At 33.6% G+C, this 144,179-nt stretch overlaps 1 long non-coding RNA gene across 4 annotated transcripts; it reads left to right on the forward strand.

The window, feature by feature from the left end:
- The first annotated feature begins 18,770 nt into the window (after positions 1-18,770).
- LOC118198199 (uncharacterized) lies at positions 18,771-61,798 on the forward strand. 4 transcript variants are annotated; one of them, XR_015038496.1, is made up of 6 exons: positions 18,771-18,886; positions 23,171-23,298; positions 29,319-29,520; positions 35,068-35,132; positions 40,718-40,779; positions 61,081-61,798. It is a non-coding gene; the product is annotated as an uncharacterized LOC118198199 (long non-coding RNA). The 4 variants fall into 4 exon arrangements; XR_015038493.1 differs by lacking the exon at positions 18,771-18,886 and adding an exon at positions 18,950-19,085; XR_015038495.1 differs by lacking the exon at positions 18,771-18,886 and adding an exon at positions 18,950-19,085 and having other exon boundaries at positions 61,570-61,798.
- The last annotated feature ends 82,381 nt before the right edge of the window (positions 61,799-144,179 follow it).

Genomic DNA, 144,179 nt, shown 5'->3' on the forward strand with positions numbered 1-144,179 from the left:
AAAAAAATCATAAAATTTTGATCTAAATGTTTTAAATTTTGTAGACATCATTTTTAATAATAAATGCAAACTGAAAATGCTATTGAAATTTTGAAAGTCTACAAGTTAATTTTTCTGGGAACTGTATACTGTAAGGAACTGTATACATACTGTAAGGAATGTCCTAAATTTTTCAAGAAATAACTGGTAAAGTTCACAGTTCTCAAAATCTCGGCTTGAATATCATAATCATAATATTTTGGAGCCCTTGGCTTGAAAATCTTCCGTAAAAATTATTGTTGTCAATATAAAACCAAAATTTCTTTTACACCTTCAGGAAATTTTAATTAAAATTAATTATTTAACACTTTTAAAATAATCCATATTTTCTTAATTGTAAAACAATGTAAAATGGAATTTAGAACTCAATACATAGAAAAGTAACAAAATTCAGTACAATAACAAAATAAACTTCGATAAAAATGGACAAATTCTCTACAATGCAAATCAGCGTGACAACTTACTAATGACTGTGGGATGCTTAAATACAGTTACACGTTGAAGTCTCCGTTCCATAATAAAGGCTTCTAGTATTGTACAATTATCATAGTTTGCATTCATAACTTATGGCCATAAAAATTTTCATACTAGATAATTAAAATGAAAAACAAACATTCTGTTACGGATTTGGTATTTAATCAGCTAATATTAGTAGAATTATAAATTAAATTGCTTATTCCCCTTGCAGTGCAGCGCGTGGCGAATATTAAAGGAAACCTAAGCCGGAAAATTAAAAATACAAGTGCACGTGCATTTAACGTTTAACAAATAAATATCTCTTTTTGATTTCGAGAAAGTTCCAGAAAATTCTCGCACGCGATTTAGAATCTTATAAAAAGGAGGAAAACCTCTCAATTCAGTTAATTAGTTTGTTGTTGTTTAAGAGTTTGTTTAGATAACTGCTCTTGTTGACTGTAGCGAATTCGCGGATTAGCTTTCTCTAGCTGTTTTGAATTAAGTTCTCTTGAACGTTTGAGTAGTTAAAAGATAACTACTGTGAGATATTGTAATACTGCACGAATATCTGAGGAAATTTAAGCATTTTTGTTGTGATAACAATAAATTTTGTCCACTTTTCATCGGACTTGTGCATTCAATTTATAACGAACCCGTACGCACGCAACAATACAAAAATAAAAGATATATAAAGTTTCACACTGCCTTACAATAATAATATAAACCATACAGTTTTGTGAATATAAAATAAGAAAATAAATGAACTTCATAATTATCTCTGTTTACAGAAGGGTTTTAAAAGTTTTCAAATATAAAAATTTGAAATACATCTATTAATTACATTACAAAATCACATGAAATTTCAAAATATTATAAAGCAATTAATTTTTTATTCGAAACTTCATTTGAAACAGGGATTAATGCTTATTTCGCTTGTAACTCGATTACTGCTTAGACGTTATTTCGTTCTGCTCCTGTCGCTATTGTATTCAAAGATGTAAATGTTCTGCAAATAGGCACGATTAGAGTACCAAGTGAACTGTGACTATAAATATGAATTTAAATAAAAAAAGGAATTGTCTCGATTGTCAAATTTCTAATTAATTGTGGATCGGCATTTCAGTATTCTACGGTAACACTGCTAAGTGTTTTTCACTTTTTTATCACACATGTATTCTGTACATGCGTGTGTGTGTGTTGTTTGTGCATATATACACCTAAACATATACAGGGTGGGCGGAAAGTAACTCCATATTTTGAATTTGGAATAGCTATTGACGTTATGTATAGATTGTAATGAAAGTTATCTTGTTTTGTAGACTGTAGCGTGGCATTATTTGTAATATTCCTTCCTTTTCCCTGTGTGTAATATTTTTTCCCTTTTCGGTTCTTTTCAGAGATTGTCTAATTGGTAAACTTGTCTTTGCATACAAAACAGCATGTTTCTCATGTTCACCCCTCCACCACCGTTGAACCTACTTTACAGATTGCCATACCTCATACCGTGCTACAATTTTCGGTCTGTCCTGAATACCTAATCGTTGTGACATCTCTCATTCAGAGGCTCTTAAAGAAACGAAAAAGAAGGAAATATTAGACATATGAAGAAGGAAAAAAATATTACAAATAATGCCACGCTACTGTCTACAAAACAATGTAACTTTCATTGCAATCTACACATAACATCAATAGCTATTCTAAATTCAATATAGGGAGTTACTTTCCGCCCACCCTGTATATGTTTAGGTGTATATATGCACAAACAACACACACACACGCATGTACAGAATACATGTGTGATAAAAAAGTGAAAAACACTTAGCAGTGTTACCGTAGAATACTGAAATGCCGATCCACAATTAATTAGAAATTTGACAATCGAGACAATTCCTTTTTTTATTTAAATTCATATTTATAGTCACAGTTCACTTGGTACTCTAATCGTGCCTATTTGCAGAACATTTACATCTTTGAATACAATAGCGACAGGAGCAGAACGAAATAACGTCTAAGCAGTAATCGAGTTACAAGCGAAATAAGCATTAATCCCTGTTTCAAATGAAGTTTCGAATAAAAAATTAATTGCTTTATAATATTTTGAAATTTCATGTGATTTTGTAATGTAATTAATAGATGTATTTCAAATTTTTATATTTGAAAACTTTTAAAACCCTTCTGTAAACAGAGATAATTATGAAGTTCATTTATTTTCTTATTTTATATTCACAAAACTGTATGGTTTATATTATTATTGTAAGGCAGTGTGAAACTTTATATATCTTTTATTTTATGTATATATATGTGTGTGTGTGTGTTTGTGCATGTGATAAAAAGTGAAAAAGAGGTAGCAGTGTTAGCGTAGAATACTGAAATGCCGATCTACAATGAATGAGCAATTTGAAGTCGAGGCAATTCCTTTTTTTGGTGAGGAATTTAAAAATTTATGTTGGGGAATTTTTTTTTTTTTTTTTTTTTTTTTCAGTTTGCGCCAAGAATTATTCACTTGGCGGAATTCTTAATTTATAGTAACATACTTAATTTTCTTTTTTTTTTTTTTTTTTCATTGATGCACGAGAGGAAAAAATGTCCTCTTTCAAAAAATTTAACAAAATTTACATATAAATAACTTAAAGATAACATTTATATTAAGAGCATGAATAAAAATTTTGAAAAATTGGTTAATTAGATTTATGTTTAATTATTTTTTGGATTCTTATTATTTTAACTTTACAAATATAAACATCACAAACAAACAAAATCACAGATTCTAATTGCACAAAAGTTCCGTTATAATTAATGCAATCATTGCGATGGATATACTGATACATTTAAAAAAAATATTTGGCATAAAATTGCTTAATTTAATTTTTAAAACACCGCTTTAAAAATATTCAACCTATTTCCTGTTTTTCATACTATTTTTGATTATTTCGTAAATTTTTTAATTGCGTTTTCTTGTGTTCTTGCTTTTTACTTTATTATATTGCACTTTTGCCTAATATGCACTATATATATTAACCTCTCCTTTTCTTATAAATCTATTTTAAAATTTGCAGCTCAACGCGCAGTTTTTGACCAACTAGGTCTCACTTTTTTATGATTTACTACTTTCTATTTTAATATTTTTTTAATATTGATTTTTAAAAAATATTAAATAATTGTAATTTTTCCTTATATTTATTATACGTGATTTCTTCCTTACTACATGATGCAGTTTTGTATCAATAAAAATTAATCAACCATTTTGTATATAAATTTGTTTTGTCATTAGTGGGATCTTGATTATGCCGATCAGTTCCTGATGTAAGACAAGACGAACCGTAATCGACGAATCCAAATGCCATTTTTAAGTTGGATATCAGTTGTGATAAAGATAAACAGTGTCCTTATCCGGAATCTAACACGGAACCTTCGAGTAACTGTCCGGGTATACTAACAGCTACACCACTAAAACCTGGGAGGTACTACAATTTTTTTTTTTTTTTTTTTTTTTTTTTTTTTTGACTTAGCGAAGTTAACTTTTCATAGCATCTATAATAAGATTATTGTTTTGCCATTGATTTTAGATGCAAAATATTATTGTACTTACCTTTCTTTTTTGAAAGAAGTTATTCTTTTGAAGAAAAGGTTTTGAAGAAAAGGTTCAATAAACGTCAAAATAAATTTAAATTTTGCTAATATTTAAAATTTATATTCATGCTAATATTTAAAATTTATATTCATGCAGTAGCACGTGTGTTAAACTACATTACCTGTATTTTTAAAAATAGCAACAATATTCTTCACATCGCATTTGTATGTTTTATAAATACGTTACGCAGTCTTCGTCTTTCAAATTCCAGAACTAATTAGCTAAGTCTAGTCGAAAAATACCCAAGCCTTAAATAAAACCTTTGAAGATATGTCATTGTGTTGTGCCATAACCCTCTTTAATTATATAGCAGTTGTCTAATTCTACGCCTGCACTTAAGATTAAATACCGTTGAAAATTAGCCGAGCGATGCTAATTATTCCTTCTCGCAAGATTAATGAAACACATTCGCATTTTTATGACGAGCTTCTGTTGCTATGGTGACCGCCGATTGCCAGCAGTGTTTTTAGTGTCGCAAATTGTCTGCTTTGAGCAGTATTCTAAATACACAAATTTGCTGCCGTAATGTGGAGCCGGCCAAAGTGTTAGATGTTAAGATATTTTATTAAGATACCGAAAAAAGAAACTCAACGTTACGCTTTTCAGTGAACGAATCGAAAATAATTGATTATAAAACATAAAAATTCTCCTTATATTTTAAATAGATTGCTGAGTAGCTTGCACTTTATATTATTACATTTTCTACTGCCTGTCTCATTTTTAGCTATAAGTTTTATTTTGAAAGTGTTTTTAAGCAATCAAAAGCTTTATTTATTGGGTTTCACAAAGTGAATTGGGCATTATTACCGTTCCTAAACATAAAAGAATTAAATGATTAAAATACATATACACAAATTTACAATAACTTGAAATCTCAAAAGTTCCATTTACAGTCGAATATATCAAAAGTGGGTTCTAAATTATTTTTTTTTTCAAAAATTAGAATGTTTTAAAAGACTAAAAAATATCTTAAAATGAATTGTCTCAATGAACGAAAATACTTCATATCTTAAATAAAATCTTAATAAATATAAAAATTATAAAATCTTATCTTAATTTAAATTATAAAATCTTAATCTTAATAAATAAATCTTAATCAAGGCGGTTAGAATTGAAGGAGGGTAGGTTCAACTCAAAACCCTGAATCTTGAATGTTACTACTACTGCTGTGATTAGTACAAGGAACTCTATTATTGCAACTTTTTTTTTTTTTTTTTATTTTTGAAGTATGGGATCTTGTGTTGCATATGGATGCACAAACCGATTTTCTAAAAAGATTCCTGGGATTACTTTTCACTCGTAAGTATTGATAAATATGTTATATACTCGTAAGTAATTTGATAAATATGTTAAAAAATATCACAGTGTCATGTTATTTTCTTTCCAGATGGGAAAAAAAAGGACTTAATAATAATAAAATATGTTAAATGCATTTTAATGTTTCTGTTTATAGCTGTTATCTTCGTTCCTTAACATACAATGATATATGCTAGGTGGTGGTATATTTAATTATGGCAAAGCGCACTGGGGCTATCTGCCTAAGGGGAGGGATGCCTTCGTGGAGGACTTTCTAAGGGAAACTGGTTCGTATACACGTTACACATGGGGAACGAAACGAAAGCGCCCATGCAGCCAGCCCCTTCGCGGGATTCGAACCTCGGAACGAACTACCAGTGTTCAGCAACTTTACTGCTCGGCCGCTGGTGAGCCCCGATATATGCTAGGATTTAAACTATATAATTTGAACGTTTTAGATAATTCGTTTTATAATTTTTATGAATAGTAAGAAATCAATTGTTACAATTTTTATGAATTGTTAAGGTGTTAAATGAAGTAATACTTTTCTTTATGTATTAATTATTATTCATTTTAAAGTTTTGTGAGCTGTTATGAATGTCATTTGTGCATTTGATCAAGATAAACTGTTCTGTTGTTAAAAAATTAATTGCATAAATTTACAAATTTCTGGGCAGTACAGCAATAAAAGTAATTAAAATGTTTTCATACTTTATTCTTGTGAAAAGACGTATCCAAAAATTTATATTGGTATATTTCTGTAATTCAGCTTAATTCAAGGCAATTTCTTTGAGATTCATAAATATGAAACACGCATAAACTGAAATCATCAAATTCATATAAATCTGTTTTATTTTATTAATATTTATTTTCTTGTTGTTATAATGTTGTTGTTTTGAAAAGGATCTATTTAAAACTTGAACTATAATTAAATATAATTTATTTTCTATAAAAATCTTCAGATACCTTTGTAATCTATACCTTTGTAACCATAGGAACAGCTGTATTGCGATATTGTGTGTACTGTTGTAATTTTAATAAAAATGGGCATGACTTTTTTCGCTGTTGCATGTTTTATTAAATATCAGGCAAAGACATTTTCCCATTACACGTAGAAATTTTCTGATTAGGAAAGCATCAGAAATATAAGTTAGAATAGATTTTAAATAAGCTTTTAATTTTTTAATGGAATTTGAAGATGCATTGAGTTGAGCAAACATCTAAATCTACCATCTCTTAATTAGCTGCCGCTTTTGACATGTATCATGCAAATATATTTGCTGAACACTTCCCCCCTTAAAAACTTCTAAAAATTGATAAATTCATAAAAGTTAAAATGTGCTTTTTAAATGAAATTAAGAATTATTTAAATTTTTAAAGTATGCCAATAAATCCTTTAAAAAAAGGAAAAAGGAAATACTAATTGCATCAAGTACCAGTCTTCTGAAATCAGCTATTTCAACAACTGCTATAGCCAATTAAAAAAAAATGCGTGAATTTCTGTTTTAGTGTATTGCAACTTAAAGTTGAAGTATTAAGCATACTAAAATAAAATGACTTTCTTTCCTATCTCTTAAACATTTGTATACGAAATGATTCTTTAATAAATTATGATAATATTGTGAATAAATCAAAAATACCACTTCTTAAAGGAAAAACTGGAAAATTACACCCAACAGGTTCCTAATAAAACCTAAACAAATCCTTGAAATATGCAGAAACATCATTTTTAAAGGCTTTAATGTTATACACATGCATTTAGATTTCAAACTATTTCTTAATAATTTTCTGTACATAGGAAATTATGGATATCATCTTTAATACTTTAAAACAAAATGTACAAAAATTTAACAATAGCGAGGCACTTCATTATAAATTTAACATATTTTTACTGGAAAATATACGCATGGAAGAGCTTAGAAACAAGTACGTTTCACTGCCTTAAAACCGTGTTTTGATATTTCAAACATGGACGCCGCTTGTTAAGTAGGGTTTCTTTCCCCGATAGTGGAGGAAACTGCGAACCCTCCCTTCTTCTAACCTCTTTGAATAAAATTAGTATCTATCCGGTGCGAATTCATGAAACGATATTTTTACTGTTTAATAAAAATAAAATTGAATTTAAAAAAAAGGGGGAGAATTGCAGTTTTATGAGCGTAATTTTTTCAGCATTTGTTTTTAAGCTTAAAATGGTACAAACAAAAAAACATAAAATGACAAATAAATAGAAGAAATAAATTTTTAAAAAAATGCTGGGTCATTATTTGAATTTAACTAGTTATTTATAACTTTAGTTTTTACTGTAATTTCCCCTTTCTGTTTCCTCACCAGAATGAAAACTGAGACAGGGTATTTGAGTTTTTTTTTTTTAATTATGAGGCAGAGCGTGTTTCTGCCTCTAGACGCCACGTCACTTAAGTTCTGCCATATCTGATGAGTTTGTAATTACAGTACAACTCTAATTATCCGATCTCCGACTATCCGAATCGCTTTCAGAATTAAAGAAAAATATTAAGATGGAAACGTAGTGTTGGACAATCAACAATTTCAGAAGAAGATAAAAGAAGCAAACCTATATTTTTAAACTTTGTGTCACTGCTTTAAATCGAAGATGGAAGTTCTTTTAGAAAATCAATGAAGGCAGCAACAAACAAAAATTTAGAAGATTTTCAAGTGGTTTTTGCAGCAACGTTCTATGGCAAACAAAATTTCGGGTCCGATTATTTGTGAAAAAGCTTAGCTGATCATCCTGTAAAGCATGCAACGGCTGGCTAAGGAATTTTAAGTGCAGGCACGGTGTCCATCAAACAGCTTACTTTAACCGAGACGTTCAGCAAGCAATGACTTTCAGCGCTTGTAAGCACTGTACAGTACGCTATCTAACATGTAACTAAAAGTGTTGCCTTTTCATTTTAGTTAATTAAAATCTCTTTTCCTTTAAAAATAGTGTTTTTCTCCTATTTTCAACATACAGTACATAAAATAGTTAACAAAAGTGTACGTAGATCCTTTCTTCGGGAAAAAAAATCCAATTATCCGAATTTTTGATTATCCGAAGAGGGTGTAGTCCCAACTGATTCGGATAATTGGAATCCTACTGTTCTTAAACAAAGACTGGGTAGAGGTTGCCCCCAAGGTTCCTCCCTGGGGCTAACATTCTAGAATATTGTGGCTGACACTGTTTATCAGCCCTTTAAGGACTTTAAGGCTTGTAAGGGCCCTTACAAGCCTTCGCTGATGATTTATTAGCAGGCGCTGGAAGGAAGGACGTACAGGCAAAAAACGCAATACTTCCTGGATACTTTTACAAAGCGGGCAAACAACCACAAGCTCTTGATTTGTCTTTCCAAAGTAAAACTGTTGCAAATAGGTAAAAATTGCAAGTTGAAAAGAAATCACATAATTTAGATCTGCGGGACCTCGATAAAAAGCGTGTCTAACGTTACCTACTTAGGTTAAATAATCAGATAGACATTTTTGGACCTCTCATCTTAATGTAGTTAAACAGAAAGGCAGTCTATGGAAAAGATATAACTATACATATGACAAAACAACTCCTTACCACACAAAGACTGCAAATGTTGCTAATTTTTAGAGATTACAGAACTTTAATTGCTTAATTTAACCTTTCAAGTCCTGGTGGGTGTGCCGCCTGTGATCTAGTGGCAGAAAAAGAGGCAAACATAATACTGGCCTTAAAAAATACCGAACTGACATTGAACTTTGGAAAGAGATAATAGTTCACTCGGACTACGAACCCCACAAACAATAGTTTTGTGCCACCTCACAAATGCAGATCTAACGGATGCTGTCAGCATGAACTATGCTGCTCCAAAATGGAGCAGAATTTCAGCGTATACTGAATGCTCGAAAACAGGAACTCATACCGGACATGCTTTTTGCGTCGTAAAAGAAGGTACATTCATAAATTTTTGCACGAGGCATTTAAATGATTACAACACAGTGTTTCAGGCTGAAGTAGCACCTTTGCGATATTGCAGTATGTACCATGCATATCACTAGCAAATTGAACAGCACTTCAATTTTCAATGACTCAGCGTCCAGCCTAGAAACTATTAAAGGCGAAAAGAGCGAAAAATATCCAAATTCACATTATCAAGAATACCTCTGCTTTTACTCCTGCCAGTTATACGTTCGCGGCTGATATGGGTCCCGACTCATGTAAGTATAGCAGGAAACGAAGAAGCAGATAAGCTAGACAAATCCGGTAGCTAACAACTTTTAGCACATTTTGGAAAAGGTTCGTTTCTTATTTGAAAGAAGGGAGAAACTGAACAGTGCGGCAAGATCGCTGGATCAACTCATCAATGGGAAGAACTCACAAGTTCTTTTTAAAAATCAGCTATGTATTTTTTCCGAAATTAGCCCAATAAATTTTTCACGCAGAACTTCACAGGCCACGGGCCTTTACCAAAATATCTGAAGCGTTTACAGCTGGGCACAGTGCGAAAAGGTATGCGATCCTGATCGCTGCCTCTTCAACTATAGTAGCACAGCCGACTGCCACTTACGGATCCCAAGCGCTCAATACTGACCACAGTGAGCATATGAACTCAAAGCTACCCCTGTAAAAAGAAAATTCAGAAGTGTAATTAGCTATCATGATGCCCAGTATGCCACTACTAGTAGCCAGCCGTAGTAAATAAATATTGCCTTCGTTTAAGCAGTTTCCTAAAACAATGATTAATATAACATGTATTTAATTAAGGCGTCTTTATGATTTTTTTTCGTAGATAATCCAGTTTATATAACAGCCAGTATATTCAGTATTTTGGCAACATGCTTAAATTATACAAAATTGAGACTTTTTGTTTATTGTTTATATAAATAATCCAGTTTTATTTTTAATCAGGACATTATTTTTGTTGATGCAATATTTAAAAGAATATGTTACAACAACTGTGCTTAATTATTTGATATATAAGATAGAAGTATATGCCACATCTTGAAATATACCTAGTACTGCTCTTGCAAGCTATAATAACAGTATCTATACTAGAAGCATAAAATCGATAATTATTTGTCTGCATGCGATTATGGTAATAAAAGAACTGTGTAACTGAACTTTCTATGTAGCTTAACTGTATCTATAGCCATGTATCTTAAATGGGCCTTGTTTGCCAACGAAAATTGTTTTTAACTTTGAATTTCCAGATATGCCGTCTGGGCTGCTGGTCCTACTCGAAACACGGCTTGGCTGCTATAGTGGATTGCATCTACAAAAGTGATATTACGCTGTTAGACTTTTCTTGAAAAATTTAAGATCAGTGGGCATCCCGGTGGTGTTTACGTCACTAATCATTTTCCCGTCTGTGCAACACCATATACGTAAAACAATTAAAAGATATCAGTTTTATTGGAACTTTAATAATTATGTACGATATTCTCCTCCAAATGAATGTCGGAAATAAAACTAGTCACTCGTTAAAGACAGACTAAATTAAATTTACACAAATTCTAAAAATGTGTTATTCTTCTCGGAAAATTGTAGTAAAAGAGGTTTCAATCAGTCGGTTAGCAGTAACAAATATACACAGAGAGCCTGAAATATGGAGATATATTTAAATCACGAAAGAGAATAAGTTGCATAAATATAGATTTGATGGAGAAGCTCTTGAAGAGCGTATAGAAAATAAAAAAGTTTTCTAGTACAATTTTTAATATCTAGTGGATACTAATATTTTTAAAAAGCTTTTAATAATTAAACAATTTTATAGACACGTAGAATTTTTGGAAGATTAAAAAATGTACTAAAAAGCAGGGTTTTAAAACATTGTGTTGGTTTTCAGCTAAAATTGACACTCAATTAGCAAATTAGGTACTGATGAAAACTTATTGCTAGAAGAGCTTTTGAGTTTTCAAAATTTCTTTCCCAAAGAAGATAATGTAGGCTTTGTCCAGGAATTAAAGTTAATTAAATTTCAAAAACTGTGTTCCAACGCATGGAAATTATTGAGCCTGTTATTAATTACACCATGGCATAGTTAGTAATAGATGTATACATGTAACTGTAGTGAGTGTTGGCCGCTCAGACGGAATATGGTTAGTGTCCTGACTGCCATACCGCAGGCCCCAGGCTCAAATTCCGGAAAAGGCATGGATGTTTGTAAGCGTGTATTGTCTGTGTGATAACAGAGCACTCAACACGACATGCCGAAATCTCTCTAGAGGTTGATGGTAGGGGCAGGAGACCTTTGAGTACATTTGATGCATTGAATGTGCTTAGTATAACTTCATGTAAAGTAAAAGAAATATACATATTTCAACAGATGGTGATATTAATTTTCCAAAGAAATGATTTAAACTCAGGAAACTTTCTTGCAATAATTATTTTTTAATGTTAAAATGTGGGACATTAAAGCTTCATAGAGCTTCATAAAGATGTTAAACGTAAGCTTAAAAGCGTTCTTAGTTTTTCACGAAGCGGGAGAATACAGTGAATCAAGTTAAAAGGAAAAATTCCTAATGTCCGCAAAAGTAGAAAACGTTTAGCTATAAGAAATTAGTAACGAAAGAAATGCAATCATTTGGTATTTAGTGCAGTTTTGTGAACGTTTATACAACACATATAGATAGCACTTATTCTGCAATGTAACGAGCATTAATCAAACGGATTTCCTTCTCAAGTTTATGGCAAAAAACAATCAGCAATTACACAGTGATCAACACTGTTTCTTTAGCCCTAGGTCAGAGACGTATTATGACTACTGAGGGCTAAGCTCAAAATTGTTTCAAAAACAATGCACAATTTCTTTATTTTCTTAGGGGAAAATAGAGTTCCGAGAAATTATAGAAGGATTTTGGGACCCCCTAAAAGATGGGCCAAATCTTTGTGGGCCTATGTAGTAATCAGGCACCTGACAATAATAGTTATTAAAATATGCGTTGCTGCATTTAATTACAGAAATAGAAGTTTCCTCCATCTGGCTCGACTTCATATCCAGCATGAAGAAGATTCCGCAGATTCGGGAACGGTGTCTCACAAAAGCACATTAAAACGCTGGTCCTAAGCATTCTCAAACCAGGCTTGGAGAGACTGATCTTCTCAATATATAAATATAAGTGACGGTACTGGAACCTACCAGTGATTCGCCGCTTCCCGCTGGTGAGACTCTTAATTAGGATTCCGATTCCTGGTAGAATGTCATCAAGGCTGAGACTGCCAGAGGAGAGATCTCAACCAGTATAATAATCGGGAGGAGGCATTCTGCAAAGCACATTCTGTATGAAATGTTATCTCCGTTTTAACTACGCCATGCTTGAGGGGATATTATGCAGATGAACGTTTTCAGAGCGTTGCGCTTTAAAATATATTTTATTTACTATTAAATTGTCAGAAAAATAATAAATAAAGATTTTTTTTGAACATAGAAATCTTGAAATAATTATCAAACTTTTAATTGATCTGGCATTGCATTATAATAGAAAAGCAAAATTTGGTTATGCACGGGTGAATGCTTTTGTCAGTGCGGCATTGAAGAAGCTGATAAGCAGAGACTTCTAATATTCAAATGTTTTTCCTTGGTGGACCCGGTTCAGGTAAAAATGGATCATTTTGTAGTACCAAACTGAATGCAGGATTTTGACCTATACTTGTTCCCACTTACCAGAGTTCTAAAGCTGCATATTTTGCGCACCGTAATATCCCGTTTCTTCTGTTTCGTTAAATGTAGCCTCTCATAACGAAATGTTATTATTTATTTTTATTTTGTTCCATAGTTAAAAAGTGAAACGATATATTAGATACTGAAGGGAGATTTAAGTGGATCAAGCTAAATTTCAAGGATACTTATTAAAATTTAAACCTGACAAGAAAGGAAACTAAAGCAAAATGCTGACTGAGTTCTGAATTACGAAAAAACTTCCATCTTGTGCAATTCCTGATCTACTTAGACATTACAAATCTGTCGTACGCCCGAAGTAATTTTTACAGTTGTGAAATATTTCCATTTCCTATTGGGTGTTCTAGTTGTAAGGTAGCATGAGGGTTCTGATATTCACTCCCAAACTTTCTTCGATGCCTCGTTTAATAGACATTATCAGAATAATTATGAAAGAAGTTTGCAGAGTCATTAGGTTATTTCGAAGTAGGAGACGTGAAAAATGTGCAATGCCCTCGCCGGGACTCGGACCACGGACCTCTCGAATTCGCGTCGAGCGTGCTGACCCCACTACCACGAAGGCATGCTAAGAAGGCGGAAGAAATACCTTATAAGTTTACAGATTCTAATAAAATGATCTCATTCTCACATGTATCAATATAAATTGTTGTTTATTTCTCTGAATACTAGGGGATTTCGTAAAGAATAAAACAAGGAAAATAAAGAATGTGTTTATGACGTGGAGGTTCTTTATATTAATTTTACAGTGTAAAGAATTAGCCAATTGATTAGATGAACAAATTACGCCATACCATAAACAGAAGTTCCGAAGTAAAATTATTTCATTGTCTAAATGAAATAAAAAAAAGGAACTGCATGGAAGTTTTTAAGAGGGCACTTTATATGATTCAATAAACAGTTCTTTTTAAATGTAAGAAGATTTTTAAGTTTAATTAAAAAACTGTTTTGTGTTTCAAGAATTCGAAAAAATTATGTATTTAGCTTACATATTTAATATGCTTTCACGGACTAGGCAACAAAGCAACACGCATTAATTAGCTTGCATATATAGAAATGCAGACCTTAGCAGAAATCATGCAATGCGTTAATTTTTGAGGAAATATGATTCAATGTTTTATCTAACTTCATTGAACATCATAAAATTTTCGAAATATTTCCATATTAAACTTGTTTTCGCTTGGATTCGTAATCAGTAAAAGTAGTTAATTTTCCATTTGTTGTAAATTAACAAACGGTCTTTCATTGCATCACTGCGTCAAAATAACTTTTGTTCGGTAGTTGGCAGAAAATGAAGGGGAGGGATAAGGTTTGTTCTGCGTTTAGGTAAAGCTAGGCCAACAGCATTTCCAATCATCATAAAGAAAGTTAAGGAAATATTTAATGACATAAACATTATGAGGTCACCATTATTCTTCAGTACAGAATTCGTATTGATATTTTTGCATACTTAGATATCCTATGTGACTAAATATGTACTTTCAATATTCTTCCCTTGAAATTTTCTTTAAAAACATTTTGATCTTTTTATACTTATCATAAAACTTCTCACATTCCAGAATACACTTTCGCATCACAATTCAGATAACTCTCATTTTCTCAGTGCTTAAGCCAGATTTCTCCTATGGCCAAGATTATTAATACAGGATATATTCCTTCAACAATTGCCGCATTTCGTACGGAGATAAAATTGCACGGAGAGAACATTTTGGTGTAGCACCAGGGTGCCTGGGTCCAAGATCATACCGCACATCGAAGAATAGTATTGTTTACGAATGGTACAGGAAAATAACTTGAACAGCTTACACATAATAAATTGAAGTAATGTATATACAAATATATTTACATGACATACGTAATTTTTTTAAATAATTTTTGGGACTTAAGAGAGGCCGAAGGTGTTCGATAATTAAATAAATAATAAAGTAGGTTGCGCAAAGATCTCGGGTGTTGTGAAAAGCTATCTGGAAAGCTACGAAATTAGCCGTCGAGCTGGTGATAACCTGTGAAGTGATATACATAAGTGGGAACCCAGAGGTGCGATATGAAAATTAATAAAGATAATAGTGATATGCATGATATAAATACCAAAAAAAATATATGAGTGAAGATAATACACAAATACAAAGTACATGTCAATTAAGGCATGCAGGTACATTAATCTGGTAAGTTGCCAAGTATGGCCATTGGACTTTTACTATACGAAGGGTGATTTACATCATGATCATGTACCCTGATGGCAGGATTATTGATTCGTTTCTGATCATTAAAGAATTTGCGAGCAGTGCGGCAATAGAATGACAAGCTGCTCTATGCATAATTCCTCATGCAATTTCAGATTCCTCACGTTCCACAGAGAATCAGTAATCTGCCGCAGTACACAATTCTGGGCAGTTTGTAGCTTTTTTCTGGCAGATTTGCATGAATACGCCCTAACCGGGCAGGCATAACAAAGTATGGAACGCGACATGGATTTATAAATAAGTAACTTGTTGTCTATAGGAAGTACACTGTTTCGAGCAATTAAGGGGAAGAGTGAGCGTTTATCTACTCGAAACTTGTTCATGATAGATGCAATGCGGGCAGAGTCGTAGCTAGGGTTTTCAGCGCCCAGGGACAACTGAAGATTTCGCGCCCCCTACTGCTTGCCAAGGATGGAAAACATTTAATTCTAAAATGTCGTAACATCAGTTTGGCGCCCCTTGGATTCTGCGCCCGGGGACAGATGCCTCCCCTTGCCCCCCTCTAGCTACGCCCCTGAATACGGGGTCACCATGAAAGAGGTTTACTGACGATCACCCCCAGATAAAAGACTTGCTTGGCCCAGTGAATAGATACTCCATATAGCTGAAGGTTCTTTCTGAACTTCTTTTTCTTCGTGAAAAGTATAACTTGTGTCTTCTCGGCATTTATTTTAATTTTCCACTCGGTCAGCCAAGTCTCAAGTGTATGTATGTAATCTTGTAAGCGTCGTATAGCTGGCCAAACAAATGCACTGAGAGAGGATCGCAGTGTCATCAGCATACATTGCCTGTGTCGTGTTGGGTGTAGTGGGAATGTCGTTCACGTATATATTGAAAAGTGTAGGCCCAAGAAGGGATCCCTGGGGGACCCCAGCCTGGATGGGCCTGCGAGTGGAGAGTATTCCTGTTACTTGAACGACAAAGTGTGTACCGGTCAGATAGGATTTAATTATGTTAGGGATATATCCTGGGAAACTCAGGTTGTGTAACTTGAATATGCGGGCATCCAGACAACCACGATCAAAAGCCTTGGCAATGTCCGGGAACAGGCGTCCAATAACCATTTTTCGTTGTAGTCCCTCACTGATCATTTCAACAACTCTGTAAAGTTAGTTAGTCGTAGAGCCGCATTTCGTGGATTTCTGGATAGAATCTTGAAAATACAAGCGTCTTTCCCTCGTATTAAAAAATTATGTATTTGTATATCAGCTAGAGAAACGTTCTTTTTACGCTACGCATTCAACTGTTTCAAAACTTCATAACAGTATTCATACTGCCGATAACTATACTCATCGAACAGTCAAATACATAGTTATTCTGGCATTCATGATATTGATACACAGTTACAGAATATGAACGGTACGTACGTATTATCCTGTCGACCTTAGATTCTGGCTACTATCGAACATGAAAGCTGGCAAAGTTCTGACCATAGTTGCGCCAATCTTTCCAGCAGAATTCTGAAAGAAACCACGCCTCTTTATCTAATAACAAATCAGTATTCGACCCGCTTCTTATAAAGGCTGTCGTAGATTTCTACTATTTTGTTAGGTCCTCCGATTTAACGAGAAACTCTGTTTAGAACTCTGGGCGTACAAATTTCCTGTCCATAATTCTTCCAATCTATTACTGTTTTGTTGACCATATTCAGCTGACCGGATAATGTCCAAGCACGTCTTTTGATGGTAAGATCCCGTAACTTTGAAAATAATATATTTCCTTTTATTCTATATAAGGGGGGTTCCCAAATTTTGAGCAAGCATTTTTTCAAAATTGAAGGAAAAAATATAGCAATAACAGTTAATTAGTATCTTTGTGGATAAAAACAAAACGTGGCTTATCCAGAATCAATTGGGATTGCATGAAGCGAAAGCTTAGATGTTAGAAGCGTGTTGTTATATCAAGTTTATCCACAACTGGCGCTAATTCGTGCTGCTTAGTGGACAGTTCCACGGTCGACGGAATAATACTTAAGTACTATATGAAGAACATTGTACAAAAGACGAATAACAGCATATATAAATATACTTTTAAAGAAAACATATAAACCGACAGACAGAAAGACAAAGTAGAGAGATGTCCCAGCATAGGTAAAGCTGTTATTAATTAAGGATACAGCTACTACGAAGGGGGTACAGCTACGCTCTGAGATAACTGTGTAATAAGTTCCTTTCCCCAAAATTGTGTCGATTTAAGCGAAAAATGTGTCCGCGAACGAGGCTATTCAGTATTTTAAAATGGAAAGTAGACATTCAAAGATTGGCAACATAATGGTATTGAAACGTAAACACGGGTTATACCAAGGAGGTTAGAATAGAAGGAGGGAGGGTTCGCAGTTTCCTCCACTATCGGGGAATGAAACTCCGCCGAACAAGCGGCGTCCGTGTTTGTGACTTCAAAACATTGCATTACGGCAGTGACATGTACGTGTTTCTAAGCTGTTCCGTGCATTTATTTTCCAGTAAAGATATGTTAAATTTATAATGAAATCCCTCGCTATTGTTGAATTTTTGTTTTAAAGTAATAAAGATGATATCCATAATTTACTATGTACAGCAAATTATTAAGAAATAGTTCGAAATCTAAATGCATGCGCATAACATTAAAGCCTTTAAAAAATGATGTTTCTGCATATTTCACGAATTTGCTTAGGTTAGAAAATAAATCTTAATAAAATAAAACAGATTTATGTGAATTCATTGATTTCAGTTTATGCGCATTTCATATTTATTAATCTCAAAGAAACTGCCTTTAATTAAGATGAATTACAGAAATACACCTATATAAGTTTTTGGATACATCTTTCCACATGTTCAATTGTGTAAAAATTTTACTTAATTTTATCACTACACTGCGCAGAAATTTGTAAGTTTATACAAAAAATTTTTAACAACAGAACAGTTTATCTTAACTTAAAAAAATGAATAATAATTAATATATAAAGAAAAGCATTGCTTTATTTAACACCTTTACAATTAATAAAAATAGTAACAACTGATTTCTTACTTTTCATGAAAGTTATAAAACGAATTTACTAAAACGTTCAAATTATACAATTTAAATCCTACCATATAGCATATAGTGTCTTAAGGAACGAAGATACCAGCTATAAACAGAAACATTAAAATGTATTTAATATATTTTGATTATAGTTATATTAAATAATTTTGATTATAGTTATATTAAATAACCTATTTTAAGTCCTTTTTTTTCACATCTGGAAAGAAAACTACATAACATTGTGATATTTTTGACATAGTTGTCATATTACATAAAAAAAGAAAATTAATACTTACGTGTGAAAAATAATGCCCGGAATATTTTTCGAGAATCTATTTGTGCATTAATATGCAATACAAGCTGACATGCTTCAAAAAGAAAAGAAAAAAATGTTGCAATGACAGACTTCCTTGCACAAGTCATGGTGATAACAGGAAGATGGCCGCCAAGCTTCACCGTTTGAGTTGAACCTTCCCTCCTTCTATTCTAACCTCCTTGGGTTATACGCTGTGTTAGGTTCATTTAAGAGCCGGCGAGTTTAATTTTCTTTCTCGGAGTTAGACGAAATTTGGATTTGTTATGTAAGCACATAATTATAAAACGTATTGCGATTTTTGCATTAAAAACTTTTATACATTTCACAAAAACTAGATGTCGAACTGAAGTGTAAAAAATTGTTTACAACAAGACCGTCATATGTAGCTGTTTTTGTTTGAATTTCAGTATTCTTGTTCGTTATCTTTTTGAGTTCTGATGAGAAATGATTAATTGATTATTTTGGTTCGTAGTGATTATAACTTTGGAATATTGTATTAAACTTAACCATTTCTGTCATTGTACTAAGACTAAGGAAAAACGATATGGAAGATAACTAGGAGACATATAAATTAATTTTCTTGCATGCATTGTGCATTTTTAACGTAATATTTTAATTGATAAATTTTCGTTTTTTGAATTCTTACGAATTTTCATGTTTTTGCAGGTAGTTTACTGAAGAGTTGATAAGCAGCTTAAACACCGCCTCGATGTTAAGTGATATTTTATCTGCAAGCATAAAAATTATAAACTAAGTGAAGGTCATTATTAGAGTTGAATGTTCGTACATGGCCCCCAAAAAAATAAAAGAACGATTTGACTACCAAAATTTGAGTATTAAATTTGTCTAGGTCTAAGTTGTATCTAAATTATTATGCATATTACATACCTTGATTTAACTGTTTTAATGTAATGACTAATTCTAAGAACAACTGTAAAAGATCTGTATCTTTTTAGCTTAGCTATTGTGTATGTTAGCTTTTAGTACTGCAAAAGTGATAGCGAAAGTAATATATCAAAGTTAAACTGTCTCTTACTTAAATTCAATACAGACCATTGTTACCTTCAGTATTTTTTTAATCTTTGTAAAAGTATATAAGTTATTTCATAATTTTTATCAGGTTTTATAGCATTAAAAAGGGTGTGTCTTAAATAGTAGCATTAAGGTTAGGTTATTTAAGTATGGAAAAGCACACAAAGGTTATTTTCTAAGGAAAGGGATGCCTGGCTGATCTTTGGAATATGGTAACTGGTAGTTTGCCGACATTTTGGAGGCGATAAAGGTTACTACCTAGGACTTTGGTAATAATGTGAGAAGTACTTAGTTCCGATTACGCATTATTTTGTGTGAGGGAAATGAGAGATCATGAGCTATGTCATGTGACATTGATGGACAAATTACAGTTCTTTAATCGGAAAAGGGGGGGAATTTGGAAAACTGTAGTACTATATTATTTTGTATTAAGCTTCATTGTGTGTTGTGTGAAATAGTGGAAGTGTGCGTGCCACGTAATGAAGATTCGGTAAGTTAGTATTTTTAATCATTTGAGGATATTATTTTTATGCATTGTTCTAAATGTAAGGAGTAAATAAATTAATATGATATTATTGGAAAATTGTTATTAGCAATGATTTAGTTTAAAGTAATTAGGATTGTAATCTAATTTTTATTAATTTAATGTATGTGCTTATTTATATTTTAAGTAGTGTTTTTTAATTTAATTATATTTTAATTTAATGATCGTGATTTTGTGAGTTATATGTTTGTAGTATTTTGGAATACGTTTGAGTAGAATACGTTGAGTATTTTCATGCATTTTCGTGAAATTTTTCTAATTTATGAGAAAAAAGCAGTGTACATGGATATAGTGAAGAGTGTGCGCAATGCCATTTTTGTGCAATTCTGGTATTTTTTTTAAGTAAACATAAGTCAACGTGTACATGGTTTAGTGATATTTTGATTAAATGATAGTTATTTTGTGAATTTTATGTTTGTAGGAATTTGGTATACGTTTCAGTTGAAGTAAACGTGTATGGAAATAATTTAAATATTTGACACTAAGTATTTGTAATGTTTGCGGTATGAATTCGTTGGTGACGTTTATAATATAATAGATAATTTAGAGGTAAAAGTTTTTGGATATTTTATTTATTTTATACGTGGAAATGTTCATCCTTGGAAAGGGTATATACTTTTTCGCGATCAGGTAATTTCATATATGTGCTTTTTACCAAGTTTAAAGATTCACAGAATTTTTTTGCATTTTTGTGCAAATTTTTTTAATTTATGAGAAAATAGCAGTGTAGATGGATAAAGTTAAGAGTGTGTGCAATGCCATTTTTGTGCAATTCTGGGAGGTTTTTTTTAAGTAAAAATAAGTTGACGTGTAAATGGTTTATGTGTATGTGCTATTCTGAAAAACGCGCAAGGAGTTTGCAATTGTGAACTTTTTCCCAATTTTGCAGTTAATATTTGTCATGATTAAGCAGTTTTGTTACATAAAATTTCTAGCATAAATGTAATTCGGCTAGTAGATTGTTGGAAAAAGTGTTCAGTAAATAAAAGGAAAAGAAACATCAAAAAAGTCTTTACTTCGTGAAGACAAAATGGCGGCGGAAAAAAAAAATAGAGGGTTGCTGTAGTAGAGTTGGTCACCAAATTTTTGCCAAAAAATCGCCAAGTTACCATAATCCAAAGATCAACCGGATGCCTTCCTGTAGGATATTCCAAGAGAGATGGCTCATATTCATATCTTGCATGGGGAAAACCTATTATGTAGCCCACTTCTTTATTTGGATTTGAACTACCAGCATTCAACAATCTTAACTGCTCGGCTGCTATTGGGGCCAGTAAATTTAGAAATGAGGTTTGATAAGTATTATGGTAGATATTAATGCCATTTGATAACATTTTTTAAATAACAGTTTTAATTGTAATTCATCAGGAGCTAAAGTGGATTTGATTGTTGTAGAAGGTGTCATTCTGTTTGTTAATTACTATTGGTTTGTTAATTACTGTTATGGAATAAAAATTATTTTTTTTAGGTTGCTTTTAAAAGACTTCGCTTCCAAAGAAAATAAATAGGAATACTTTGTCCGATAAATTACCTGTGTACCAGTCTTTAATTAATAATCGGAACTACTCTGATATGCGCCCTCAAGGCGCCAAATATTTTTGGCAAGAAACTCCACGCTGCCATATTGCTATCTAAATTTTTTGTCTACATTTCGAACTTTAAGCCTAAAATGTCTCCAAAAACACGGTTTTCGCGAATGCAAAAACCACGTTTTGAACACACAATTTAAGCTAAAAATCCGAAACAAAAACAAAAAATTTAGATAGCAAAACCGTGAAGTTTCTAACCAAAATTATTTTACAAGTGTCCATGTACATAGCGATATGTTTTAATTTAAAAAAAACATCTACGAATGGCACAGTCTAGGCAACGAACGAATTTACAAACTACGCACACCTCGCTTTAATAAATTAACATAACAATAAATTTCAAAGAATACCATGTACACAGCATCCTGTTTCAACTTAAAAAAACATCTACGAATTGCACAATTTAGGCAACAAACGAATTTACGAACTACGCGCACCTCACTTTAATAAATTAACATAACAACAATAAATTTCAAAGAATACCATGTACACAGCGTTCTGTTTCAACTTTAAAAAACATCTACGAATTGCACAATTCAGATGGTACGCACTAATCAACAAAATAACTAAAATAAATTTCAAACAATTCAAAAAAACAACAATAACGACAGAAATTCATACTAAAAAAAACAATGAACATTATATTCTACAAAATAAGAACAAGAATAAAATAAAATGCACTTACCATTAATGCTTTTTCGAAGAGCAGATATACCAATTTCATACCGCCTTTAACATGCCGCCACGTAATCACTAGTATCGTATTTATATGACAGCCAGACACACTATCCAGAAAATTCATACTATGGTTCACAAATAAATAAAATAACAAATAATCACAAATCCCTACTTCTATCACGCACAACCACTAAAAATAATCTCCCATACCTTCTTTCCACACCTCCAAATACCCATTGCCCCTCAACAGGATGACCACGACGATATTTCCTTATGCCGAACTTCAATTCAACAACTTTCACCATTAAATCTTTTCCCCCTAGCTTCTCAGACACAAAGCATGACGGGAACCAATGAACTCCAGCGAAAGACTTTTCAACGTCAACAGGGTTGCCATACAACACGCAATCGTGCCAAAAACCAGCGCAGAACACATATCGCCACATTTGATGAAATTAGGGCGTATATCAGAGTTGTACCTAATAATCTTTCAACTACTAGAAAAATGAATGCTCTATTTATATGTATGGCAGTTGATAAGTTTGAATTTTCCTAATGATATGAAGTTAAAAAATGGTGAGAAATGACATTAAATGATCTTAGTCTACACCCATCAAATGCTAAGAATATTTATCAATATTTGTTTATTATGCTAATATATACTGATGTATAGTATTCATAAAAGGCTTGTTTTTATATTTATTAGAGCACGAGATTCATTTGCTGCTATTCAGTTTCACCAATAAAAATGGCTGAAAGAGAGCTGTTTTGTACTTTGCAACTTGTATTCAAGCACATGTCATACATTTTCTGAAATTCTGCATTAAAGTAGTGGTAAGTTATTAGCACTACAATTTTTAATAATTTGACTTTTTTTCCAAGATGATAGTGAAATTGACAGAAGAATTAAATATGAGATATTTTTTAATTTAATTCTTCATTGCTTACATTGCACTTAACTTGCCTTGTTCTCTGTTTACTGTAGTTTATCATTTTAAAATAGATATGATGAAGTAGCAGATTTCGTGCATTCCGTTATGCTATGTGTCTTATTTCATTCCATTTTGCTATGTGTGTTATCATAATGTCTATTTTTTAGCAGTGTTTTTGTACCAGCTGTGATTTTAGCAAAACACCTCTGAAATGCTTTTGTGTGCAGTTCTACGCTATTTCCTAGATTGTTTTGATTTTCCTGTTATATTTTTTTGGATGCAGATCTAATTAAATGACAGCATGTCTGACATTTAAATAATCTTAATGTTTTAAAGGAAGTTCTGAATATTTTTATGACCCATGATGAGAATGTAAGCAATGAACTATAAATGGAACTTTAGTAAACAGCAAGGATGCCTTTTATGTCCAAAAGTATAACATAAATACAAGCCAAAGTGAGGTAAACAATGGCGTGAATGATAGTGAAATGAAATAACAAATTGCTTTAGAGGGAAGCATAAAAGAATGAGAGCAAACATCAGTGTTCATGACATTATTACTCACATATATGGAGTGAAGTGCTTGAATTCCTTGGTATTTCCAGTAAAAGTATAGTTTAGGGTACCCATTGGCGATTTTTGGTGGTACATGGATACCGATTTTGTGCAATTCTTCGACTTGTTATTTTGGCTTGCGAAGCGGCGATTTTTGCGCCAAAAATCGCCGCTACACAAAGCCAAAATAACAAGACAAACAATTGCACAAACTCGGTATCGACTTATTTTCACTTAAAAAAAAAAACCTCGAATTGCACAAAAATGGCATTGCGCACTCCTTTGACTTTATCCATGTACACGTCGACCTATTTTCACTTAAAAAAAATCCCTGAATTGCACAAAAATGGCATTGCACACTCTTTTAACTTTATCCATGTACACGTTGACCTATTTTCACTTAAAAAAAAAAAAAAATCCCAGAATTGCACAAACTTGCATTGTGCACTCCCTTTACTTTGTCCATGTATACATTGATATATTTTTACTTAAAAAGTCAAAGGAGCACCAAATTCTACAATATAGGCAAACAAAAAATACATAATCTCAATATAATGCATTTTAAACCAAACAATAAAATAACATAAAAAAGGAAAAACATGTTATACATTTAAGCACTACCAAAAGCAAATATTCACTTACCATGATTTTCGAGGCCACTTTGTACACCCAGAGCCACGTAAAAATCAAAATATCAATCATACTCAAATGACTTTTTTCAAACCAGGTAGTCTTTCTGATCGAACGCTTCACATAGTGACCATCTGAACCTTTCTTCCTACAAACCTATTCAAATCCATCTAAACGGTTTTAACACACACCACAAAAACGCTTACAAAACATCCCATGATTCAAAATTTCCCAGAACCATGCACCCGATTACGTCACAATAGGGTTTCCATAACTTTCAACTACTCAGGCTACCATAAATGAAACAACAACTTGGCGATAAATCAAACAACAACTTCGCCATAATACAAGGGGTAAAGTCTACTGTACCCGTATTTCCTAGTGTATTTTAATACATTATGATTATCTTATTACTGTCTCTAGCTGAAAAGTAGTAGTAATTGATAAGACATAGCATTGACACAGGAAATGCATACCTGTGTACTTCCTGTGTCAGTCTAAGTGTGGATCTATCTATCATTACAGATTGGGCAAGCAGAATGGATGTGAAAAATACATTGAAGAAAAATAGGTGCTTTCTAATTTACTGAAAAGTGGCAAATTTGTTTGTGACTAATATTATATGAAGTTAATATGTGAAAGGCAAATTTTGAAAATAGAGTTAACTAAGAGTTCCATACAAGGGCAGTTAATCAATAAAATTAAAAAGGCAAGAAACACCAGTAATAAAACACTTTTTTTTAGAAACCCTTCTTTTTACACTATTGTTCTCTCCATATACACCGTGATCTATTTTCACTTAAAAAAATTAGATATGGCACAAACTTGGCACTTGTACTATTTTGGCTTTGGCACTGCACACCAGACAAAATAGACATGTGCTACATGCATGTCTGGGTTTCCATATAAATACTTTTGGTAACATTGTGGGTTGACATGTAACTATTTTTGCAACATTTGTTTTGCCCCATGAATATTTTTCACACATTTTTGGTAAAGGGGCGTATAATTAGAAAATACAAGCCCTAACTTAAAAAATTATATTTATCAAAATTTCCCAAAACAGACAAATTAGACAAAGATGGAATTTTTCCAACTAATCTGATGACCTCAAAAGCAGTCAGTGGGTAAAAATATATTTATGGGTGCCACTTGGTGAAAATTGGAGATTTTTGGCAGTACATGTATACTAATTTTGTAGTATACAAAAATCGCTGTTACACAAATCCAAAAAAGTCAAAGAATTGCTCAAACTCGGTATCCATGTACACATTAATAGGTCCATGTACACATTAACCTATTTTCACTTAAAAAAATATCAGAGAATTGCACAAACTCTGCATTGTGCACGCCCTTGACTTTGTCCATGTATACATAGATTTATATTCACTTAAAAAGTCAAAGGAGGAGCCATCAAAAAATATATAATATCAATAAACTACATTTTAAATCAAACAATGAAATAACACAAAAAAGGAAATTCATCTTAGCACTACACGAAGGAAATATCCACTTACCTTATTGATGAATTTCTGTGTCGTCAGTCAAACAAAATTCCTTAACAGCATCCAGAAAGTTCCTAAAATTATCTGAAATAGAATGTGTATACTGGCATCGCCACATAAATTCAGAAAAATAAGAGTCAAAAGTATCCTCCGTACTGTTGGTATCGTCACTACTCAGGTTACCATAATGAAACAACAACTTGGCGATAAATGAAACAACTACTTAGCGATAATCCAAGGGGCATCCTTAAATCTACTCTAACCCCATAAGTGCACATTTTATAACTTTAAATCTAAGATTTTAAGATGAATCTTAAAATGCCTAACAGATTCTTTTTAGCTTACCTTTATTTCTTACTATTGATACCCATCCATAGTTGTCAAAAGAATTGCAGTTGGAAATTTGAAGGCCACATATCAGGAATAACATGGCCAAAAATTAATTCTCAAACTACTTCTGAGTTTTCTTGCTCACATGTCATACAGAATGTGGCAGGAACATGTATAATCTTCCTGTGGCAACTTCTTCAGTGCAGGGTATAGTCAGTAATTTCATAGATTAAGATGGAGAGGTCGTTGTCAAATAGCTGCAGTGCATTTGAAATGAATTGCTGCTTCTTACTTTCCATTCAGCTTAGATTGATTTTTATTAATATGTAAATCATTCACATATATGTATAATTTAAGCAAGAAATCAGTTAATTCTAAATTTTAGCTATTTGACAGAATGTTTTTTTAAGTAACCTGATATAATTTAGGTGTATTTGTATAAGCTCACATTTAATGGGTTAATTAATATCAGTGTGCCTAAAATACAAAGAAGCAGACCATTGAGTTTTGTGTTAAAAATTCTTAAATATCAGTTCCAAAATGCTTATATATTAATAAATCTACTTTGCAGATTTCGTATTGACATTATCAGAGCACATAGGAAATTTTTTTTTTATATATGTCATCTGCATTTAATGAAATATTAAACTAAAATTTCAATGCAATTTTTTTCTAGTGCTGTGTTTTCATTGATTTAAATCATTTATAACTTAAGAGATAATTGACAAAATGCTTTGGAATTGTGTGTACATTTATTGGTAATAATACTATCCCAAAAATCCCCAAAGAAATGTACATTTAACTTAACAATATTAAACACATTTCTTCTTGCATCGTAGTCTCAAGCATACTTAATTTTCTATCTTATCAAGTAATAAAGTAAAAAAAAAAAAAAAAAAAAAAAAAAAAAGGAAACTTGTTTAACTAATGAACTGTTATTATTAAGAGTTAATTATATTTAAACATTATTTAAATTATAAATGTGCAAGTAACCAGTTTGAAAATTGTACTTTAACTGCAGCTAACATTTGCTCATTCTCTGTGCAAATATTAATAAGCTCATTCCTTAGAAGTCATTTTTACTTTTTACCCAAGTAAAGATTGACTTCATTTTTACTTTGAGGAGGATATTACTGGTTATGTACTTCTTAAGGTCTGTTCTGTACGTTTTAATACACTAAATTTTGAAGCTTAAATTGAGGCTTGTAAATACAGATTTCAAAATCTATTAATTAGAAACTTTTAAAAGGCTATTCTTTTTATCAGGCTGCAGTTTTGATTAATACTTCCCATGCAATCATTGACTCATCTTAAGTTGAAGGTAGTGACAACTCTCGTCAGTTAAGTAATCTCTTGTGATTGGGAGATTGCTTTCCAGTAGATTTCTAAGCTGCTGTATACAGTAAACTTGAAAGCTGATTTCTTAGTTAAAGGTGGCTACAAAATGAAACAACTGCTTCACCCATTGCCTTTTAAACAAACAGTGCTTTCAGATAACAAAGTTGATATCAAAGCCCAGCATGTTAGGGATACTTCAGAAAATATTTGGAATGTTTTGCTGTTTTCTTCCTTCCAGTGCATCTTCTTTGAATTGTTTACAAGATTAATTTTATGTTGTCTGGTGACATTACTTACTGCAAAGTCACTTACACAGGACTGATTGTGGCTACTTTTATTACTTCCCTTCATGTTTATGTGGAATATCCATGAATTTTAGCAATTTGATCTGTCTACTTCATGGGAAATTGCACCTTAATTGAGATACAGACATAAAACTTATATGAAAAATAAACAGGCACACATTTGCAATTGAATGCAACAAATTGCATTGAACTTGGATTATTAGTTCTCGAGATATTCAAGTAAATGTACACAAAATTATTTTCTTGGTGAGAAAAGCATTTAAACATAAATATCTTGGGAACCGATTGTCCGATTTTGATGCAACTTGCTGCATTCAATAGCATTTTCGTGCCCCATCATTTTGATATAAGTTTTATGTCTGTACCTCAATTAGGGCGCAAGTTCAATCATGGGGCGCACCTCCAGTTTCATGGAAAATTGCACCCTAATTGAGATATAGACATAAAATTTATATTAAAATGATGGGGCACACACTTGCAGTCCAATGCAGCAAACTGCGTTGAAATCGGATCATTAGTTTCCAAGATGTAAGCGTAAAGTCATGATTGTTACCATGAGAAATTTTACTCCAAGGCTGCAGGAGGATGCGTGGCTGATATAGCAGATGTGTTGTGTTGGAGAGGTTATTGTATTGTTAACAGGTTATATTTACAGACCTAGAAGGCTACATATGCCCGAATGCTGCTGCCTTGGTGTGTTTCGTAAGGTTTGTCGAAGCATGCTCATGCAGTTGATAGATTTATATGGCGTACAAATTTCAGATGCACACCAGTCTATTTCTTTGTTTAATTTTCAGTATTTTTAGTGTGAAAATGTGATATGGTACAGAAAGCCAGGATCCAAAAATGAGTCTTGAAATGCATATTTTACTTAATGCAGCATTTTATTTACCTGAAGAATGTCATATATTTCACCCTTATGATTTTCAACAAAAATATTTAATGTATTTTGTCTTAAAAGAATATTAAGGATAATTTCTATGAATAATGAATTATTAAATTCTATCGGTTCACAGAATTTTGACCTTAACTATTAAGGTTAAAATACTGATTTACAAAGTATCACTTAAAAACTGGAGAGGAATTTTGACGCATTTTAAATTCAAATTTTGTCATGTTGTAATAGTTATTTGTATACTTCAAGGTATTGATTATTTGTCACTTTATTAATGATACACTGATTAGTTCTAATGGTATTATTGCCCTTTAGATTCTTCTTTGTATGGCATAAATTGGGATAATAAATGCTATTTTTTTAGTGCCGCCTGCACAAGAAAGTGATTAGTGACTTTGACTGCCATACTGAAGGGCCCGCGTTCGAATTCCGGAGAAGGCATGGTTCTAGATTGTCTATCTCTTTGTAAGAGCACTTCCAGCCTTAGTAGTGGCCTATGATGGCTGGTGCTGCCATTGGGATGACAAAAATGTTATTTTTAAATAGCATTTCTTAGCTCATTTATGGTATGCATGTTTTTATGTAGTATTTTAATCAGGTAGAATTTAAGAATGAATTTTAAACTAATAGATGTAAAAAAAGGAAGTATCTTCATATCTTGGCAGTGGAAACTGACTGGTTGCATAGATTTTTTTCCATAGTTTTCAGTTTCACAAGATATTTTGACATTTATGTGTTTATAATTTGGTGGTTTAATCATAGGCTTAACCCTTCAATGCACGCAATATTATTTTCATAATGTTTTAACTAAGAACTCTAGAAATTGAATATTATGATCCTAGAGACAAATAATATATGAATTAAAAGAAATCTACTCTTGCCCATTGATATGTATGTGGTGGTTACACTATGAAACCAGCATGCATCTAGAACTTTGAAACTTACAAAGGTAGTAGGGAAAAAAACTTATCTTTTTCCGTACAAATTTCCAATAAATGATGAAATTTATGAATTTAAAAAAACTGTATTTAAGAATTGCATTATATGTAAATTTTTTATATTATTTTACAAAGTAAATTGTCAAATAAAAGAATAAACATGTATGTGATTTTTCTATAGCAGTGAAAACATAAGAGTGTACATAATTAGAACATTCGGATAAATGGATAAAAAAAAAAGAGTGAATAAAGTAAGGATAATTTTTTTTTTTTTTTTCCTCCAAAGAATAAAGTTTTTCATGAAAGTGTTCAAAGCATGTTTTGTTAGTACATATATAAACCAGCATTGCATGTTTTGCACATGTATCTTTGTTCTATGAAGTTTCTCCCTTGTGCTACAAAATGTGCACTGCCAAAATTTGCATTTTACCTGCATATGTCCAGTATACTTTAGTTACTTTTCATCTGGCATATGAAGTTTGTGTTTTTTTATGTTAATGGGGGGCATGGTCTTTTTGGCTTTGATACAGATCCTTTGTTTCCCACTCATATTTATTTTATTTGCACTTAATCCCCAAATTCTTAAAAATATTTAAAATTTAAATAAAACTTTTTTGCGATTTCTATTTTTAATTATAACAAAATATATTTATACTATATTTTAAACACCCAAAATAATGTATGAATGACAGTACTAGCATAGGAAGTAAGCATGTTGAGGTCAGAGAAAAATCTTTGGAAATGAAAGACATTTTCACTGGGCAAGTGCATGTATTGTTTAGTAATAAAACAACTGTGTGGTTTCAGAGACCCTTATCTACATCCAGGTAAAAATAAATATTCCTATTTGAAAGTAGCAAACATCATTTTGAAGAGCAGTGCTGTCAGGGCGTGAGCCTGACTCGGTGGTCGAGATGAGTGCCAAACCAAATGCCATAAATATACACAGGTTGTTTTTATATGCAGTTTAATAATTACTATACTTTTATTGTTTATGATAGAAATAATAATGTGTCAAGTTATTTTGTCTCATTGAAGACGAATTTTAAAAGGCATCAGATTTGAAATACTAAGACCTAAAAAATGCATGGTTTTGCAGTCATTTTGTGTTATTTAGAAGTAAAAGATAAGTACTGATAAGTAAAAGATAAGCAAGTTTTCATTCAAAGTTTTTGGAAAGAAGAGGGGGAAAAAAATTCGAAAATTGGTGGTTTTAGGGCGCAATCACTGATTGTCAAGGGGTCAAAATAATTTTTGAAAAAATACCCAAAGAGCACTCTTGGTACATCTAGATGTAGACCAGATAATTAATTCATAAATCTTAGAATTAAGTTTTTTTGTACAGTCAGGTTGCAAATATAAAACTTAATCTAAGGAATGTTTTGCATAATACAACATATGATAGATGATACACATGTTACTAACACTAAACATCAAAAGTAAATGTTTAATAGATCTGCCAATCAGTGCTTTATATGAATAATGCAAGAGTGGAAAATGTAAATGATTTCACTTTTAATGGCTTTATGATACCATTTTTTTAAAAACAATTGTGATTCATGTTATAGATGCAAAATGTTACTGAATGTAAAATCACAGCTTTTAAATGTTAATCAATAGTTGCTTCTGGAATATTTTATGAAAAATGTGAATAATAGAAATGTAGAAGTTTGAACTATTATGAAATTGTTATAAATTCCTATTATGGACATATATGTAAACTTAAGCTTATCAGTGTTAGAGTGTGTAACAAATATTTGTCATTTTATTGTGGATGTAGGTAGTTAATAATATGTTTTTTAAGTAATCTAAACTTTTTTAATGATAATATGACTGCCTATACTTTACAGGTGATTTGATTGAGTGCTATATTTCATAACATTTGTTATTTATTTTGTACAGTGATTTACTTTGTTGTTTATTTTCACAACCTTCAGATTGAGAGAATGATTTCAATATCATTAGTGAAAGAGAAGAAAATGTTTAAAAGAACAGTGTAATATGTAAATTAGAAGCAAATTTCATCACCATCATATAAAAATAACCTCGTCTGTTTGAAAGCATAAAAATCCTGTATGGAAAGCATTCTATCCTATTACATGGAACATGTGCACACTTTGTCTTATTAGACCTAATGTAATATAATTAAAAAATAAATAAAATCTGAAAGCTTTATTTATTTGTTTATTTTTTTAATCTGAAAGCTTTCATATTTTACAGTACTCCAAAGGGGCATTTATATAATGTTTTGTGTGTTACCTTTCTGCTCTTAAACCATAAAATTCAATTCAACAGCAATATCGCAAAATACTTTTGTCATGAGCATATCTGGAATTTCCGATACACAGTCTTGCTCACTGGAGATAAAAATGTTTTTTTCCTCCATACAGTGTTGCCATTGCCCGTTTTGAAATCATTGAGTTTGTTAATCCAAAATTCATTAAAGTGTTACAAAATATGAAATTGATAATAAAACAAATTCCAAATTAGGGCTTCCAGCTTGATAATAAATTAGGGCATATTTGATGGAAGCTTGCATTATTCAAAATTTGATGGCTCTAGGTACCATTGTTTTGTCATAGGGTGAGAAACATACATACATTTATGCAGATTCTTCATTATTTAATTTCTTTAAATATAACAAACAGCAATAATATTTGGAGGCACCAGTTTGAAAAGTGCATCCAAATAGAAAGAGAATTGACACAAAATGCCAAACTGAAATTAATAATCCTTCTAAGCTAATGCTCCTTCGGTCTAGTAAATTTATCAAAACACTAAAATGTGAAAATTGGAATTTGGTATTGGAGTGTAAAAATGCGGTATGTTGGAAAAATTTATCTTCAGATTATTAGGGAGAAAGAGACATTTGAATTTGTTCACTTCCTGGGGAAGGCAGTGTTTCACCTAATTTTTTTCATTCCTTGTGTGATCATTACTAGACATTAGAATGGATTTAAGTCATTTTGCCATAAACGTAATTTAAAAATGTAAAAAATATAACAACATCAATGTTTTGTTTATGTGCAGTTTCTATTATGGCACATATGTTCAAATGAATTAACAGCTCTTTTAGTAAAATTCTAATTAAGAACGATTTCTGGTTTGTTATTTAACATTAAAACTTTCTTACCCTGGATATGCTATGTAAATGTGATGATCTTATTCTGTTTTCACAAAATTATCAAATCAGTGACCAAAAATGTTTATAAAATTTTCATTTGTGCAACTGCTTGTAGTAGATAAGTTTTCCCTTATAATTTCATATGATAGTTACTGTGTTAAACTTTCAGTGATAGATATTGCAAACTAAGCGTGTACTGTTCAATTAATAGAAACTATCATTGATTTAGTTGTACATAGTCTGCTGTTAAGTTCAATTACAGAAAAATAAAGTGTATTTCTTATCCTCCCCTTCACCAGGCCTTTTGGGATCATCTTGGGCAGGCAATGATAGAATATCAAGTTCAAGGAAGAGGAAGTGGATGGATGAATTTGTATATTTTTATCCCAATATTTTGGTAGAGCATTTAGAAATGCTCTTGTCTAGTTTATAAATAAATGACTACAGTTTCCCCATAAATTAGTAAAACAGAAAGCAATGTGAGTGTAAAGTAAATTTGAATAAGAAATGATGACTCTATTCAATTTTAAAATTTCTTGTTACAGAGTAGAATGGAAAACCAGAATGAATTCTGGTGAAAATTAATGCATTTTAGTCTAGTTTTTGTATTAATGATTCACAAAAAGTGCACCCATCTCTCTTTTCTGTTCATTAAAACTCCACTAAAATCAGCTGGTTGTTTTGTTGGTTTATTGAGATAACGACAAAGCAAACTTGGGCCTAACGGGATGGAGGACTTTTCTAAGGGAAACTGGTGTACATGTTACACATGAGGAAAACCACAAAAGCACCCATGCATCCATCCAGTTCACGCTGTCTGAACCTTAGACTGAACTACCAGTGTTCAGTGTCTTTACCACTTGCCTGCTGGTGGACTTAGAAACAGCTAGTATTTATTATATATATTAGTGTAAGCATCTTACCAAAAGTTACTATCGGCAAATTTTCAGAATGTACCAAACTTGGAAAACCATGTGCATCAGAGTTCTTCAGGCAACTATGCACATAATAATTCTGTATATTGAACAAATAATATTTGCCGTTTTCAAATTCTTTTTGTTGCTTTAATGTACTCCAAGTTCCAATGGGTTTTATAGACAAATTCTGATATCTTATGTCTAAATGTATTTTAAAATAAGCACTTGTGGGATTTTCCTGCTGTGTAAGTAATTGCAATAAAATTTTGCAGGAATACAGCATTTTGCTCACAAATCACTAAAGCAGCAGTTTTCTACCTTTTGACTAACATGTACCATCTAAACAAAAATTGAAAATCTTTAGTTCCACCACTACAAAGTACTACTACTACCACCACTATTGCACAAAGCTCTGATCGCATAAATTTACAAGTGTTAGAGATAAAACTCAATCAGGATGTTGGGGTTTTAATAGTTAAAAATACTTTGCTTCTTTGCATACCACCGGTTGACAACCCCTACACTAAAGGGAATAGTTGTATGAATTTATTCTTAAAACAGCACTGTGAAATTTTCACCACAATAAAGGAAAAAAATAATAACTAGCTAGTAAGTATGTTGATTGATTTTTGGTATAAATACCTAAACTTAAAATATAAAATATGTACATAATAATAGGTATAAATGTAATAAATTCTTTCATTTATAAGTCTATTTTTTTTTCTTTTAAAAGTCCTCAGACTGCACTAAAGTGGTTGTGCTAATATGTATCAAATAATCCGTATTCAGAGAAATTAAAAATTACTTTATATACCTTCTTCAATTAAGCACAGTGGGCTTTGATCCTAAATGTTACTTAAATTGGTAAGGTTTTTACTGATAATAAGTAGTTAAAATATAGTTCTGCCAATTTATTAGATTGGGTATTTTTTCAAAAATTATCTGCTTTATAAAGAAATCATTGCAATGTCTATGTACTAAAATAATTATTATGATGTCATCTGTTTTATCAAGTTAAAGAAAATCTGCATTCATGTCCATTTAATGCTAAAATATTCTTTTGTTATTGCTTATATTTTTATAGCTTTAAATTTTATACTTATTAATTTTATTAATTTAATTCTTTTTCTGTAGCAGGGACAATATCTGAATTACCTGGTTAGAGGTACTTCTAACAAAATATTCATTTGGAGAAGAAGGTAAATGCCATGAAGCTGATGATTCATTTAATATGCTAGTGAGATTATATTTCAAAAAAAAAAACAATTTTTTCTGTTCTTCTTTCAAACTTTTTAAGTGGAATTATTGATTGATAATGTATAATAGTATGGCATTTTTACTTACTTAAAAAAACATATGTAGATTGTTTGATATTAATTATATTTTTTAAAGGCATTGGTCTTTTTTAAATCATAAATTCTTGTTAATTACTTAGCTTAATAGTCGATGCATTATTTTTTTTTAGCTGTGCAGATTTGCTATTACAACAGAATTATGATACGCCATTTCTAAGTTTATTGGTATTTCGAATTTATTAACTCTCTTTTATGCATAGTCCATAGAAAACAATTAAGAAAATATTGGTATTTGTTGCTAATGTTGCTTTAGAGGTTGTGGAGCTAGACAGTTAGCTTGTGTATGCTTTGCTTTAATTAAATAATACAGTCCAGTTGTGTTGCTAATATAGTGAAGCTAGTAGAGGGAATTCAAACTTTACTTATTCAGTATACTGAACTGAGCCTAATGAATTTATTCAAATAAATATGCAGTGCTTTTGAAAATTGTATTTCTTAAACACTGTAAAACATGCCTGAATGCTTCAGGTGTTAAAATGATTAGATATCTAAATATTTTATCTTCATTTAGGAGGTTTACTATCTATGGCAATTTGTTGCATGGAAGATAGAGAAATATGGCAGATATTAAAATAAATCACTCTATGATGGCGATGCAGTTTCACATAGGGTTAGGATTGGTTTTAGCTTGAATTCTATCATAGAAATCTGTTGTTGATCCCAAAGTTGACTGTCAATAACACATATTCAAAACTGTATTTCTTCTTGTGCTAATTCCACTGTAATAGAGCTACAGATACAAGTAAAGCTACTGCAGCATGCTGTATGTGTTTAACAAAAAGGGTTTCCAATACTAAATCAAAATTAAATGGTTGAGAAAAAAATAAGTTTTCATTGGAATTACTAAAATACTGTGTTGTTGGAACTTCACAACATTGCAAAACATGACCATGCAAATTAACTAAGAATGAAAACAAAAAGACTGTTTTTCCAGAAAGCTAAAAACTAAACTATACATTATTATTGTTCTTTTTATATAGTGTGCTTTAACACTTCTTTTTGTCAGTAATAATAAAACAAGAAGTCATCACAGGAGTTCCATCTCATTTAAGAATAAAAAATCTTGGTATAAATAGTGGTTTAGTCATTATATCAGCAATTTGCTCCTCTGTTGGTATCCACGGCACAATAATTTATTTTTCAATACTTCTGTCTCGTATGAAAAAATGCTTGACATCAAAGTGCTTAATAGCAATAGGTATTGATGAAACTCTGGATTTTGAAACTTTATCATTGCAGTAATGTTGTCTCCTTTAATTAATGTAACTTTATTAACCTGGTAACATCGCTAAATAATGGTTTTAATGAGACTTTCGCAGAACACTCACTAGCTGCAGTTATCTGTTTCAATAGTCAAAGTTGAAGCAATGGTGATCAATGATAGAGCTCAACCACTATACAATATTACGTGCCACTTGTATTGTTTTCCTGTCTCTTAACATCCTGAGAAATCTGCATCATTATAGCTCTCCAGTATTCTGATCTGTGTTTGTTCATGCATATAACGCCTTTAATAAAAGAACCTGCTCTGTATTTGAACAGAGGTTTCATGTTGATACAGTAGTCTTTTAAAGAATTTTCAAGGTGACATGAAAGAAGGTGAATACAGTATACTAAATTGCTTCTTGTACCTAGCATAAAATGCATTAAAGCTCCTGCAGGTTTCTCTGCTAGGGAATCTTTGTCTTAGGTTTGTCTTCCTTTTTCTTTTCATTTGAACTTCTCTTCAAGATAGGAGGTGACACAAGCTTGTGATCATCCATCCCAAATTTTTGAGGAATTTTTCTCGCTTAAGCTTGCCTACTAATTTTGTTGCTTCCATTTATCTTATTTTTTTTTTCCCTTCAAGATACTGAATTTCAAATTCAAGAAAGTATACTGTTGGTTTCGTTGGGGTTCTGAATCTGAATTTGATGTCTGATGAATTTTTCAGATTCTTGCAAATCAGTTGATGGAACTGAACCATCATCTGCATGTAAATATGTGATTGATATTAAACAGACATCAGACTGAATAAGATACATTTTCTCATTAACTGCAATACTGAGAATTGAGTGGCTAATTCCTAGCTTTGTTACAACTAAATGTTTGATCATAATTATCTCCAAAATGTTGTGCGATCCTTTTAGCACCATGTCTACCTTTGAACTTATTAATAGACCTCTCATCATTTTTTTTATCTTATAAATCTATTTACATGATCTAGTTTTGACATCTTATGGTAATTTTTCTGAAGTCCATTTTTCATTTTCCGTCAGTGATGTCATTTCTGACTCCATAACTTCTATCCACTGTAACTTTGTTTACTGTTGATAGCTTCTTCATAAGTATCAGGCTATTCAGAAGCAACAATAAAAGCTTCACTTAGCATTATATATTGATCGAAACACTTCAGCTTTCTCAATTCAGCTCTACTCCTTAGGTTTCGTGGTTGTCTGTTGTTTTGTTTTCATGTTTTTGTTCTACAGTCTTTTTCCAACATATCGCCAGATATTTCTTTGTTTTGTTCAAAATTATATTCTTCACTAAGAAAATTGTCTTGATACTTGATCTTTTTCTGTATACTCAGTGTCAGAAATTAGTGTATTTTGAATAGGTACCTTTCCTTCACAATTTGTAAGCTTTTCATTTAATATTACACCACACTATTGGGTTCTTTTATCCATCAATGATATCTCTGTCAAACCCAATTAAATAAGCTTTTGTAGAGCTCCATGCTCTTCTTTGTTTAGATGTGAGTAAAACAAACAGATCCTATTATGTAAAGTCGTTTTATTCAAGGTCTCTTTTTAATCCAGAGATTGTATGACCTCCTAGTGGCGATTTGCCAGTTCTGTTTAGTATACGTTGGTGTTGAATAGTTCTGCCCACAATTTTGCAGGCAAATTACCTTCAGAATTTGAGTACTTGATCAGGCATTTTGATTATTGTATGCATATCTTTTTCATTGGAACCATTTTGCACAGGAATATAAGCTGTTTTATTCTTTTGAGTGGTTCTTTCAGCCTGCGAAATTGCATGCATGTTGTCATTGCCAAACTTGCCTTCGTAATCACTGAAAAATTCTTTGATTCCATAGGTTTCTAGCATGTGCAAGCATATTCTTTAACATATTTGCAACTCCTGACTAATTTTGATAAAATACCAAAATTTACTATAGCTGTCTTTAAATGCAACTAAATATCTTCTGGAAAAAAATTCACCACGAACATCAGCTGAAATTAATTAATCTACCAGGTTTGCTGGCTTTCTTTCTTTTGCTAAAAGATAAACTGCATGCTTCACATAATTTACTGACAAAAGGCAATTTAATACCTAATTCTTTCTCATGCTTGTCCTTAACATGATATTTATCTTGATGTTACTATTTCTGATGATATAACTGTAACAAGGAATTGTCTGCTTTGGTAGCATGCATTTATGTTAATTTTTAGGCATAACTAGTTCAATAGCTGTCTTGTACAAAGTACCATATATACTGCAGATTTCACTGAACGCTAGTTGACTGTTGCCTTTTAACAAATATTCTCTAGCTGTTGAAATAATTTAATATTCAGATTGACTCTTGAGTAGGAAGTAAAGGAATTAAATTTCTGTTTATCTCAGGTTCATGCCAGTAGAGGTATGGTAGAGGTAGACAGGCTTAGGTAGACTCTTTGGCCTTTATTTCCAACAGTTGTCTTTATACAAATTGTGCCTTTCCAAGTGCAACTCAAGCTGTTTCCCAGCAGCTTTGATTCTGCAAGACTTACATGAAATCAATAAAATATGTGGATAGTTCATGATGTGTCTCATAACTCCACTGTCAGTCCAAAATAATGTTGGATGAATTTCAGCTATACAGGCTTCTTTATGAATTAACACTAGTGTTACACTGGGATTATTTTCTTTAATGGGTCCTTGGTGACTTGTTCTTGAGTAGTTTTCTGCCAGTAATCCATTGTTTGCACTCTTGTTTACCAATGCATTGTTTACCAACGTTCTTTTTGCTTGTAATGCTATCAATATCATGACTTTTCATGATTTTCATCGGAATTTGGCTTTCTTATTTGTCAAATTGTGTCCTTTAACTGTTAGAAGCATTCAGAAACAGTATTTCAGATTAAACAAATGAGGAATATGTGGATATATGGTCGAGTAGATGGCAATGGATGCTTACCACAGAAAATTTACTAACAGCAATATCCAGGGAGGCATTTTCTGTACCATACCACCTTCATGGACATTGATTGATGGCTGTTGGAGACAGGATCCTTTCAAATAACAAGGAATAATGCAGGGCAAGAATGCAGTGTACATACATCTGTAACATAACATAAAACAAAGCACTGCATTGGTTTGCTGTTTCGCTGTTGACCAATACATGATCGGTTGCAATTGAACTGTGTATTCAGCACAAAATGATGTTGAATGTTCTGCTTGCAGTAAACAGGCACCCTTTCCGCATGCAGAGGGTCCAGCTCCTAGGGGATGACAATTACCCCCTGAGTAGAGTTCGTACACCGAATGCTTGATGCCACTTAGAATGATTCATAGTTTCCCTCCACTATTTTATTCTCAGATGAAGCTGCTTTTACGAAAGAAGGCTTGGTCAACATGCACAATAGGCATATATGCTCTTCGTTGATCCCCACACTACTGTCTTGTCAAAAGTGCAGATTCTGCCATGCTCAATAATAAATACTTCCTCGCTGCTTTTATTTTCCCCATATGCTTTGGAAATTTGCATAAAAGAAGTTTGCTTCTTCTCAACCACAGTGCTCCTAATCTTTGCATTTGTTTGGCCACTCTCTTCAAGGGTTCTCTTCAATTTTTGCTATTTTCATTTACTAATTGTGGTTTGTGATAGTATGTTCTATGGTGATTTCTTCAACCTCTTAATGCCTAATCACCCCATTGAATTTGTCAATTGAATTCAGGAACACCATGTATACAAAAGTACATTAGCAATTTAAAATACAAATTTTAATTATTAAGTAAGGATTATATGATAACAAAGAATGACAAACTTTTTTTTTTTGCAATATAGTTTTGTATATAATTAATTTATTATGACTAATAATAGCAGTTCTTTTTTCAGTATATTTAGTTTTTTATGAAACAATATATGCATCTCTTTCTGTAAATTTAATAAAAAAATATTTTTAATAAAAAAAATATTTTTAATCATAATTAATTATGGTAATTGCTTGAAAAATCAGTCTGACAACCCACAACACCATTAGAGATGGACGATTTTTTTGAACACATGCAGGAGTTAGCCAGCTTCGAAGGGGGGTATTGCCCAGATGACCTAATTGCCTAATAATAAAAATAAAATATTAATATCTTGGATAAGTGTGTAATCATTTCTTTCATATTAATGTCTTAGCATTCTAAACAAAAGTTGTACTGCTGGCATGAATATAAACTACAAATTTCTTTTGCAGTAATTGCTCTAAGAATATATGAAGATAATTATATAATTAAAAATATGAAAGAAAATTCAAAGGTAATTTTAGAAATTGTAAAATATTAAATTTATTGTTTTATAAGTGTTATTGATTTCTGCTTTTTCATCATGTATTCTCTTTCATCATATTTCTCTTTAAGAATATTTTATGTATTTGCTATTTAGGACTGTGAGTAATTTGTAGTAATTGTCTTCAACTGTGTTTAAAATCAAGGTATTGTTTTTTTATTGATATGAAGTTATGATATCAGATTTGTACAAAAAAGTTCTTACATTTCCTGTTTGGGAGCACCAAAAAAGCCAAGTATGTACATTTTTAAGCAAAATTTATCAGTCAGTTCTTAACAATATTTTTGCTTCTTAATGTTTTCTATGTTTTTATAAGTTTCCAGAGATATAAATACTTTAAGAGCCCACCAGTGGCACAGTGGTAAAGTCACTGAACACTGGTAGTTCTGATCTGGATTTGATTCCAGCTGAACTGGCTAGATGCATGATTGTTTCCCCCATGCGCAATGTGTATATGAAACAGTTTCTCTTAGAAAGACCTCCACGAAGGCATCCCTCCCATTAGGTAGATTGCACTCGTGTGCTTTGCCATAATTAAATAAATCAAGCCAAACCATTAGTTACAACTTTATGCATACATTAAAAACTGATACGCAATCTAGGTGTTTGTTATTCCATAGGCAACTGTATCTCTTTTTCCGTAACAGCTACAAATGAACAGGACACGCAGCTGTTTGTTCCCTTTCAGCGAAAGTGTGCAAATATGGAGCATGCTCTTGGTACCTTCAAAAACTTTGTCGAGAAGTTGCTATCTCCATTTCTATAACAGCTGCAAATGAACAAGAACTGCTGTTGCCCCCAATATGAAGCCCATTTTTGCTACACTGCAAGTTTCGACAATATCCATATTAACCATGCTGCATATTAAGCATGCATTAAAAACACAGAGTTAAAATTTAGTTTCCTGACTTAGCCATATAATGATCAGTGCAGTTTTATAATTCTCTGAAAAGAGATGAGACAGGGAAAAAGTATATCAGTTACTTCAAAATACTTCTTTAGGAGTTATCTATAACTTATAAAAATAACTTGAAAGAATGTTATAATATAGATATTCTTTTCAAAATTGGGCAATAATATAAATTTAATAGCTCCCAAGTATTCAAAAAAAATTTTTTTAAATGGAGTAATCAGTTAAAATGTTATGCAGACTGAAATGATTTTTTTTGGTTGAAAGAAAAGCGGCATGAATTACATGATAATAATTAACATTATTAAAATTAATTTATATATATACAGTCAAAAGTCGTTAATCCGGATGCCCATAATCCGGAATGATCTATAATCCGGACCTCAAAGCTACAAACTTTCTGCGCATGCGTCAATGCACAATGCGTTCACACGTGCACGTAATACCTTTATGCATGCGCATAATACGTTTCTGCATGCGCGTTTAACGTATAACGGACGGTATAAGCTAAGCTAAAATTATCTAATTATCTATTTCAATTAATGTTGCAGATTGCGTTGTTCCTTAATCTTCAAATTGGATCTGGCTTATTATTTTTTGCAGACTGTTAGAGCAATTTTATAAAAGTAAGCTTGAACTTTCGATTATAGAATTTCCAATGCTGGATACTGCCAAAGGATCTACAAAGTGAAAGCATGTTTCGATGTCCATCAAAGAAAAAGTCGATTTGCCGCAAAAAATGGATAAAGGCATATCCTTTGTTTCTCTAACTATTCCGAAATCTGTTTATCAATTTCACGCTGCTCTGCAGGGGAGGGGAACATCGCGGCGCACAATTGACTGGAAGTTGATCTGTCAGCACTATCCTTATCTTCAGGGCAGATGTTTTTATTTTATTTGACTTATAGTTCATTACTAAATGTAGTATTTCATCTCGATGTACTCTGTCTTTGATATGATTTAAATCAAATTCATTATAAATATCACGAATACACATCAAATAGTTTTCTGGTTGCATATTTCTAATTTCGACTATGCGTAATGTATGCTTTACGCATAAGTGCATTGAAAGAAATATTTAATAAAGTAAATAAATAAATATAAACCTTTTTTTTTTTTTTTTTGTAAATTTTGATACCCTTTAGGTCATAATTGTTCTTTATTTTATAAATTACGGTTCCATATTTTTAATTTTATAATTTCTGCATGCTATCTTACCAGATTTAAAATGATGATCTATAATCCGGAAAAATCGATAATCCGAAATCGCCGAAGTCCCGACGAGTCCGGATTAGACTTTTGACTGTATATATATTACAGTGCATGCAAGAACTTATATACTGACCTCTCTTGATGATACGATGCCTGTTCTTGAGCAGAAATTCATAACTTTTTTTCTTTAAAACAAGCAGCTGTGTGAAAAATATTTCCTGTTTAATTAGATTCCATTATACATTAGAATAATTTCAGACTTTTTTTTTTGACTGATTCAAAAAAGGATCAAAATTTCAATTTATTGCAAATTCGTACTTAGTAGAAGACATTAAAGGACATTTCACCTAAATGAAGGTGTTGCTATAACCCTTGCCTATAATAGCTCTTCAAAAATGTAAGCAGCAAAGGCTTCTAAGTTGAGAGGCATTTGAAAAATTTTTGGCATCAAGAAATACGAAATGAATGAATTTTGAATTTTAAAGAAAATACACTTATCAAAAAGATTTACTCATGGTAAATTAAAGATGGCAAAGAAAAATATTTCAAATATTTGAAGAAATATTAAAATACAGTAGTTAAAAGTCTGAAATCCAGACATCCAATATCTGAACCTCTGGACCACCAATTTTCTTTTTTTTTTTTTTTTTTAGAATTTACAAAATTTAGTAGTGTGGAGTATAATACTCCAGAAAAAGCAGGTGTGTCATAGAAGCGATTTTCTGCCCACTGAGATTTCTATCTCTCACTTTCAAACACTTGCTGCTCGAGGAATTGCACTGTGGCCTATGACAATACACTGATTGACGTTAGCTGAGATCACACTTTCAACCCTTGAGTGGTTGTGAAGTTGGGTGGTTAATATTTTCTGACCTTAACAATAAGTGAAACCCAAAGACATATTTGTTTGGCGTGGGATGTTGTTGCTAATGTTGGTTTTCTTTTGTTGGTATACTATTGGAAAGAGAGAAAGTTTTTATTTATAAGAAATAAAGTTCAGTTAACCCTTTAACTGTCAAATTATTTTGATGATTTGAGTACACAAATTGTCAAATTTTTTTATTGCAAAAGTCAAATGTTTAGTACAAAATAAAATATACTTAAGTAGCTAAAAATTGATATTTTGAAATACATGGGTAAAATTTTTAAAGTTTTGTAGCCACTGCATATTTGCTTGAGGCAGCTGCCACTCAACATGGCAGTTGTAAAGTTCACTTCTAGTGGAGCATTATTTTCTAAAAATGAAAAAAAAATAATTATTTTCTAAAACATAAATAAATATAAGTGAATACCTAGTAGTAGTTCAGTAATTCCGTCTTGTGTGGTACAACTGGAAACACTTCTCCAAGCACAAACCAACTCCATAATCACTACACCAGAATCGTGTTTCCTTCCTTATCTTTTTCCCATTTTTATCCTTTTTCGAACAGCACACTTTGCACTGTCTTTTAGGCTCACCTTTCGCAGGAGTAGGAGGAATATGGAGTATAAAATGTCGTTCAGTAAGACGGGCAGGGTTATCTATTGTAGGTGGTCTGCCAACATTCTTTTGTCTAGAAGCTGCATCATCATATTTATGTAAAAGCTCTTCTACAACTTGGATTCGAAATTCTAAAAATGTAATACGTTTCCCAACTACATTTTTATAGAGCAAATATGATTTCCAGAGTACCTTGTCTAGTAAATGTAAAAATATCTTTTTATAATATTTTTTCTGACGTTTTCGAAATGTTGGATGAAAGGATATTTCCTGATCACAGCGATCTACACCACCCATAGTTAGACTGTAGTCAGAAACGATCTTCGGCTTGAGTATATCTCCATTTTTTTTTATTTTTGAGGCTGACCATGGAAGTATCATGAATACTGCTCATCAAACACACATCTAGTGATGAGTCGGTACTACCGAACCGGGTATTTTGTAACGGGTACTGAAAATCGGTACATCCAAGTACCCGTTACTTCAGTACCGAAATCGGTACTTTTTGGTATTCGTTACTTCTGTACCAAAACGGGTACTTTTCAGTATTTGTTACATATGTACCGAAACGGGTACTTTTCAGTATTCGTTACTTTTGTACCGAAACAGGTACTTTTTGGTATTCGTTACTTCTGTACCGAAACGGGTGCTTTTCGGTATTCGCTACTTTGTAACGAAAATATGCATCTCTTCTCGGTATTTCGGTATTCGTTACTGGAGGATCAATGAGGGTTCAGCTCACTTCGGTTTTGGTACGAGGACAGTAGTATCTGGTTGTATTTGCGAAATGGTGATATGCGCTCCTTGTGTCCATGAATGACCTTGAAATAGGGCATGGAATGGCAAACGTGAAAGGGGAAAACTTCCGTTCCGTTCGTCACAGAGACTAGAGTTTGAGGTAGTCTAATTAATTGCCTTTGTGTGCGCGGGAGGACGAGTGTGAAATAGTGGAAATTTTTCGAAAGGCCGTTAGTTGTGTGTGTGTGTGTGTGGGGGAATAGTAGCAGTTGGAGTCACTGTCGCCGGCATTGCTCGCTTGTGATATGAGTCGGTATAGTCAGGAGGGAAAGGGAGGGGAGCGCTAGATGATTTGCGATCTGAATTGTACACGTTTTAATTTTTCATCGTTTGTAGGAGAAATCTGCGTGGATCTGAAATGATTGATTTGGTAAGTTGCTGTTGTTAGATTGGTGAATGGAATCAACTACCAACTAGATTACTTCCTTTTCCTCAACATATTTTTAGCATAAATCATGAAAAATATTTTTGTTTGCTTGCTTAATAGGGCAACGTAAATCATATGATCCTTTTTAAATAAATATGATCCTTTTTTTATCCCGCTGTACCTACTTCAGAAAATGTCATAGCATCTACTGGATCACTAAGCCAATGAACATAAAATACAGACGCAATTTTAAACTTTCCTAATGAAAGAACAAAGATAACTGACCCACTTATGATAATTCTTGCCCCTTCTAAAAACAGATTTTCATCTCGCCAAAAACTAAACCCAGGTCACGTGTCTAACGCAGGATTGTCAATGCCTGCTTTACCCCCAGGACGTGACGACGCTTTTCCGATAGGAAGAGAGATGAACTTTGACCTGGCAGTCCGAATCTTCTTTTTTTTACTCCCTCTGGAGCTTATTTGAGGGGGGGACTATCGAATGGAACACCGGAAATTATCCAGACATGTTTATGTAAACATACATGTCCCTCCCTTTTTTCCTTTGCATTTTTTGCTCTTTCATGCCTGATTAATATAATCATTACGCGATATTGCACTTACCCTTTTCGCAGCGTAGTGCTGATTTTAGAATTTGCAGCTGGAGTGAACAGCAGAAGTCGTTAATAGAATTTTTTTTATGCTTATCTGACGACGCTGATGACCATCTCCCAACTTCGTCACTTTTCCCATAAGATTCATTCTTGTCTTGTACTGGTGAGTATCGGTACGTTATAGAATTGCTTAGTCTCTATCAGTTTCTTATGCCTCAGAAAAAAAAAAAATCGAATTACAAAATGTCTAGTAAGAAAAGGAAATTCAGCTTTATTTGGCAGCACTTTTCCTATACTAATGAAGACGAAAAAGTTATGTGTGACATTTGTAAAGACCTTTTATCCATCAAAGGTGGTTCAACAGGAAATTAAGAAAACATTTGCAAAGGAAGCATCCTTGTGTAAATCTGCACGAGAAACGCGCTTTGCTGAATCAAGATGTTGATGATATTGATGCCGCTCTAACCCGTTCTGTCGTCACTAGCCCTGCAGATGGTGGGCAACCATGCACATCCCAGCAGACTACACAACTTACGGTAGACAACAGTGCTTGTGATATTGTTGGTGTATTTTCACAAAAATCCCAGTCCAGCATAATACAGTTTGTCCAGAGAAATACGATGGATGTACATAACAAAAAAAGTAATTGATTGCGCACTGATCAAAATGGTATATAAGGATTTACAACCAATAAGTATCGTAGAAAATGAGGGATTCCGAGAATACTCAAAGGCTTTGAATCCAACCTATTCCTTACCTTCACGGAAAACGGTTTCTAAATCCTTTCTTCCTGCTGTTTATGAAGAAAAAAAGAGTAGTTTAAAAAACGTTCTTAGTGCTGTACAAAATATCTGACTGTAGACTGTTGGAGCAACCAAAAGGCTGAAAGTTAGATGGCTGTGACAGGCCATTTTATTGACGAACACATGCAAAGGAAAACGGTACTGATTGACTGCTCAATTTTTGATGAACGTCATTCAGCCAAAAATATTGCAGAAAATATCATACACATTTGGCAACCATATTTTCTGAGGGAAAAAGTGTCTTTAATAGTGACTGACAATGCCAAAAATATGATTAACGCTGTCGACAGCGAACTAAAGTTAAAACATTTTGGATGCATTGCACACTCTCTCAATTTGGCTGTCACAAATTCTCTAAACGAGGTTAACGACCTTCTAACAAAAATTAGGGATATTGTCATAGTTTACAGGAGAAGTAATATCGCTGCAAAAAATCTACGAAAATATCTGTGCTCTAGCGAGGAGAGAAAAGACTTAAAAGTCATCTTAGATGTGAAGACTCGTTGGAACAGCACATTTTATATGGTAAAATGTTTCCTTGAACTGAAAGACGCTATTCGTTCTACAATGGGTTTGATGAATGACCCCCCCAGAGGCTCTTGATGTGCCAGAATGGGAAAGTGTCCAACATCTTTGTGACGTTTTGAAACCTTTTGAAAAGGTGACTTGCGAGTTGAGTTCGGAAAAATACTTGTCAGTATCTACGGCGCCAGTGTTAATCGGCGGACTTCAAAAAATCTGCTTAGTAAAAGGGTTAATGAACAAGTACAAAATGTGGTACTAGTACTACAAAGTGAATTGGGTAATAGATTTACAATTATCGATTCAAGAGAAGACATTGCTCAAGCCGCTTTCCTTGACCCCCAAATAAAAAAATTGGGGCTCAAATGTGATGTCGCCAAAAAAATTGAAAGTGATATTATCTGTGAGTTATCGGTAGTTGCACAAACTACCCATAATCTTGTTGAGGATGTGGAAGAGGATGAAGAAGAGATAGACGAATCGTCGGTTTGGTTCGAGTTTGAGAGTAAAGTTAAAGACTCTCGAACTTCATCAGCTCTCGCAGCAGACGCAGCAATCAACAAAGCTGCAGCAGAAATGAAAAGATACCTGCAAGAGCCCATTCTTTCCAGGAAATCTGATCCACAGGAGTGGTGGGAAAAGAATAAAAATGTATTTCCTAATTTGTATGAATTATCACGGAAAAAATTAGGCCTTGTGGCTACTTCAGTGCCATGCGAAAGGGTGTTCTCTAAAGCTGGATTAATACTGAATGATTGGTGAAACCGTTTGAGTGGACAAAAGTTGAAACAACTAATTTTCTTACATTAAAATTATAATATTTAATCATTTGTTGACCTTCTTAAAATTCCAACCTAAGTTCAGCTTAAAATGTTTATTTCTATGTTTATTTTCGCTGCATTATTTTCAAAACTGTTTCTGGGAGTCAGTTTTTTTATGCTTAATTTTTCGTTACATATTTTAAGTGGTCTTTATAAAAAGAAATAGAAGGAATTAAATGCCTAAAATTTCCATAAAGTTAAAAAATTTGATACTTTTATAACGTTTTGCACAGCCTATCAAAGTTTTATTTGTTTCAATTAAATGGAATATTACTTCATTCAATATCAATTTCTTAAAAAAATATTATTTTGAAATTGTATTTAGATCATTAATATAATATAAAGTTCTACAGTTCTATTATTTACTTAGCTGTACTCACATATGTTAAGTTCTCATATAGTTGAAAGCATGCTATCTTATTTTCTAGTGTTTAAATCATCTTTAATTTAAATTTTTATATCGAATGTACTTATTGAATTCATATAATGTGATTTTACAAATATTTTTGTCGCTTTTTGCTGTTACAGCATCCAGATATTACGTTCTGGTAGTTTTAAAGACATGCTGCGTTATTTCCTTGTGTTTTTAATAATCTTTCATTCAAAATTCTTATGTCAAATGTGCTTTGGCAGTAATTTAAGTTTTTAAATATTTTTTACTATTCTGTTGCATTTTTGTTTACAGCAGTTACTGCATCCAGGTATTGCGTTCTCACAGTTTTAAACCCTTCGCTATCTTATTTTCTAGTGTTTTTTGATAATCTTCAATTCAAAATTGTTATATTGAATGTGCCTTTTAAAATCATATTGTGCGTTTTTAAAAATATTTTTAACCATTTTGCTGAAATTTACTTATTACTGTAGTATATCCAAATATATTACATTATCTCACTTTTCAAAACATACCTCATTTTCTAGTGCTTTTGGTAATTCAAAATGTTTAAATCAAATATATATGTTTATGCATTTTTTAAAATCACATTTTTTGTTTTTAAAAATATTTCTAATCATTTTGTTGTTTATTGTACGGTGCCAAATCTCCAAAAGTACAAATTTAACTCAAAATAAACCTAAATATAATTTAAAAAGGAACAGTATAAACTTTTTTGTGGAAAAGCTCTTCAACCACGTGTATATGAATAAATGTGTAAATTTTATTTTATGCCAGTATTGTACAATTAAACACACAAGGTCATTTATGTTATATTTAATGTTAAAATTATCTTACATTTTTATTCAGAATTTTTAATATATATAGGGAAGAGTAGAGAATAAGAGATTTCTTTTTTTTTTTTTTTTTTTTTAAATTTGGTAGCTTGAATAAGTTTTATTTCGCAGTGGTACTGAAGGTCATTATCTTATTTATAAGTGGGATAAAGGTTTGTGATTATTTTAATGTCTAGACCTTATGCACTCCTATGCCCTTTACTACCGAATTGTAGGTATTAAATGACTTCTGTGGTATGTTATTTATCCGTATAAATAAAAAAATCATGTTAAAACAGACTGATCATTAAATTTCTGATATTTACTTAGGAAGCTGCATCCTATCGGTTTGTTACACAGCTAGTTATAGTTTTTTTTATTTTAAATTTATTGCGACATTTTTACTCATAGTATAAAGTTGCATCAAAATTTCTATTTTCCGATTTTTTTTCCCCTTTGTTTCCCTCCAACAGCACAACACAACACAGCCGAAAAAACATAGTGTACTCTCCCTTCCTTCAATATCATACAAAAATCTTCCGACGTTTTTCAAGTACCCAACTATGCTAATTCGGGGCTGTCCATAAATGATGTCACACTTTTCTGCAACATTTTGGACCCCCCTCCACCTCTTTGTCACAAAGTGTCACACTTCAACATCCCCCCTTTGTCACATGTCACGCAATATTACGTAAACTTATACTTGCAGTTCAAAAACGTAGCACTACGTTATGGATCATATTTCAGACTTTATTTTTAAATTTAAACTATATGTTTTAATGACATCTGTAAATATAACAATAATAATGATTCGTGTACTTATTTTGTATGAAATAAGAGAAAAGTTTACAGCAAAAACATAATTAATACACAATAGCAATAAAATTACAATTTCTGCCGCTACCCTATTCTGAAAACCTACTCTGAATGCCTTTTTTTTTTGGAAAGAAAGGAATGTAAGTTAAAAAAAAAAAATCACATGAAAGTTGCTTTCGCCCCAATTAAGGAAATACCTTCAAATTTTGGTAATTTTAAAATAACTTCAAAATTCAATCTGCTGATTTTAAACATTTTTATTTTAATCAAAATATGATTCCCCCATCTTGTCACAAACTGTCACAATTTCACTAACCCCCCTCCAAGCGTGACATCATTTATGGACGACCTCTTTCACGAAATTGATAGAGCACCCATCGATTTTGCTGCACCTGCACACAAGACACAACCGAAAGCGAAAATGTTTTCATCCATCCACTTCCCGCGCCAATCCTCCCAACCCCCACTGGCCATCAAAGACAATCTACACAAACTCAACACCAGAAACAACCCGCCACGCTCTGCTGCTCCTCAGACACTTCCGTAGTTGACATGTTTTCTGATATTCAAAATCTTACTCCGTAGAGATAAAATCAAACACGTGGTGACGTGGCAGAGTTCCTTCAGTGCGCAAAATCGTTAGCTGCGTATTTCGATACTCCAAATCGTTACTAGGGCATTTCAGTACTCCAAATTGTTACTAGGGTACTTCGATACTCAAAATTGTTACTAGGGTACTCCGATACAGCAAACCGTTACTAGGGTACTCTGGTACAGCAAACCGTTACTCCGGTATTTCGTTACTTGGGTACTCAGTACTTGAAATCGGTTTTCGGTACTTTTCAAAGTAACGGTTACTTGAGTAACAGGTATTTTGTACTGGGTACTTGTCTGTACCCGTTGCTCTCGTACTGGGTACAAGAAAGTACCGAAGTTGCCCATCACTACACACATCCTTCACCTTCGGTTGAAGAATCTAAATCATCTATATAACGTTTCAAAGAACTGGATGCCATTTTACAACAAAAAGATCCTGTGCACTTTGAACCAAAGAACTTATAACCTCTAACCTTTGAAATTTTCAGTGATGTGCTGTCATCTATTGAATTGAGTGCACATTAACTTTTCCCGAGATACAGTCGGGTTTGACAAAGAGATGAAGCCTAAATAAATGTCTCCCGATATGTATTCGGGTATAACAATACGATGCACTCAAAAAAAAAAAAAAAAATCTGAAATGTTTCAGATTTTAAATTACGTCCAAAGGGGCATTTTTTAACATTTTGTGTGTTACCTTTCTTTATTAAATATCATGTTCCTCGCACTTTAAACCATAAGATCCAGTGCAACAGCAATATCGCAAAATAGTTTTAAAACGAGCATATCTTTAGAATTTCCGATACAGAGACTCACGCGCTGGAGATAAAAATGTTTTTTCTGCACAACAACGCCATTGCTCGCTTTGAAATCCTTGAGTTTGTTAATCAAAAATTCGTCAAAATTTTAAAAAATAGGAAATCGATCATAAAACAAATTTCAAATTTGGTGTCCACATGCTCATATTCGTTGGAGGATTACGTTATTCAAAATTCGATGACTCTATGTACCGTTGTTTATCACAATACGAGAAATATACATACATTTATGCAGATTTTTCATTATTTAATTTCTTCAAATATAATGCAGGACTCTAACATTTTGTGGCAACAGTTTGAAAAGTGAACCGACATTTATGAGTCCGACGCAAAATGCCAAAACGAAACTAGTAGTCCTTCGGGATTCAAATCCCTTTGGACTAAAAAAATATTACCCCGAGTAATACTCAGGCATCTCGGGCATGACAGTTAAAAGGTTAATGTAACTGGGAATTTTTGACACGGTAATTATAGGATTTGAACAGTGAAACTGAACAAGAAATTATGTCTATCTATAAAATTGAAGAGAAAGTATTAAGATAATTTTTTAATCCACTTATGTATTCATCATTGGCCGTGCCTCCAGCCAGAAGTGGTGACCATTTTATTGTGGAGGTATCTAACTGGCAGCCACTATTGCCTCCTATGAAGAGACTGGCAGTTACAACCATGCCTTCTCTAGGATTCAGACTCAGCTCTTTGGTACCACAGTAAGCATAGGCTCCCCTAAGCACTATACCATTTGAACCGTATCAGCACAAAGAATGAAACAGCAGTTAAACAATTTACAGTGAAAAACGTTTTAACCCTTTCTGGCACGCTATCTTTTAAAGTTGGAATTTAAAGAAAAAAAAAAAAAAATGTGAAAGGTTTCAAATTTTAAATTATACCCAAAGAAGTGGTTTTTTTTTTAATTTTTTTTTTAAACTTTTGTGTGTTACCTTTATTTATTAAATATTATGTTCTATGTACTCAAACTATAAAATTAAGTTCCAACACCAATATTGCAAATTAATTTTATAATGAGCATATCTTTAGAATTTCTGATACAGAGTCTTGTGTGCTGGAGATAAAAATGTTTTTTCATAGTTTTGACATTGCTCGCTGTGAAATCATTTAGTTTTTTAATCAAAAATTTGTTGAAGTGTTACAAAATCTGAAATCGATAATAAAACAAATTTCAAATTCACATTAGGGCTTCCACATACCCATATTCTATGGAAGATCACGTTATTCAAATTTCGATGACTCTAGGTACCACTGTTTTATCACAATGCGAGAAACATGCATACATTTATGCAGATTCTTCATTATTTAATTTCTTTAAATATAAGTCAGGGCGATAATATATGGTGGCAACAGTTTGCATAGGGAGACAGCTTTTTAAAGTTTTCAACACAGAATGCTAAAATGAAATTAATAGTCCTTCAGCGCAAACTGCTGCTTTGGACTAAAAGTAGTGGGCAGACTATTTAGGCCTAGCAGTACACAGGTGAAATTTTGTAAAGATAGCATTTACTGTTTTAATTCTGTGGGTGTGCTCGAAGTGGATAAATAGAGCTTCAAAAAGAGCACTGAATCAAGCATTGCTGGGAAGTGTATAATAGAGTAAATAATTTTGACTACGATTAAAAATACTATATTCTGATTACTGTAGCAGATTACCCAGGATGCATCGTGAAAAGACCTGCTACTCTACACCCCCAAAAAACCTCTTGGTTATATGATAATTGCATGCATATAAATGAAAAAAAAACTAAAATGGCTATAGATATTTACATTAATTACACTTTCATCTATTTTTTTCATGGTGGTACTTTTCGAAGCAAGTGAAAAAGCACCTTTAAAAAAGCACAACCCGGCACTGCACGTTTTGCACGTGTGCCGGGATCTGTATTGGATTCACTATCTGAAGGCAATTCATTTAGTACTTTCAGCGCTCAGAAATAATTGTCTCTATCCGATTCATTTTCAAAATAATTAAAAACTGGAAAAAAAAAAAAAAAAAAAAAAAAAAAACCCACCTAATATTATATCCACAATTCCAGAAAATATAAACTATAAAATAAAATTAAATAAATATCTGCAACTCAAAACTATCAAAATGCAGAGCTACTAAAACTTCTTTTAACAAAAGCGAAAGAAAAAAGAGAACTGCTCTAGTGAAAGATCAAAGAGCCAACTGAAAAAATTACTCCTGACCTTCAGAAAAACACCCCAACAATTTCTTAGTTAATAACGAAACCTGCTCTCCCCCCCAAAAAGGAAAGAAACACAGATGTGCATCACCTGTCTGCTGGGCATGAGCTCACCGAAGAAAATACTGCTGTGAGCAAAGGTACAGTTGTTGGTCTAGTCCTGGTACTTCAGTGATCCCACTTTGGGCATACCAGATGTTCATCATTCGATGTTAGGCAAGATCTCAAGGTAAAAATTTTAAACTAATATAGAATAAAGAGATCACATACAGCCAAAAATATGACACAAAAATTTCTTTTCAAACTATTCCTTTTATGTCCTAATAAAATCTGGGAGATTTCCTTGAAAAATGAGTGTCTTTAAAAACTAAACATGGCTAAAAAGCATTGATTCTGGTTTGTGTCATGTTGGTATCTAGTATAAATAAAGAAGGTTAAAAGTAACTACAGTAACCTATAAAGCCTTTTCCATTCACGTTTTCTGTGTGTACAGAGGGAATGTTTCGAGTGTGCCCAGTCTAGAAAGTCTTAATAAAATAAATAAATATTGAGCTTTCTTTTCTTTTTGTCTAACTTTGATTCCTCTAAAGTCATGAATGCTTCATTATTTCATAAAGAATTGATTCATTTTTTAATTTTATGATTTCTACATGTCATCTTACTAGATTTAAGCTGATGATCTTGTACTGTGTATGAGAATAAAAGAATTTTCTTTTCAAGGTGCAAGGCAAAACAAGTCCTGGGTACTTTAACCCATAATAACCATAAAAACAATAATAGCTTTTCTGACCCTTAGAGCTAGCTGAGTAATCAATAAAAGTCTTCCCCTTTTACCAAGGTAAGATTTTCTGGAACTATAAAGAATTGTTTCTTATCTTCATCTTGTAACATCCATTTTGGGCCATTCAACCTTAACCACTAAGGGAAGAGCCGCTAAGCTTCATGTTAGATTTTTGCTCATCTATCAAATCTATATCAAATATGAAATCGTATCAAAGTTTTAAAAAAGTTACTAATAGAAATATTTTTTTAATGGTTGAGAAGTTTTTAAAATTGCCTATTTTTGGCCTGGCAACATGGTTAGGATGGGTGGGTGCCCAGAGTCACCCTCTGGCCATGTACCTGCAGATGTGCTGCATAAAGTTGCAGCACTGATTTTCATTCTGACGGTATGTTTTTGATGAAATTCAAAGACAGCTGTTATGATGTTCCAACAGAAAGAATTTGAGACAGCAGATCAGATGATTGTATAAAATCAGTGTGGGATTAGTTAACTCATTCCAGTTGTCGGGAAAAATGTCACCCAGATGATTTCTCTTGTCCACAGTGTAATGGTGCTCATTGTACTGAAACAACTACTGTACCAGATGGCTGCTTGAATATCCTCCAGCAAATGTGTGGAGTGTGCATTAACTTTTTTTTTATCAATTGTGTATTGATTCATCATATGAGAAGCTGAAAATGCAGCAAATTTATGCTTCCAGGAATGCTATGTGCTGGCAAAAAAGAGTCTTCTAACACCTTTTTATTAATTTTTGACTATGTATTCCATAATAGCGTTATTGTTTTCGCAAGTTTTACCACCTCTTAAAGTATGTCCAATCTCTTTTGAAACACCTTGTATTTTAAACTTTATTATTAATAGCTGTAGTGAAGAAACCAATGGAATCTGTTCAGGAAAATACATGCAGAATGAAGAAAAAAATATTTTTATATTAGTAAGGTAAACAAAACATTTCATATTGCAAAGGTAAACATGAACTGAAAAGAAATATTGGTCAGTTTATTAATAATACAAAACGTATGAAGTAGTATATGATCTGAAATCTGTGTGTCCAGTATCCAAAATGATCTTGTATCTGAACCACCACCAACTATTTTTTTAGAATTCTTTTACAATAAAGGTGAGAGAATTAGATTCCATGGGTAGCATCTTGCTTTAGCATGTGCAAGCTTCAGGCATGCACAGTGTTTTCATAATAAAGCACATGGATGGTCTTAATTTCTTAATTCTTAATTTCACTTTGCCACTAAATATAGCACCTTCATGTTGAAGAAACATAATAATTTATTAGCATAAACCTATAGATCAGTAATTTGCTCAATAGCAAATTTTTTGGTTGGCATACATCTCAAACCGAAGCATTCTACCAGAGTTCATCTCTGAAACCTTCTGAATAAACTTAACAAGGGAATCCGTTTTTATTATTTTTTGGTTTCATCGCCATGTAATTATTAACTCATAGCAGCTTGAGAAGTTTCATATGCAGCAATGTTTAAAACAATTTAAAAAAAAATATATCAATAAAATATCAAACAATATAGTAACCTTTCCTGTTGACAGTAGGCTTGCTGATGATCGCAGACTTTAGCCAACTGCATTGCACAGTTTTGACTACGCTGATGAAAAGAATTAACATATTTCTTTTTATATGCAAAAAATTGATTTTTTAAATGTCATTCATAGGCCAAATGATTACATTTAGTTCTGTTTGAAATAAAAATAACTGGTTTATTATTTGGATAAGTCTATATAAGTGTACACAGTCTTGAGGAATTATAGGCGGGAAATAGTTGTAATTATAATAGCTAAGCAAATATAATACAGGCTTAACTTCTGAAGCATATGATAGAAAAAAGACAAAATGTAGCAAAATATGTATTTATTAAGTCTTAGTATTCAGATGAGCCTGAGGTATGTGTTGAAATTAATTTAGGACTCGGATAAACCTTAAGTATATGTGAGAAATAGACATAAATTTAATAAGTAACTAAATGAATATAATTCAGGTATAACTTTTGCAGCATATGGTAAAAGCAAGACAAAATTTAGCAGAAAAACAAGTCCTTAGTCACTTGTCTCATGATTGCAATAGTGCACAACCAGTACTAGTTTAGCATTTAGCCCATATGCTAAAATGATAAATGACTGATTCAGAGGGATTTAAGTTCAGTTAATGTAGCAAATTGGGCTGTTCCTTACCTTATAATTTTATCCAGCTTGTTATTTTTTGCAGCCTATTATTATTTAAGCACCTTTTGAAAATCAAAGTTGGAATTTTTCATTGTTTTGAAAAGAGTTCCTAATTCTAAAGCTACAGCAGGAACTGCTGCTGATAGTGAAGAAAGTGACAAAGATATCAGGGTGAGAGAAAAAATTTGATTGGCTTTAGCAGGAATTCTCAACACAGTAATTGCAGGACCTTGAACAGCGATACTTTGTAATGGAACAATAAATTATCTCTGAACAATTGGAACTTTCTAAATGAACAATATATTATATCTATCTATAAAATTAAAGAATGAAGCAACTTTGTTTAACACTTTCATGACGGGAAGCTCAAACACGTGCTTATCACTGAAGCCAGCAGTTTCTTTCACCAGTGTCTGTCCAGGTCAGAAGGGTTTTTCGCTATTAAGCCAAAATCCATGAAGAAGCAAGAAATACACTCATTTCCTGGCCAACAGCATTTTTTTGCTATATAAACATTCGTGTTTCTATATCCCTTTGAATTGTTTTTGCATTCTTTTTTTGTTACTATGTAAAGTCTTTTAGGGTTACTATGTGAGGTTCTATTATGTTTTGCATTGCTTTTATTTCGGAAAGCCTTCAGTTTACTTAGATACCTTTGACTTCAGTTTATTATGGTAAGCAGGCTTTTTTTATCAGACAAATGATAAATGAGCCAATTAGTGATATGAATGAGAGTGATGATTCATTTCCTAAAGAATTACAAAGTGGTATTTCTAGTGATTCTCATATGGGCATTTTGTCAGAGACTGAGCTCGTTGAGTGTCTGTCTTCCAGCTCATGTGAAAGATTTTACTTTTTGTAAACAGAGTTTCTTGTATTTTTTTATTAATTTAAAAGTTTATTAATGTATTTTATCAACGAAAACTGTGGAATAATTTAAATAGTGCTTCCAAAAATTATTTCTCAAAGTGAGCAATTTTTTTGGATATATTTTCATGTAAAGTAAAGGAAAAGGTATTTAAACACTAATTTTAACATATATGATAGCTTAAAGAGCCACCATAAAGCATGCCATTCGGAAGCATTCCCTTCCCTTTATGTTTATATAATCAAAACCCACGTGCATGTGAGTCATGCTACTCTCATTTTGAGTAGAATGTCAAATCTACATGCATCTGAAACCATATAGACATACAATGCCATCCTGTGCCAAAAGTTAAAGTTTTTAAAATGTTCCAGGACACTGGCAAAATGTGTGATAGCTGGGAGTGAATGAAAAAACGCTCTGGCACACCAGCGTGTCGGCTGGGAAATGAGTGCCTTTCTTGCTGGTAAACTGTAAACAACATATCAAAACCTGAGACCATGTGCCATAAATACGAGTCAGTCGTATATTGTATACTAGTTAATGAGAGTGCAGTTGCTATGGGCTTTACTGAAAAGGAACTATGTCTCTGCTACCATTCCACTTATGAGTTGTTGGTTTGCTTGAGGAAACCATGTAACTTAATATGAGCCAGTCAGTATTGAGCATGTTAATATTGAAAGTAGGAGATTAACCTGACTTAGCTCTTCAGAGAATATGACTAAAGTGTAATTTAATTGCAGTGCACAAATTTAATATCTTTTATTTAATATTCTTTTATATAATAATGTGCACATGGATAATTATGTGTAATAATATACACGCAAATAATTTAAGTCTACAAACAATAAATTTCGTGAGTATTCTGGGTATTCATAAATGCCAAATTTTCCCATAATCATCAAAAGAAGTCATGATTTTTAGAAGCTTTTCCCTGTTGTTTGTAATTTCCACTATAGTTGAAAGAAACAACTTTCAGTATTGAATATTTTTCATATGTTCACGTTAAAAAATTGCAGAAAATGTTGGCCATTTCTATTCTTAATTTAAAAAAAAAATTACCTTCACAATAACATACAGTAGAAGCTGCACACTTTGCTGTAACTTTCTAAGAAGCATTGACAGAATCCTTCTTTTCATATTTGTCATAGAGTGAGTGCTGCATCATTTTGGAGATCTCTAATTATCTGAAATTATTTTCTCTTTACAGTCATTGTGATAACAGCAACAATAACAAAAAAAAAAAGTAGTGGGATCAAAGGGTGAGAATATAACAAATAAGGTTGTTGTATCATGGTAGATAGATACATGTTCGATTAAAAAAAGGTGCAATCATCTTTGTGCAGATGGCTTTTGCTCACTCATAATGCGACACCATGCCAAATAGTTGGAAGAGCTTTAACTTATCTGCTTTACTCCTAGAATCGCAAATCATACTATCTTGGGTGATGTCACTTCATACACATTTCTTCTGTAAAGAATATACTTATGCTTTTTAACAGCTGCTATGCTTTTAATCATTGACCGAGTGGTGAAGTTTTCTGAACAGTGGTAGTCTCAAACTAGTTCAAACCCAGGTGAACTGGTTGGCTGTATGGGTGTTTTCATGGTTTTCTCCACATATAATGTGAATACAAGCCAGTTTCTTTCAGAAAATTCTGCCAAATTCAATTATTGCAAGTTTCATAGACATGGTATACTCCGGGAACACATTAAACAATATTTCATTAGAATTTACACAAAATACAAGTTGCAAAATATCCCTTTCCAAAATCCAAATGAATGCAAGCACAAAATTTTAGCTTGAATGCTAAATAAACTCTGTGTGAAAATTAGGTAAAGTTACTGCCCTAACTCTGACTACTCTTTATAGTAATATGATATTATTATTATGTTATTCATTGTTATGGACATGCTTGTCATCTGAATTAACATGTAATGACCACTTCTGGTGCACTTTCTCATATTCAGGATAATTACTACTTAGTTCTTTTTATGTCATATATTATTGGTTAGGTATGCAAAATTAAATACTGTTTGTTTTCAGAATATGCCAAGATAAGATTTTACTTAAAATTTCATTCAAAATTTAAAACCCATATTTAAAATGAATTTAAAATTGCCGTACATATCCAGTTGTATATCTCCACCAGTTCAAATAATAAGTTATGTAGCTGTTGACTGTGAATAATCTCATTACTTTTAGCTTAAAAAAATTTCCCCAGAAGATGAGACTGCATTTGAACTTTGAGAAGCTTTTCTCAGAAGATGGTTTTTGGAAAATTATGTATATCATATCCTTCAGATAATATTAAATAATATAGGACATTACTTAGAAACTTACCACTTAATTTGTTTTTGTATAAATACTTTGATCTGTATTATATAAAAATCGTAATTATAATTGTTTTGTATGTAATTTAGGATTGAATTCATAAAAAGTTGAAATTTGAAAAAAATAACACAATCATTATTTAGCCTTCTACATGCATGCCTTTTGATGTTATATAAATTTCAAGACATTCATAGGGCTTCTGGATTGCTTTGTGAAAGTACAGTCTTTCATCTTGTAATGCTTTTGCAATTACTGAAGTAGAATGCCTTGAAAGTTAGTTTTCATATTAAAAAACTGAAAGTTGTTATTGTTGTCTTGTTCGTGTACTCCATGGAAGAATGGTTGCCAGAGCTCAAGGAGGGCATCCAAAGATGTCCCCCTCGTTTTTTGGTGCTTAGGCGATGTTGCGAACTGAAGTGAATTGACATCAGCTTCTAGAATGTATGAGAATCAGAGTTAGTCTTTGGTTTGAAACACGAAAGAATGCTTGGTTTTTTTGTCTGTCCTTGTATGTGCTTCAATGAAGTAGTAACATGTTTTCAGAATGCCTTTTGTCTCCCTGGATTTTCCAAAATACTGCATTGAATAGATGTGAATCTATGAATTGAATTTTGGCTTTTCATTTTCAACAGGCAGTTTATCACCGGGTGGGATAGGTCAAGCACACTTTGTGATAATGAAAACAATTTCAAAAGAGCATTTAATTATCTTTATACATTAGATTGGGATAAAATTTTTAGAGAGCTTCACACATAAAATAATTTGAAAATTTACACCACCAACCGCAGCCTGCTCGGGAAACTGGTGGGAGAGATTGGTTCGAATTGTTAAAACGTACTTCAGGTAAATTTTTATTGAGTCAGGAACAATTGAATTTTGTGATCTGTGATTGTGAATGAGTTATTAATTGTATAACATTATTAATATATGTTTCAGAAGATCCACAAGAATTGATTCCTCTTACACTTGCTACTTTTCTTATCAGAAACCATTTTTCCTGTGTTAGGAATATTGATGAATTGGATTCCCCAAAACTGAATAAAAAATTAAGATACAGAAGAAAACTTTTTAATAATTTAAGAAAACACTTTAGGGAAGAATGTCTCAATGAGCTTATTCATAAATGCAATGATGTTGTGAACCAAAAATTGGTAAAATATTTTTAATTGCTGCGGATAATAAAAAGCATTTATTTTGGCCCATAGCAAAGATTACTGAACTGATTCCTGATCAGGATGGAATGTTTGCATGGTTAGGCTTAAAACTTAACACGGAAGAGCTGTGACCAGTGTAGTAGGTCTTCGCTTTAGATCTACAAGTTAATGGAACAGTGTTAACTGAAAATAATTCACAGACAGCTTTTGGATTTAAAACTATTTTTGTCTTCTGATGATGTAATAATGGAAAGATATACCTTTTTTCTAGCTATGTGAAAGTGCCTAAAAGACTGGTTTCATTCAACTGCACTTGTTATGAGTTTGAGACACCCCAAGTCTCAGTTGTGGAAGGATGTTGCGAACTGATGCTGAGGGAAAGGGATGTCAGCTTCTAGAATGTATGAAAATCAGAGTTAGTTTTTAGTTAGGAATGTGAATAAACATTTGGTTATTGTGTCTTGGTATGTGTTTCCTGTACACCAATAAAATATTTTCATTGTTTTGGAATGACTTTTTCCCTCTAGACTTTACAAAGTGCCCTGCATCGTGTAAGTGGGAGGTTATGAATTAAATTTCGGGTTTTCTTTCTCAACATCCATCATTTCTAGGTATGGGAATTTGAGGATAATGTCTAAAGGCACTTTAGTCTATTTTCATGGATAGGAAAACTCTGAATGTAGGAGACACAGGAATTTTCATAAAATATTGCTTTTCATATTTAGAAACCATATAATTTATTTAAAAATAGAGTTGCATATAAAATTGAATGTTTTCAAATAATTACACATGCCAAATTGCAGTTGTAGCAATAACCATAGTGAAGGCATTCCAAATTTTATATAACACAATTTTGACTCATGTAACTGCAGATGATTGTATAAATGAGTGTAGGTAAAGTTGACTGAGGATGGTACATTGCGATCATAAGAAAAAAAGGAAAAACTTACTACATTTCTAATCCAACTGACTGAGTAGGTGAGATACATTCTTTTGCAAAAAAATCGTAACACCAAGAAGGAAGATATAATAAATAGATGTAAACGGGAAACTCATAAAAAACACCACAGTGATACACAACATTATGCATATTGCAGACATTATGGGAAAATTTTACATTAATAATTTATATTTTGAAATTTAAAGAAAATAAAATTCTCAAAAGAAACTTTTAAGTTTATGTGTATCAGGCTATCTCATTCATGCATATTTACTGTCAAGCATTTCTGACCTGATTGTTTAAAAATTAACAATTTTACATGCAAATCTTTCAGCAGCACCACTAGAAACTACTTGCCAAATTGATACAAAGAACAGATACATGGGGTCTTGAAAATCGGTTCTTCCAAACTAACCTATTCAGAAGGCAAAGTAGAATTTACAGCACGTTGGCTTGAGGGTGGATTTTTCTGCTGTGTCGGGAGCATGGTGATTGGTGAATTTTCATCCATTTTACATTACCCAGGTCACTTTGTGCTAGGCATTAATAATATAACTGACTTAAGTTATCTGTTCTGTGCTAGTAAAAGTTATGCTTAATGTTTGATGACTAGAAATTGTTTAGTGAAAACTCGATAGGACTATCCAAGATAAAATTTTGTTTCTTTCAAATGCACTTAAGATAAGTATACTGATATAATGAAAGTTAATAAGATTATAAAAGTACCTTTCAAAGCCTGAGTAGTAAAAGCTGCTGAACACTGGTAGTTCAGTTTGGGGTTTGTGTACTGGCAAATGGGCTGGCTATGCGATTGTTTTTGTGGTTTTCCCCATGTGTAAGATGGAGATGAGCCAGTTTCTCTTAAAATGTCCTCCATGAGGCATCCCTTCCTTTTTTTCCATAGAGTCCTTAATGGCAGAACACCACGTAAATAAATAAATAATGAAAAAAGTATTTCAAATGCTAAGAGAAAGAAAAGGAAAAGAAAGCAGTAAACTAATATAGCCATGGGAAAAGAAAGTAGTAAACTAATAGCTTCACAAACATTCAAAAATAAAAATTTTTGTGGGAACTTGTCACTCAGAAATTCTTAATTTGTTGAAGCTAGATAAAATTAAATATTTCAGAAGTTGCTCTTCACAAAATGGGGGAAAAAAAGGGAAAAAAAACCCCTCATTCGTGATAAAATTTTTAGTTAGGAAAAAGCAGGATATCTGAAGAAGAATGCATGATTAAATATCCCTTGAACAGCTGATTGCAAAGCCTTTGATCAAGTTTAAGAAATGAATAAAATAACATAGAACTTCACATTCTGACACATGTAATACTTTCTAGTAAAGATATCCAAAATTGACATTTGTTTAATGTTATTGCTTATTTTTCTTAAATGTGCAAAATATGAAAATACCAGTACCTTATATCAGTGTGTTCGAAGTATTTAATTTTTCTTTGCAGAGAAAAATGCTCATTTTAGTATGCATGGTAAGTTAAAATGAATGCCTCAATTTCATAGGTGTACTACACAAAATGTAATAAATGTTAAAGATGTACATACATGCAGAGGTAATATAGGCAAGTTTTGAACATACTTCTTACAAACGTTCGATATGCGCTACTTTTGTTATACGGCAGACATCAAGTCTGAAATGTAATTCTTGCCAAACTTTGCACAGCATGTCTGTATCGATGCTGGCAATAGAAGCTATGATATGTTTTTACAAATCTGTCTTGATCGCTGAACCTGGAGGCACATACACATGATCATTTACGAACCCCCACAGGAAAAATCACATGGGGGGAGATTTGGAAATCATAGTGGCCAAGGCTAGAGTGAATCGTCTGTGGTAGATATGCAACCAATTCACCATTGTCGTAACATGTTATTGATATGGCGTTGCACTTTGATCATAGCATGTGAAGGTGTGCCATCCTGCTACAGAATAAAGCTAGGCATTCCTCTTCTATCTGTGGCAGAAGCCATAATTTGGGCATATCGAGGTAAACTCCTTCCATCACAGTGGTTTCCGAAAAAAATAACAGATCATAGATAGTTTCATGGGATATTGCACAAAACACACTAACCTTAGGGTAATCGCACGGGTGTTGCACTGGTGCAGGGGATGTTCAGTAACCCAAATTCTCACGTTATGCTTATTTGCTAACCCAGAAATATGAACAGTTGATTCACCATTGAATAGTAACCTTTTAAAAAATTCATCATCCTTCATGCATGCCAGATTGTCTCGCAGAAAGATAGTCAATGTGGCAGATCTTCGGGTTTCAGATATTGCACCAACTGCAAATGATACGGTTTCATTAGCGAGCGCCTCCTAAGAACTCTCAACACAGTTTTTTTGGGCTACTCTCAGTTCTCGTCCAGCGTAATATGTCGATTTTTTAGGGCTTCTCACATATCTGATTTCAATACTCTCCATTACGTCTTCTACTGAAGGACGACCTGTTGTTTTTCCTTTGCAAATGCAGCCTGTCTCTTGAAATTTTGCGTACCAACAATGGATTGCCTTAGCTTAGGAAGTTCAGAAAACTACGATACTAAAGGCTTTATGAATTATTTTTTATGCATTATTTTTACTAGATGATTTCTTGTTCCTTGAATTTCATGTATACATTTTTTGTTACTAGATGATTTTCATGATTTTGACTTCCAAGTGAGTGAATGGTAATGTTATGGGGCTATAATAGTTTAGTCTAAGATTCTATACCAGTCAAAATGGATATGTTCTTTTTTGTGAGTTTTCTCGTGTGTAACATAAATGTAAGCTATAAGTAGTTTCCTTTAGAAAGTCCTGCACAGAATCATTCATACTTAGATAGCACTTGCATGCTTAATCATATTAAATAACTTTACTTCATCTAATGTAACTCTATTAATTGAATGCAAATTTTTGCATTTTCCATGCCTTGCAGACCTTTTAATTATCTTGTTTGCATAGTAATAATAAATAGCCATGTGCTTTAAGTTTGTTGGCAAACACTTCCTTTCTCAGGATATTTAAATACACTATATAGCCAAAAGTCACCAGCACCTTTGAATTTAGACATGTTTTTGAATTTCTGGTGAATACTTGTTAAGTGTTTAGAAAATATAGCTGTACAAATAGCATGCTTGAACTTTACAGTGAAGATTCAGTGATGAGTGAAATCAGAGGTCAGCAAAAAAAGGATTAGGAAAAATTATTTTTGATCATCCTGTGTCATTAATACCAAGGAATTATCTGTAAATTTCACAAAATATTTTATGTTGTGTGTACATTATGTGCATGCATTTTTGTCAAAATAACTCTCATATTAGCAATGGTAATAAATGCATCTTTTAAAAACTTCATTTTTTATGTTTCATTTTTGCTTATAATATTGAGTTTTTATCTGTATTTAACAAAACATAATAACATCAACACATTCAGGAGAAATATTAAAACTAAAATTTTGAATGAAAATAGTGATTTTTTGATAAGAGATATGAGCATGTAAAGAAAATAAATCGTAACTGCACATGTATAAAATGTAGCACTTTTTTCTTTCATAATTTGGTACCAAGTATATATAGAAATTTATAGAAACATTCCATCTGAATATCATATAAATACAGAAGGATATGGATGATATAGAAAACTGTATTGCAATTACCTTTTTATTAACCAATTTAATTAAATTTTTGTGAATTAGTAATTAGTCTGTGTCTTACAACATGAGTCCGTTGTTGATGGCATTCATAAACCATGGATATCTTCTTCATTTATTAAGCATTTTAATGAAGAAACCCTTTAGTTGCTATACTTGCCGTATTGTAACTTCCTCTTTTTTTTGGGGGGGGGGATACATGTTGCCATATACTAAGAGTAAATTTCAGAAAGTTATTAAAAAATAAACTTTAATTTGAAATTACTATTTTTTTAGGGTGGAGAGGCATCCTAAATACTGTAAAGGATCTAGTGCAATGGTTCCAAAAATATGGGTAGGTATGTAGGTTGTGAAAAATTTTATCATTTTTTCCACCTGATTTTATAACTATATATTTATAACTATATATTTTGTAATTACTTGAAGTTGTGAATCAATTTATTACTAACAAGTATTCTTAATTTTTATTATACATTCACTTTATTATTACATTATTACTTCATTATTATATTACCATATGTAAATATTAATTATTGAAGTAGTATAATTTTTGTAATTAAAGCTCCTAGTGTTAGTTTGATAGTAAGCAAAAACACTGTTGTTTTAGACTATTAGTCAATTTTCTATAAAATGACAGGCTGCATGAACATTTATGTTAATCAAATTGCTGTATTATAAAAGTATTCATAACATGTTGACTGCCATGGTGGGTCACCATTGGTCAGCACACGACTTGGCTACAGCACCATGGGGGCCACTGGTGACTGGCAATGTGACCATTAGTACACATATATAATTAGAGTAAATATTGATGCTAATAAATTTTTAAATAACACCATTGTTACTATAATGGTTTGAAGAAATTAATGCCATACAGAACATGCCGTGAGGTTCACCGTTGGCAGGCACTCGACTTGGTTACAGCACTGTGGGGTGACCGATGACGCAACCAATAGTAAAAATACACAATTAGAGTAAAATCGATACTGATAATTTTTTAAATAATACCTATGTTACTATAATGGTTTGAAGAAATTAATTCCATACAGAACATGCAAAAATAATTTTGATAAGTATAAAGAAATGTTACATATTATTTTTTTCACACTGGGATGAGTTACTTTGAAACATGTTAGACAAAGAAAAGGTGAACCAAAAAAGTCAGCACAATATGTCGCCACTTTTTTAATGCAATTCTTTGCTCTCATTTTCCCTAGCTGTTTTGAATTTTTTCTGCAGCACACTTTGGAAAATCGCCTTACATTTCACACACTTCCTGTCTTTTTAAATTCATGGAGGCTTTTTTCTCTACATAATTGCTTGATGAAATGCAATCCTCATCATCGGAGCATTTCACTAAATACATCACTAACCTCATCCCAAAATCGAGAGTTGAAATTTTGTTTTTTGAATTTCTAGTTTGTGTAACTAACAATTAAATTTACAACACAAATATTCAGTAAAAGCTCTATTGCCAATTTCCTACACCACTTAGTAGTTTTTTATAGTGGTGAATTATCAGCAGTCATTTGATCAGACAAATCAACTGAAGATTTCCCTAAGTTATAATCTACTATCATTTTTGGCTTTTCATATAAACAAGATCTTTTCTGCACACTTATCATTTCTGCAGAATGTTTTTTAGATGTTTGTTAACATATCTTTTTTTATCCTTCCACTTTAAGGTTGTTACACTATTTTCATTTTCTCGCTCGATAAGATATGCATGTTTTAATTTTGGGGACACTACTTCTTTTCGATTGCTTCACCAATTTTTTTTGTACAGTACCCGCTGAATGTGTGTGCATTATAATGAATTTTTCAGTAAAGTCTACACTTGTGTAATAATTATCTGTGTAGACAGTATGGCCTTTGCCCAAAATCTTTACAAAGAGATAATATAATGTCAGACATTTTGTTTCCAGATATTTGATTTGTATGCCTGTCTTTGCCCATGTAGACTTAAAATGAATGAATGTAGCCTGACTCATTACATAATTTAAAAATTTTGATACCATATCTATGATGTTTTTGTTTTATACATTGTCGAAATACTATGCAGCCTCAAAATGGCACTAATGACTCATCTATGCACAATATTTCATATGGATTATAATATTTCTTAAAATTATTATTTAGGTTTTTGATAATATGAATAATTTTAGGTAATCTGTTAGTAGAATTATTTTCTTCATTATTATTAAAATGAAGAAACGGCAAAAGTAATTTGAATCGATTTCTTGGCATGATTATATATTTAAATAGCAGATTATATCCTTCATTATTACTCCAATATAGCTCAATTTTTGGCATTTGCACCAATCCGATCCATATAATGAAAACAAAGAAACGTTTCGTTAGACTTTGTTTCATGCCCCTGATGTTAGACAATACAATCACTGTTCTGATATTTTTTGAAAAGCACAGATGTTCATTTGATTTGCGATCATTTGGTATATATCATCCATGGCAAAAAGAAAATAAAAACTGTGGAGTTCTGTACAAGTAAAAATCTCTGATTAGCATTTATTGATTCTTGTCGAATTCGAAAACATGATCTTGGCTTGATTCTCCAAAGGAATATGCCAGTTCACGTGAAACTCCTCTTGTATGTCATCTTCAACTTCAGCTTCACTGTTCGACTCAATTTGGTGCCGGAACACTGTGGATGGCCTTATCATATCAGCTAGACTACTCAATAAACTTTTCTCATTATCTGATAGCAGAGGATATCTTTTGTAGGGTCTTTGTAAAACTGCATTGTCAGATGAAGAATTTGACCAATAATCTTCAGTTGAAGGCATATTTGTAAGGGCTAATTTAAAAATTTAATGAAATAGAAAGCCAAAACTTGTGTAAAGTGAGTGTATAACAAATGCACTTAACTGCTTGTAGGACACACTTGAATAAGACTAAGAAATCAGAATAGGAATAGTTGCTTGAAACAACTGATAATCGCAAAAAATGGTCAACAGCACTTCGGAGGGTCAGCGGTGACTCCCGCTATGAATAATGCATCAAACATGATTATATATCTCACCTTATCTGCTGTAGATTGTATTTCAACATAATATACATGGCATAGTAAAAAATTCTTGGCTCCATGGACAAATCACATAAAATGCACACAGCTGTCAACGAGTTAGTATTAGAGCTTTTTTCTACCTTTTTTAAGTGTTGTTGCTGCAGTTTCTCATCAGCTTTTGGGATTAAGCATGGGCGAAGTAGAATTAATGCCAGAAACATAATTTTATTTAAACATCCATTTAGTTTTGTTTCTATAATTTATCATTTGGTCATTAAATTTCTGTCTGATTTTAAGAGCTGTTTGTTTCTTTAGGCCATATATCCTAATGCCAAGATCACACTGAAAACTGAGAGGAAAGGATTTTAAAATGCAAAAGATCTAGAAGTTGTCTAAAAAATGAGAGGAAAATGTAATTAAAAAAATTGTCAAATAAGCTAGAATATGATAAAGCTGATTTATCATTTTTAGATATTACTACGATGTATCTCTTATTAAGATCTCTAAACGACAAAAATAATGAATATTTCAGTGAACAAATAAAGCATCCATTGTGTAATGTACCATCCTTTGTGATATTTTCCACCTCTCTAGCTTATGTTAGTATGTAAAGATGATACATATTTTCTGAAATATGTCTTGCTTTCTGAATTTCTAGATATAAGTCTAACACAGTTTTTGGCATAGTTTGCTTACAGAAAGCATCTTCCCTTAAGACTCGCACGTGATTTTTTGTTGGTCTAGGTCTGGTGAATAAGCATGTGAGGGCAACTAGTAAAATATCTATAAAACATGATTCATAGTACAGGTACTGTATAGGAAAGAGTTATGTTGCAGCAATATATATATATAATTTATTTCCTAAACAATATTGATTAATTGATTATAAGAATAAATTCTTTGAGTATCAGCATTGCTTCATAATCCCTTCTATTCGTGGAAATATTTGGCGTGACTAGAATTGCCGGTTTGGCTTAACCTTATTACTCGAGTAAAGACGAAACACCTTCATATTTATGTATTTATTTATTAATTATTGTTCATTGAGCGGGAGTTGGTTTCTTCCCCTTGAAAAGTCAATTAATTTCCGATCAATGACAATTATTACATGCTTTTAATTTAATTTTTCCTTTTACGATTGAAATTTTGTTCTTCATGATGATTTAATTCCAGTCCCCGTTAAAACATTATTAACATTTTACTTTCAACTTACTTCTTTCAACTTACAAAACATCTTTCAAAATATAACTTACCAGTATGGATTCAATCTTTTAAAATAATTCTACTTTCATTAAACTTAGGAGATAATATAATCAATTAATCAATATTGTTTAGGAAATAAATTATTATTAACTTACTTTGCAGCAATTGCGCAAATAGTAGTAACTTGTTTTCGCACTAAATGAATTTAAGATCATACAACATTATATATATATATATTGCTACATTACAGTAAAGAGTATCTGGAAAAAGGTAATAACCCCTGTACTAAGGTTGTACAGCAAGATGCTAGTCTGTGTTGATGCTGCTGTTAAGGAAAAATGTCAAACTGAGTTCTGCTGCAGAAAGGTAACGTTCCATCAGGATAATGCAAGACCACATGTGTCTGCGTTCACTGGCTGGACTTTGTACGAACTTGAATGGGATCTTTTGCTACACCCACCATATAGCCGTGGCATTGCTCTTTCATACTTCTACCTTTTTTCACATCCACAGCTACATCTTGCTAGCTTTCATTCTGCGCAGGACGTCCAAAATGAGGATCATCTATTTTTGGACTCGTGGCCACCAAGTTTCTGGGCTGAAGGCATTTTAAAACTACCGAAACTGACAGAAAATCATACATTTGGGTGGTGATTACTATCCACACTAAAGGTACTGCCTTCATGGTTTTTCTTTTCTAACTTTATTAAGAACAGTTTTTTTTTGGCGGGAAACTTTTGTTACAACCAGATATAATAGATATATTCATAAAGTGTTTGATTGTTTTATTTTGCTTGAGCATAGTTTGCATCTAGGCATGGTTAATTTTAGCTTAATCTGATTTAATTTAGGCCTGAAAAATTCAGTTAAGTTCAGTTTGTAATATGGGCAGTGCATTTTTTCAAGAGCTAAAAATTGATGTTTGGATCTTTAAATTATGATATAGTATTTATTAACAGTTTTTAGAGTATTATAAAATTCAGTTCGCTATGAAACAGGGTAGCAGCATGAGAATTTATTTTAAATTATATTATTCTATCAGAATAAAATATTCTTAATAGTACTAGAGCTTTTTCTTAATCTTTTTTTTTTTTTTTTTTTTTAAGTTGCAGAAGATTTTGCGGTTAAGCATGGGTGAATTGAAATTAACCTCAGAAGTTACAGGTTTAGTTAATAGTAGTTAATCATTGTTTTAGTATTACTTTTGTGACTAATCATGGACTCCTTAAATTGAAGTTTGATTGTAAGATATATTCCTTCTTGAGGCCAAATATCCTTATGCAAAAGATTAGGCTGAAAATTAAGAGGGTGGAATTTTATAACTGAACATCTAAAAGTTATTTCTTAAAAAAATTAAAGAAAAACACACTTTTGTAAAATATTAAAATTGGAAGTAACATGGAATCTGAAGTTCCTAATATTTGACTGTCTAATTTAGAGAACTTTATTGAATTTTACTAACAAGATAAAACTTCGAATTCTTTAGTCATGCAAGAGTAATTATCTTTTGATTTTTTTTCTCTGTGTGTGTTTAGGTGCTTGTAGTAGTTAAGCGAATCTAAAAGTGTAAGGCATCTGCAAAGCATATCAATGGATTTTTAAAAATGAGCAAAGTGTAGCCAAAATGTCTTTTTGCTGTTGTGGTTTTTCTCATCCGATTGACAGTAACATCAGATCAGGTCCATGAAATTTATCTTGGCAAAGAGTACAGCATTATGCCTGCCACTGGCAAGAGCCTTAGGCAACATATACGTGACAGTACGATTTGAGAGAGAGTTCCTAGGGAGTGGGTCCAAGGGTCTCCCACTCTTCTTTCCCTACCCCAAACCTCTTGAGAGGATTTTCGGCTAACTGCATATTTAGAGTGTCCCCATGCTGCACAGACACTATACATTTACAAACATCTGTGCCTTTTCCATGATTTGAACCCAGGCCCTGTGGTATGGTAGTCAGTTTCACTAACCACTATCTTGGTATAGGAAGATACACGAGGAGCTTCAGATTGAGGAGCTTAGACATTATTACTGCCAGCTTGCCTGGAATTTTTTTATAACCTTCCTAATATTAACAACCCAGTTATTCGGGTCTACAATTATGATGTGAATAATGTGCAAAACCTCAGCTATACTGGCTAGTAATATTGCTTAATTCCTTTACTGTATTTTTTCATTGTATGACTTGTGCTAATGTGTTTTTCCTTACTTATTCTGTTATGCACCGTGAGACTCACACTTACTCTATTTCTTGTGCCTTGCTAGTTTTTAAGTATTTTTTTTGTCAGTTTTTCTAGTTTGTGAAAAAAAAAAAAAAAAAAAAAAAAAAAAAGAAATATATTAAATATATATATATATATGTATGTCTTATATAAATATTAAAAAAAAAGAAAATCTTATGTATATACTCATTTGATCTATGTTAACTGTAGGTATTGCCTTGATATAATTCACAACAGTGTACTTATTCTACAAGGGGTAGGGTTCACAATAACCCAGGCACCCTGGTGCTACACCATTCCACTGGAGGTCTAGCTTGGTAGGGTGGCCTGAAATGTCTGAAAGTAGATGACTTATTACAAAATAAAATAAAATGAAGATTACAAAATAAAAACTGATTTTCAGGATTGTATTACAACTCCACATTTTTTTTTCCATAAAAAGATAGGTATGTAAAATTACGAGGGCCATCCAGGAAGTAGATTACGTTTCCGTCTGTGTCCGCTAGGGGCGGGGCTAGCGCGGCCATCTTGGGGTCAGAGCGTTGCGCAGCTCAGTCTGCATCTAGCCGTGCTAGTGAGAGGTTCGTGCTGTGCTCCGTTCAGATACTGTGACGGTTTGAAATGTCTGCGTTAATTGAAAATCCCGCGAGCTGCGAGGTGCGCTCAGTAATAAGGTTTCTGACTGCAAAAAACTGTAAACCGATAGAAATCTATCGGCAGCTTCGTGAAGTGTATGGGGACAACATTATCACTGAAGGTGGAGTGCGTCAGTGGGTCATAAGATTTCAAAATGGCCGAACCAATGTTCACGACGAAGATCGAAGTGGGAGACCCAGCATAGTGACCGCCAAACTTCTCGAAAAAGTCGATGCTAAAGTCCGTGAAAATCGAAATTTCACAATAACGGAACTTTCTTTGAGTTTTCCACAAATTTCGCGAAGTTTGTTGCACGAAATCATCAGCGAAAAGCTTGGTTACCACAAGTTTTGTGCAAGATGGATTCCAAAAATCTTGACAGAGGACCACAAAAATCAGCGAATGGCTGTAGCGTTGAACTTTTTGGACGCTTACCATAAGGATGGTGACTCTACTCGATCGCATCGTTACTGGTGACGAAACATGGGTGAAACATGTGAATTGTGAAACGAAATTGCAATCAATGCAGTGGGGGCACACAAGTTCTCCCCAAAAACCCAAGAAATGCATGCAAACAATGTCGGCAAGGAAGATGATGGCGACTGTTTTTTGGGACAGAAAAGGTGTAATTTTGGTGGACTTCCTGGAAAGAGGCACTACAATAAACTCTCAAAGGTATTGCCAAACTCTCCAAAAACTCAGAAGAGCAATTCAAAACAAGCGCAGAGGAATGTTGAGCTCTAAGATCTTGTTGATTCACGACAACGCCCGGCCCCATACGGCAAATGTCACTCGTAAAGTTCTTGAATCTTTTAAGTGGGAGTTGTTTCCTCATCCGCCGTACAGTCCCGACCTGGCACCGAGCGACTTCCACCTATTCCCAGCAATGAAGAAGTGGCTGGCTATGCAGCGTTTTGATGATGACGCACAGCTGCAAGAAGAGGTAACGAAGTGGTTGAAGGCGCAGGCGGCCGAATTTTTCGACGAAGGAATTTCCAAGCTCGTACATCGCTACGATAAATGCCTTAATTTGTATGGTGACTATGTAGAAAAGTAGTATTTGAGTGTGGCTTTCATCTGTATATAATAAAATTTGTTTCCTATACTTTGTTTATTTTTTTATTCCAAAACGTAATCTACTTTCTGGATAGCCCTCGTATATTATTAATCTAAAAATATTTTAATATAAATTGTTGAATCAGTCTGAAGTTAGCTTATAAAATATTATAAATGTGTGTTTCTTTTATCTGAAAGTCCATAAAATTTTCCTTAAACTGTTGAATTTATGTAATGTGTATGAGTATATTCATAAACTGAAATTTATCAAACTGTCATTTGTGAACTTTTTGATGAGACGGAGGCAGCTGTTTATCCTCTGCAATTATTTCAGTAATAGTTTTACATGTGAGCAATTTCAGTGCATTTATTTGCAGGTAAAAAGTGCCTTTTAGACTAAATTATACACTAGAGGCACTATAATCATATCCATATAAATTTATAATTTTGGGGAGAAGTAATTACTTTCTAATTCTATATTTTAGTAAAATTGTAACCGTGCATGATATGTATTTGTATATAGAATTGCCCATTTGAGAGTGAAGAAATTAAATACAATGTGAGTTGTATATTTTTGTGTGTCCCAGTTTTCCTGTGTATGGTATATTTTTGTGTGTCCAGTTTTCCTGTGTATGCTACTGAGAGGACTGAATCTCCAAGAAATCCTTTTAACACAAGCAAGCTATATTCAGGCACTTTTCCCTACATCTCGCAGCTCGGTGAGATAACAGGGTGGAAATGTTTTGAAATTCACTTGGGCTGCATATGGTAAAATTTGAGTTACAGAGAAGTGTGTTTATTTAGTTGATTATCACATAAGGATTATCTGCCTAAGGAAAGGGGTGCCTTTTATAAATGACGTTGAAAGGAAAACTGGCTCATATTCATGCTTGTACACTGGAGAAAAGCCACGAAGATGTCCACACTATCAGCCCAGTGAGTTTTATGTAAAAGAAATTCAAATTACAATATTCAGTACTTTTTTTCAATTAGGCATGACTGGGTCCTAGAGAAGGGTGATATACTTATTCACTGAAACTGAGTGTAGTTTACTGTTATCTATAATTATTCCTATAGTAATTTAGTTACTGAAAGGTTTATAACAACATTGTTTTTACCCCTCCCCTCCTAAAATACTCCCAAATAGAAAGGTTTTCTACAACTTCTTGCATTCTGTTATTTATTACCAAACAGTTGTACTACTTTCTGGATGTGGCTTATGGTAATACCTAAAACATAATATCAAGCCAAATTAAAGTAAAATTGTTGATGTAATTTTTAAAGTATATGATTAATGTTAACAAATAAATACTATATATGTGTGTATTTGAAAAGAAAAATATAAAAATTGTACTCGCTTATCAGCAAGGATGACTGTTCTTACCCGACTAAAGTAAAATGCATTCAAATCTCATATACTTATGAAAAAACAGTGATTAAAAAGATTCCTGCTCAGGGGGCAGCAAATAAGGTATTCCTAAAGAAATGTTTGGAAAATGATGCATAATTGAATCAAATAGAGTAAATGCAGATGTAATGAGAATCACATTGGATGATGTAGTTCTTATGACTGTGCTGGGTTAAACATTAATTGCTATGACTGTAATTATTTTTTATCCTCATAGTTGCTTCATTTCAAGCCAGTTTACTCATCGAATTTGTTTTAATAAACAGTCAACAATTTAATTTTTAGCACATCCTAAAAACATATAAATCCAGAATTTGAAAGATAGAAGATATTCTCTCTCCATGTGAGCAGCAGGTAAAACACGATAAAATGCTTTCTGCTGTGGGTTTGTAAAATATAAAGAAGCAATTTTTAAACATTTATTTATTATTACTTTAAGAAGAAGAATGTTACTTTGAAAATGCTTACCAGCTGGATATGCCTTTTGAATCAAGGATTGCTGCTTCTAGACTCATAAAGCATGTCTTGCTAGTTACTGCATTTTAAAATGCTATTTGTATTCAGTAATAATGATATGCAAAAGTATGTTTGCGTGTAATATATTAGTTTTATTTTGGGACCTTTGTGATAAGAATGTATAATTAGGTAGCTATAGATTTCATTTCTTTAAAAATGAATATTAACTTTTTCTTTATTTTGAAATCTAAATTTATGGAAAAGAAAATATATCTTTCTCAGATTTCAAATGATTTTAAAGCTATTTTTATGTACTATCAAATTTAATCTTTTGTTATGTATGAGCAGTTTACTTTTTATCCTGAAAGTAATGAATTTTATCCATGTTTAGTTTTGGAACTTTTATAAATAGGCATATCTTCTGTGTACCTGAACTTAAAACTACATTTAAAATTAAGTACTTACCAGCATTTAAAATTTTCATACTTTCATAATAAACCTAAAAAATCTAAATATTTAATTTTTTTATTGTTCAAATCACAAATATATTAAACTCAAAAGTGTTGTGAATGGAACCAAAAAAAAAAAAAAAAAAAAAAAAAAAAAAAAAAAAAAAAAAATTGTTTCTTTCAAGCTTGCAAATAGATTCTGCATCTTATATAAAGGACATGATTTAGTTCTTCATTGCTTTGAAGTGAGAAAGAAATTTTATTCCCAGTGCCTTGGTGAAATTTTTTTAATAATTTTTCAAAAGCATTTTAAATTAGAAATAGTTTTTTAAATAAAGAAAAGCATAAATCTGTATATTTATTGAAATTTTCAATAAATTAAGTTTACTAAATATGTAAAAATTTATGAAAATACGGTAGAAATTTTTGAAAAAATTTAGTGTTTTAAAGCACTTTTCATACAAGTTGATTCTTGTGTTGGTGTATGCTTCGCCTGTATTAGTATTCACTTGCAAAAATCATTGTCCAGAAGCCATACAATGTTTTTTTTTGGCAAAGTTTACAATTGGTATAATGAATATGCTTGATAACATTATAACTCAGTCTGCAATGTAAATTCCATTGTATGATGATATTTGATCCAGAAGTGCACTTTTTCCCTCCAAATAAATATTTAACATTTTCTTTCATCATTACTTTTAGATAATTATCTGTACTTTATATTATATAAATTACATCTTGCACACTGCTTAGTTCCAAAATGGGTGTAGTGAATTGCACTTTTCACAATACAGAGATTGGGAAAAAAAAAAAAAAAAAAAAAAAAAAAAAAAACCTTAAAATTATATTACTTTATGTATGTTTTATGAGTTGAGAGAGAAAATATCCTTTATAAATTTATGCAAATAATTGCTTATTATGAATTAGCAAATGTACCCGATGCCAGTTAATTTAGATTGAGAGTAAATTATCTAACAACTGAGATAATGATACTGCTGTAATCCTTCTCTAATAACGATGCAAAAATTACGATACATAGTCATACATATTTTAGTATGATGCGTTATGGAACCCGCATAAAAAATTTTGATAGAAAAATAAACAAATTCTCTCTCATTATATTAGCAACAATGGCACATTTTTTAATGATTTTAATCTTTCTAATCAAATGGTCGTAAAAGCTCAAACTATAACCAACCTCTATTCAATTTTAGTCTGTTAAATATGGCAAATTGATCATAATAGATCAGAAATGAATAAAGCAAACAAACACACATACATAAATTTTGTATAACTTACAAATTTTTGATTAACAAATTCTGCGATTGAAAGCGAGCAGTAGCAACACTTTTTGAAATAAAGCATTTTTATCTGCGAGACTGTTGCCACTCGGTAAAATGAGTGCGAAGTTTAGTGTTTTCAGAGCTTTTAATTAATCTCGGCTGATTAAAGTCGTACGAAGGTGGGAACAGTCGAAATGGCTTCCCATGAATTTTTGGAATCTGGAATAATGTGTTTAATGTATGGCAATGCTATTTTTATTTCATTGTAAAGCTTAGAAATGTTTTAACAAATTCTACCATTTGAAAGTGAACAGTGGCAACACTCCTCGAAATAAAGCAGACCTTTTGTCTCCAGCGTGTGAAACTGTTTGCCACTCGGAAAAAATTAGAAAATTAGCATTTTCACAGTTTTTAATTAATATCTCTCATTTTAGCTTTTTTTTTGGGGGGGGGAACGTGGATGTAGACCTTTTCCAGGACCCAGAAAAGAATTTTAGAAAGTTTGGTAATGATAGCTGACTGAATTAATCACGGCCAAACACACAGACTTTCTTCTTTATGTATATAGATAATGTATGGATTTCTGTTGAGTTATTAAATATTAGGTATAATTTTATAAGATAAAAGATTTGAAAGGAATGCAAGAATTGTGTGGAGAGCCAATTAAGAAGTTCGTGCAAATATAAAAATTTTGCAACTTTTTATGAATAATATTCAACCTATATGATTTTACTTCTGTTTTGATGAATTAGGTTTCTGCTAATCATTTTCAAGCAAGTTACTGAGATCATGGAAAACTAGTAGGTCATTCTATTTTTTTATCCAGTATCTGAATGGCCTAACTGCATAGGGTTTTTTGATTATAGTATCATTTAAAAAGTCCTCCACAGAGTCATCTCTTGCCTCAACTAGTCCTTTAATACTGATTGCCATAATTAAAACTAATTATCCTATCAAAACAGAGAAACTTTTGAGCTGTCTTTCATTCTTTCTTTCGACATACTTCTTGTAGTAAAATTACGAATTAAATAATGTTACCCACTAATAAATCACAGAACATCATCACTGAATAACATTTACAGGAGAGGGATCAATCTCAAATCATTCTAATTTATATGTGAATAGACAATACAAGGTATGTTGAAAATTACGTCAAAAAATTAAATTACCTTAAATTTCACACAGTGCTGAAAGAGCAGAAACTCTTTCTGAAAAATACCTTTCTCGCTTTAAGATCAATATATTGAATAAACATGAGGCATTAGTATACTAAGCACTGAGGGAACTGGTAAACTGAGACTATAGTAGACTTATTTTTTAGGTGGAATCAAAATCAGTGAACTTATTTATTTATTTTTTTCCCCTGGCCGTTTAGTATTTTGTATACTATAGTCTCAGTTTACCAGTTCCCTCAGAGCTTAGTGTACCTTAGATAATTAGTTTTAATTGTGGCAATCAGTATTAAAGGACTAGTTGAGGCAAGAGATGACTCTGTGGAGGACTTTTTAAATGATACTATAATCAAAAAACCCTATCTAAGCCTCATGTTCCTTCAATATATTGATCTTAAAGCGAGAAAGGTATTTTTCTCATATTGTTCAGAAAGAGTTTCTAGTTTTTCAGCACTGTGTGAAATTTAAGGTAATTTAATTTTTTGACGTAATTTTCAACATACCTTGTATTGTCTATTCACATATAAATTAGAATGATTTGAGATTGGTCCCTCTCCCGTAAATGTTATTCAGTGATGATGTTCTGTGATTTATTAGTGGGTAACATTATTTAATTCATAATTTTACTACAAGAAGTATGTCGAAATAATTGAAGGAAATCTTTCGACAACTCGCTCAGGAATAAACGAAAATCAACTTCAAAATTCATCAACTTGCTTCTGTAGACGTAAAAGAGCGTTGGTAGCACCGATTTCCTGTGACTTTTCATTGCAATATTCGGATATTGGATTTATTAGATCATCGAAAAGCACACTAGGATTATTTGCCTAAAGGACCATTGTGAAAGATGACCATTGTGGCGGACTATCTAAAGGCAAATTACTCATATTCACGTCATACATGTGGAAATTCCCGAAAACTCCCAAACAGCCAGCGCTGAGCTTTGAACTAGGGTCGAACTACCATGTTCAGCAATCAACCGTTGGTCACTGTGATATTCTTCGAATGATTCATTCGAATTCGTATGTAAAGGGCTTTCATTTTCAGTAGATGAATTTGAAAATAATCCTCTAACAGCTTTAGCATTTTCAGTTAATAAACTGAATTGCCCTTTTAGATGGCATATATAACATTTTAATTGAGAATGGCGGGTTTTGATGAGATGTAAGATATGAATTCAAACTAAAAAATACAATCTTTTTTTTTTTTTTTTTTTTTTTTTGTTTTTTGTTTTTGTGTGTGTGTGGAAATTTTTTTTAATAACTTCCTTGTTCTTAAATTTCAGATATTTCATTTGGTGATGTTCTGAAACTGAAATTATAACCTTCACAATTCTGCAGCTGAAATTGTTACCTTCACAATTAAATTTCGTATCAGGTTCTTTATTTAAAATAATCTCAACAGAAGAAAAAATACCCAAATTTTAAAAAAGGTCAAAAAATGATTCCAATGAAAGAAAATATCCAGCTGTTTTTGCACTCATGATTATTGTATTTCTGGAACTAGTTTATGAAGAAGTGTAAAAATCAACTATAGAACCTTAGATAACGTTTGTTCACTACAGAAAGTGATTAGTGGGCCTTTGAGCCTCTAATAACGTCATCTGAAGTGCACTTGTTGAAAGTGTTTCGAAATTTCTCATTAAGTAATTACTCATCTGAAGTATCACATGACGTAATTACAGGGAGATCGATATTACAATTATTAGTATTTCTTCGTTTGAAAAATTAATTTTTAATTCAGATAGGATTAACAACTGAGCGATTTAGTTTTTTTTTGTCAATCGTAGCTTGTAATTTAGACCATGCTTCTTAGTAAGAAAATGGTATATATGGTGTTCGTATACTGTTTCCACTAAATAAAAGACATGATAGCACCCATCAATAAGAAATATATTTACGATGTAATCTAGGGCCACATTCCACTTAATGAGTAATTTCGAAACATTTTCAACAAGTGCAAATTATCACTTCTTACCTCATTTCTGTATTGCTGGAAAAGTGAAGTTGCCCATCTCCAGAATATCACAGTCAAACAACTGCTGTATGAAAATTTCGAGTGAAAAGAAATAGCGATAGTTTAGCTGATTAGGTTGCATAGTGTAATAGAAATGCAGCCGAAGTAAATGTTAGTCATTAAAATCATCTCATCGTGAATGTTGCAGATTATTTCTGTGACAAGATCATCCGAAACGATTTCGTGAAGACCTTGTTTGATTACACGTACAGAGAATTAATAGATATGCATCTAACATACGGTTAAGTAAATGGGAACGAATGGGAAGTACTGCAATTGTACCGTGAGCGATTTCTGATGCATCTCGTTCGTGCAATTGGTAGAAGACTACGTGAAATCAGCCGTTTCATTATCTCAGACATGAGATACGCATGCACCCCTTCTTTGTATAGAATATTCAATCTTTAAACAAAGATACCTATCCTCACTGGCTACAGTTTTTGAATGATCAGATAACAACTAACAATTCGCAGTTTTCTACCTTACCATTATTCAATAATTAAGTATTGTTTACCTAGAAGGCGTTTTCAACATTCGTTACGAATACGTCTGGGTTGAAAGTAGTCCCCACGTCACTATCTCTGGTAAATACTAGCGACATTTCCCATGAAAGTCTAGGCAGGCATTCTTCGTGATTGCCTGGTGGGTTCTTATCTGTAGCAACACGTCTAACCAGCGCAGCGTACCTTGTATTCCATGGGTAAGATTTTCCTGGTTTTTTGTAGGCTTTTCCGCTTATCCTCATAGAGAGATATGTGGTTTGTGCGTGATGAGCCCCAGCACATTTTACTTCCGCTGGCATACACTTTGAATGCCACATATCCCTGGCGATGGACCTCTGTCTGGGCCTTCACGCTCACCGGACTTAAATCCACTGGACTTTTTCAGGACGCGTATGAAATCATTGGCGAAGAAAATGCCTGTAGACTCCGTAGAAGGTATCGCCATGAAAATCGCTGTTGCAGCAGACATGATAAATATAACACCAGAAGTCTACAAGAATTTGCGCCAGTCTTTCAATGACCAGCGCAACGGCTTGTTTGGACACTACTTTTATCATATGCTTTGAGACTTTCTCTGATCTGATTGGGCTTGTGCAACTTCTGATTCCGTTAACACTCCCCCCCTTTTTTTTTTTACTTTAAGAGGTCAACTTGTGCGTTTAACGTTATGCTTTTCTGCGGACGTAGGTTCTATTGTAAATATTGTTTGGCTTTTTGGGTACTATAAACCCTCTTATTTTGTTGAAACATTTTATAAACACCCTGTATATTAGATTACAGAAGCTGGTTTATCAGAAACTAATTCACTCAAATTCTGAAACTTCTGAATATTTGATAAAGACGTGTTGTGCAACGTTCGACCAAATAAATCTTTAAAATTCTTCCAGTCACAAAGTTAACAGTAAAATACGGAACGTTTTACTTCGATAGCTTTAATATAATAATAATAATAAATTTTCTGGAGCGTTTAACTCACTGGCGATATTCAAAGAATCTAACAAATTTTGATACTGAATATTCGGACTAAAATAAAATGCACACGTGCTAAAAAAAGAAGCAACAAAGGCAAAACATGTAATAAATTAACTATTTAATGGATAAGGGTGAAATTGATTCAAGAGGTTATTGTGGCATTACTAGACCACATAACAACTATAAAGCAAAGACACACACACAAAAAAAAAAAAAAAAAATGTATTACGACCATCACATCGTGAAAGACCAAATTGGTCAGAGAATGTGCAATATAAACATTACGCTAATAACGGCTAGATACCATCTAGCTCAAACGCATGCTTGACAACAGAAGACAAGCTGGCAACAGCGTCGTTGATCACTTGTTGTGACAGTAGTGCCCATTCCTGTAGCAATGCACGCCGGAGCCCGTAGAGGGTATCTAGTAGCACACTACGACCTGCTAATCTGTCGTCCCGTCATTTCCCATGCATGCTGTATGGGTTTCAGGTCCTGTAATCTAGCAGGCCACGGCAGATGTGGAATGGTTTTCACTCTCTAGAACCATTCGAGCTCTATGCAGCGGGTGTTATCGTCCACAAATATCGCGTCGGTACTCATTGCAGCGATAAAAGGACGCACAAGGGGGTGTAGAATTTCATCGCGATATCGGACGGCTGTGACGGAACAACCAGGAATCACGTAGAGGCCGGTGCGGCCTTTCGTTGCTATCCCAGCTCATGCGAGTAAGCTTCCTCCTGTGTAATGGTCTCTTTTCACAATGGCTCCCGATAGAGCGTCCCTGGCCTCGCCATATCACTACCTATCGGGGATCGTTCTGGATGTTAAATCGAGACTCATCTGTTAAAAAATATGTGGGCCCTCTCCTCTGGTGTCCAACTGTTCACGGGCCGAATTCAACCGCACTCTGGCATGCGATGGGGAATAAGGGAACACAAACCACAGGTCATCGAACATAAGTCACCTTCATGCAGTCAACGGGATACAGTTTGCCTGGGTATGGGTCGTCTTGCAGCAGCAGAGGGATTCGACGCCAGTTGTCGTGCTATTAGTGATCTCGGCCTCTTGAGCATAGCAGCAGGAAGCGATTCCGCAGGTTATGGATGACACTGCGATGCACATTCAATTCTCTCGCAAAAGCAGATTGTCTTGCACCGGCTTGCGACATCCAACGCATTTCATCGTGCCAATGGTATCTTCGGCATATACATTCCGCTATGGGTATCTTGGATTACACGGGAATTATTGCTACTTGCGAACAGAGGCACAGGTCCGTCATGCCTTTTTTCAAGGTGTTGTGATGTGACTGCCTTTTATGCTGCTTATTTTTAGGCTACCTATTTGCATTTACGAGGGCAATCCCAAAAAAAAGGTCTCCTATTTTTTGGGGACGTACAGAAAGTTTTAATACGGTTGTTGGCAACACTGTTGTGAGTGGTGCCTTCTCCGCTACCACAGAAGCACGCAGACGCTTCGCTCGTATGCTCAGTCTTGGCTTGGCAGCCATTGGAAATGGAGCTCCCGATAAACGCTGCCGCCAAGTGTGAAGTGCGCGCAGTTATTCGATTTTTGAACGCAAAAGGTGTTAAACCGGTTGAAATTCACCACCTATTATGAAGCCAAAGTGTATGGACAGTCGTGCATGGATGTCAAAAACGTTCGCAAGTGGTGTAGAGAGCTTACAGCAGGTCGTACTGAAATTCATGACGAAGAAAGGAGCGGGAGGCCGTCTATTGCCGACGAGACAATCGCGAAAGTTGAGGAACTCATGCGTAAAGATCGGAGGATCGCTCTGGATGCTCTCTGCATTTTGGTTCCTGAGGTTTCCAGAAGCACCATTCACAGGATTTTAACGAAAAAGTTGCAATATTGGAAGGTGTGTGCAAGATGGGTGCCGCGTATGCTGACAGAAGACCACAAACGGCAACGGGTTGATTCATCCCGCGAATTTCTTCGCCGCTATGGAGACGAAAAGGACAAATTCTTGGACTCGATTGACGCTTCCTGAAGAGCATGGCGGCAAGCTGGTATGACATGGGCATTGTAAAACTGCCACAGCGTCTACAAAAGTGCATCGAGCGAAATGGCGATTATGTTGAAAAATAATCAGTCAATCTTTAAAGTGATGTAGCAATTATAGAAAATAAACGGTTCTTTGTATATCTAAAAATATAGGAGACCTTTTTTTTGGGATTGCCCTCGTAGCTATGCAACGTCTACCTCATATATAAATTGTATGTTTTTTTATTCCTTTTTTTTACGTTTGTATTTTTACTTTTAGCGTTTTTGCTTATTTTATAACACGAGTGAACTTGGACTCTTCAGTTTTCGGTTATTGTTTTGGTAACTATGCATCAAATTTAACAAAATCTGAATAAATCCTTCCAAGAATTTTAAATATAAATTAATTTCACTTTTGTGCAAGACAAAATAAAAGTTTATTTCAGAAAGTTATTTTGAAAGCTTGTCAGAGCTGCTTTTGCTCTGCCACTGAACGTTGTATATGTTCCTCAGTTCATATTCAAATAACTGTCATTGAAAGAAAATAATAAACAATCAAAAACTAAGGAAACGTTATATCGTTCGTTTATTTGGATGTGCCATTACGACAACCGAAGTATCAGAATAGTTTTTGTTCTACTTGTTTTGATAATCCAAAGAGGCCTCGTGAAGAAAATGAAGTATATGCAATTTATAGTTGCCATATTAATGCATACATGTAAACGGTATTTCCCAAAGTAACATAATCTCAATTAAAATCCAATTAATTAACTAGTGAGAAATGTGTTACAAACAACCGAGCATTATAGCTTAAATCCTGTTCCAAACTCAAAAGAAGCTGTTTTGTGCAATGACATAGCGCCATCTGCTGGCGAAGAAAACAATAATGAGGAAAAAATGTTTGAGCAGCGTCACTATCTAAACGGGAGAGAAAAATGCAAAATTTAAAATTAGGCTAAAAAGCAGTCTTAGATTTGCATAGAATTTGAATAGAACTCTACGATTTCGAGGCAATCTGACGTAGAATCCTCTTCTTCAGGGCAAAAAGAACTTTTAATTCATCCCAATTTAATTACCTGCCCATGTAGATAAGAATGTGGTTTTAATTTTTTTCCACAACCATGAGGATTTTCCAATATGACATTAGTGCTCTTTATTTCATCAAACAAAAGATTTATAATGTGACTTAAAATTTTCTAAAGCAGGGTTTCTTAAGCTTTTTTTAGTCGCGATCCCTTTTTATCACTGAGTTATTTTCGCGACCCCCAGAACCCCATAATATTTAGGAAAAATTTGTGGTACCCCATAAGTATTGCGCAAATCCGACGCACGGCATGAGTGAAATTGTCAACTTTTTTTTTCCCCTAGTACTGTAATACACTATAGCAGTTTTAAGTCATTAACTTTAATTTCTAATTTTAAAACATAGAACAATGTGAAAATTTTAAATAAGTAACAGACGAAATGACAGCGTCACGTGGAAAGCAAGGAAAATGAACGCTTATATTATAAAAAGAATGCTTCGAAACATTTTCGTTTTTTCCTTTGTCTGTATTGTCTCAATTTTATCTATTTTCAGATACATTGTGTAAAACTATTTGGTAATTGTAAAATTATCATAATAAGTTAAAAAAGTATCAAAACTGCTAAAATTTTTGGCGACCCCCTTAAATGATTAAAAAAAAAATTTTTTTTTGAAGGAAATGGAAAAACATAATTTTTTCCGCCATTAATCTACATTTTTATGTTCTCAAGATTTTTTTTGTTGATTCTCATTTGGACTTGATGAAGGTTGTTTGTTCTGCTCAAGTTATTTCATCATCATACTTCGTATGTAATATTGATTGGATTACAAGTTGGTATTTTGCCATTAAAATGCTATCCATTCCTGGTTAATCATCTTTTACATTGGTATTACAGTACTTTCAAAATTTATTTACTAGAAAATTATATCCCAGATCTGAAACGTTACCTTTTGAATTAGTTTAATGTTTATCAATGCACTTTGATTGTTTAATTGTGTGTTACATCCAATCAATACTTATAGTTAAATGTTAAATTCTAATGATTTGTCATACTTCAGGAGTAACAGAAGAAAGTTTTTGATATGATTTTGTTTATAAAATCTTTTAAATTGGGTTGCATAGCTATTCACGATGTGTTTTTTATAAACTCCAAGGAAGGACTGTCTAAGCAGTTTGATATCCTGTAAATTCAGCTGTTACATTTGAATTTGCCCATAGTTCTAGAAGCATATTTAAGCACTTAAAAAGTAAAACGCTTTCTTGATAACATGCACAGAAATAATTTACTCTTGCATATTAACTTTATTTTGGAAAGTCATAATACGTAATTGGCTTATTTTTCACACTCATTGTCATGATTATTTCCAGTAAAATATGATCCTGAAGTAGGAATTCTTATCTTCATCAAATAAAGTTAAAAATACTCCGCCCTCCCGGATTATGCGTTTAGTTTTGCAACAAATAAATTTTGAAATGGGAAAAGACTTTTCAGACGCCCTCTACATCATATTTTAAGATTCAATGAGAAATATTTTCATATGTCTGTCTAAGGAAAACAAACGTTTTCGAAACTAACCTCCTGATGCTGTTGTTGGCTAAGAGTTACAAGCTGCTGTTCCAAGTAATGCAATTTCGCGTCTCTTTTTATCTTTCTCTCGGCATGGAGAAAATATAAGCGGTTCATAAATAAAGTTTTACACAATTGAAAAAGTCAGCGTTAATTTGTCAGCCCAGGGGATACTATGACATTGGTAACGACACCAGAGAAGATGATGATAGCGAGCATTGTCCTATCAACAATGGTCTAGGAGATTTACGGGATATTACAATCAAGTAAGAGGTAAGAAGTAGGAAGAGAATTCTTTGCCGCTGAATTCTGCAGCCAGGATCGTGATTTTATGTTATGAAGTGTCGTAATGAAGCAAGTAATCTGAGAAATTATTCTAGCCACCGGATTTGTTACATTTTATAGACTGTGATCTTTGTTAGAAGAAATTATTTTGGGTAACAGTAGAGGTGATCGTCGACTTAAGATCGCATTTGGTTCCGATTGACCGATCACAATTAGAGTCTTTAGTATCTCGATCTAAATAAAAATAATAGGAAGCAGATGAAATAAGTAAATTACTGCATAGGTTTACGGCAGATAATTGTCTTCTTATTTGCGTCCACTTTTGTTAGTAGAAGCCTGACTGTCCTCAATTACAGTTGTTGGTGGCACCTACACTTCCGATTTGTTGCTCTGGCACTTTCATAAAGATTATTTATTTTGTTTTAACTGTTTATTTTCTCGTTTCATCCTAAATTTCCAATAAGGATGTAAAACTTCATTTGTCTTTTTTTCGACTGTTGTAAATCTCTCAAAGTTTGAATCCATGGCTTCCCTCATAGCAAGAAGTTAATTTAACATTGTAAAGCATTTGGATAAATCCTTTGTGGTAGTTTTTTATGTCCAATTTCTTCATCTAATATCTCTTCTTTCTTCTTATTCAACTCTTTCTTATTCTAATTCAGTCAACTCCTCTTTAGTTAGTTCACTAGACTATTAGTCTAGCAACAGTTCAACAGCTTCAACTTATTCTAGGAACAAAAACATTCCAAGGAAAGATGTTTAGCTAGTGAAATAACATTCTCAAGATTTATATGGAGAATTTATACACAGCTCTTCTGTTACAAGAAGTCTTTAAGAGTCTTCTAACTCTTCCAGATTTGTTTCCACAAATTATTACGGTTATTTCCAAAGAAGGATGATAGCTATCTTTAAAAAGTATTCTTTTTAATAAGTACATTGCATTTAATAATGCTTTTTTTTTAAACAAATCAACGGTATCCGGATCGGAACTAGCACAAGTTTAGGGATTTGTAACTTGTACCTTTTAACCAAGGAATTTCAATTCCAACAACGGTTATCTAAAGTACAACGTTCATATTACTCTAACATTTACAGATACATGGATGATATTATTGCAATCAACAACTTCAATAAAATTGAATATTTATCCTTAATGTTTGAAACTCGATAAAACTAACTTTCAACAAGGAGATATTAATTACCTAGATTTGCAAAGTATCAATTTTAAAGATGTCAAAATTTACGACAAAAGAAAAGATTTTAATTTTCCTAGTATAAAACTCATCGATTGGCACTCAAGTTTTTCCAAAAGAGTAATACTTAATACCATACATACTCAACTCCTTAGAATAAAAAATATTTGCAACAATGTCGAATACTTACAAGAAGAAATCAATTATTTAGTCAAAATTCTCTTAGAGAATAAAACACCTCTATTCAAAATTTATGTAACTCTAAAGAAAGCTTGTATTAAGTACCTTTTTTAAATTTCTCATCTAAAGTGATATCATAATTATTTCTTAAACCTTAATCGGAGGTAATAGTTGGATGACTACGATAAGAAATTTAATGTAAATATGTAGAAAGATCTTGTTTCCCTTTCCTTTCAATTATTATTTATACTATCTTTCTGTTATTTTGTAAATTTAACTGTATAGATATTATATATTTTTTTGGAAGCAGGAGAGATGAAAAATGAGCAAACGCCTTCGCCGGGAATCGAACCGCGGACCTCGGGAATACCGGCCCAGCGTGCAGACCACCACACCACAAAGGTACGCTAGGAAGGCGGGAGAAATACCTTATATAATAACCGGCAAATCTTCTAGCTCTTACTAAAAAAATGGAGCTTCTAGTTTCAAAGACATATTGTACCCTAATTACGTGAAGATTTTTAGCTTTTTTATAATATATATTTTTCCTTTTCCTGAACTTTGATCCAGTACTCCTTTCGCGTTTTAAGGTTTTGAAGAAGACAGCATCTTTTGGAAGTTTCTGACCCGCCATATTGGAGTTGACGGTCACCCTCCTCGTAGGTAATAATTTTTACAGAGCGCACCCAACGTTTAGTACCCCCGCACATAAAGTATAACAGGATAGGACATTTTGAACACATGTTTAAATACTTAGTTCTGCTACTGGACACTTTGAACCTCACCTCATACTTTTCCAAGAACTACAATTTTTTGCTTTTCCAGATCAGATTTGAATTCTACAAGAAGCACAGTTTGGTCGCCTGAAAAATTCAGTAAGTTTGTGTTTTTTTCAATTTACGTTTCTAATAGGTTTTCAGTTTTTAGGTGATTAAGGCTCAGGTTTGATTTTATTATTTAAAGAAATCTCTTTGAAAAATTTTGCGTTTCTTTGGTATTAAGAGTTTAGTTTAGCATAATCGAGGACTACCCAACTTTTAAGTGTTGTTTAAATGACAGTTTGGTTTACAGTATCTTTGTATAATGTAAAGTTTTATTTATTTATTTATTTATTATTATTATTATTATTTGAGCATCCAATTTGGTACAATGTTATGTTTATTCTTTTTTCCAAGTATTTCGAAGGCGTGTAGGGAAATTTCTGGTATATTTGAGATTCGATTTTTCGATTTTATATGAATTTTAATGTCTTAAATGAAAATTTAATTGATTATTTTTTCGGTTTTTGACTTCAAATGAACCAGGAGAATGAAACACGATTTCGAAACATATTAATCGACTTTTATGAAGCTTTAATTCATTTTCCCCTGATGAGGTCTGAATTGGACTTTCAATAAAAGGAGATTAACTTTTATGATTTTATTATCTTGCACGTTTTTATTTTTCGAGTTTGTACTTCTATGAATTCTTATTATATTTTTGATTTGCTTAAACATTATATATATGTTAAACCTCTTATAGACAGTTGCAGTTATTAATACTGTTGAGTAATTGCCTTGCTTTTACTTCAATTTACTTTTAACTTTAGATGGTTTAAGTTTATTATATATATATATTTGGCAATCACGGCAAATTTCGTTAAGAGTGATTCAATAGTGTTGAGAAAAGTATCACATGAATATGAGCCAGTTTTCCTTGAAAAGTCCTTCATGAAGGCAATCCTCTCCTTTAGGCTTTGCCGTAATTAACCATACAAACAAATAGCATACTGTTACGTGAGTACAGATTCGTAATAGATAGAATGCACAAATCTGATGTTAGGTTAATAAAATTTATTCTTACAAAATGAAATATATCAGAATTCTGGAATTTTCCTCAGAGATATTCGTACAAGTGTTTACAATATAACCGGTCGCGAGAAATTTCTGCTTCTCGAGATTTCTGGAAAGCAATAAGAAGATGGAATTACGGTTACAGCTAAAATAGTGGTCAATTACATTTATTCAATTTTCATACAAATTAAAAAGATACCCATTTATTAAATGTTAAATGCATGTACTCCTATATTTTTGCTTTTCTGGCATAGCTTTTTTTTTTAAATTTGTCTTGTGCTGCATTGCACGGGGAACTACAACAATTTCAATTATAATTCTACTAAAATTATCTATCTAAATACAAAATTCGTAATGATACTATCAAAACTATTTTTACTGGATGGAATAAAAATTAAAGCTGTAGTATCAAACTATGAAATGAATCCTGTTATTTTATATATGAACTAAGTTTACGTTGAATGTGTGATTTTCTGACCAATATTAAGACAATTTTGTTGGTCTGAAAATCGCACTTTCAATTTTTCTGCAGCCAAAATTATTCACATAAGTTTACGTTGTCAAACCAATATGCTACGTTAACATAATTGAAAAGATAGTGAGATATCCAGTACTAAGTTGCCTTCTTTAGCTTCTCGAAATGTGGCCTACTTATAACCAAATGGATAACACCGCCACAGTTAGGATTCAAATCCCGGAACCTGCTTTTTGTATGGGTATTTGTGGAGGTTTATCCTATGTGTAATGTAAATGCAAGTCATCTTCCATTACAAAAGTCTTCCATGAAGGCATTCTTTACTTAGGTATGTAACTTTCGTGGCCTTTACCTGAATCCATTAACCAACTGAGTCCAAAATTTCTAGGTGTTTTGAGATCTTAATTTGTTATTTGCGAGTAGATGGGATTTGATGAGTCATTAAGAGTCTTTTTTATTATCTGCATGATGATGCAAATGATAGCTGCGAAAAAATATAACCATAACAATTAAAAAGCTTACGAGCAAAGGAAACGAACTGTTCCTTAATGAAAAGTTAACTATTCACATGAATAGCAAAAATGCTACATATACTATACATATGCTTATAGGCAGGTAAAAGTTCTCAAATTCTTCTCATAACTTTTCATTTTGTTTATATTATTGCAAATATAAATTTTGCAAGTTTCGTATAAATGTGTACTTTATGGGTAGTTTAATTTCAGCAAGTATAAATGATATGTATGAATTCATTTTGTTTTAAGTACAGGAAATAAATGTGTACTTTATGCGGCAGTTTAATTTCAGGAAGTATAAATTCATTTCGTTTCAAGTACGAGAAGAAAATTCTTTTATAGACATATCCTTTGATATCGAGTATATTTTCTTTGTACTTCACAGGTAAGTGTTCTAGTTTAGTGTTCGATTTGTTGCCGCAGCGGTTGCGAAAAAATATTCGGACTGTTTTTAGCTTAAGCACCATTTATTCCACAGACTAGCAATGATTAACTTTTTGTCTAGACTTGTTTGAAAAAGTTCTAGCTATGCATTTAAAAGCCAGCGAATTCCACAAGTTGAGTAATACGTTCATTGTCTCTGCATTCACATTTACAAAGTGGCATCTTTGTTTCGATTTTATGAAACGTGACTATCCATGCTTGAAACTCTGTCTATCAGATTATTATTTTCTATTTTAGGGTAGATTGTGTACATAAAGTAACTTCTTCACCCGTATAGAGTTTGCGTTTTTATTTACTGTCTCTATTCCTAAAATTTTAAACCAGTACATTCATTCTTCGCTTAAGTATGGAAAAAGGCACAAATTAATATTATTAATAGGAATGAATTATATTAATAGGTTAATAATTATTAATAGGGAGGATGTATTTTTAAATCTTTGATTACTTCCCATGTTTACCAGTGACCGAGCGGGAAAGACATCTAAACTCACTGAAAATTCACAGCGAGTTCTTTTCCCAGCAATACGAGTTTTTTGAGTGGCTTTTCCTATGTAAAAGAAATTTCAGCGGCGTTTCCTTATTATAGCGCCAACCTATCGGTAAAATCCATGTAAATCGCTAATTGTGGAACATGTTTTTTTCATTAGGCGGGGTAGCATTGCATTTTTTATTCGTTTTTAGCAAGCAGTAAGTGCCAGGATACTGTGTATATAATATTCGAAGCTAAAATTATCATTTTTTGTATATCACAAGTGATAAGTAAAATAATAGGATTGTTTAAGGAATCCATGAAACTGAAAAACAATTATTTTTCTTCTAAAAGAGGATATTGAAACCTTTTTTTTTATTTCAAAATTTGCAAAATATTAACTTGAAAATTTGACCTAGAATAGCTAAGATATAGTTGAGAACCTGATAAATAGTACAAATGAAAGCTCTGCATCTTGGTTTTATATTCACATAGCTTTCTGAATGAATAACATTTACAGTACACACTCTCTTTTCCAAACGATAGCTATTATACGTCTGTAAAATTCCAGCAAGTATTTATTACCTTGCTGTAAAATTTAAAGTTGTTTTCCAAACGAGAATTCCTTATCTTTATAGAGTTTGATTTGCTTTGGAACCATAAACTAGTACATCTTTTAACAAACGTAGGGCGAATTATCGTTGCGTCTGAAGTAAAAACAGAGACTTGAAAAGGTTTAAAGAAACCTTTTTGTTAAAACAAAAAGTGAACATTAATGTACTTCGTTTGCTTAACAAAATGAACCACCACTTGTGGCGATATAACTAAGTAAAAGTCAAATTCAAATTTTAAACGTGTACTAGTAATCAAAGACCACGCACTTATGTATAAATCTAAGCTAGCTCAGAAAACTCTAACCGGCGTATCAATTTAAAAGTCGGCAGCAAATAACGCAAGGCCGAATAATAACAAACTTGTCATAGATGGCAAAACTAAAGTAACGTGGCGTCGGGAGACAGGAACATACCCTGTCTTCAATCAAAAAACCTCAACTTAAATACTGTCTGTCTCAATTTTCATTCTGGTGAGGAAACGGAAATAGGAAATTATAAACCGTTTAGATTCAAATAATAGAATTAAAATGTGGATTTCAGGTAATAGTGTAAGATTGAATTGTCTATATTCCCCTTTGATTTCTTTGTTTAATCATCTTTGTTGAAAAATACGCAAATATGAAAGATAGTTTTCAGTTTTTTTGCATGCGCTTGCATATAATAAGTGCATAATATTCTAAAAAGTCTAGTACAACGTTGTAATACAGATTTTAACTGTTATGAAGCTTAAAATTTGCTTTTCTTGTGATTCAAATTTTGCGGGAAATAAACAAAGAAGTAATAATATCATACTAAAGTTTATTATTTTGATGTTTAACATTTGCTTGAATTTTGATCTGGAAGAAATATGCTTTGTGAACTTTTTCCAAAATTCTACTTTAAAAATTATTTTTATTGAAGTAGTGTGATATTTTAATGCTGCTATGATTACTTTGATTTGACATTATTGAACCACATATTTGTTTCGCTGCATTTTTGTTCCTGACTTAACGATAATTATCCTTTTAAACGGTACAGCAAGGATAGACCATCAGGAAAAACAAATATGAACGTTTACTCCAACATCGGTTCGCTAGGTGCAGCATAGCCATGTAAAAAATAGGGAAAACTGACACTGCTTTCCCACTTCAAGATTGTGAATTGCGAATTGTGCTAAAATTTATTACGATCTTTGTTTGCTGGGACAAACAAGCGAAGATTTGTTAAATATCTTTGAAGCGATTTTAACACTCGTTATAATTTTTTCAGTTTAAGTTCAGCAACATTTTCTATCAGTAAGTATTAATTATTAAAACTTTAATTTCAAACTAAGCAGTTAGCTTGAATTAAGAAGGAGTTGGAGAATTCAGCGATGAAATCAATTTATCGATTTTAGCAACTGAATAACAAGATTTTACTGCTAAATAACAGTTGGAGCAAGAAGTTCCACACAGTTTCAATTATTTCTTAAAGCTCAAGAATTAACGGACCAGTATCATCCAAGTATGACATCAAAACAAAAGACGAAAGAGTTAGATGATATTTTGAGATAAGCTATTTAGACAGAACAGGTGCATAAGACAGAAATTCTCGACGTTTTCAAGGACAGAAAAGAATTGTGACCCAGTTACAAACAGCTACAAGTAATTCTTTGAAATTTTTGACGAGCAAAACACTACTGTACGAGGCTTCATTTTTATTTGTTATTACTTCATATATAAAATTGAAAAAAAGAAAAGAAAAAGGGGGGGGAGAAATGAAAGTGAAAGAGAACTTTGAAAGTATTTTTATTGCTTTCGTAGGACTTATTTTTGCAAATTTAGTTACTTCAGTTAGCCTTATGGGTTTTTACCAATGACGTTTGCGTTATGCAGAGTTTGCATTCATCTTGATGCTATTGGCATTTATTCTTGTAACATGATAATGGAAATGTGATGATACGATAAGAAATTTATATAAAAGTTAATGAACATTTGATAGAATAATCAGAAAATATTTCAAGATTGTGTGAGAATGATGGAGAAGTCCTTTTTATGCATAAGGGCATTAAACTTTTAGAAGCTTAGTTCAAAAGCGTTTAGTAATAAGAAAATAGTTATAGCTTACTTCATTTTAATTCTAGTTTAAGCCATTGAAAGACCCATTTTTAATTTATAATAACAAACGCAGAAGTATGCTCATTTAATTATTCTTTTGGAATGATTTTAAAATGGTAAAATTAATCCATTTGAAACTGTTATATAACATATAAAATAAATGTTAACATTTTCTATCAGGCTATAGATACACATACTTTTAATTTAAAGATGCTTTCTGTGACTAATGTTAGTGAAGTACTCATGCATTTTATTTTAAAATAGCGTATATGAGAAGCTAGCGTGAGTGTGTGTGAGTGTGTGTGTGAGTATGGCAAAGCCTCGAGGGCTATCTGCCTAAGAGGAGAGATGCCTTCGTGGAGGACTTTCTAAGGGAAACTGGCTCGTATACACGTTACACATGGGGAAAACCACGAAAACGCCCATGCAGCCAGCCCGTTTGCGGGATATGAGAAGCTAGCAAAGTAAAGAAATCGAACAAATTCAGTGATGAAACTAATCATTATATTATATAAAGATGACTTTAGTTATTCTTATTTACAATGATGAGTGCATTTTACGAATCAAGCTTTGTGGACATAATGGCTGCATTGCTTAGTTTAAGTGCCCTTTTCTGTTAAAGGTATGAATATTATGAATAGTGAATAAAACTGAACTTGGTAAAATTGGTTTATCATTTTATAAAACTAATGACATAAATTTGAGTAGCTAATTTTTCACAGCCACCTGCCAAACATTCACAGTCTTTCTTGAAAAGTGTTGACTATGCATGGGAGGCTGTTATTTCGTTCAAAGATGGAACTAAAAATATCTCTCTTTGAAGAAGTCGCCTAGTTGTTTGTACTATCGAGGAAAAAGTATTTTCTTCTTCCCGCCTTTCTTAATGAAATTGCCTTTCTATCTCTTTTTCTACTTCAGTTATTTTATTTATTTATTTGGTAGAGTCATACAGAATCGGTGTCAGGAAACTGTAGAAATAATCAATGCCCTTGCTGGGATTCGAACTCCGAATCTCCCAATGACGCGTCGGATATGCTATCGTGCTATCCAACGAAGGTTATCCACGAACGTGCTATCCACGAAGGCACGCGGAAAGAAGGGAGAAAATGTCTTATATATCCCCCCCCCCCCGTTTTTTAAAGGGTGACTGAAGATGAGGGGATCCAATCGGCAAATTCTGGCGGTGGCGAATTATATTTCATCGCCTTTTAGTTCGGGCGCCACTTGCAGAGCCTTTTAGAATTTTTCAGTGTCAGTAAACTGAAGAAATCCGCAATGCTCCTCGAGATTCAAATACCTAGTCTCCCGATTGCCAGCCGATTGTGCTGCCCAGTTACACTACGAAGACACGCAGAAAGGAGGGAGAAAATACCTTACATCTTTATTAATAAAGGTTATATGATAAAAATCAAAGGAACATAGGGCGTATTATTCTGGACATTGCAGCTGAATTTTAAATTCAGTTATAAATAATAGAAGTGCTGCAGAAAAAGGTAACAATAAGGAATATATTCCAAACCACTACTATGAAAAAAATGTGATTTCCTCTAAATACAAGTTTAGTTTCTTAATGAAAATGAAACATGAAGGTAAAGTATTACTATTTTCTCCCTCCTTCCAGCATGCCTTCGTGGTGTAATGATTAGCACACTCAGCGCATGTTCGAGAGGTCCAGGTTCGAGTCCCGGCGAGGCCACCACACATTTTCTACTTCAAAAATCTTAATGACTCACAGTGGCGCCCAAACTAAAAGGTGGTGGATGATGATTCTTCACCACTAGGATTTGGCGATTGTGTCCCCTAATCCCCAGTCGTCCTTTAAAAGAATATATCATTTTCTCTCTCTTTGTAGCATGCCTTCGTGTTGTAACGGTTAGCACACTCGGCGCGTATTCGAGAAGTCCAGGTCCGCGTCCCGGGGAGAGCATTGCTCATTTTTCACTTCTCCAGCATCAAAAAACCCTAATGACTCTACATACTTAATACAGAGTTATTTTCTACCAACTATGTGTTACTAAATAAATTGTGATAAATGAACTGAATTTCGACTAACTTTATGTAAAAGTTCATTTTCTCATGCTTACTAGCTTTTATTCATATTTAACTCCGATTTCAAGGAGTCATACTCCTTTACTTGATAAAATAACTTAACTCGATAGAGTTAACTGTATATTTACTAAATAAGAATACACATAAAACATAGAATAAAAATTATAATTTATAGCCGTTTCCTACGTATTATTTCTACCGTTTATATTTTAATCTTTTCATTCAAACTTTCTTTCTTTTCACCATCGACGGAGCAGCTGGCCCACTGGGTTAGGTGCTTTTCAGCCTGTTGGATTCCGTCGATGGAATTTAAAAAAATACATCAATAAATATAAATAAAGAGCTTAGTACTGTGTCCTACGGGGATTGGCCACGAAACGAGGAACATTGAAGTGAGGACCAGAACATGGAAAAAAGGTGCATGGTGGGGGCTGCTGAGACTAAGCGGAACACATTTCATTATTATCGTACATATTAGGCATACAGTTATATAAAGGATGTGTTATAAAAATTAGGTACAGATGCAAAGATGACCAAATACATTACAAATTGTGGAATACATTAAATGAGTTCTGGATTAGTCGTAATATTAAATATAATTAAAAATAGCAAAACAAACAAAAAACACAAGACATTAAGTAAATTAATATATGTACAGAGCAAGCTGCTGACGGCATGGTGTCCAAGGAAAGAAGTCACTCCAGATTGTCAGCAATGCTTTTAGCAATGGAAGTGCAGTCTCTAATGCGGCTGAGCGCATATTTATTCTTAATTGTGTTCTTGAACCATGCTGGCGTATTGATTGCAGTTGGTCTTTTCAAATGTGAATTTCCCGTGTGCGAGCAGTCAAACAGATAGTGATCTGGGTCACCAATACTGCCGGAAATACATTAGTCACTCTCCCTTAGGCGAAATCTGTGAAGATAGGACATATATGGGCCATGTCAAATACTGTGTGAGGTGCGAAGAACTGCTATTTAAATTGTGGTTAACTTTTGGTTGGAAATCATACAGTCTTCTGCCTGTGGTGCTTGTCTCCCAGTAGTTTTGCCACTGCTTCATTAGTTCACATTTGAGAGTAGTTTTCAGATACGAGTGTGGAAGGGGCACACCAATGCTGCTCACGTGGCGTTCATTGGCTGCGCCCTTCGTAATCATATCCGCTGCTTCATTTCCTTTAATCCCCGTATGGGCTGGAACCCATTGTAGCTGGGGGCCTCAGACTTGCAGGAATCGAAATTAATAGCTTTTGTATGTCTCTGACAATGGGATGTCTACTGCGGCCGCCTTGGATGGCCTGCAAGCTTGACATTGAGTCTGTGTAAATTACTTTATACCTGCTATTGTTAGCAGTAAAGTCCAGAGCTGCCTTTAGGGCTGTAAGTTCTGCCTGGAACACCGAGTTACTGGGATGAAGCTTCTTAGCCCAGGAATGGATTATGTGGTCACCCTCCATTGCACACCAGGCACTGCCAGTCCCGAGTTCTCCTTTGGAGCCATCAATATATACGGCTAAGGATTGTAATGCACTTGGAGGATTACAGTTTGCTTCTATATCGAAGTCTGCAGGGTGGCAAGGAGAGTGGGCAATGTGATTCTCGTAGTCCGAGGATACATAGGTCTTACTCCAAATAGTAACGTCTTGTTTTAGTCTGATCACTCTCCCCACAACACTCTCGCTCTGTACTATCAAGTGCAGCGGCGGAAGCCCAGCCAATATATTTAATGCAGTTGTAGGAGAGGTACGGAATCCTCTGCAGATGCCAAGAAATGGTCTTTGCGCGGAGTTCAATGCATGTTGCATGTTAATCGTGACATTGACGCCCCATATGGAAACGCCATGAAGAGCTATGCGCTCAGCGACTGTGACATACCATATTTTGAGCATCTGTGAGGAGACACCCCAGTTAGCAGCAGCTGTTCTCCGCATTGTATTAGACAATTTATGTAGCCTTTCTTTAAGATCCTTGATGTGAGGGAGCCAGGAGAATCTGTCGTCTATAATCACACCCAAGCAGCGGAAATGTCTCACGAATTGTATGTTTCTGCCATGAAGGTTTACGCACGGGGTACGCTCGTGTCTTTTTCCTGGGCTAATTAGCATTCCTTTGGTTTTTGCTCTTGAAATTGTGAGCTTATGTTCACTGGCCCAGCGGACTATTTTGTCTAACGCTTTTTGGGAATTTACGTCGTAACTGTTACGGCTGTGACCGTTTGAAATTAGCAAGAAGTCGTCAGCGTACGCTATTATTTCTGATGTTTCATCATCATCAAACAGGTTGAGCGCGGTGTCTGCTACCAGGTTCCACAGAAGTGAACCTAGGCAGGAGCCCTGCGGGCAGCCTTTCGTCACCTTTTGCATGTGGACACCTCCATCCGTTGTAGCTTGAATTCGTCTTTCACTCAGGTAGCTGTAGATCAAATCAAATAAAGTTTTGGAACAATTAATATCTTTGAGACATTTCAAAACATCATGCCACCACAACGAATCGAAGGCACCTTGAATGTCTATACTGATGACAACAGTATTCAGTTTATTCTGCTTGTTTCTAAGTACCGTGTTCCGTAGGTGATTCAGTGCGTGATCCACTGACTTTCCTGCTATAAAGCCATATTGCCTAGTATTTATGAGGTTATTAGCATGAATGTAAAAATTTAGTCTTTGAAGTATTATTCTTTCGAGGATTTTTCCCATGGCTGGGAGCAGGCAGATAGGCCTATAAGAAGCAGCCTCGTTTGGATCTTTATTTCCCTTTAGGAAGAGGGCAACTTCTGCTATTTTTGTGCCTTCTGGAAAGTGGCGAATTCTCCAGCATGCCTGTAAATAGAAGAAAAGTATTGCCGGATGCGTGTTATGCATAGATCTGAGAATGCCGTTGTCAAGCCCATCCGGACTTGGAGCTTTACTTGGATTGAGCTTCTTGATTACGTCACTCAGTTCCTTGCTTTTTGGAAGAGGCTCAGAATCAGGAATCGACGAAGTATAATATTGTTCAATACTAGTTCGTATTTTCTTCTGCGCTGTAGTATCTTTATGGGGATCATCATGCTGGAAAATCGTTTCCAGTATATGTGTCACTATCTGGGAACTAGTGTTGGCATTCTGACGGATTGACGTAGTTAGGCTGGTAGGTTTGAAGACCTTATCATGAGCAATTTTGAATAGTCTACCAAATTTTTCTGTTGCGTTCGTACAATATTTCTGCCAACATTCCAGTTTAGCCTTTGAAATCTTCCGTTTGTAGACTGCGCGGTTTTTCCTGTATATCATTCCCAACGCCTCTCTTTCATTTGGATCGCGGCAACCTTGAAAACGGCGCCTAAGGGCCCGAACTCGACTCCGTTCGGCCGCTAACATGGAATTCCACCATGGAGTTTTATTTAAAATAGAGTGACTTCGCCGTTTAAGTACTTTATCACAGACCGTCTGCAATGTGTCTATTATCATATTGTATGCCGTATCGAGCTCTTCCTTATCACTTGCATTTTCAAAAGCTGCTACTAAACGAGAAACATGGGGCGCTGAAGAGCTGCCAAATTTCTAGGAATTTATATATTTTGTTTTCCATCTATTTTTAACTGCGTAATGGTGTTCTAAGTCAATGTCGAATCTAATAAAACGATGGTCACTTAATGATGGGCAATCACTCCACACATTCCAATTGTTTGTTCTTGGGTAAATGGGAGTAGTTGCTAGTGTAATATCTGGCCAGCCCTCTGCCCGTGTGGTCCAGAATGTTGGGGGACTGTCAGCTGAATTAACTATCGTCAGGCCATGGGATGTTATAAAGTCCAGAACTGGCACTGCTCTTCTGTTTCCTACCCGTGCGCCCCAAAGACGGCTTGCGGCATTAAAGTCTCCTGCAATAATTTTGCTGCGAACCTGGAGGGGCAACTACATATTCTAGCTCAGTCAGTGCTAATGCTATATCATGTGAGGGCGGAATATAGACACTTGTGAAAGAAATGTTCCCATTAGGACTCTCAAGCTGAATGGTGATTGAGTATTCTCCTTTGTACAATTGTAATGGTGTGAGGGGACCGTTGTACACTATTGCTGCCAGATTACTGGTTGACTGAAATATTTTGAAAGAACTCATACCTACAATTTTTCCATTTGTGGTGTAATATTCTTGCAGTAAGGCCACTGTAAAGTTATTTTCCATTATAATTTGGGCTGCGTTGTTTGTTGCAGCCTGGCATCTCTGAAGATTCCCCTGTAAGACGGAGAGAAACTGAAGTATACTTTTTTGTACAAGACCCTGCATTTTGCTTAATGTTGATAAGCTGCTCTGAGGCGACTGAGCTCTGCTTTGTATGCTGGGCATATTCCTGCACTTGCCGAGTGTGTTACTTCGTATGTTGTGCCTAGTTTCTTATTCGAATCTTCGCAGTTAATACAATGAGGTGTAGTTGTAGTATACTTGCCAACTGCGTGTCCTTTATCACACGTAGCACACGTGGGGGATGACCTGCAAGTGTGGCTGATGTGACCTAGTTTTTGGCAGTTGTAACACCTCTTTACTTTGAAAAATTGTCTAAACGTGCACGAGCTAAAACCAATGAAAACACGGGGGTGGTCTTTTACAAGGTCAAAACTGCTGGTGTGAATATCTACAATCCAATTGTTATCACCTGAAGACTTACGTACAGGTGTCCTTGGTGTTATGTGGGACTGTGTAACTGACGGCACCAGATTCACAAAAGCCTCACTTATATCGTCAGCTGTGGCCGAGGCTGGCACACCGTAAACTATTACTGAAGTTTTTTGAACGCTGGGAACTCTCACAGAAACTGTTGAAGAAAGCGCAGGTGTTTCTTCTATTGGTTTCCGAAGCACGTCTATGTGCTCCTTAGCAGTGCACCGCACCAGCAATTCCTTGGCCCGGGTAGGGCGAACTTCTTCAAAAGTTATGCCTATGGCTCTCGCGTTTATCTTGGAAGTAAGCTGAACCCTGACCTGCTCAGGGGTTCGATCTGTTTCGTTGGGCTTAATTAGCAACACGTGCTCGGATTTCTTTTTTCCAAGCGGCTTTGTATGGCGTTTTTTCTTTCGAACTTCAGTGAAAGGAAGCTCGTTTGTATCTGTCTGATAATGTGTATCACCTGTAGTAGAAGGGAGTACCGTAACAGGTGCAGTAGGAGCAATGGTATTTGAAGTATCGCGCTGCTGTTGTAATGCCTGGATATGCCCCTGTAGCTGAGCGTAATATATCTCTTGTTCAGCTATTGTGTTGCGGACTGTATTTACAAAGCTGGTTATTTGCTTCCTGACGGATGCGTTAAGTTTTTTAGAATCTTTGGAATGTCTAATGAACAACTGCAATTGGTCACAAATAAGATTGATTGCCTCTATTCTAGAGGCGGGAGTAGAAGAATTTGCTGTGCTCCTGTCTACCGAAGGGAAGTCTTGTTTAGCGCGTATGGAGCTAATTGGGTCCGCTGAAGTAGTTGGCGTATCTGGATGCATATTTAAATCACAGAAATGCACACAGAGTAATTATAAGCACAGTAAAAAGCACTGGAATTACAGTAATATGTGGGAACACAAAGTAAGTGAAAGCGCAGTTTATACCACTGAGGATATGGTTTTAGGTGACAACACTTGTGTGCTTGCGAGAACTAGCGCTAATAGCAGGGAGGTGAATACTAACAAAGAAGGGTAAAAAAAAACCGCCAGCAGCGCACTATAACATTACAAAATTGAAATGAAAAATAGTAACTTATACTTAGCAAATTACAGTTGCAGGTACACAATAAAATTGCAGTTAAAAAAATTGTTAAGCAAATTAAAACACAGTTAATCACGATAAAATTCAGTACCAACTGATATTAAGCATTCATTAATTTTAGTATATATGAACAATAATGAAAGTAATAATTATATTACTGGTAATTATAATAAACAAAATAAAAATATATGCTAATGCACACTTAATAAGTTCAATAAGTTCATAATAGTTAACAAGTTCATAAGTCAGCAGAGTTTTTATAGTAGCTACTATTACAGAAATATTTAGTACACAACCCTGAAGATAAGTTCAGAGCAATAGAAAGTTCTTTCCTAGAGTCTGAATTTAGAATAAATTAATTCAAGTAGGGAGCTGAACTAGTGAATACTTCAAGGTAAATAAATGCAGCATACCTTTTGCAGTCTTCTCTTGATTGTGTATAATCCAAACAGGGGAGTACTATAATATGTAGGAGTATCATAGCAAAACTAGGGTAGTTATCACTTATTAGAAAACGCTATTATCCTTTCAACTGTAACTTGGGATCCTCTCCTTCATTCAAACTAAAAACTTAAGTTGTAGAGACATTAGGATTTTTTGGAAGCAGGCAAGATGAAAAGTTAGCAATGCTTTCGCCGGGAATCGAACCGCCGACCTCTGGAATACCGGCCCAGCGTGCAGACCACTACACCACGAAGGCACGCTAGGAAAGTGGGAAAAATACCTAATAAAGTAAGAAATTTTATTGTTGTCTAAAATAGCTTTTATAATTCAATCTCCATTTTCACAAATGTGAAGAATAAAAGTCTCCAATGAATTAAAAATACTAATATATTCAAGAAATAATGTTTTACATTATCAAGGAAAAATTGATTGTAATTACCTTCGGAATATTCCAAACGAAGTCATGTTTTATATTTCTTGATAGGCACTACAATTTTTCAGCTTGCAAAGTACTGAAGGTTATTTCATAAATCAATGAAAATGAAACATATTGACTTATAAATATTTCAAATAAATTCATGTTATGTTTCTTAAAAAAGCATTATAGCTTGCGAAATAATTTATGTTCATTAGTAATAAGTAATTAAAAGTGTCAAGTTAACAGAATATAAGGCTGAAGCCCTTGTACGGAAAGCCAAATGGAAATATTTATGAACATTTTCCGAAACCTATACTAAGATGACTTTTATTATAGCACGCATTATACTGAGAATTCGACTGTGCAAAAATAAGTTTTTCGCTTTTGTTTTATTTAGTATACCGAGTGTAGCCCACCAGTAGCCGATGGGATAAGAGCTCTGAACCCTGGTACTTTGACCTGGTTTAAATTCTTGGCAAAAGAACTGGCTGCATGTGTTTTGTGGTATTCCACATGTATAACTTGAATACCTGCCAGTTTTCTTCGAAAGTGCTGTATGAAGGCATCCCTCCTAAAACAGATGATACATATTTTGCTATCATCGGTTAAGAAGAATTAAATGAAAAATATAAATCTTATATGTATAATATAAATTGTTATATGACTCAATAATATAAGAGTAAATAATGCAGTAGAAACGTCTTTATACTATACTTGAAGCTTCAGAGTTCATTGGGCTACTGATTAAAGCCTTACCGAGTATAAGCTTTTTTTATTCTTTCTTTCTTTTTCCTGGCTGGCATATTAGTAGCCGAGATTTATAGATGCGGATAGATATATTTATAGACGCGTATCCCGGTTTCTATTCCTGATACTGAATGGATTGTTTGCATGGGATTTTCATGGTTTTCTTTATGTCTACCATGAGTAAGAACCAATGTTCTTTAAAAAGACAATTAAAACATCCCTCATTTAAGAGACAGCCGTTAAGTATTTTGCCTTAATTAAATCATTCATTTAAATTTTTCGCGCCTGGAATAGTTCGTCGTAATCTGTTGTCATAATAAAGTGTTTATAATAGCGTTATAGGTAATTTTTATCCGCAGTGAAACAAATTATTTATTACAAAACAGTTCTTGGTTTCTAAACATTTAACTATTTTGAATTGTGTGGAATGTTATCTAGAAAATAATGCACTATTTACTACATCCTCGCTGAAAATGTGATGAATGAGGCATTTGTTTCAGACGAAAAATAACAAAGAGCACTAGAGTAAAATATAATGAAACATTAATATGGTTCCGATAAAGAATTATCTAAGTGGCGATATTTTAAGATTTATTTCAGGCGTTAATACGTAGTTGTCGGCTGAATTTCCAGCTTTTCAGTTTATTAGATTTAGAAACAGCGAAGGCCTTTGCAGATTGGAGTTTTAGATATTATTAATGCAAGTGTTTTAAGCGCAGAGTGTCCCCCCCGAGTTTAAATTCCCCATCCCCTTTCTGTTACTGTCACAAAAATGACTGAGCTCCATCTGTGTCAGGAATATAGGAAACACTCTTATTCCTGATGAAATGGAAAATGGGTTTGCGGAAAACTCAAAAAGCACTCTTAAAATTCTCTTGTGAACATGCAACTATGCTGATCATTTACTATCTCTTAAAGCTAAGCATCCACGCCGAACATCCGGTGTGAAGCGTTTTCCGTACTTGGCAGCTGTCCTAAATACAGAAAAAAGAAAAAAATGGAATCAATTTCTTAAACAGGATTTCTACTGTAAGATTTGTTCCAAATAAAGTGCTCCAATTAATGACCAGTTTTATTAACTAGATATATCTGTGATTAATTAACGATTAATTAATATTAAAGAATTAAAAAAACATTGCTTGAAGTGGAACCGCTGCAAGTTAATGTGTTTCAAATGAGTTTCTGTTTAAAAAAGATATATCAAATTAAGTTTCTGTTTTGAGTTTCGTGTGTGTGTGTGTTGCCTCAAAATAACGTAGACGAAAGAATTATACTATTTGAAGGCCTTTTTATAATACAAATTGCATCAAGCGACTGGCTTTCTTCCTACTATTCGAAACATTAAAACATACTTATGAGGCAGCATTTCCATTGATTTCCACTGATGGAGATTACAGATTAAGAAAGATTCATATTACCTTTAAAGAAAACTTTAATTCTTCAAAATATTATTTTAATAATCGGGTTTGAACTGAATGAATCGTAAGTATTTCCAGAAAAATAAGAAATCTTCTAATCATTTCAATTTCAAGCGTATCTTCATTTTAAGAGTTTAGCTCAGTTTTAATGGACTTTTAGTTCCGATTTGATTCTAACACATAATTACAGATGATTCTTCATATCCAATCAAGCTCAACTTGTATTCATTTTAATTTGTCGTATTTTTTATAAGATTTATTTTCCAAATCGAATTCTGGTTGCCAGTCTTAGGAAAGATTTCAATGTTTTGAAATTAGAAACAGAATATTATTCTGTCTTGAAAATAAAGTTAAAAAAAAAATTCAACTTAACATGGGTTGGAAATTTCTCATCTCTAATTATTGGCTGTTTTGCTGTACCTTTAGGATCATATTAGTGCCTTTAGGATCGTAATCGCTTCGTTTTCTTAAGCTCTTGATTTTTGCAATGATTAAGCTCTTGATTTGAAATGGAATAGACAAAAATTTGTTATAACTACTGAAATCAGAATGAAAACATTGGAATGCAGTGACATTGGAGAACTTGTAAATCAGACGAGCAAAAAATGTTCAATCCTATCGAAAATGTTTATGTGATTTTGCTTCCAGAGAAAAACTAAAAAATTAAATAAAAAATATGCTTCCTCCTGTACTCTTCCCCCTAGCGTTTTAGCGCTTGGGTTCTGAAAATATTAAATATATTCGCGTAATATTTCCGTTCTTCTATTATACATAGATTTTCCCTCTGAGGGCTCGTTTATTAGTGAATTATGTTCCATAGATTATTATTTTATTATTTAGTGTATTCAGTTTGTCATTTCATTTTTGTATCAGCATTACATTCATTTTATTTTCTCTTCCATTTGTTATTTGAAATGTATTTTGCGCAGATTCTTTGTTAAGCTATCCGGACGTGATAGGTGTTTTCAAACTTAAGAAACTTTCGAGATATGTAATTTCACCTTGCTTCTGTTATTTACGTTCCAGATCAATGTAGCATTATCTAATGCTGGTGTGTTCGACCTTTTTAAATTCCGGTCTTTTATTCGCTCCCTTCCTCTTCCTTCCCCTGATGTGGCTCTTGGGAATTGCAGTCAAGATTCGCCCATGTGAGGAGTTCCCGAAATACAATCCCCTGCTTTACAAGGAAATAGAGCCGGACACATTGCGCTTTACACGATATTCCGGGCTTTAACATCATCGATTCGATTCGATTCTTTTCTTTAGGATCGAGAATTCGTAGTTGGAAGAAATTTCTTTTAATGTGTGTATATGAGCACAGTGTGTCACGAATTTTCAGAACAATGGGGGGGGGGCATTCGTAGCTGCACAGCAAAATTTAAATTAAAAGTTTTAAAAATTCGTTGAAGATAATGCTGTGAAACCTACCAGTGCACAGTCTGGTTTTCGAACCTATTTTGATTCGATATTGGAGAAAACAAGTGGTGTTGAACCCATTTTAATTCGATATCAGAGAAACAAAGACATGCACTGACAAATTCGAGACTTTTCGGGGACCTAAAACCGGGAATTTCTGGATATTTACAGTGAAATTCTAAATTACATGACAGAGCAAAGAAACAATGGCATAGCTGTGTCGCATGTATACAAATGAAAGTGAGGTATGAAGCGAAGAAACGTGATATTACAGCCCAACAATTTAAAGCGAGCAAAGCATGAATCGCTCGTTTTATGAGAAGAAATGGACTTAGTTTAAGCTGAATAATGCTTGTAGAACGGCTACCAAAGAATCATGAAGAAAAGATGTTAGAATTTCACAGTTCATGTCCGGGAAAGAAATGATTATGATTGCGTCTTGGACATGTAAGGAAACATGGATCAAACTCTGCATTTTTTGGTATGCTTAGTAACACTACAGTTAATAAAAAGCAAGCATCTTCTATGTTAGTAAAAATTAAAGGAGCTGAAAAGGTGCGTTGCACAGCAAAGTTAGTAATGACTACTGACGGTAAAAAATTGAGGCCTTTCGCAATATTAAACGGAAGGTGATGTCGAAACGAAAGCCCTCTCATGGTGTCATAGTTAAAGTACATGAGAAAAACTGGATGTCGTCCGCTTTAATGAAAGAGTTACTCAAAATTGTATGGAGCCGTCGGGCAGGTGCTCTTTTACCTAAAAAGTCACTATTAGTCTTGGACAGTGTCTCTTATAAGATTTATTAAAAAAAAAAAAAAAGAAGAGCCGAACAAACACTGCTTCTATCATTCCAGGAGGACTTGCATCACTTCTGCAACCATTGAAGGCATCAGTGAATAAACCGTTCAACGACTACAATCGAAAGTTTTATAATCAATGTATCAGCAGGGTCGTACATTTTTATTAGAATCGGAAAAATCCAGAATCCGACGGTGATTGGGTAACTTTCAAGCTGTAGCAGACGACGCAGATAGCAGTTCCAGCACCACTGAATGATTTGAAGCCTAGGGAATAGCAGTGGACAACAGCAGGGGAAGAGATTCAAGTTACAGGGAAGTAGAAATGAAGATACCTTATTCGATGTGGTTATTTTAATATTACTATGTCTCCTTAATGGAATATAGGTTTCTTTTAGAGAAGTAATATTTTGATAGTTATAAGTAGTCTATCTACGACTACTTTTCATTTTTTAAGGTTTTTACTGTAATGACGTCCTTCGGAAATTAAATTTCTCGCATAATTTTCCACTCTCGATTTTCGGACGCTAAAGTTAAAAAAAGGCAGGGTGAAAATACGCGAGGAAATTCGGTATTCCTTTTAACTAGATAAATAATTTTTTAACAAATATTTATGTACAACATATGTAAAAGCATTTTAGATCTTATTTTGCCCGCTTTTGGAGGCTACTCTCTATTTGTTTACCTGATTCAAGATCTCGGCCTCCTTGAAAGCCAATTAATGAGTCTAATATGTACACAAAGTTTGCATAGTTTTAGCAAAAAATTTAGGCTGAAGAGGCTGAAAAATGTTATTTGAAGAAACAAAAAATAATATAACTATGCAGCATATGCAGATTCAAACATAGCAAACTTTAGGTAGCGGAGAAACAGCCACACTGCGAAATGCATCCTTCATTATGTCTAATGCTGGTTAGAGACAATCTTTCGTGAGTTTTCTTTTTTTCCCCCCTCTCAGTTCCACCAGCGGCCGAGCGTTTAAAGACATGTGAATACTGGTAAGTGGCCCTGGGTTTTAGCCCAGGTGAAGGAAGCCAAGCTACAAATTTGGTTTTCGTGGCTTTTCCCGTGCGAAACGTGAATGTGAGCTAGTTCCTCTTATAGAAAGTCTCACACAAAGGCCTCCCTATACTTAGGAAGACAGTTCTGGCGTATTCAACAATTTTTTTTTCAATCTGCATATGAAAATGTAACACATATTCTATAGAAAGATAATAATCGGCGTTGGATATTTTGCCTGCAAAAATATTTTATAATTTTCACAAACATTTTAGAAAGAGACAGTTTTAACATAGTATGCCTGATTTTGATATCTATACGTTAAATAAATTCAGTTTCTTGGTTTATTTGAATGTAGCATTAGATGTAGCTGAGTTTAGTTTACATGAAAAGATGAGAGAATTTCTTATTCTATTTTTCTCTCTTTTTTCCCTTCCTTTTCTTTCTTTCCTCTCTTTTTTTCCTTTCGGCGAATTAGTTGTTTCAACAAGTACTAAGTGATAAAAGCATTTGTGTAAAAATGGAGCGCTTTAAAAAAATAAGTTTATTTTAATCCTTGCGCTAAAGCATCTGCTACTGATGATTTAAATCTTGTTTATCCAAAATTCGTTATCACCCGAAAGCTTTAGTTCGTACGTTTTTTCTTGTAATTTCTGATATAGATAAGATATTATTTGGAATTTCTTATTACTACTTAATATGATTTTGAAAGGATGTAGGATACATACTTGAAAGTTTCGTTATTAACTACTTTTTCTTAGACGTTGAGATTATATACAACCACCAGTTAACCAGAATGATTACCAGAATTTCTACTTATTTGATCTATTATAAGATTTATTTGGCCTAATTTTAAGATTTATTGACATGTTTTGCTTATGTCTGTGTTATATTTCTAATTTTTCGTCTATTCCACCAGAATATGCAAATGAGAGGAGTTTTAAGTAAGATCGAGAATCTAACACAATCAGAACTGGCAATGGTACTAACCTTAAAGAAGCTCCTAAATATTTGTGTCCTTCATGAGCGGTATTTCTCAAGAGCTGCCGAGTTCCCCCTTTGATGTTAAATATTAAGTAAAATTCATGACAGTAACCCCGTCAGGGGCTAGGATAGAGTTTAAACTTATGAACTGTAAATAATTTGAACTCCGTATTGTCTGTTATTTCCAATAGAAACGGAAATTAATTTCTGTTCGTTAATTATAGTTCTGCACCTCAAGCTGAAGGCATAGTTGTTTCTATAATATACAGTGTTCATTTTAGAATTCTGATATTGCAGTAAAAGCCGGGATGAAAATTCCTGTTTCAAGGGATGAAGGTAGGCTTAAGACAAACTGAGTTTAATCTTATATCCCTGATATCCATATGTTTTCCGCTGTCTGTTCTCTGCATGACTAAGGTATGATACTCTTCTTATTTATACTTTAACGTTTATTAGATTAAGATATTTAAAGTTCTGAAAGGGAGATAATTTTCACATGGGATTTAAGAAGAGGTGGAAAAATATATCAAATAGTGCATTATTTCTCTATGTAATACGAATAATTTTACATTAAAAAATCAAAATGCCCCAATTAAATAATAAAATGAATGATTTCTGCTTATTTATAGTTATGTTAAAAAGTATAAGGAAAACATCGCTTCTTCAATTTCTTTAAAACTCTATAACTACTATAAAGAAGAAGAAACGCTGTAATTTAGTTTATAATCTCCAGTATAAACCACAGCAAGGTAAACTAAAGTCTATCTCTTACAGCGTTTGCTAAAATAGCCCAGTTATTAGATAGAAGCATTCGTATTATGTCACACAGACTTCGCAAATTATTCTGCCTGCTCTGTGTGTTAATTATAGAACAGTTTGAGGTATTATAATCTGTAGCAATGTTTCAGACGATTTAAGTTTTAGAGTTATTACAGCTCCTGACTTCAAACATTGAGAATTATGGGATGTAGGAAAGTTCGAAAGAGGATAAATTGTCCATGCTCCTCTAACTGGTGCATCTTTTACCAAGACAGCAGGTGGTTTCCATATACAGAGAGATCACAGTATCCAGAGCCATCATGTAAGGAATTATCACATCCTATCTGTTCATGTTTCTGTGGTGTAAATGGTTAGCACACAAAACTGGCAATTAGAAGATCTGTGGCTCTCATCCCGGCAAAGGCATATATTTCGCGTTTCCCTTACCAGATAATATAGTATTCTCTATAGTAGCACTTTAATTGAAATGCGATGGCCAATAACTCGTCACACCTGGATTTGATCAACTGGGTCTTGTGCCCCTCTCCATCGTCCTTTAACAGGGAGAAAATGAAAGGAACTATAATATTTCGCCGTGATCAGTTTTAGTCCATTAAGGTATAAAATTAGAAGATCCGTGGTTCAAATCTCGGCAAGGACACAGTATGATTTTTATGTTTCTAGCATCAAAATACCTATTAGTTTTTACAGTTAAGGTAAGTAAGGTAAAATAACACGCCGAACAAATATTAATTAGAAGTTAAAGTTAGTCAAAGTGCAAATGCACTTTGGCAGCTGAGGATGATGGTTCGGTAAAGCCATCCAAACTAGTCCTGTGAAAATTTGCATACTTGACGACCAAAGTATAACGCTGACTTTTGTTGTTTAACTTCTAAATTAATATAAGTTTCTACAGTGATTGTACATGACTAATAAACAAGGAATTTCGGCCAATCAGAGTAATTGTTGAAGTAAGAGTAAGTTATCTGTAAACGAATTGAAGAGTGGAAAAGGATTGTAGACGAAAAACAAAACAACGGCTGCTCAAATTATGGCAAAACTTAATATTCTCCTAAACGCACTCTATTTGCAAAAATTACAAATCGGGAGCTTCACAAGCTAATTTTCAGGATTGAGTAGGTACAACAAACGCTTTGGCAATGACAGCACATGCTAAATGCTAGCTTTAATACTCTTAAGAAAGTAGCAGAGGGCAGAATCTGCTGCAGGCCGAGAGGCAGATTGAAACGTAGTTTAAATTTTATAATGGTATTGAATGTAAATCTGTACATGAAACTCCAAAAACAATCTTTCATAATTTCCGCCCAAGATTCTGTACCCTTATCACCTTTAATTATAAACGGGAAATAATACTGACTTCTTATTTAGATTGGCTTCAGAGACTGCTCTGCCTTTGAAGATGGGGGAAACGTGAAAGCTTATTATCCTGTCGACGGGATCCGATGCACGGATCTTGTAATTCCCAGCTGGTTATGCTAAGCACTTAAACTACAAGAACAGGCATCGGACACCAGTAATTCCTTACGCTGTTAAAGATAGATTTGACCAAAGCGAGCTGTCATGCTTTATAAAAATTAAGTTGAATTCACGTTACTATTCATTGCATTACTTTAAATCACTCGCACACACCCAAAACAAAACTCTATTCTTGTAGCATAAAGTTCCTAACCGAAATGAAAATAAAGACAGAAAGCACAACTCTATCGAAAACGGTATGTGTAGCCCTTTCTAATCATCCTAGATCGGAAATACACCTGTATCGAAAAGATCCATGCAAAAATTAAGAGAAATAAAAGAATGTTGCTAAGTTTTTTCCTGAATGAGTGATAAGCACGTTTATTGTTAAGTCACTGGTTTTCCCTTTTTTGCAGTATGTTTTCACTTTCATTTCATGTGTGTAAAGATAAAGTTTGCTTTTTCATTTTTTCTTCATATTACGGATCATAACGAAGGAAAGAAAATTTATCGTGGAGTTCACACATTTCTGTTCTAGAATTGCTTTAATATTTACAATTCGTTCAGTGCTATGAAGAAATTCCAGACATACGCTATTTTATAAGATATGCATGCAGTGAAAGTACTGCATTTTAATCAAAGAAATGTCTGAGATCATACTTTTGTAAGAGCAAGAAGATTTTGCAAAGTTACCATACACAGTTTCTCCCCCCCCCCAGATTTGCTTAAAATATATGCTGGAAATTCTGTACATTTAATAGGAGATATAATCTAATAATCTAGTTAATCTAGTCTGCATTGTGTTATCGAATATGCCAAGTTAATCCATTTAATATAAAATATAAATATTTATTATACTTCATATAGCATTTAAAAGAGAATTTGTCTGTTGCCTAGGAAATAAAATCTTGTAATAAAACGGCATTTTAACTGCTAAGAAGCAACTATTACTTAAATTCTTACGTTACTATAAATTATACAAAATAATGAAAAGCTGAATAATTTATCATTATTTAATTAACTGCGATTACGAATCGGCAGCAAAATTACGTAACAAGGAAATCAAATGAAAGTAAATTCATAGGTTAAGAAGCGTGTTAATTTTTCTGAAACTAAAATAAGTTTTAGTCATGAGATTTTAATTACTTTATGCTGTTTGATCGAAATGGCTTTACATTGCTTTTCATGATTATCGAACGCCAAACACTTCATGTTTGAATTAACATCAATCATCAGATTAGAAAGTTTACCAGGATATACCATATTTGCTGGCGTATAAGACGCACTTTTTTTCTTTTAATATAGATCTGAAAAACGGGGTGCATCTTATACGTCGACACTCTGTTTTTGATTACATTTCATTTCTGGAAATTTCCTCTATTCGGAGTTATGCAATTTTTTTCTTGTTTCCTTGCGGACTGTTTGAATATTGCAGTTATGTAGAGTTCAGTGAATGCGCATGAGCTGTCATCGACGATCACAGCTGGGTTCGTTTAAACTTTCCAATTTTTGTGAACGACTTTTAAGTGTGTGAAATTTCTTCTGTTCAATTTTCTTAAATTTGTCGGCAAGTTAGGGCTCAAAAACAGCTTTAGTATTGCTATAACATAGCATAGAAGCTACGTGTGATTGCGTATGCTAAAGAAAATGGAAGCAGGTCTGCAGAGAGGCATTTCGGGCCACCTCAACGGAGAAAATGATAAAAACTTGGCGGAATCAGGAATGGGATCTAAAAAAGCGACTCACAGTAAACAGTCTACAAAATGTCTACAGAACAGTCTACAAAAATGATTATTCATCAAGCGGAAGCGATTAAAAGGTGTTCTTTCCCAGATAGATTTGGTAGCTGCAGAAAGTATTACCTCGTATTTGTATTACCTATATTGTTTGTTTATTTTATCGAATTTCTCTTTCACAGCACAAAACATTTTTGTATCTTGAAGAAGCAGGGTTTCGTGACACTTCCTTTCGAAATGCATGAAGATTCTCTACGAAATGAATGTCAGTGATTTTTGCCTGTTTTTAAATTTGTCAGTGGCATGCTTTTCTTCATTATATAAAAGGTACCATGCTATGACAGTGAGGCAAATAGAACATAACTCTTCGGTGAATCCTATTTTTAATAAAATATTTTGTACATTGTCTATTGTTACTTTATTTGTGCATTATCCATCGTTTTATTCCTAATGATCGAAATTCTTCTACTTGTTTGACTTGAATGAGATTATATAGTGACAGGTTGATCGATTTGTCATCACTTGGTCTAGAGGAAATGAGTAATACATATGAGCGTGAAGAAAATGACAACTAACCTCAGAAAACAATTGAAAAAAATTGAAGCTCTTGAAAAAACAATAGTTGTTTTGAAGAAGACAATTGCGATTGAGAAGAAATATACACTGGTGCGCAAAAATTAAGGACGAAGTCGAAAAATTAGCATATCAGCTGAACGAAGAGGCAGAGCGGATAGAAAGACCAATCAGGATATTAAGTAAGGTGATGTACGGTAGCACATGCGCAGATATGCAGGTAGACGTAATGGGGGATTGTCTGAGTAGTATAAAGCATGTTGTCGGTGTAAGATCAGTATTTCTGGCAAAGAGATTGCACTCCGTATAGCAGTTAAAATCACACCGAGTTGCTGCCTCAGCGAGAAATGGCGAATAATCAATCTGTTAGACGACATCTGGATGCTTTTATCCGAGGTCGAATCATTGGGAAGTTGGAGGAAGGCCGCAGTGTGACAAGTGTGGCTGCAAAGTTTGGAATTGCTCACAGCATCGTTTCACGACTTTGGAGACAATTTCAAACTACAGGAACAGCTATCCGGGGGTTTAGTAGTGGTCGTCCACGAGGAACCACACCCGCAGATGACCGGTATATTGCCTTACAGGCCAGAAGAAACAGGCGGCAGACAGCGGGAGAAATCGCTAGACACACGACACAGGCGACTGGACGACCGATATCGCGTTTTACCGTGGCCAGAAGACTGCACGGTGGTGGTCTGTTTGCACGACGCCCTGTACGGTGTGTACCTCTAACGCTTGCCCATCGGAGAAGGCGTTCTCTGTGTTGCCGGGAACATCGAAATTGGAGAGACAATGAATGGGGACGAGTACTCTTTACAGATGAGAGCAGATTCAGTCTGAATAGCGATTCTCATCGCATACTCATCTGGAGAGAGCGGGGAAGCCGCAATCATCCCTCGAACATCATTGAAAGGGACAGGTATGGAGGTGGCGGTGTTCTCGTTTGGGGAGGCATCATGCTTGGTAGACCTTCACATCTTCGACGCAGGTTCAGTCAACGGGACCCGTTATTGTAACGAGATTCTTCTTCCATATGTGCGTCTTTTTAAAAAGCGCTATGGGTCCGCAGTTCCTTTTCTTGGACTACAATGCACCATGTCATCGCACAGTAGCTGCCGAACAGCTCTTAGAGAGTGAGGATATTGAACATATGGATTGGCCGGCATGATCTCCGGATCTCAATCCCATCGAGCATGTATGGAGTTTTCTAGGCAGACGCTTGGCAGCTCGTACCTTAGCACCAGTAACGATTCCGGAGCTTCGATTGGCGCTGCAAGACGAATGGGCAGCAATGCCTCAACAACTCATTGACACCCTCATTCTCAGCATGGGCAGACGCTGTGAAACCTGCCTAGCAGTCAGGGGAGATCATATTCCCTATCAAAGACCGGATGTTTCTTGCTGGACACCCATCACAGGGATTTTTCGGCCTTCAGTCGCATTGCGCTCCATGCTACGTTTTAAATAAAGCTTCTTTTTATCTCTCTGATTTCTCTTTTAGTAAGTGTATCAGGTTCAATGTTTCTTCTAACTTTCTTCGGAAACATACAATGACCTGACTAGAACAGAGAGCTTACTAAAGCTATGTTCACTAATTGTAGTAAGTGGACAGGATACAGACGAAGGGTATACAAAACCCTTTATTTTTTTCTTTATATACAATGACTTCCGTACTTCGGAATACAATGACCCTCCACTCGGGGTCTAACTTAAAAGATATCAAAATAAAACTAAACTCTAATTTAACTTTAGAATAAGATTGGCCTTATAATAACAGAAAGCGTATGTAGCACAGAGACTGTGAACACTACAATACGTTTAATTTATCAAGAGGATTAAAACCTCTGGCCTGGAAGGCAAAGTAGCAACTGCGTAACTTCTAAGGTAAGCGGCCTGCTTCGAACTCACGGCTTCCTCTCTTCTGCTTGGCAAAAAGGCCACACTTAAATACTTGGCGTTCGCCAGACAACTTTGCATAAACTCCTTCACGCTTATAATTCTGGCCGGAAGTAGAAAATAAGAAGTGATAGTAAAGATTTAAAATAAAATAAACGTTAGTAAAACTTAAGATCCTTACATACTTCCCGCCAGAGTTAATTAGTTTGAAACTGAGGTCTAAAACGACCTTGTTGAAAACTTTTAGCTCTAGAAACTAACGCGAGGCCAAACTTTTACAAACATAACTTAGCTAGAAACTAGAAAATTTTAAAAGAAAGAAATTTGTTACAATAGCAGCTCCCGGAATATACAACAATCTTTTTTCTTTTTCATCTGTACTGCATCAAAACAGGAGCTTTATTCAATTCTGGTTCCTTCCAGAGATCTGGAAGGAAAACTAGTTTAATGAAATGTTACAGAATGACATTGCAAATAACATATAGAATATACTTTTCTTAACATTCTTATTTCATTCATGACTATTTTAATTATCTCTCCCCGTGCTCTCTGACATGTGTTGTAAAAACACCAAACACGAATGTGTTTCTGTCTATGTGTTCAACACTTCCTCCTATAATCAAAACACTAACGTGTTAAAATTCAACATACGAGACCTCTTAACACACCCTAATTTCAACTCTAGACCCTGAGGTACTATTCTGAAAGTGGCTAACTCTAAAGTGTAGCGTCAGAGAGCCTAACTACATCATTCAACCTTTAACACATATTCACCATGATTTAATCTTTACAGTCACACGAATAACAAATTTTTTAACATTACTTTCACTTTTACCATATCACGGTATTTCTAAACATTCAAAATAACAGTTCACATGTATACAAGAACATATCAAGATGCCGTTAATTTTACACATTTGAAAACATACATTAGTAGTACATTGTTAACTTCTATTCTTTTCAAAGCAAGTGCCAATTCTTTCTACATTGAAATAATACTACATTTCAAAAAGTCTTTCAGACTAAAACGTCTTTCTCGTTAGAATGTTTTAAATAAAATTTATACAATAACTTTTTACAATATTTAAGTCTTTATACAACGCTATTATACATCAACTTTAGTTTTACGCGCGAGTAATTGAAAAACATAATAAGAAAATCGGTCACAACTCATTTCTCGCCCTTTTGGCGATAAAGGTAGACCTCGCATGAGGTAAAACTTCTTCAAATCTGCCACTTGCAGTAAGAATGAAAGATTAACTTAAGTTTGTAAAGTAACACAAAATTTTACTTATCTTTGTAATATTCAGACATCCTTTTCTGGGCCCAGTCTTTAAAGGTGCTGCAAACCGTAGCTTGGTTGATCCTCCTTCTTGTACGGGCTCGCCCTTCAGTGCTTTCCTCTGGAAGCTTCCGTTTTTCACCACTACGGCCACCCTTGAACATCTTCCTTCTGTCCTCTGCTTGTGGTCTTGGCCGTTTGAAGGCAGCTGGTCTTGGTGGAACCGGGAAACTTCTGTCGTGATCCTGCTTGGACCTCGTTGTTGGCCGTTCAAATTTTTCTTGTACTTTTTCCTCCGCCGCTGATGGCCCTTCCGCAGTTCGGCGACTTTTGCTGCGGAGAGTTCTGTCGGATGAGTCAATCTTCCGTTTCACAGCCGGGTTATAGTTGCCGTCCTTTCTCCCGGTCTTTTCCACATACGTCGTCCTTCTCCCTTCTTCATTCTGGGGGTGTTCGTGAACTCTGTTTTTTGGACGGTGGAACGGCTTCTTTTTCTTTGTACCTTCAATTTTTCCGCGGGGCAATTTTCTTTTCACTTGCTTCTGTCTCTCATTGGCTTGCCCTTGTACTTGTCGTTTTCCCACCTCTGGAACTTGTACCTGCGGTGTCTGCCGTACCGGATCCTGCAAAAGATCTGAAAAGATTTGCATTTTATTACGGTCATAGAATGGTTTTATCTGGTCAATGTTTGCGGAACAGGTTTCACCATTTCTTGCCTTTAATACTACAACAGCGTGAGTTATTTTTTCTATAACATATGGTCCTTCAAAGCGTGGGAAAAATTTGGCAGTTTTATCTTCTGGTGCTGAAGAAAGTGAATGCTTAATTTTTAGTACTTCATCCCCTACTTTATAAGTTACTCCCCGTCGTTTCAAATCATAATAGAGCTTCTGTTTTCTTTGTGCTACTTCCGTATTCTTCTTTGCTTCCTTAATTAGTTTTTCTATATCACCCATTTTAAATTCTGGGGCTCTTTGTTGCACATAAAATAATTTATCTAACGGTGTTATAATCTTTCTGCCTAGAAATAACTCAGCAGGAGTTTTGCCCGTTGTATCATGTTTTGCGGTCCTAAGGGCGAAAGCAAATTCATTGACATAGTTATCCCAGCTTTTATGAAAATTTTTAACATAACTACGGATAATTTTCACTATATTTCTGTTGACCCGTTCCGCTATATTTGATTGCGGCCGATACGGGACCATTTTTAAATGACGTATGCCCAGTTTTTGGCACATGTCTTCAAATATATTACTTACAAATTGAGGACCATTATCCGATATAACTTTTAGGGGCGCCCCGTATTTTAAAATATATTTATTTAAAATAGAATCGGTAACTAATTTCGCGGAGGCTCGTTTTAAGGGAACAATTTCGGTCCATTTACTAAAATGATCAACTATAACAAGGAGATAGCGACTTTTGTTTAACTGACTTTTTGGGAAAGGGCCCAATAAATCGATACCGATTATTTCATTTGGAAATTCGGATTTAATACTATTTAGAAACCCGGCCGGGCGGAAATTAATATAATTAACGGCTTGACATGTTGGGCAGGACTGGACATACGCCCTTGTTAACTTTTGCAGTTCAGGAAAGTAGACTGCCTCGCGTACGCGTTGAGTAGTTTTTCGAATACCAGCATGAGAAGCTAAAGGGCTGTCATGGAGCTCTTGCAGGATATTTAATCTAAGACTAGCTGGGATAACAGGTCGAAATTCGTTGTTGGAATTCGTAGTTTTTGTATAAAATAATAGACCATCTATTAGTTCGTAATGGGCCGCCCTATTTCTTATCGCCACAATATCTTGGTGGCTAAAATTTTCAGGATCCTTCAAATACTCATAAATACTTCCAAACTCAGGATCCTTACCCAGTTCGGTTATTACAGTTTCTCGGGAATTTATTGTACACGCTGTCAGCATTGCAACTTTTACGGTATTACCCTGTTCGTCTAATTTAATTCGTGACAGGGCATCTGCTACGATATTTTCCTTTCCGGGGGTATGCTTGATTACCAGATTATATTCTTGCAGCTTGAGTGCCCATCTTATTAACCTTGGGGATAAATTTTTTCCAGAGTACAATCTAGTTACCGCCGCATGATCAGAATATACTGTTATCGGCGCCTTTCCAAAATAGACTCGGAACTTTTGCACTGCTAACAGAACTGCAAGTGCCTCTCTCTCGGTCGCGGAATAGTTTCTTTGTGTTTGATTTAAAGTTCGGCTAAAAAATGCTACTGGCTGCTGATTTTGCGAAAGTACCGCTCCTACCGCATAATCCGAAGCATCCGCTGAAATTTCTAAATTTTCATCCTTTTCAGGAAATTTCAACACAGGGGCTTGCGTTAATGCTTGTTTTAATTTTTCGAAAGCACTATTGGCTTCGGCCGTCCACGAGAATCTTGCCTTTTTCCTTTTTAATTTTAACAATGGCTCAGCGATAGCCGCAAAATCTTTTATAAAGGACCTATAATATAAACAAAGTCCTAGAAAAGAAGAGAGCTTCTTTGCCGTGTTTGGAGTCGGATACTTTTGTACAGCGATTATTTTTGATTCATCTGTCTCGATCCCTTTTTGCGATATTTTGTAACCTAAATATTTTAATTCAGGGGCTGCAAATTTGCATTTTTCGACATTAACTTTTAGACCGGCCTCATTTAATAAAGAAAACACCTGTCTTAAATCCTGTACATGTTGGTCTAGATTATCACTAGTAATAATGATATCGTCTAAATAGATAAATGTGGACTTTCCGAGAACAGGTCTTAACACAATGTCCATGCATCGCTGAAATGTTGCTGGGGCGCCTGAAAGGCCAAACGGCATTCGCAAAAATGCATAAGTGCCAGACTTGGTTATAAAAGCAGTCTTAGGCACGTCCTCAGGCCTGATCCCTATTTGAAAATAACCATTCGTTAAGTCTAAAGTTGTCATAAATTTGGTTGATTTTATGTTCCTTAAAATTTCTTCTATAATCGGTAACGGATATACCGGATATTTCGTTATGGAATTTAATTTACGGTAATCAATAGCGAATCTCCACCTTTTTGGATGCTCCAAAGGATAATCATTATTTTTCTTACATAAAACCACCGGACTAGCATAACTACTTGAGATAGGCGTTACGATCTTTTTACGTAGCATATCGGTAATATGCCATTCTATAATTTTTTCCTTATTCTTATCATACCGGTATGGTTTTTGACGAACCGGCAATGCATCTCCGGTGTCAATACTATGGTTAGTAACCTGGGTAAATCCTGGAATATCACTAAATAAGGAAGCAAATTCACTTACCACTTGTCGGATTCTATCTTGCTCGTCATTAGGCAGGTGGTCGAGATTTACCCTTGGCGGTTCAACCTTTTCTACACGCACTGGCTTCATCGTCAGCTTAAGAGACGCTTCATTAAAATCCAGTGTAGCTTGTGCGTCTGAAAGAAAGTCTATTCCTAGTATTAAGTGTGCTTGCAAATTCTTTACTATAAAAAACATCACCTTTACTTGTTCGTCCTTGATACGGATGTACAAAGGTACTTTACCTACGCACTTACATTGTTCTCCTTGCGCCGCTAATACTGTTGTATTATCCGCATTATATATGCGGTATTTGCGAAAATACTTTCTAAAAAAGACTTCTGCCACACAGGAACACTGCGCGCCGGTATCCAGGAGTGCGGTGGCCGGGATATTATTTACCAAGACTTCAATCTTCGGAAGAGTTAAATTTTTCACCATTACTGTATTTAACTTGTAGGAAGAGGGGTTTTCGTGGCCTTCGGATTTCCGCACCCTCTCGTCAGCAGAAATCCGTTTTAGTTTAAATTATTTTTTCTTTCGGTGCTTTCCTTCTTTCTCCACTGGCCTTGAGACTTTTTTTCTGGGTTGCTATTGAACTGTCGACGTTCGCCGGCTGTTTTTGAATGCTCGGGTTTCCTTGCCCACTGATTCGCTTTTTCTCCGTAGCCATGTGCTTGAGTTTGCTGTAGTCTTGGCGTACCAAATTGGTTTCGCTGTTGATATTGGCGTCTTCTTTCGACGTCCGCCGTTCTTCTACTTTCAAACTGGATTGCTAGCTCAAATAATTTTTCCAGTGTAGTCGGATTTCTCAATTCAATAAAGTCTTGCACTTGGGGTAGTAACCTCGGCAAAATCACTTGAATTATTTCAGGATCCGGACGGTTTCCATACAAGAGCTTGAAAACGTGAATTTTTCTTAAAATAAACCTGGAGAGGTTTTCCATTCTTTGTTGATATATACTGAAAAGTTCTGTTTCTAATTTCGCACGATCCCTTACAACAGGGAAGGCTTTTAGTAGGGCAGTCTTGAAATTTTCGTAGGTATAGGTGGGACTTCCTGCTTGACCCAAGAGACTTCTGCCGATACATTTGAACCAGTTAAGCGCTTGGCCCCTCAAAGCGCTGGTAGCTAAGGTAACTTTTTGAAACTCGTGCACGGGGTAGAGCATGAAGTGGTCATCCAATTTTTCCAAAAAACTGGTTACCTGTGAGTTTCCATTAAACGTTGCTTCTGGTTTTATCGAAGCGCGCATGGTCTGGACAATATACCCAAATCCTTCCAGGGCGGCAGCTGGCATTTCTGGATTCTGAGCTGTTTCTGCAGGCAGCACAGGTTCTTCTTGAAACTCGGCCATGGTTATTCTTCGTCGGGCGCCACTATCAGGTTCAATGTTTCTTCTAACTTTCTTCGGAAACATACAATGACCTGACTAGAACAGAGAGCTTACTAAAGCTATGTTCACTAATTGTAGTAAGTGGACAGGATACAGACGAAGGGTATACAAAACCCTTTATTTTTTTCTTTATATACAATGACTTCCGTACTTCGGAATACAATGACCCTCCACTCGGGGTCTAACTTAAAAGATATCAAAATAAAACTAAACTCTAATTTAACTTTAGAATAAGATTGGCCTTATAATAACAGAAAGCGTATGTAGCACAGAGACTGTGAACACTACAATACGTTTAATTTATCAAGAGGATTAAAACCTCTGGCCTGGAAGGCAAAGTAGCAACTGCGTAACTTCTAAGGTAAGCGGCCTGCTTCGAACTCACGGCTTCCTCTCTTCTGCTTGGCAAAAAGGCCACACTTAAATACTTGGCGTTCGCCAGACAACTTTGCATAAACTCCTTCACGCTTATAATTCTGGCCGGAAGTAGAAAATAAGAAGTGATAGTAAAGATTTAAAATAAAATAAACGTTAGTAAAACTTAAGATCCTTACAAGTGTTGCTTACATTACTCATGTCCTTACGTATTGAGGATCTTACAGTATTAAATGTGTTGATTTGTAAAGCTTTTGTACAAATTTATATTGAAAAAACCGTCTCGTCCTTAATTTTTGCACACTAGTGTATATATAGATATTAGAAAGGAGTGCGCTGCTATGACTATTTTTATATCTAGTGTTTTTTTCCTAATTATGCATTAAAATAAACTTTACAACAGGGCAAAGAGTACGTAAAAATAATAATAAGCAAAAGTGAAAATGATGCACCTTCTTAACTAAGTAAAGATAAAGGGCAAGAAATAAAGTACAGTTTCCTATAAAAGAAACTTCACGGAAGTCCTCAACTTTCCGGAACAAAGATTGACTAAACAAGCGGAAGCTATTTTGTTTGTGATAAGCCACTGGCCAAAACCAAACAGACAAAATAAATAATAATATCGATAATACTGAAGAGTAAAAGTAAAATATGCTGCATAAATCAGTGAACGAGAATAGCTACAATTTTTATTATTTGAAACTCTACATTTCCTTTAAAGTAAGTTGTTCCTAAACTACCCTTTGTGTGTGACAAAAATTTCTAGAACTCTAAACTCTTAACAAAATAGAAACTTCCCTTAAAACTGCTTACTTTTTAAAGTTGAGAATAGTGCGTAATACTTTAAATATATTGAGTAAAAATTCTTTTAAATATCGGTTAAAAGGTTATTACCCATCTCTGTGAAACATTTGTATAAAAATAATACAGTTTAAAGTGTTAAGTTTTAACACTTAATGGTATTTTTAAGATTTCCTAAACAATTTTTAAAAACAGATTTCAAATGTTTCGTAGAATTCATGCATCCTGAAGAAAATCTAAGATCTAGGAGATTTAGATTTCCACAGCATGGTGACAGAGTTAAAAATACTGAATTCACATTATCGCAATTACATCCACATATCCCTAAATAGGAACTGTATTCGAGACAGAACCAGATATCAATGAGAATTCATATTTATTTACATATTGAAGTTGGTTATAGACTGCTTTTAGATATGTAATACAAACTCAATACACCTATTAACGCTTCACAAAGTGATGGTAAGAGTTGAATCATCTACTAGCATTGTGCCGTATTCTGTCTATACACTTACGTGTGAGATGAAATAATGTACTTAAGATCTGTACTTTTAGTGTACTATCTTATTAAATTTAGGGTTTGTCAGCAATTAATTAAGGAGTAGTTTTTTAATTTTATAGTTCTTTAAAAAATTTAATTCGAGAAGCTTCATTTCATACATATTTTGAAGCCGCGTGTCAATTTGTATTTTAATCCCTTTCTTACAACACGAATTTCGGAGAAACCGGATCGTTGCTAAAAATGTTTTCAAAGAGAAAAGCAAATGCATTTTCCCCTCTCAAAACTTTATTTTGATAGCATTTTATGCAATGTGTTTTGTGCACAAAGTAAAGTTTCTAATTATTGATCATGGTTAATTAAAAAAATTTTATTTTTGTAACGTTAAGTGATAGTTTTTTTTTATTTTTATCTATGTTTGTAATAAATTTAATTAATGCACCTCATAATTTTTATTAAATATAATGCAGTTTTTCAAAAGAATTAAACTGGGAAATCTTGATGTTCGTCATGATAAGCAATCGCAGGTATGTACACTAAACAGTTCGGATACCTAAACTGTTCCTGTCTATCATTTTTTAGTATACATAATTGTTTCCTTATACAATAAGAAAAAAAGGAAACATCTTAAACTTTTAAGCTGAATATAAATCAACAGTTTTAATCAAAATCTAATTACCTGAGCATTATAAAATTGAAATATTTAGAATTTATATGAAATTTGAAATAAATATTGTAAAACATGCCACCAGTAGATGGGAACCTCTCCTATCTGTGATTTCGGATACAAAAAAGCAGGCTGAGTCAACCAGACTGTTTTCACTTTTATTTCGAATGCGATGTTGTTGTTTTAATTAATAATATTTGCTGTTGCTTACATTAGTGAACATGCAAAAGTGCTGGTTGATATGTTAAGAGAGGAAAGTGAAATTTACATGAAACTGCAGATTAAAATTGTGAATTTTCCGCATTTTTTTGTTTCGTATCACACAGAATTAAAAAACATTCCAAGTAAATATATGTCATTCATAAAGCAGCAATATCCTACAAAATTAACAGACTGTATCTATAGTGTATATGATAAACAGAAGCAAGAATTTACATGATATATGATAATTACGTATGTAAATAAATTTAATATGACATCTAACATATTAAGAATAGATATACTAATTTTCTTCTATCTAAAAATTTGTATATGAACTAAAATATATACGTGTGGATAAAAAATATAAAAATTTGCTTATTTTTAGAAGTGTTTTCAGATAAGTTTTTGGAACTTTATATAAAATGTACCAAAATGTTAGTAAAGTATAAAATTTAATAGCTTATAATTTATTCTAGAAAAAGCATTTAACTATTTAGCGTTATTTATAAGATATTAATTGTCATAGTCAGCGATTGAGTTCTTAATATTCCTTTTTATATTTTCATGGAACAAATAAATTTTATAACTCTTTAGTAATAATTTTATTTTAATAATATCTGCTTAGGAATATTGCTGAATGGTTGAGGAAGGTGGAAATCCTACAATATTTTGCATAGAAAGAAAAGTTTGGCTTATCTGTGTTAGAGTGAGAATTCAAAATTTTCAATTGTATATATAGTGTTATAGTGTTGCAAATTTTGTCGAGACAAGTTTTAAGAGAAAGGTATGCCGGAAAAGTAAAAATACAGGAGTACGTGCATTTAACATTTAGTAAAAGTTTATCTCGGTAATTTGTATTGAAATTGAATAAATGTAATTGACCACTATGTTAGCTGTAACAGTAATTACATCCTCTTTTTGCTCTCCAGAAATCTCGAGAAACAGAATTTACCAGAAAGTTCTCGCGCAGCTGGTTAAAAACTACACTGGTGAAATAAGTTAAGAGAATTTGCATATTTTATCGAATTGCATTAAAAGAACTGAACTGAAGGAAAAACCACTGCTTCTAGACATAAATGCAAATCTTGTACTGAAAATAGGTAAGCGTACACGTGTGTGTATGCGGAGCCAGCAGAAAAACAGGTTTTATAAGTACGTGGGGAGTAAGATGATTTGCATTCGCTAGCAAACCTCGGCGAATTTCTTGGTGTTATCTTGCAGCAATCGGTTAAATTCACATCGGAACAATAAAAATGAGTAACTACCAACGTTTAGATGATGGAATGAGGTGGCGAATTGTGGGGAGGCTAGAGGCAGGTCAATCCCAAGTCCAGATATGCAGAGAGTTTAATTTGACGCTCAGCGTCGTGTGTAACCTATTGAAACAGTTCCAGGATACTGGATCCATCGAGAGAAAGCCTGGGCAAGGTCGTCCAAGAGCCCCGACTGCCAGAGAAGATCGTTATTTGTCCATTTCAGCGAGGCGTAACAGAGGGGTTACAGCTTCTCAGCTCTCTCGAGACCTGCATGCAACCACAGGAACCGTGTAACAAGGGTGACTGTTTCCAAAAGTCTGAATGAGAAAGGGTCGTTTGCCAGAACACCGACTGTTTGCGTCCCACTCACGTCTACAGACAGGAGAGTTATTGGAGTACGGAGCAATGGGCAACCGTTCTGTTCACCGACGAGCCCCGTTTTAGCCTAAACACCGATTCTCGCCGTACTTTCATATAGAGAGAGCCGAAGACTCGCTACCTACCCTCCAGCCTCCGCGAAATCAACTGTTATGGGGGTGGCGGTGTAATGACCTGGGCAGGCATCATGTTGGATGGCCGCACACCTCTCCACGTCTTTGACAGAAGCTATATGACTGTGAGGTATAGGGAACATGACAATAACGCGAGGTCACATCGAGCTCTTCTGGTCGACGAATTTCTCGAGAGTGAGGAATTCGCCGGATGGATTGGTCAGCCAGGTCTCCAGACTTCATCCCTATAGAGTGTTTGGGACGCTCTGGGAAGGAAAAATTGAAACTCGCATCCCCCCTTCGAGAACCATCCAGGAACTGAAAACAGCGTTGCTGAATGAGTGGGACCAATTGCCACAGGCACTGATAAACTGCCTTATTTCCAGTATGACATCACGCTGCGAGGCCTGCATGACTGTAAGAGGAGACCATACCCCTTATTAACCCATTTCTTTTGTGTCTTCTGCAACCGTTGTTTCAGACCTTCAGACTCCCATGAGTGTTACACACAAACATGCGTGTCTATTATAACTGTTGAATGTTTATTTTGTTTGTATTATATCATACCAAATTTTATTAAAATCTGTCCAGTAGTTCTGGAGATCGTGGATCAAATATGAAAATTCTCTTAATTTATTTCACCAGTGTATTTAAGGCCGAAGAAAGAATGTCTCCGTTCAGTTGTTTAGTTAGCTGCTGTTGTTATTGTTGCCAGTTCAGCGTGAGATCGGATTAGCTTTCTCTTTGCATTGTGTTCTGTTTTAACGCTTCTAGTAGTCTGAAGTATAACTACTGATTATATTGCGTGATATCGTGAACACTTGTACGAAAATATCTGAGGAAAATTCAGCATTCTGTTATATTTCTTTTGATAAGAATAAATTTTATTAACTTTTTATCGGACTTGTGCATTCAGTCTATTACGAACATTAACGCACACAACAATATATATTGGTTAACTCTAATTCCCCCTCCTTCTATTCCACAAAGGACACGTAGAAAGTAAGTTATAGCACTAACACAAATAAATTACAGCCCCCCAGAACTTGTATAGGCTTCTGTTATGTTTAGAAGCTTATCTCAGTGCCATGTGGACCCTACAAGATTGTAAAGCGATATGTAAAGTTTAACTCTCTTGGCTATCATCCAGTGTTAAACTGTATTTAGACGTTAAGCAACTTATCGGTAACTACAACAAAAAATTGAGAAGGATGTAGAAGACCCTTTATTTAATACGATGAGCTAAATACGATGAGCAAATGGTACTCCTGTTGCTTACAATTCCGCCAGCATTTATCGGGAGAAGTCAAATGTAAAGCTATAACAAATTAATAACCAAAGAGCAATTTAACTCGAAGTTGGCTTAGAACTTCACCTGCGGGGATTTCAAACATCGGCAATTATAATGCGAAGTCCTAAGACAAGAACTTTTATCTAAAGTAGTAAACCTAGTAACGGGGTCTCAAGAGACAGAACACGCTCTGTCTGAATAATCTCAAAACTTCACTATAAATACACGAGAATTAATTTGCATTTTGGCGGGAAAACGGAAGTGAAAAGTGACAGTGGAGAAAACACAAAATAACTGGTTGTTCAAACTAAAGGACCTCACAGTTGTCTCTTTAGTCTGTCATTTACTTTTGACGAGGCCAGATATTCTTCGTTCCAAATATATATAGCAATTTTTCTATTAAAACGCTTTCAGCTGGCAATTGGAACACTGAAGTTTAAATCACTGTGAAGTTTCGTGTCTAACTTTGTTCTTATTTTCAAAATGTCCGCAGTATCCACAGGCTTGAATGTCGATATTATGATCTTGCTAAGTTTTAATAATTATGTGAATTTCGACAACAAGGTTTTGTGAAAAACTAATTTTCTGCAGTTATTATTTCGAGAGAAGAGAATCTCTGCATATTAAAACGTGTATTCATACATCAATAGTTTGTAGCCATGAACTACGATTATTCTTGCATATTACAGCTAGTAAACATGTTCTAATGAAATATTCCTTATTTTGTAGGTTGATGCTAATTCTTTCACATACCTGCAATGAAATTTCAAAGTTATTTCGGTTCACATTAAAGTAACCAATTTTTAAGCGATGACTAGTTAGACATCAACTGCGGTGAATTTTGAACTATTTTAAAGAGAACATGTTTTAATAGACTTGAACCATTGCATTTTAAAGGATATCCAAAAAATTCTTGCAAAAAATAATTTTGATAGAAGACAGAGGTTTATAATTAAAAATTGTCAATATTTTATTTATTTATAAAGTATACAGAATAGGGTTATGTATGGAATAGCATATCTAGGTAAACGGCTTCCATTACTTTATACGCACTCTTTTGTTGAAATTTTCCATGACCATTTTGCATAAATGTTGCTCAAATTCGTTTACACAGCGCTCAAATTCCTCCTTCAAGACGTGGAAGGTTGAGGGCTTCTTGACATAAACCTTAGACTTCAAAAAACCCCAAAGAAAAAGTACAACGGCTTTAAATCGCATGATATAGGTAGCTACCAAAATAAGAAATCATTCGACCGAGAAATGACTCATGCAATAATTGAATTGGCCTTTGGGCTGTATGGCACATGGCATCGCGTTATGGAAACCAAATGTTGTTAACGTCCCTATCTTGAAATTTAATCACAAAACACTGGCTTATCATGTCGCAATAGCGAGCTCCATTAACAGTTACTGCCTGACGGCCGCAATTTTGAAGAATGGTCCTTCACTCCAAAATCCGCAGCAAACAGTGACACGTTATGATGCATTTGTTTCTCAACAAACACTAGCTAAGTTTCTGAACCCTAAATGTGACAATTTTGTCTCATCAAGATAATTTGTCTCATCATAACCAACTCATCAAGATGAAAATGAACCTCATCAGTGAAAATGATTTTGTTCGAAAAATCAGCATCCACTTGTTTTGTTCCATTATCCATTCAACGAGCTCTTTTCGCTGTGGGTGGTCAGTAGGCTTCAGTTCTTGAGTGAAATGAATTTTGTAAGCATAAAGATGCAAATCAAAAAATTCAAATCAAATGAAAATACGCTGTAGGGAGCTTCTCGAAAAGTTCATTTCTAGACCACGGTGTCGAATGAATGTTTCTGGACTCTCAGCAACACTCTCAGGAACTGCTTCAATGTTTTGAGTTGAACGGCTTGTTACAGGACGGTCAGAGTGTTTAAGATCGTTAGTTGATAGTCTCCCTGAATTTTTTAATTAATCTATTGACAGTTGATGAAGTTAAATCACTATTCCAACCATAGTTTGTATGAAAATTGCGAACTATAGCTGCTAGATCTTTATTATTATTAAAATATTGCTCAACAATTGAAACGCGTGTTCTTTCGTGTAGTGCTGTATTTTTAATAACCCTGAACTATCAGCTGTCACGCCATTTTTTTGTCGGCAAAACTTTAGCGCACAAATGGAGCAAAATTCAAATCTTGTGAATTTTGAGACACCCTTCAGAAGGGAGAGTTTTGGACATTTTCCTGACAAAAGATAGGAGAGAATATAAAATTATGCATAATATATAACATTTTTATATCAGAGTAGTAAAGAATTCAATTTTACAGCATAAAATTTCTTATTCTTCTTTTCTGCGTCCTATGCAGAATTTATTCGTTTGCCTGAAAAAATTAAAACTGAAATGCATTACAGTTACACTTTTATAGAAAAATAATTCTAACCCGTAAATACAAAAAATATTTCAGTGACTCAGTATTAATATTTGAATTTGTTTCGATGAGTAGTTATAATGGATATTTTTTAATCGGAAATAGAGGCAAAATTTTCAGATTTACTAAACATCAGTTCCTCTCTTATTAAAGCATTTGTTCAAACATAGTTCGACTAATATTTGTTCTTTTAAAAAAAAATCACACATTTGATAATAAAACTTACTGCACTAAAATCTTTGAAACAATGTAACTCACTATAAGGATATCTCACTCATCTAATTGAAAAAAAAATATTAAATGAGTTGAAGAATAGGGAAGTCCTTTTTCTCCGAAGGAAAATATAATAGAAGAAGACTTGTAAATAAATAAATCATCTGAGCCTATACAAACACGCAATGCTTTCTTCGGATAGCTCTAAAACGGTTAAAGTGCTTTACGGACAATAGTTCAAAGAAAAATCTCATAACTTTGCGATGTCTCTCAGGACATCAATAGCGATTACAATGCATTAGACACACTTCTAAATATTATTTTTGTCTCAGGAGATTTTATGCATTATAGCCGTTCTGCGTTAGCTTAAAAGCTAAAAGTAGGAAGTAAAATTAGTTGCTTCTATCATGCATATATTGATGAATGACAATTTCGACACGCTGAGTCACAGCCTTATCATATCCCACCTGTGACGGCAACAGAAATGATTTTTCAGAATGAATCAGCCCTTTTATTGAGGTCTTACAGTCGTGTGTCTGGATGCTTTTATCGCTAGATTTAGCAATATCGGATTATAAAGAAAATACAAGACACTGATTTCACGGATATCCAGAAACCGGTATAGAAAATTTAGAGCTAAAGATTGCTTTGGAAGTATAGATTCAAGTGAATGCTTTTGTTTTAGAAGTGTCTATATATACACACACGTACGTCATTTGCTTTTCATGGTTGTCTTCAATACAAGAAAATCATAATTTTCTATTGTATTCGAGATTATTTAGATTATTTTTTAATCTGAGCAAATATATAAGTGCAATAAAAGTTCTATAATCTGAAACTGTCCCTCTAAAAGCCCACAATTTGTTGAGTCATTAAAGACATGAACTATTAAAACAAATTGCTAGCTATTTCTCTTGTTTGATTCCTTCAGTTAAAGGGGCAGTTGCGTAGCACTTTTTCATTAATTTTTTGATGTGCAACGTAAATATGAGATGATGTTGCTTAAAACTTTCTCCACTAAAGCACCTTTTTTAGACTGATATCTATTGTATTTAAACAAAGCGAATCAATTTTTCATATAATTAGTATCTAACTTCAGAATTGCTTCTTGGGCAGATCGTCTTAAAATTGCAGACTGATGCTGGAATCGGGTTAAAGTGATAAGTTCAGACGCAAAGATTTTCCCATTAAGGAAAGAAAATGCGCAAACGAGCGTAAAACGTGGGTAAGAAACATCAAAATAAATGTGTGCTTAACAGCAATATTTAGAGCAACTAATTTTTTTATATTTCAAACTTTAAAACACAGTACTATTATAACTAAATATTTAATGTTTGCGTAAGAAGCGAGCCCTTGTTTTCATTTGTCTTCTGAGTAGACTTTCTGAAAAAAAGAAAAAAAAAAAAAAAAGCTGATGACCTCTCTGTATTTGCAATATTCCTTTTCTACAGAAAAGAAAATTAATTTTTTGAGAGACGAAAGTTTCATGAAATATTCTGTTCTTTAATTTTAGCCCATCACTACTTAAAATACCTAGTATATTAGGATTTTGAATGTAACTCTAATACTTGTTATGAAAATTAAACTAGCCAAGTCTTTTATAGCTTTTTTAAACAACCGCTATTATTCAGACGTCAGTAGTTTTCCATAATCCAGTTATTTATCAAAGCTGCAAAAAAAAAAAAAAAAAACCCTTTAATAATGAATGAAAACTTTAAAAAAATAAATTAAAAGTAAATGAAAATGTATTACAGTCTATCGTAATAGATTTTTGAGTATACAAGTTAAGAATGGGCATAAAAGTTTCATCGATACTGTAAGATTACAGAACCAAATTAACTTTTAAACCTTTTAAACTGTTTTATATGGAATTGCTATATATTCCAACTTTATATTGATTTTCTGTTATCTCCGTAATTGTTCAGTGGGTGTTTGTGACAAAGTCTGCCGATATATTAACCATCATTATTAATGAATCAACTTCAAGCTCTAAAGAAGCGCACAAGCAGCACAAAAGTACAGTGGTAACTATTTGTAACTATTACACTGAAACTTGCCGACTGTAAAGCTATCCCAATTTGGTTATAAGGAAAATCAGACTTAAAGCTTCCAACAGCTTTAACACTTGACTGGCCGGGCGCCCATCAGCGGCCAAGCGGTGGAGCACTGGTTCGACCTGGATTCGTTTCCAGGCGTTCCGGGCTGACTGTATTTGTGTATTTGTGGTTTTCTTCATATGTAACTTGGATACCAGCCAATTTCCCTTAAAAAGATATCGGCAAAGGTATCCTTACCCTTAAGTAGATTACCCTGCCGTGCTTTGCCATAATGAAACAAATCAAGCTAAGCCAATCAATGGCGAGGCGGCCAGAAAAAACTGAATACTCACAGCTTATATTCAGTTAGGTTTCTGATGAATGGAATAGGTGTTATGGAACCTTTATGCTTTCCCTTATATGCAACCTTAACTTCGAAAACATTTCCTTCAGAAATTCTTTCACGACATCATCCTTCCTAAGGCAAATAGCTCTCGTAGGCTTTTTGATCTACTGTGCTGTTGCTGATTATCAGTAAGTAATTAGTTTCCTCGAATAATAATTTAGGGTTCAGGTTTAGATTTTAAGCTCAATAAATCACGTAATTTAATGTAATAATTCTGCTGAAGATAAGAATTTAAGATGAATATTGCTTGCCTGTAATTAAATGAACTCCTATTTGAATTTCATGGGTTATAAAGCCGAATGTTTCATTGAAAACAGCTTTAATGGTTTGTTCTTTGATTAGTAAGTGTTATTAACGTACTACTTTCTGATTCAGCGTATGACCAGTCCCAGAGTGAAGAAAACGGGGAACAGCTATTTATGCCGTTGAATAAGAAAAGAAACAATAAAGATAACACATTAAAATGCTATATCTAAAGTAAAAACCACAGACTGAGCTTTATGCTTCAACGGTGATCACCGTGTCTTCAAGGATGAAAAAAAATAAGACAATTAGTTTGCAAATACGTCTCCTAACATGACACATCGAAACAATAGCTGGCAAAAACTGTCATTCACGGCGTACTCGCGAATTCCGCAAGAGTAGAGACGAGAGCCACAAGATGTGTTTTTATTTCTTCATCGATAGACAGAGGTAGTATTGTCTTCATTCAACAGTAATCTCTGTTAAAAAAATATTATGAAGCGGTTCAAGTGGCAAAAATTCTTTGAATGTTTTCTTGAGTTTATTGAATTCAGTTCTTTATTCACTTCTGAACAAATAACGGGATTCAAACACCAAAATTAGTCATTAAATTCATGCCCATTGATTTGCGGAGAAATGCATTATAAGTTAGAAAATTATAAAATATATAATTTCTTTTATTTAATAAGTTGGATATGCGTTCCAAAAGTGCATTCGAAAAATAATTTTATTAAGAGAAAGTTAGAAAAATAAAAGTTATTAATGGAAATTAGGGCGTGATGCTATCAGATGTGTTATGAATAAATTTATAAGATGTAATATAGTAACGTATGGAAAAATATACCGAAGTAAAGTATTCAAGAAAGAAAATTCAATAAATAAAAAAAAACAGAACAGTAGGAAATAAACGTAAAATAATAAAACAAAGCCCATACATATACATGGTAAGTCCCATAACTTAAGGACTAATGACTTCGCTCAAGAATAGAATGCATCATTTATATATATATTGCTGTATTATCTAGAATAAAGTATCTCTTCGTTGTTAAAGAAATTCAAAGTGCTACAACGTTTCTGTAAAAATCACTGTGGCAGAAGCAACAACTTCCGAGATAATCATATCGAAAAACGAATAGGAGCAGCAAGCGAGTATCAACATTTGCTAAAATTTTATTTTAGAATGTTCGAAAAAATTTGTTTGACCACTACAGAGGCCATATGCTTTTGATTCGAGCTCAGGAGCGTTTTGAAAACTTTGAAAATTTGCTATTTGATCGACATGTGTCATTATAACAATTTAGGATTTTAGTTGAAAAAGCTAAACTGTTGATCACCGCATTTTGATGAAGAATCACAGAAAACGAAAGGTTTATTTTTACCTGAACCTGGAAAGGTAAGAAAGAGAATGCAGTTTTACAGATGCTATGCCCAGGTTGCAACTGAAAACTTTAGGGGTTCAGATTTCTGAAGTAACTGACGATTCGAAAGCTATCGTAACTGAGGATAACTGAAGGGTCAGAATTCGGTTTGTAAGAATCCATGTCTCCACGATCAGAAAGGGGTCTGCCGCAAATCCCGTATCAAAGCAATGCCGATTACATTTTTCTACCATCTTGAAATTATTCTCAAAGAATTTATGCTTGTAAGTGAGGCTTTAAAGTTCCTGTCTTAAGGAAGATGTAGGGTACCAATAACAAAGTGCGTGGTTGCTTTTGACTTGTGTGTGCTCTGTCACATGTCTGCTGCTGTGATACAATGCATTATCATGTAAGAACGACATTTTGATGAATTCTTATGTTTTGTCACCCCCCCTTATTTATCACATTCATAATTATAGATAAGTTATAACTAAACATAAGTTTATCAAAACTGATGCATAGTAGCGAATTTTAAGCTGAATAACTACTTCATGCGTTTAGATGTGTTAAGTTCTTACAACGATTAATAAAATGTATTAAGAAAGCTTGGAATGAAATATTGATCAAATATGTTTTCTTTCTAACGTATTTATGGAAGAAATATATCCTTATTTCTTAACTATTGATAAAGATGACTGAGCATATTTTATAAAATGGTATTTTATCACAAAAACAGAAAAAAATATCACTATTAAAACATATTTATTAGAATTAAACACACACACACACACACACACACACACATATATATATAATACATCCCTCAAGAATTCCAAGTCCCACCCACTACCATAAATTACTTCACCCAAGTCTTACCGACTGATATTATTCAAAGCCCCTACTGCCGCTAAGAATTTTCGGACACCCTACACTTCTGAGTCAGACACGAAGAGAACACTTTGTCAACTCCCCCACTAGAAAGAATGTAAGTTACTTAATACCTTTCTGGCCTTTATATCTTCATGTACATTCACTGATCTTATTTATATTATTTTCTATATTATTTTTATATTATTTTTATGTTTTCTTTGATTTGTTTTTACAAAGTTTGCATTATTTATCTTTTTATAATCTTCTATGTTTATTTCAACTTTACTTTGAATTCGATTTCATGATGACAATTTCCAATGTTTAATTTCTACAAATAATACAGTACTCAAATACATAAAGATGATAGTGTCGGGGACGGTTACTCGAGTTTTACAGGATTTCTCTACAGTAATTGATTTTTACTCCAAATTGAATTGACTGAAATGCTTCATGAGAATAAGTTCTTTGAGTAGCAACTATTCGCGGAAATATTTGGCCTGACTAGAATTGCCGGTTTGGCTTTAACTTATAACTCGAGTAAAGACGAAACACTTTCATATTTACGTATTTTTATCAATTATTGTTCATTGAACGGGAGTTGGTTTGTTCCCCTTGAAAATTCAACTAATTTCCGATCAATGACAATAATTACATGTTTTAATTTTTCCTTTTACAATTGAAATATTATTCTTCGTGATGATTTAACTCCAGTCCCCGTTAAAACATTATTAACATTTTGCTTTCAAATTACTTCAAAACATCTTTCAAAATATAACTTACCAGTATGGATGCACACTTTTAAAATAATTCTACTTTAATTAAACTTAGGAGATAATATAATCAATTAATCAATACTGTTTAGGAAATAAATTATTATTAACTAACTTTGCAGCAATTGCGCAAGTAATAATAACTTGTATTCGCACTAAATGGATTTAAGTTCATACAACATTTCATATGCTAAATAGCAGCTATTAGCGCTATTTATCTCTTACCTAATGTACCCACTTTATATATTATCTCCATCCTTTTTAAGTTTTAAAGTTCTTATACAAAAACTTTACTGTATTGAAGGTTAGCAGCCTCCTTACTTTTATATCTTGCTAGTTTAACTCATATTGAAATCATTAAATGTCATTCCACTAGATGACAAACTTGAAAATTTAACGCCATGCCTGCTACAGGTAAACCCAAAAAACAATTTCTATGAAAAACATTTAACTGTATTTACATGATTACATGCGGTACTTGACATATTAAATATATAGGACAGACTAGAAACAATCTTAACTTTCGAATCAATAACCATAGAGCTCAAATCAAAAATTTCAACGCACAAAAAAATAGCATTAAAATAAATACACCATCACAACTTAATACAGCAGAATTAGAACACTTTAAACACCATGACTTCAACTCTATTCAACTTCAGATACTAGATATAATACCCAATCACAAAACACGAATTTTCAGGAATCTCTCTATATACTAAAACAACGTTCACTTTATCCATATGGACTTAACACTTATATACATAGTCATAGAGATACTTCTAAGAAGTCTATTTTCAGCCAATTTAAACTCTACAGTATCAAAACGCAGAGAGGAAAAAGAGGAAGCAAAATAAAAAATAATGCGAGATTTTTATCCACTTTGAATACACTTGCATTGAAAAAACAATTGAAATGTTTTTTTGACTCAGACTGCTTTCCCAAGAAACTTCTCAACTGGTTACACTCCTGTACTAATAAATTCCTTATCAAGCTAAAAAAATTCATTCAAGAAAGCTACGACGACATACAAATCATTAAAGACATGATTCTTGATTTTAGTCTTTTCAGACTCTCTAATAGTCTCACTCAACGCAAAATTTATTTTAAAGTCAATTTTCTGCATCCGCAGTTTGACAATATTCATTTCTCAAGAATCATCAGAGATTGTAGAGATTACTTCCCCGCAGTTGACAGAATACCAATGATTGCATTTAAATATCAAAGGACCTTAAGCAACTTGCTTACTAACCACCATGAAATAGATGAAACTGCAGAATGACATTGTAAGACACCAATTTACAGCAATTACGTAGATTCTGATCACCAGCACATAATTACTGGCAACCTGAATATCATACAAAACCATCAACTAAAAACACTAATGAGTTATGGTACAAAATTTAGACCAGTCAGAAACATGACTACTAATTACTGTTACAAGACTTTCGAAAACAACATCAACGAATTTATAGTTAAAGCAAGCTATCAACTGAATTTACCCATAGATACCTTCTTAAAATGGAAAGCTAAAATTCTTCAACGCATATCCACAGAAATCAGGCACCTCAAATTTAAAAGTACACTGAATTGGTCGCAACTTACATCATATATTAGTAAATTAAGACAGCTTTTTACTATTACAAAAATAGATAAAGCAACTAATAACTTTAGCATTATATGAAAACAATTCTACACTGAGATTATTCATAAAGAACTTCTCATCGCAACTACTTATCAATCAGCCAACCTTACAGAAACATCTATAATAAACAGGATTAAAACTTTTCATAAGTTTCATAAAATTTCTCAATATTACTTTCAATGCAAACTACAACAGATTTACTAATCTTTATGCGATTCCCAAATTCCATAAAACACCATTAAAATTTAGATTTATAGCTAATGGAACTAATAATTACAAGAAAAATATAGACGATTATTTTTCAATTCAACTTAATAAAATCTGTAAATTTATTTTCAATGATTGTAACACTAATCATAACTATTGCTGGATCATTCATAATAACACTCCTGTTATTAATACCATTCATACCATTAACATCCAAAACATTAACTGCTATGATTTTGAAAACTTATATACCTCACTTCCTCTAGAAGAAATCTATACGTCTACTTGATCTACCAAAACTTTTCCCTAATATACTCAATATCATGACTCTTGACAAATGGAAAACCTACCTAAAATGCACACTTTTTCATAACTACATCAAATTTCAAAATCAACTTTTTAAACAAGTCAGAGGATTGCCAATGGGCTTATATTCCAGCATCTCGATCTGTAATATCTTTTTATTTGTCAAAGAATTTAACTTCCAAAAAAATCTACAACCACAAGAGTTAAATTACTACAAACACACCTACAGATATTTTGATGACCTAATTACAATCAATAATTTTGGTAAAATTGAAAACTCCGACATTTATCCGAACTGTCTTAAACTTAATAAAACTAATAATTCACAAAATAGCATAGACTTTCTAGATCTTCAAATCATTAACTACAAAAAAAATTTTACTTTTTGACAAAACAAGAAACTTCAATTTTAATACTAACAAATTAATAAATTGGAACTCCAACATATCCAAATAAGTAATTAACAATATAATTAATCAAATACAACGAATTAAAACTATATGCACAGATACAACGCGAAATTTTGATCCTTATCAAAGTTCTCAAAAATAATCTAATTCCCTTTCAATTTATCAACCATTGCCTTAACAGAGCAGGCGTTAAATACTCACTCTAAATCATTTAACTGATAGGGATATGATAATTTATTCCTAAACCTGAGAAGGCGGTATAAGTTGGATGACTGTCAGTTGAAAGATTTGTATATAGTGTAATTACTCAATTGTATATATTGTAAAAAGCTAATTGTCTTCAGACATATACTGTTACTATACTGTTACTAAAAAAATGGGCCTATTTCCTACCTTTAGACTGTCTATTAGCTCTTGGACAGCGAAAATGTCTTTTTCCTTTCTTAAATTCTTAATCATTGCGACACGACAATTAGCCAGAAATTAATTAATTTCCATTCACTAGTATTTTCAAAAAATCTTAACAGACGGTCTCTCTCAGATAAGAACTCCACAAAATACATCCCTCAAGAATTCCAAGTCCCACCCACTACCATAAATTACTTCACCCAAGTCTTACCGACTGATATTATTCAAAGCCCCTACTGCCGCTAAGAATTTTCGGACACCCTACACTTCTGAGTCAGACACGAAGAGAACACTTTGCCAACTCCCCCACTAGAAAGAATGTAAGTTACTTAATACCTTTCTGGCCTTTATATCTTCATGTACATTCACTGATCTTATTTATATTATTTTCTATATTATTTTTATATTATTTTTATGTTTTCTTTGATTTGTTTTTACAAAGTTTGCATTATTTATCTTTTTATAATCTTCTATGTTTATTTCAACTTTACTTTGAATTCGATTTCATGATGACAATTTCCAATGTTTAATTTGTACAAATAATATAGTACTCAAATACATAAAGATGATAGTGTCGGGGACGGTTACTAGAGTTTTACAGGATTTCTCTACAGTAATTGATTTTTACTCCAAATTGAATTGACTACAATGCTTCATGAGAATAAGTTCTTTGAGTAGCAACTATTCGCGGAAATATTTGGCCTGACTAGAATTGCCGGTTTGGCTTTAAGTTATAACTCGAGTAAAGACGAAACACTTTCATATTTACGTATTTTTATCAATTATTGTTCATTGAACGGGAGTTGGTTTGTTCCCCTTGAAAGGTCAACTAATTTCCGATCAATGACAATAATTACATGTTTTAATTTTTCCTTTTACAATTGAAATATTATTCTTCGTGATGATTTAACTCCAGTCCCCGTTAAAACATTATTAACATTTTGCTTTCAAATTACTTCAAAACATCTTTCAAAATATAACTTACCAGTATGGATGCACACTTTTAAAATAATTCTACTTTAATTAAACTTAGGAGATAATATAATCAATTAATCAATACTGTTTAGGAAATAAATTATTATATATATATATATATATATATATATATATATATATATATATATATATATATATATATATGTTAAATGAACAAACACGTGCTATTAGATGTAATTTTCATTCTCTGAAGACCCCCACGTTCAATGTATTCATCGACTTATTCATCCCTACATCACCAAGTTAATGTCAGCCATAAAATGAAGTAAGGGTCGAAAGTTTCCCGAAAGGCCTTACTGAGAAATGCAAAATCTAAACCACGAATTAGGAAAGATCAAGGGATTTCTTTAAGCATCCATTAGGTTTGATATTAGAAGTCAGTGAAAAAGAACACTTTAGAAAATGTTGTTGGTTTAAATTTTTGAAGGTAAAGCACTGGTACAAAATTTGGTGCAAACTTACATACATGAATCAACTTTTACAACTGTGAAATAACTATGAAGAAAATAGGTAACAATCCTCGAAGACTAATAAACACATTTTCCTTTTGCATATATGAGTATGCATGTGTGTGCGCGCGCGCTCGCAATGCTCAAGCAGAATGCGGAGTTTAAGCAATTCCTCCTCAGCGCACGAGAAGTATTCCAACCAAAAAAATTACGCACGGAATACAGTTTAAATCTCAATATAACTAAAGTTAAATTCCAAAGATGAATAACAACAACTGCAATGGTGGACAAAATTAAGAGATGGAACACTTTCACCAAATATCTCGAGAAATACCGGATAGAAATAAATGAAATTGGATATGGATATAGTTTATTGTACGGCAATAATGTGTTCAAAACAACAATGAAAATGGTCATTTATTGCATGAGTTATGGCCAAAAATTCATTGTGGTCCAAACTTGAGGTTGAAAGATGGCAGTGAAAATGCCGCTAGTATGGTGTTGTATGGTTGCCTCTGACAGACAGACAGCATACACAACCAGTACTAATGCTGTTAACAAGATAGTTCAGGACTGCCTGTGGAAGTTGCACCCACTGCTCCACAAGAGCAGTTTTTAACTCCTGAATAGTTCTGGGTGAAGGGGGCGTATTGCAATAGCCCTCTCAAGAGCATCCCAAGCATGTTCAATAGGATTACGGTCAGGAGATTTGGCTGGCTGATCCATACGGTGAATATCCTATCTTTCCAGATAGTCATCAACCAGTTGGGCCCTATGTGATCGTGCATTGTCGTCCATGAAAATGAACTCAAGGCCAACAGCATCTGCAAAAAGTCGCACATGGGGTTCTAGGATCTCCTACTTGTACCTCTGGGAATTTACGTAATCAGTGTCAAACACACGGAGCGGTGTGCTGGTATCTTGCATGATCCCTGCCCAGACCATCACTCCTCCACCACCATACTGGTCCCTTTTCATGATGTTGTTGGAATGGTATCGAGTCCCAAGTTCCCTCCATATCAATAATCGCCGAGAATCAGGTTCTAGACTGAATCTGGACTCATCGTGAAGAGAACATTAGGCCATTGAAGCTGTGTCCAATGTTAGTGTCGTATACATCATTGTAAACACTCTCTTTTGTGGAAGGGAGTGAGTGGGATGCAGATAGCGGGCTTTCTGGCACACAGTACTGTCTAACGGAGCCTTCTGGCAACTGTATTCCTTGAAACTGATGTTCGTGTGTCAGGAGTCAGGTCACGAGACAGTTGTCGGTGTTGTTGGTCACGAGACAGTTGTTCGTGTGGCAGTAGTCAGGTTGACTACTGTCACGAGACAGCGTCCTCTGGCGCTTGGTTAAAAGTACCAAATACCGACCGTTGAAGGTCGTTGTGGCCTTTGGGGGACCATGTCCCGTTCTTCTGGACATTGTCCCATTGTTTTGAAACTGATACCGCAAATTAGAGATGACACTTGGTGTTACATACAGTTCTCTTGCAAACTGAGCTTGGCATAGCCTTGCATCAAGCCTAAAAAAAACACAAGATTATTCAAGAAGGATAATAAAAATCACAGCTGTATTGCAGAGCGGTATGAGCTGAGCAGCTAGACGCGCACTTTTATACCTCCTGCAGACATAGCAATTCCCACAGGAATACGTGAACTCACCTCAGCGACAGCAGCGCCACAATGACATTATATGGTAACCAACTGTCCAGGTTTTGTGTAGTATTTTAGGAAAAAATGTGGGGAAATGTCTTCCATCTCTTAATTTTGTTAACTAGTGTACATCTGAGCTACATTTACAGTGTAATTCGAGCATAGGTCTGATGTAGAATGGGTTTCGGGAAGTTTTAGGAACAAGCAATCGTCAAGGCCAGAGAGGAACATATTCGCTTATCGTATTTCGCATTCTACATGAACTATTTTTAGAATTTAAATGTTTCCATGCTCAGGAACGAATGAATAATAATTCCGTATATAAAACAAACGCGTACATAAAAAAGGGATGTGCACAGCACATGACTTCCTTGTACGGAATATTAAATTATACGCATTTTTTCCTTTAAAATTTCGTAATAACGCATTTCATCAATTTCATTTAAATTTATTTCCTCGAATTTCATTAGAGATATATCTCTGATTCAATTAATTCAGTTCTCACTTCGCTTCAAGGCAAAAATATATAAAAACTCAAAATATTTTCATTAAAAATTGAAAGATATAGAAAAACATAAAACACTAAATACAGTTCAAACAATTAAAAACATTTTTACGGTTAAAATTACAGTTTCTACGCAAAAACAATCAATTCGGCCAGCAGACAAGAAAGCAGATTTTTCGGTGCACAAAACTAAAAATTTCCTTTTGCTGCCACTCTGCAAAATGACATTGAAGGTGCAGAAAGAATTATTTTGCTAAGTTTCAAATGTAAACAAACATGGCTACTATGATAAAAAAATTAGGCTTAGTCGCACTTAAACAACTTTTAAATCATTGATAATTCTGCAAATATTGTATGCGGATTAACTAAAAACTGAGCTCACGAAGCCGAGTAACAGAGTGTGTCTGCATACATATATATATATATAATATATATATATATATGTAAGATAAAAACATATGAATCAGAATTATAATATAACTATAAACATTAATTCTTCCTCTCTATTCTAAAATCGTAATAACTTCTCTGCATTGCGTCATTTCTAGATCACTCTATGGCCCGCGCAACTCCGATGACGTAATAATTAAGAACTGAAACTGTCGTTGTAAACCAAAACTTTTCTCTTCGCGTGCTTCCATCTTTCATAACTACGCACTTCAGCTTTTGCTCTCTACTGTGCTAAGATGTAATTTCGCTGGCTTGCTTTCTATCTCAACAATATCAAAAATGTAAATCTTCTGTGGAAAGGCACGACTAGAGTGCCAAGTGATTGTGGCCACAAATATCAATTGGAAATAAAAATGGAATTAAAACTGCCAAGTTCTTTAAATACTACGCAATCAAAATTCTTCTTCAATATGGATCTAAGCACGCATCTACAGTGTTCCGTCATTTCCTTTGCTTTTATTATGACATATATATATAGGATTTAAGATCATACAACATATATATATGTATGTATATATTTATATACTTTTGGCGCTGCCGACTACAATCAGACAGGGAGGTGCACAGCTACATGTTATAGCAGTCCTACGTAGTTATTCATAATTCCGTGAAATATTTTAAAAATTCACTGCAAATAAAATACGTAACCAATACCAAATTTTATTATAGTGAAATAGAGGTATTTATTATAGTGAAATCATTTTTTGTATACTTCACAAATGCTCAATGGGTCTAGCTTTGCTGATTTTGGTGGACATTAAGTGATGATCCATTTTGTCCTTGTCCGCATACCAGTATATGACAATCGATGAAAGCCATTCTATCTGTGATACGGCTGAGAAGTTCCTGGTAATTAGCAGGGAGTTGTGATACCAAGCGATTATCTCTGACAA

This window comes from Stegodyphus dumicola, chromosome X1 (assembly GCF_044657685.1).
Source record: "Stegodyphus dumicola isolate Sdum_Otavi_A_Nest chromosome X1, ASM4465768v1".
Classification (NCBI taxonomy): Eukaryota; Metazoa; Arthropoda; class Arachnida; order Araneae; family Eresidae; genus Stegodyphus; species Stegodyphus dumicola.